Source organism: Rhineura floridana, chromosome 3 (genome assembly GCF_030035675.1).
Source record: "Rhineura floridana isolate rRhiFlo1 chromosome 3, rRhiFlo1.hap2, whole genome shotgun sequence".
NCBI lineage: Eukaryota > Metazoa > Chordata > Lepidosauria > Squamata > Rhineuridae > Rhineura > Rhineura floridana.
Genome location: NC_084482.1, coordinates 149,598,279 through 149,726,234, shown reverse-complemented (window position 1 = coordinate 149,726,234; position 127,956 = coordinate 149,598,279). Strand labels below are relative to the sequence as shown.

Below are 127,956 nucleotides of genomic sequence, written 5' to 3'. Positions count from 1 at the left end.
AACACAGTTGTGGGAAAGGTGGTGTAGTCAGTACTGAGCTAGATGGACTATGGTCTGACTTGCTAGGGGGAACCTTCGCATGTTACTCCCAAATGCCATATTTTTCAAGTTCCCAGGGAAAATAGTCAATAGGAAAGCCAGCTAGAAACAGTTTAGCTTTGCAGAGGACATGGTATGCAGAGAGAGTACAAGCAAATAGTAATGAATGGGTATACATCTGCTAGCTGTTCGTAGACTTGATTTGTAGGGCTAAAATTGTTCATTTTACATACTTCATTGCTTCCAGCCATGAGCTCTGTTTAGGTGTTATACCTGAACACAGGGTGTGGGCCATGCATGCTGCTGTCCCAACCCCCAACATACCTGTGCGCACATCGCTACCCCAAAATTCCCACTCAAAGGAGGCATCTAAGTGCACTCAGCTGAACATACTTGGAAACTTCATAATGAGGTTGCAATTGTGAGAAAGCTTCTAGTCCCATTTGAGCATATTTGGACTGCCCCCCCTGACCTTCCTGTTCAACACAGGAATATCATGGAGGGGCGGGTATGCCGTGTACATTCCCTCCTCATATTCTCTATTTAGGCACAATAACTGAACAGGCTTTCTTGAAGTGGTAATATAGTGGGTGCAGCATGCACAGTTAATCCAACACTTTTCTGGCCTGTACAGCTTGTTTGAAATCTACTTATTCTCATCTCCCTAGCTAGCTACTGGAACTCCCTCTTGGTATGAGATATGACAATCTTTAACATTAGCTATCTTTAGGCACAAGATGGAAATTTATTAAAAATATTTTAATGTTACCTTTATGGATAAATATCTGTCCAAAGTACCTTACAATCAAAAGATAAAAAGTAAAACATTTAAAACGTTAAAAAAGTAACAGCTTCCATTTGTGTTGGACTCCATAAAGTCAACAACATTCAACATAAAACCATTTTTACAGAATCAGAGACAGCATAATTTAAAACAGACTGATGTCAAACCTGGAAGGCCCACTGAAAAAAAACAAACCCTTCCAAAAAGCTTGCAACATGGAGATTTGCTGTAGTCCCAAGGGGGGGGGAGTTGCATAGCCACAGGACCACCATAAAAAAGGACCTCTCTCTTGTGGCTATCCACCTTACTGACCTAGGAGTGAGGGCACACCAGGCAGATCTCAATGTACGGGCAGGATGGTATGGATGCAGGTAGTCCCATAAAAAGCATGGGCTCAAACCATTTATGTCTTTAAAGGTCAAAGCCAGCACTTTTAGTTCGGTATAGAAATTCACCAGTAACCTGTACAGCTGATATAATAAAAGTTGTTACAGATGCTACCCACTTGCCCCCAAAAGGATTCTGGCAACTGTATTCTGGCCCTGCTGAAGTTATAAAACCATATTCAAATGGATCCCCATGTAGAGTGTATTATAGTAGTCTGGATGTGACCACAGCATGGATCATTGTGCAAGCTCAGCCCTCTCCAGATAGGGTGCAGTTGACGAAACCACCCAGAGCTGGTATAAAGCTTTCCTGGTCACCCATGCCATCTGGGCTTCCCATCAGCAATGAATGCAGCAGCACTCCCAAACGGTGTACTTGGTTTTTCGAGGGGAGTGTCACTCCATCCAACACCAGCTGTAAACCACCTTCCAGAGCTTGGGATCTCCCCACCCATAGCACCTCCTTCATGTTTGGATCCATCCTCAGCTTGATTGCTGCCAGCAATCAGTAAAGGATTTTGAAGAGACTCTCTGGGGTCTGAGGATGGAAAGAAAGTTAGAGCAGAGTGCTATTAGCATACTGACGACACTGCAACCCAACTCTTTGAATGACTTCTCCCAGCAGTTTCATGTACAGGCTGAACAGCACCAGGGGCAAAATTGATTGTGGTAGTAGGACCCTGCAAGCCAACGGCCACAGTGTGGAGCAAAAATCCTTTAGCATCACCTTCTGTGCACATCTATCCAAGGAGGATAGGAACCACTGTAATACAAAGCCCAATTCCAGTCATTGGCTCAGAAGGATGCCATGGCTAATGGTATCAAAAGCTGCTGAGAACTCAAGGAGAACAGAGTACCACTCCCCCAATCCATCCTCTAACGTAACCCATCCTCCAAGACTTTTTGGTTTTATTATTTGGAATAATGAAAGGATTTGGAGACTTTTTGTGGAATAAGTGATAAGTTGAACAAACCACCACCACTGACCCTGACCCCAACCTGGAATGGATCCAAGTTATCAGCATCATCCAAAACTGCCTGAATCAAGAGGTCATCATACAATCAATGACCTTGCAAAAAGAAAAAGAAAAAGGCAAATTAAGAGGCCAGATGGTAGTTGTCCATGGCCAAAGGATTTAATTTTGGGTATTTATTAAAAGAAACTGTCTTTCTATCATGTCGAGGCAGATAGGAACCACTCCCTCTCTCTAGGAGGCATTAACTACCTCCAGGTTAATGTCTCCGAGGCCCAGTCACCCAGTCACTCAAGCCTGATCAAGAAAGCCATGAAAAGCAAAAGGTCAAGTAAGCATGCCATAGACCTCACTGCTCCAAGCCCTCAGGCAAAACAAGCTGCAAAGGTACCCTTCATTCCATCCATCTCTGAATTTGTCACAACTGTCAAAGATTGTCCCCTGGGGTCATTTGACCCCAGCAACCCCAAGGGGGTGTCTTTGCTTCCGAGAACAGTCCCAGTTCCCAGGGCCACTGCTTTCTCTGAAATGCTACCGGTTCCACGCGCAGGACCAGCCAGACAGGCCCAGCTTTGCAGTCTCAATGCGTGGATGAGACGATGGTGTCGGGTGGAAGGGCTTGGATTTGTTAGGCACTGGGGAACATTTTGGGACAAGCCGGGCCTGTACAAAAGGGACGGGCTCCACTTGAACCAGAATGGAACCAGACTGCTGGCACTTAAAATTAAAAAGGTGGCAGAGCAGCTTTTAAACTGACTGAGGGGGGAAACCCGACAGGAGCTGAGGAAGGTCTGGTTCGGAATAAACCTCCCCCCTGGGATAAAGACCAAAGAAATGATGAAATTTTAAAAGCGGTAGGCCAAGAAGTAGGCATTGTGAGAGCAGGGGCACAGGATATAAATTCAGAAGAGCAAAATTACCACAGGCCAAACCACCAGTGCCAAAGACACTTGAAGAGAGACACTGCTTACAAGTGCCTGTATGCTAATGCTAGGAGCCTGCGAACCAAGATGGGAGAACTGGAGTGCTTGGTCTTAGAGGAGAGCATTGATATAGTGAGCATAACGGAGACCTGGTGGAATGGAGAAAACCAGTGGGATACGGTTATCCCTGGATATAAACTATATCGGAAGGACAGGGAAGGATGTATTGGTGGCGGAGTCGCTCTATACGTGAAAGAAGGCATTGAATCCAGCAAGCTGGAAACCCCAAAAGAGGCGGACTCCTCCACAGAATCGTTGTGGGTGGTGATACCATGCCCCAGGAGGGATTTAATTCTGGGGACGATCTATCGTCCCCCTGATCAAAATGCTCAGGGAGACCTTGAGATGAGATATGAAATTGAGGAAGCATCCAAACTAGGAAACGTAGTAATGGGTGACTTCAACTACCCAGACATAGACTGGCCGCATATGTGTTCTAGTCATGACAAAGAAGCAAAATTTCTAGATATTCTAAATGACTATTCCCTAGACCAGTTGGTCATGGAACCGACCAGAGGGACGGCAACCCTGGACTTAATCCTCAGTGGGGACTGGGACCTGGTGCGGGATGTAAGTGTTGTTGAACCGATTGGGAGCAGTGACCATAGTGCTATTAAATTAAACATACATGTAAATGGCCAATTGCCAAGAAAATCCAACACGGTCACATTTGACTTCAAAAGAGGAAACTTCACAAAAAGGAGGGGATTGGTAAAAAGAAAGCTGAAAAACAAAGTCCAGAGGGTCACATCACTCGAAAATGCTTGGAAGTTGTTTAAAAACACTATATTAGAAGCTCAACTGGAGTGCATACCGCAGATCAGAAAAGGTACCGCCAGGGCCAAGAAGATGCCAGCATGGTTAACGAGCAAAGTCAAGGAAGCTCTTAGAGGCAAAAAGTCTTCTTTCAGAAAATGGAAGTCTTGTCCGAATGAAGAAAATAAAAAAGAACACAAACTCTGGCAAAAGAAATGCAAGAAGACAATAAGGGATGCTAAAAAAGAATTTGAGGAGCACATTGCTAAGAACATAAAAACCAACAACAAAAAATTCTATAAATACATTCAAAGCAGGAGACCATCTAGGGAGGCGATTGGACCCTTGGATGATAAGGGAGTCCAAGGTGTACTAAAGAACGATAAGGAGATTGCAGAGAAGCTAAATGAATTCTTTGCATCTGTCTTCACAGTGGAAGATATAGGGCAGATCCCTGAACCTGAACTAACATTTGCAGGAAGGGATTCTGAGGAACTGAGACAAATAGTGGTAACGAGAGAGGAAGTTCTAAGCTTAATGGACAATATAAAAACTGACAAATCACCATACCCGGATGGCATCCACCCGAGAGTTCTCAAAGAACTCAAATGTGAAATTGTTGATCTGCTAACTAAAATATGTAACTTGTCCCTCCGGTCCTCCTCCGTGCCTGAGGACTGGAAAGTGGCAAATGTAACACCAATCTTCAAAAAGGGATCCAGAGGGGATCCCGGAAATTACAGGCCAGTTAGCTTAACTTCTGTCCCTGGAAAACTGGTAGAAAGTATTATTAAAGCTAGATTAACTAAGCACATAGAAGAACAAGCTTTGCTGAAGCAGAGCCAGCATGACTTCTGCAAGGGAAAGTCCTGTCTCAGTAACCTATTAGAATTCTTTGAGAGTGTCAACAAGCATATAGATAGAGGTGATCCAGTGGACATAGTGTACTTAGACTTTCAAAAAGTGTTTGACAAGGTACCTCACCAAAGGCTTCTGAGGAAGCTTAGCAGTCATGGAATAAGAGGAGAGGTCCTCTTGTGGATAAGGAATTGGTTAAGAAGCAGAAAGCAGAGAGTAGGAATAAACGGACAGTTCTCCCAATGGAGGGCTGTAGAAAGTGGAGTCCCTCAAGGATCGGTATTGGGACCTGTACTTTTCAACTTGTTCATTAATGACCTAGAATTAGGAGTGAGCAGTGAAGTGGCCAAGTTTGCTGAGGACACTAAATTGTTCAGGGTTGTTAAAACAAAAAGGGATTGCGAAGAGCTCCAAAAAGACCTCTGCAAACTGAGTGAATGGGCGGAAAAATGGCAAATGCAATTCAATATAAACAAGTTTAAAATTATGCATATTGGTGCAAAAAATCTTAATTTCACATATACGCTCATGGGGTCTGAACTGGCGGTGACCGACCAGGAGAGAGACCTCGGGGTTGTAGTGGACAGCACGATGAAAATGTCGACCCAGTGTGCGGCAGCTGTAAAAAAGGCAAATTCCATGCTAGGGATAATTAGGAAAGGTATTGACAATAAAACAGCCAATATCATAATGCCGTTGTATAAATCTATGGTGCGGCTGCATTTGGAATACTGTGTACAGTTCTGGTCACCTCATCTCAAAAAGGATATTATAGAGTTGGAAAAGGTTCAGAAGAGGGCAACCAGAATGATCAAGGGGATGGAGCGACTCCCTTACGAGGAAAGGTTGCAGCATTTGGGGCTTTTTAGTTTAGAGAAAAGGCGGGTCAGAGGAGACATGATAGAAGTGTATAAAATTATGCATGGCATTGAGAAAGTGGATAGAGAAAAGTTCTTCTCCCTCTCTCATAATACTAGAACTCGTGGACATTCAAAGAAGCTGAATGTTGGAAGATTCAGGACAGACAAAAGGAAGTACTTCTTTACTCAGCGCATAGTTAAACTATGGAATTTGCTCCCACAAGATGCAGTAATGGCCACCAGCTTGGACGGCTTTAAAAGAAGATTAGACAAATTCATGGAGGGCAGGGCTATCAATGGCTACTAGCCGTGATGGCTGTGCTCTGCCACCCTAGTCAGAGGCAGCATGCTTCTGAAAACCAGTTGCTGGAAGCCTCAGGAGGGGAGAGTGTTCTTGCACTCAGGTCCTGCTTGCAGGCTTCCCCCAGGCACCTGGTTGGCCACTGTGAGAACAGGATGATGGACTAGATGGGCCACTGGCCTGATCCAGCAGGCTCTTCTTATGTTCTTATGTTCCTGGGCAACACTCACTTTCTCAGGGTTAGTTTATACCTAACGCCAATCCTAGAAGGTAGACTGCCACCATCCCCTTTAAATAGTCCACTCTGAGTAAGGGGAAACTCAGAGCACTATCTGAAATCCTAGAGCAGATCTATTGTTAAACTCCTTGCTCTGGAACATTAACCTAAATTAATCAACAGTAGTCAGTAGCATGTGGTTAAGGACTGGACTTAGGGTCATTAATTCCAAGCAATACACACCAATAAGAAAAGGAGTTTATTTAAAAGAAAAGAAAGGTACATATAAAAAAGAGAGCAGCATTACTTTCCTTTAAAGCCAATTACCCTCAACAGGGCTGAGTAAGAGATATATTTACATAACACTATGAGAAATTCAAAACAGACAAAAAGAAAATAACAAGAGTTGCCTGTTCTTGCTAATACTTCAAGTTGAAAGCCTGGTTCCCAGTGGCTTACAGGCGTCTTCAGGTAATTCAAGGTAGATGGAATAGGGAACAACTAACTGAAGGGTCACCTTCATTTTATGGGGTTTAGCTGGCAACAAGGAGGGAGCCAATCAGCCATCCTAGGCGCTGCTTCCGTGATCACCTTTGAAGATAAGGAGGGCCGCTTCCGTGATTGCCTTCTTTTTTTTTTTTTTTTTTTTTTTTACAATAATTTTTATTCAAATTTTCATAAAACATACAAAACAAAATCATAAAACATTCAAAGACAAAAAACAAAACAAAACAAAAATAATTAAACAAAAAAAAATAAAATATTGACTTCCCATTTGTCACAGATCAAATCAGTTATAGGTCTACAATATATAACAATCCTGTCTCTTAAATCATATTATAAAATCACTTTCCTCCAGTAGTTATCTTAATTAATCATCAAATCTCATAAACATTACTTTATTCTTTCCACAAAAAGTCAAAGAGAGGTTTCAATTCTTTTTTTTTTTTTTTCAATAATTTTTATTCAGGTTTTCATAAAACATACAAGACAAAATCATAAAACATTCAAAGACAAAAAACAAAATCAAAAATAGTTAAACAAAAAGAAAAAAAGAAAAAAAAACAAAAATAAAAAATAAAGAGTAAAATATTGACTTCCCATTTGTCAAAGATCAAATCAGTTATAAGTCTATAATATATAACAATCCTGTCTCTTAAGTCATATTATAAAATCACTTTCCTCCAGTAGTTATCTTACTTAATCATCAAATCTCATAAACATTACTTTATTCTTTCCACAAAAAGTCAAAGAGAGGTTTCAATTCTTTAAGAAATATATCTATCAATTTTTTTTTCCAGATAAGCATATCGATTAATCCATCTCATTACTAATTATGATAATCTTGTTGTCATAACCATAGTCAAAATAAACATTTCAATTAATCCATCACATCAGAATCTGTTAGGTTCAGTAATTTCAGTAGCCATTGTTCTATTATCCCTATTAGTTCCATTTTCCATCTTCCATCTTCAGTAGTCTTGTTAAGTCCAGTAATTTCAGTATCCAATCTTCCATTATCAGTATTCCATAATAATCTTGCTGTCAAAGCCATAGTCATATAGTAAGAGTCTGATGGGAATTACCTCTATCCCAAATATTTTCTTGCCATCCATTCTGAATAGGTTGCTGAAATACTGCTGTAAAATCATATCTCTGTTCTTTTTTTCAAAATACACTGGGTCATCTCTTGAAAGTTTTTCCATTGTCACATGGCTGCAGTTAATTCCATAGATTTTCTCTATATTGGGCTCCATCACATCATTCCAGTCCAGAAGATTATCCATGCCATTGATAACTTTATCTCTAGAATCTTCATTAATTTCTTCAGAGATAACATTGAGTTCCAAACAATAGATTTTATTTCTAAAGTCCATAGACTCCAAATCTTGTTCCTGTTCCACGTTTGTTCCAATCTCCGGGATCTCCTCTCTCACAGGGACCCCTGTTCCAGTCTCCAGGGTCTCCTCTCTCACAGGGACCCCTGTTCCAGTCTCCAGGGTCTCCTCTCTCACAAGGACCCCTATGTCTTTAATCTCCTGTGTCTCCAAACAATAAATTTTGTTTCTAAAGTCCATAGACTCCAAATCTTTTTCCTGTTCCACGTTTGTTCCAATCTCCGGGGTCTCCTCTCTCACAGGGACCCCTTCCAGGGTCACCTCTCTCACAGGGACCCCTATATCTTTAATCTCCTGCTTCATTTTACTCAATTCAATTTTCAGCTCCTTACAACCCTGTCGCAGGTTTTGTTTCGTTATCTCAATCTCATCCATTATTTTCTGAAACATAGTTATTTCCAGCTTCTCAGCCACTTTCTTAATTGCCATTTTAAAAGAAAAATATAGGAAAACCACTTCTTATTTCAGCAACAATTGGGTTAATACTCCAAACTTGGTGACATCACAGTATAAACAGAGCAGACAGCCTTATCTCTCCATGTTTAAGTAAACAAAATGCAGTTCCCAGGATCGAAACAATTAATGGCGGTCGTCAGAAAACAGATTCGTCAAAATAAAATAGACCAAAAAGAGAGTAGTCTCAGACAATATAATATTCTTCAAAATAAAAATCTGGAATAGAAATCCCTCTTCTGTGTATATCTTTAGAATGCAAATCCAGGACAGCTTTTTGCAACAAAAACAGAGATAAGCTATTAATTAATGAGTAGCAGAGAGAAGTTATGGCTCCCCAGTGAGATGTCAAAAACCGATCAATCTGGCAAATCTCTTTTAAACAGCAACAATTTAAGTCAAGTAAAAGAAAAATATAGAAAGAAGGGTGCTTGCCTGTTAGTGCGTTCTCTCTTAGAAGATAAGATGAACGTTCGCTTTTCCAGATAGAGCTTGTTGTTAAAAATCCGTCCCACCTTCGTCGGCTGGACCTCGTCCCATAAATTAATGAGATCTGGTCGTCCCAACAAAAATAGGCTTTGAGGTTAATCTCTTCGTTTCTCCCTACCCGGGAGAAGTTTAATCAGTCAAAAAAAGAAAAAATCTGACTGATATATCTGAATAAGCTTCTTTTGAGGCAGGAGCCCGTCTCAAGAGCAGGCACAGGCTAAGTCACCCTTCCCGGAAGTGACGTGATTGCCTTCTTTGAAGATAAGAAGGGCTAGACAGTCACACCAAGTGGTCCCTGATCTTCAGTACCCAAACTCCTGACGTTGATCTCAGGAAGCAGATAAGAGATAACAGATCGGACTCAGTTGCATCTTCTTGACATTAGCAATTTGCAGCTGTCTGGCACTAAAACAAAGCCCCCCCCCAGAATTCCCCCTGGTTGAGCTATATTAGCTTGACCAAACTTAGCTATTCTTGACAACAACAGCTGTAAAGTCAGCAAGGTGCAAGTGATTACCTGTGAAGTGCTTAGCAAATTCAAACAGCTTCTTAACTGTTTGAGATTCGCTCTGAGATTTCTGCTCTAGACTGTGGCCAAGTTGCTTCTCTGCCTCAAAATACCAAGAGGCAGAATTGGTTCTGTAGGCTGGCCAACGTTTGTGTTTGTCCATGCCTTTGAAACCTGATGTAATTGGTATTTAGGTTTCCTTATGCTTGTGGGAGGGTTACAATAGATGCATAACTTGTTTTTGTTTTTATTTCTATTACTGTTTTGTTTATATTACTGTATGCTGTAGTGTTAAGCTGCTTGTAAGTCATACTGGGAATTTTACTGAATGGGGTAGTTTATAGTAAATCCTTACTATAAACATATCCAGGACAGCACCCACTGTGTACTCCAAAAGAATCAACTTTTTTCCCCACCCAGCCAATAAATGACTATTCCAACAAATTACACTTGAAATATGTTAGACACATTAATACATACTTATTTTCAGGATCCTTTGAAATTATTTATTAGTCACTTTTCTTCACAAAAGTCAACCCAAAGCAAATTACAATAAATTAACATTCTCAATTATATTGACTTCTGCCATCAACCCTGACAAGTCACCATGGCACCTCTGTAGTTCAGTCAACTACTTGGGGTAATCATACAGTGTGCTATTGAATATAAATGAAATAGTTACCTCTGCCATGTGTGCAAGATCCTTTGTGGTGCAGAGAGGTAAGCGGTGGCAACGCAGCCGAAGCTCTGCTCATGGTCGGAGTTCAATTCCAACGGAAGGAGGAAGTCGAATATCCGGTAAAAGGGGTCAAGGTCCACTCAGCCTTCCATCCATCTGCGGTTGGTAAAATGAGTACCCAGCATATGCTGGGGGTTAAGAAAGGCCGGGGAAGGAACTGGCAATCCCACCCCATATATACGGTCTGCCTAGTAAACGTCGCAAGACGTCACCCTAAGAGTTGGAAACGACTTGCACTATAAGTGTGGGGACACCTTTACCTTTACCTTTTACCATGTGTGCACACATGTATCAGATACTTTTCCTATTTCACATACTCCATGAAATTTAGAAGCCTAGTGCACCTGTACGATCACTGTATCAAGGATGAATAGTCTAAGGACACTCAGCTGAATTCATGCTTAAGCCAATTTGACTCAGGGTTTTCTAGTTCAGCATTTGTACTAAACAGAACAATTTTCCAGAATGGTTAGCACCTTAATTTCTATCTGTTATGTGCCTTCAAGTCGATTACGACTTAATGGCGACCCTATGAATCAGTAACTTCCAATAGCATCTGTCATGAACCACCCTGTTCAGATCTTGTAAATTCAAGTCTGTGGCTTCCTTTATGGAATCAATCCATCTTGTTTGGCCTTCCTCTTTTTCTACTCCTTTCTGTTTTTCCCACCATAATATCTATAGAGTATGTCTATTACCTAAATATTTGATGTAACTGCTGGATTTAATAAAATGTTTCAGTGGTATTGCATGGGAGCCATCTCACCTTGCACACTGAGTATTCTGTATGATCTAATAACCAAGCTAAGTTATACCACGTTTTTGTTCCATCATCCATGTGGCCTAGTTATGTAGGACCAGCATTTTACAAAGTAAGATTCAAAAACCATTTGAGTTTTAATTCTGCTACAGAACTAAAGCCACATCTGTAATACACACTATTACTACGTGGAATTAAAAAAAACTTAATTTCAACACAGGATTTGATTCTTGCATGAATAGCTCAATTCACTGCCATAAAGCATTACATTAAAAAAAAACCTGATCGTGAGGAATAATGGGCAATGTTTACGTAATTCATTGCTGCGTTAGGCAAGTTTATGAAACTACTTATGGTTTCTTCTACTGATATGAAAAATCCACGTGATCATTTGTTAATGTTTAGAAGAATGTATGGATTAGATGCAATGCAATGCTTGCATTGGCTGCCTGCATGTTTCCGAGCCCAATTCAATGTGCTAGTTTTAACCTATAAAGCCTTACACGGCTTGGGACCACAATACCTGATGGAACACCTCTCCCGACATGAACCTACCCGTACATTACACTCAACATCAAAAGTCCTCCTCCGGGTGCCTAGTTGGAGGGAAGCTGGGAGGCTGTCAACAAGGGAGAGGGCCTTCTCAGTAGTGGCCCCCAAATTATGGAATGATCTTACTGACAAGGTGTGCCTGGCGCCAACCCTGCTATCTTTTTGGTGCGAGGTCAGGACTTTTCTCTTCTCCCAGGCATTTTAACAGCATTTGAATAACGTGTTTTTAACTTGCTTATCGGTTTTTATGGGTTTTAATGGTTGTATACTTGTTTTTAGTGTTCTTAATTGTTGTAAACCACCCAGAGAGCTTCTGCTATGGGGCAGTATATAGATAAATAAATAAACAAACAGATAAATAGATAGATAGATAGAACACTGTAGAGCACTGATGCTTCAATTTTCAACTGTCTGGAAAGGAATTGAAAAGTGCAGTTACTCTCCCAGCTGCAACCAGATTTTGACAAAACATCTACAGAGGAAGCGGCCTTATAGCCATCGCACTATTTGTTCATCGAGCCCAGTATTGTCTGCTGGGAGGAAGGGCGGGATATAAATCAAATAAATAAATAATTCCAGTCTTCCCTAAACTGGTGCCACATGGATTGAACTCCCATCAATGCCAGCCTGCTGACCAGGATCGATGTTGAAAACATCAGTTTGGGGAAGGCTGTGTCTCAAAAGCTTGCTGCATCATCCTGGTCTTTAACTGGAGAAGCTGGGATTTGAACCTGGGATCTTCTGCATGTAAAGCATATATTCTGCCACTGAGCTACGATCCGTCCCTGAAGACACTTTCAATGGCATGGCAAGAACCAAATGATTTTGGGGATTCAGAACAGAGTTGGACAGAGCCATGCACATAAGAGGCTTAAGTGTTAAATCCCTATGGTGTAGCTTGCATTTTACAGTTTAAGACCAAGAATATTTAGTTGTGAAAAGGCTAGGTAATAACTAACTCAGACACAGAGGCATCCTTAAGAGTTGTGGAGCCTATGTGCTTAAAACCGTGTGATGACAGACCACATCTGTTGCTTTTACCACATACAAGACCACATACATATATTGGTAATTATGGTCCATACTCAAGACTTCCCTATTGTTGTTAGGGTCTTTATTGCCTTGTGCTATTGCAGGTTTCAGTTCCTATTAAAAAACCCCAGCAGGAATATCAAGGTTCAGGTACAATATAAGTTATTCAATTTAGACAGGTGTTTTTGGAAGTGGGTGGGGGGTTTTCAGGGGGGGAGGGTTGGTATTCATCTAATATTTGTATCAGCTTTGTATGTGCTTTCTCTGGCATTCCATGCTAGTTGATCGGGATTGTGTTTGAGTTTCATTGAATAGCATTTTGGATGATGGATAGTGATTATTGGCTAATATAAGAGATCACATGTATTCTTCATATATTTTATTGCATTCTCAGCAACTACTTTTGGTTTATTAATTGATTTATTCATTTTTTAAGTTTCCTGTTTTTGTTTGCTTGTATGATTGTTTGTTTGCATGCTGTAGAACACAGAGTCTTAAAAATGTACACTGGGGAAAAAAAGAAAATGGTCTTGAGGAGTAAGGGGAAGAACTGTAAACTTCTTAAACAGATGCTCATCATTCCTGAGAACAATAGATCTGGACTGGAAAGAGGCAATGTATGGTAGAATCAGGAAGTCAATCATTTTTATTTAACTCATGCATGCATTGTATCTATACAGCATTGACATTGAAGATTTCTGTTGTAGTGGCTGGTGGTTTGTCCACCTACTTTGCTATGTATTTTCTGTTTATATTTAATAAATATTTTTTTTAAAAAATGAGCTGTGGCAAGAAGCCCATCTGAGTTTGTTTTAAACATGCACATTTTATTTCATTAAGCAAACATTCATGGTTTTAATAAGTTATAGGATACAATATTACAACCTTGCATTTATTCCAGTTTATTTTGCTTTTCCTTGTAGTTTACAATGTAGTGAGCATTTCACATTAAGGCACACAGTACAGTAAAAAAGAAATCCTGTTACTCTAGCCCCCCTCCAAGAAGTTGTGCTCAGATTTAGCACTGATATACAACTACAAAAATAAAGCTTGTCAGATAGGAATCTTTTGCTAAACAGAGGGAACGGGAAAGGAATAAAGTTATTTCCATTAAGTCTCTTCTTCCATCAGACACATTTAAAGCTCTTTGAGAGGAAAAACTCTCCTAAAAGCCACAACAGCTTTCTAGTAATTAGTTGTATACCTGGAATGTATTTGGAAATCTAGAATGGTCATGTGCTCATTATCCCAGAATAATGAAGAGGATAAATACTTGTGCATGAACTCCTTATACTAAACTTTCAACACTGAATATGCACTGTTAATTAGCAGAAACATTCAGAGATTCATCTAATAGTTTAACTGTCTAGAGTAGTTTTGAAATCATCATGATCAGGGATATGATGAGCAAGTCCGAAGCTGCTTTTTACTCAACTAGGAGCCCGTGTGCTGGAGTTAAAGCATCTTTCCATCATAGCCAATATGTGAGCTACAGAAGCTTAAATTTTATGTTGAGTGCAGAAACAAGCAGCTACTCTTAGGAAAAAACAGTTGCCACGGGCTGCATCTATTGTATTACAACTGACCAAGCACCCAGCACAATGCATCTACGCCAGAATATCAGTGAATTTGGCATCCTGTCAACAACCATCATGGTTAACGTAAGCTAGCATTATAACAGTACATAGTGTAAAAGAAGACGACTTCTGGAACAGTTTGATACTACTTTTGATTTCCTTTAAGGAAAAAAGTAGTTTTCACTCTCTCCAAATGTAAACAGCCAAGCATTGTTAAGATGTTTTAGTGTTTAGCTGTAACACTTTTGTGAGTTTTTGCTGTTATGTAGTAAAAAAAATGATCAAGTATACAAAAGGCACATTAAATACCTGGTTTTACCTCACTTCTTTACAGAAAAACGTTTAACTGGTGATAGCCAAACTGAAATTCTACAGCTAAATTTAAAAAGTTTCCAGTCTAAAAATGTTCATCAAAAGTCAGTAGTTTAAGATACCCAATTATCCAACACAAATTCCAGTTTAACATGCAATTTCAAAAACCAACAAAAGGATAGTGCTCTTCATTTGTTACACAATTGTGCATCAATTCAGAAAGATACATTGATTTCATTTGTATACCAGGAATGCATAAGACCAATAGAACACTTTTAAAATGTTGCAGAATTTGGTTGGGATGCATTAAAAATGTGTTCTGTATACAGGAAGGTACTATATTTCTCTCAGGACTGCTCACAGTATTGAATTGTAAAAAATCACTCATGAAGAGTAGAACGTTTTGAAACAAAATAAACCTATGGAACAGTAACATGGAATGGGCTTCCAGGAATGTGTTCTTCACCCCACTTCACGGCTAGGATATAATCGCCCTTCTCCTTGACCACATACGTTACACCGTACTGGTGGCTTCCCAAGTGTTTCACAGATACTTCTTCACAAGGCGTTGTTGGTCCATGGACACCAACTAACAACATATTTGAACCTAAGGCACAACAAAGAGAAAGTTACCATTAGGAGCAGCAGAACACAAATCCTACTACATCCCAAGATCCAAGTTCCAATAATTTTTTTCTAAGTATTTCAAGTTACTGCTTTGACCAATCACACACATAATATAAAAACCCTGCTGGATCAGGTCAAAGGCCCATCTAGTCCAGCTTCCTGCTTTCACAGTGGCCAACCAAATGCCTATGGAAAATGCCTGTTGTTGTGTGCAGCAGTGGGAGTGCAACATTCCATTGTCAATGGCAACTAAGTCCTTTTGTTTGGGTTGACAAATGTACTCAAGAATTGCTGTACATTTACTATGCAAGGCAGAAAAGCTCAGGCTGTAATCACTAGACCGGTAAAGAAACCCACACGTTTTAAAAAAAAGTTAAGTTACCAGCTTTGCTGCAGTCTACTGAAAAGGTGTTTTTCTGCCCCACAAAAGCTCTAGAGAGCCCTGCGCCCCTGGAGATCACTTTGCTTGCATCAGATGAAGATTTGGGAATGGCACTATAGCAAGTATCTGTTGTTGATCTGGTCACAGATTCCACCATGATGGAGGATGTTTCATTTGAGATACCTGGGCTAACTAGCCGTTGACCTAAAGAGCAAGACACAAGGAATGAGAGCACAGTTTAAACAGTATGGCAGCATCTTGCTGCTACGGCAACAATACAATAACTTAGGGCTACATTAAAACAGATGTCAGTCAAGTCAATGGGACCCCATTACCTTCTGCATTTCAGAATCTCTCTCCCCCTCAAGACATGCTGATTATAACCAGACTGGTTGATACTGGCTCATTAGTCTTACCTGTCACTTTCGCTTTGAAAGGGCTGCCAGCTATATGATTAGGCCCTCCATATTTAATTCCAATTAAGTAGTTCCCTGGAGCCATAGGTGTATACATGACATTGTAGCCCTCTGGAGCTTCTTGACAATCCATTTTCACCTTTGATGGCCCCTCAATCGTAACAGCAAGGGTTCCAGGGCCTGCTTTGGTGGTGTCTATAGTAAATGCTGACTGTAATCCTGAAAAGCAAAGTACAAATGGAAGGCATGGGTTCCATAATGAATGATAGGTCAGTTACCACATCATGTTTGTCAAGTATAATTGTCATGGATGCAGGGGCCCCAACAATTTCCTGTGGTTCTTATTTTGTACTTATTTTTAAAGAAACATTAGCCCCCCTTTTCAGGCAATGCTCATTGGTTACAACCATAAAACCAACAATGCCCCAACAAAAACAATATAAAACCAATACAACTTGTCCAATCCCCAAACAAAAGCACAAGAAATCCAGTGAAGCAAAAATCATAGCCACTGTCCAATTAATAAGCACTCTTGGAAGGCCTGTTGAATAACTTTAAGTCTTCAAGGCCCCACAGAAACACTGCAATGTAGGCACTTGATGCAGCTCTGAGGAAGAGGAATTCCAAAGCTGCAAGGCCATCATAGAAAATGCCTTCTCTGTCGTGGCCATCTACCTTACCGACCTGGGGGGTAGATTCACCAGAATGGGCTCTGAAGCAGATCTCAGTATGCAGGCAGTCCAACAAATAGCTTGGGCCCAAACAGTTTAGGGCAGCCTTTCCCAACTAGTGGGCCAACAGATGTTGTTGGACCACAACTCCCATCAGCCTCAGCCAGCACTGCCAATGGTCAGGAAAGATGGGAATTGTGGTCCAACAGCTGCTGGTGGCCCACTAGTTGGGAAAGGCTGGTTTAGGGCTTTAAAGCTCATAGACATGTGTCTGTTTACAGACATGTCCTTCCCCATTTCTTCATGTTGTTCAGTGCCATGAGCTATGAGCATTGATAATTTTGACAGATTACATGACAAATCAATTTTAGACTAGCCCTTCTACATCTTGTGAGATAAACAAGGATTATATAGCTGTTCCCAAAAATAGCAACAGCAATTATCCTTTGTATCATTTGTCATCACACTTTGCATACAGTACCAATCTGTTGTGCATCTATCAAACTACTAGTGAATTTAATTATTTCAATGAACTGTTTCCCTAACAATGCAATTTTATGTATGTCTACTCAGAATTAAGTCCTACTGTTCAATGGGATTTACTTAACTCCAGGTAAGTGTGCACAGAATTGCATTCTAGGTCTTTCATATTCCAATCAGACAGCCTGAAAGGCTCTTTGAAATGTTTCAACCAGAAATTAGAACTCACTATCAACTGCACTGTCAGCAAGGTAAATCTAAAGCTATGTCCACTTTCCACATTTTACTTGGACAAAGAGCACTTGTGTAGTGTAGGAAGTACAAAACCTGCAAGTAGGCCATCACATATTATATATTCATTTACTAGGCGGCCAGTCCCAGATGTAACATGCATGTTCATTACATGCAAGAGTTTCCCAATGCAGAAGGGTTTCCAGTGAAGGAAAGCAAAATGCATAAAGTGTCCCTTAGTCTATGGGAGGTATCTAACTAAACAGTTCAGCTAGCGCAAGGACTTTTAGCTGTGCAGTGGGAAGTTCATTGTGCAGCTGCAAGTCCTTGTGCACAGTACCTCCTATAGCAAGAGAGGGTAGGTTACCATTTGCTTTCTAGCCACAATTAACTGCAGAGACCAGAAAAATGTCTGGCCTTTGCCTAGCAACTATTCACAGCTTCTCTAGGGAGGCCTAGTTGATGTGCATAAAGTCTCATATTTAAGGCCATCACTGCACGTCACCAAGTTTGTTTTTGTTATTTTACTTCCCCAAAAGCAAGAGTGGCTTACCTGTGGCTCTTCTGATGTTGCAGTCTACAACTACCATCAGCTCTGCCCATTAGCCATGCTGGCTGAGGCTGATGGGAGTTGGAGTCTATTGTCATCTGGAGGGTCATAGGTTAGCCACCCCTGCCCTAATTCAAATAGGTTGATGCATCTCCTGACTTAGTCAAGTGTACCTTTAAAGGTTTTAATTTGATTTAAACATAAACTTGAACCAGGTCCCGTTCTACTCTGTTACCAGCTTAAGTCAAACTCCATCCTTACCTAACCAAATGCATTTAAAAAAAAGCCTTCTCAGTAGCATCTGGCAGCATGGGTATTAAGATTAGCTTGCAATGCACCATAAAATAAAGTTCTGTGAGGAAAGCTCTGTATGCTAACTACCTCAGCTCTATCTGCTTACTGTCTTTAGCCAAGTGATGCTCCCTGGCAGAGTGTACATGTGAAGTGGCATATCAAGCCTGTTTGTATTATCCAATGCAATAGGGAAAGCTGCCCGTTGCTTGGTGGCATGTAAACACAATCACAACAAATTTCACACTCTGAAATGCTGCTGGACAGACAAGTGTTCAAAGGCAAGCAAAAAAGCAAAACAAGAATGACTGGCTGCATTTCAAGGAAGCTTTCATCAGAATATGAACAAACAACGTTTGGCCATACGGAACCCATTACTGATGCAACAGTGGGAAGGATACAATCCAAAATACTAAGCGTCAGTGCTGGCCAGCAAGTACATTGTTGGTAGAGTTGACGACTCATTTGCCATATTTCAGTTATTTAATGATTTCTCCCTCCAAAGGCCTTGGGAGAAATGAAACCATGGGGATGGTGCCTATACAAGTGTCCAACTGAATACTGCCATAGGGTGGGGATGCAGAACCTGCAGCCCTCTAGATGTTGCTGGATTCCCAACTCCCATTAACCCCAGCCAGCATGGCCAATGGTCAGGGATCACAGGAACTGGAGTCCATCATTATGTAGTGCGCTAGAGGTTCCCCACCCCTGGAATAATTTTGTCCTTGAGCTTGACAAACTGTTAAATTGAATTGGCACAGCCCTTAAGAAAATTGCTCAAATTACTTTGGCAACAAGTTCTGCATATTGGCTTTTTCCTCTTTAATTCAAACAAACATAGAACTGCATAATTTTGCAACATATTGGTTGGGTCTAATAAGGGGTTAGCCCAAACTGTACATCTAAAAGAGTGTTAGCAAGTGAGACAAAGGCAATCTTTGAACAAGATTATACTATTTTCAGAATTCCAACAGAAAGAGAGGAAACATTACCTGTTATGCCACTCTCAAGGCCTGGTCCACAGGCAGTAACAAGAGCTGGGGTATCTGCTTGACCTGGTTCCCCGACTCTAACTTTAAAAGGACTGCCTACAACATGGCTACCATTGAACTTCACATCAATAGAATGAATACCATTTTCACGAGGGATGAATCGAACAGCATATTTATCTGCAATACATATAGAAGCAAAGAATAATTAAATTTGGAACTTGCCACTAAAAATAGAGAACAACTGTGTGCCAGCTTTCTATGGCTTATATGCCAAAGCCACAGAAAGCTGGCACAGAGAACAATCCAGAGTATAAGTGAAGCCTCTGAAATGCAATGCTCACGCAGAGACCATACATAATAGTTGGAGCTGTCACACTTAAATCCATTATTATTGCTTCACCACCAGTTTACTGCAAGTTGCTTATGTTCTAAGAGACTGTCATAAGCAAGACAAAACCAATCCACCTTGAGAAATGGTTATTCCCTTGCACCAGTAGACAACTACGCTTTTTTAGTCTACAGCAAAAATTAAAATTATAGCACAAATGAGTAAAGCCTTTTCTTATAAATCAGTGGCTGGGCTTCTGCTGGGAGGAAGGGTAGGATATAAATCTAATAAATGAATAGCAATTGTGTTGAAAACATGGTTAGAAGTAGCTAAGAATGGTTATAAAAAGGTAAACCCTGTTTAAATAAATTAGTAATTACATCAGAGGAGATCTTGTTAGAATCTTCCTGCAAGTACACCATGGATTTCCAAATGTTGGGGGACAGGGGGACGGGACACAATGTCATCTATGGCAGGATGGAAAGGTAAGAGATATTTGCAGGTACCTGCCCTATGTAAGATTATAAATTTCCTTAGTCTCCCATTCAGCTAGAGGCTGTTAGGCAATCTCTCTACCATGCATAAAGATGCATATTGAGCATATCCAAATGAGCCACTAATATGCCAGCATTCATACTCAACCACATCTGCATCCCTATTTGTAAGAGGATTTCCTCTTTGCACAATCTGTAGCTGGGGATGTGATAAAGTGCATTATTTATTATTATTATTTATTAGATTTCATTAGACGCCCATCTGGCAGAGGTTAATCTGCCGCTCTGGGTGACATACAGCAGAACACAAATACAGTTCATATAAAAACATAAACAGAGGGCATTAAAAATTAAAGGTTAAACACCCCCAAAGCTGCACACTGCCAACCTAACCCCGCTCCCACACCTGGTTAAAGAGCCAGGTCTTCAAGGCCCGACAGAAACAGAGCAAGGAGGGGACCTGGCGAAGGTCGGTTGGCAGCGAGTTCCATAGTGAGTTAGCCACTACTGAAAAGGCTCTGGACCTGGTCCTCACCAGTCTTGCTGCTCTTAATGGGGGAATAAGAAGTGAACCGTTCGAGGAGGATCTGGTTAGCCAGCGCCCCTGGTGAAAATGGAGGCAATCCTTTAGTAGAGTGGGCCGGCTTCAAAAAGGGCCTTAAAGGTTAAGGCCAGGACCTTGAATTTGGCCCAGGCAACCACTGGTAACCAGTGCAGTTCCTTCAGGACTGGGGTGATATGATCTCGCTGGCGGCTGCCTTTAATCAGGCGGTCTGCCGCATTCTGCACTAACTGAAGCTTACGGACCGTTTTCCAAGGAAGACGTGCTAATTAACCTTAAAACAGGTTATGGGGAAAGGTTTTGTTCATGAGTTTCTTATTTTGACCACCAAAAAGTAGTTCTCAACCCCTACGGAAATAAAGTCTCTTGGCTCCAAAAATAGCCTTCTAATAGCCTAATCAACTACTGCTGAGCATGTTTCTATACTGATATGAGATGCCACTTGTTTCAGTTTTCATATTTAACCATTATAACCATTTTCAGTCTTGAAATGTTTAAGAAGTTCAAATACAAAGTTTTCTATACATCCTTACCTTGGTCCAACTCAGAAACATGGCATTCTTCTACAGCTCCAATTGGGCTGTGCACTTTAGCATCAATCTTGCCCTTGGCCCCGTTAAGCCTTATAGCGAAGGATGCTGGCTGGTTAACTTTCAACCCAGACTCCTAAGAATGCAATAGTAAGATCCTCACATACATATTGACATTCAAATTGCAATTAATGTAAAACGATGCAGTCCTTCACTGCTTCTAATGCAGGGCAGCCGCTTTTATCTCAGCAGCAGCAGAGAAGCAACATGTGAACTGTGGTAAACCTGTATCTCCTTTGCAAATGAAATAAGATTGCATCATAGAAGTTATGCTTTTGGAAGAATTTATCAGTCTCACTGTTTACAAAACATGTCTGATAAGGCCTCAAGTACTCCTATCCTGCTATGTGAAGGCATTACTCCTTTGGGGGAAGTATCCACTGCATTCTCAAAACTTAAAACTAGGAATATTTTTATTCATTTGTAAGTTTCTAGTTCTGTAGGTTCCAGAGACCACCAGGCAATGTGATCTTCTCTTAGTGGACTAATTCTATTCCTGAAGGACAGTACAAGACATTGCCAAAGAGTGAGTTTGATTAAGTATGTTCTACCCACACATTGGTCTAAAAATATGCAAGACCATTTATCTACAAACTTAGGATGCCAGCCCCAAACCATCCAATGCATCAGCTTCAGATCAAATTTCAGATCAGGTACAATTTAAATAACATCCCAGAAGAATATAAAAATCAAATGAGGAACAGATTTGAGGCTTTAAACTTAGTTGACAGAGAACCAGAAGAACTACAGAGTGAAATCAGAGACATTATCAGGGAAGAATACAAAAAAAACTGTGCCTCTCGTTAAAAAGAGAGAAAGACCTCAATGGATGACTGAAGAAACTCTTAAAATGGTTAAAGAGAGAAGGAAAGCAAAAGCAAAAGGAGATAGAAACACGGTCAGAACCCTAAATGCAACAATACAGCGACTAGTATGTAGGGACAAAGAGAACTTACAATAGTTACTGTATAGAAATAGAAGAGGACAACAAAAAGGGTGGAAAAGAGCCCGATTCCAAAAGATTAGAGAAATGAAAGGGAAATTTAAACGAAGAGTAGGGATGCTGAATAATCAACAGGGGAACACACTGACTGAGATAAAATAAAAGGAAGATGAAGCAATACACTGAAGAACTCTATAATAGAGATTCAAGGATGACAGATTCATTCATGGAGGAACCGTATGATGAAGAACCAGAAATTACAGAATGCGAGGTAAAAGCTGCTCTTAAAATACTTGGAAGAAACAAATCACCAGGAACAGAGGGCATACCAATAGAGCTGCTACAAGCTACTGAGACTGAATATGCCCAAATTTTGCCAAAAATTGTCAACAAATATGGAAAACTAAACAATGGCCCACAGACTGGAAGTGTTCAACATACATTCCAATTCCAAAGAAAGGAGATCCCAGGGAATGCAGTAATTATAGAACTATAGCCTTAATGTCCCATGCAAGTAAAATAATGCTCAGGATTATACAACAAAGTCTGGTACCATATATGGAGAGAGAAATGCCAGATGTCCAAGCTGGATTCAGTAAGGCAAGAGGCACCAGAGATCGTATCACAAACATACATTGGATAATGGAAGACCAAGGAATTTCAGAAGGAAATGGACCATTGGTCTCACCTGAAGGGTGATTTTCATATGAGGACGGCCATCACTGCGGGTAATAGCTCCACCTATCGTGCGAAGGCAAGAATGTCTTTGAAGTCAAGACTAGGGGCGTCAGGCCCCTCCCACTCTCCAGTTCATTCGCAGCGAGTCTATAGAGAAATATCTAAAAATACAAGAACAGGACCAACAGACCTGCCAGCAGGAAAACAACATACATAATAACATGACTCTAACATAGCGATATAAGAACTAGGAGTCTTGACTTCACTAGTAACTTTAAATGCAATAGCGTAACAGTAATATATAACGGTTTAGTAAAAAATCTATACATCCTCCAACTGGGAGGGTCGTGATGGCCGGCCTCATATGAAAATCACCCTTCAGGTGAGACCAATGGTCCATTTTCCATATGAGGCCGGCCATCACTGCGGGATGTACAAAGCAGCCCATAATAGGGAGGCACCACCCACATGCTAATTGTCATTAAGAACCTGTTGCAACACTCGTCTGCCAAAAGAAGCATCAGCAGAGGCATAACAATCTATTTTATAATGCCTTATAAACGAGTGTGGAGTAGACCAAACAGCTGCTCTGCAAATATCAGCAACAGGGGCGTTGGTAGCAAAGGCAGCAGAAGTAGCCGCTGACCTGGTGGAATGAGCTGTGATACTATCTGGAACTGGAAGCTGAAGAGCTTCATAAGCTAAAGCAATACAGGCTCGCAACCAGTGGGATAATGTAGAATTAGTTACTTTATGCCCCATAGACCTTGGATGAAAGGATACAAACAGAGACTTCGTTCGTCGAATCTCCTGGGTCCTAGACAGGTAGGTCTTGAGAGCCCTCCGAACATCCAACGAATGCCAAGCCTTCTCTAGAGGATGAGTAGGGTTCGGGCAAAATGAAGGGAGTACAATGTCCTGACTGTAATGGAAAACTGAATGGACCTTGGGACGGAAGGATCAGTTTTCAGCACAACAGAGTCCTTGTGAAAGACACAGAGATGGCGAGCAGAAGACAATGCGCCCAGTTCCGAAACTCGTCTGGCCGAAGTGATGGCGACCAGCAACAAGACCTTGAAGGACAGTAGACGTAAAGGCACAGTCCTAAGGGGTTCAAACGGAGGATGTTGTAGAGCTTGTAGGACCTTGGACAGACTCCATGAGGGAAAACGATGTACTACAGCCGGTGAAAGTAAAGCAGTGCCTCTGAGGAAGCGTTTAATGAACGGATGTGAGGAAATACAGGCACCAGTGGATGAGACTGAAAGAATGGACGACAGAGTGGACGCATGTCGACGTAGAGTGTTGGGTCTGAGTCCCATCATAAAACCACTATGGAGATATTGCAGCACCTGATGCACAGTGGCCTGGGATGGATCGCAGTGGTGAGACTGGCACCACTTGGAGAAAGCCACCCAAGTATGTTGATAAATGCGGGTGGTAGATCGTCGTCTTGAGGCTAAGTTAATATCAATAACAGCGTCAGACAGTCCAGCTGACCTCAAATGTCCCCGTTCAAAAGCCACGCTGTTAGATTGAGCCAAGTGGGGTCCTGATGCCATACTGGACCCTGGGATAGAAGATCTGGCCTGACTGGAAGTGTCCAAGGATCCATCACCAACACTGCAAGAAGATCCGAGAACCACGGTTGGCGTGGCCAATATGGGGCTATCAGAACCAACTGTGCCCTCTCGCTCTGCGCCTTCCGCAATGTTTTGGCTAACAGCGGTATGGGAGGGAAGGCGTACAAAAGACCGTCTGGCCACGGTATGGACAGAGCATCCACTGCTTCCGCTGCTGTGTCCAGGTATCTGGCAAAGTACCTGGGAAGCTGGAAATTGCGACTGGAAGCAAACAGGTTGATCGAGAAGACGCCGAACTGACACTGGAGATGCTGAAATATGGTCGGATGAAGTTGCCATTCTCCCGGAATGACCTGTTGTCTGCTGAGCCAGTCTGCTGTCACATTCCAAATCCCTCTGAGATGCTCTGCTTTTAGGGATTGTAGATGTTGTTCTGCCCAGACGAAGATGAGGGAAGCTAGGTCCTGCAGAGGACGGGACCTGGTGCCCCCCTGTCTGTTCAAATGTGATTTTACACACGTGTTGTCCGTTCGAATGAGGACATGGTCCAAAGGGAACAGAGACTGAAAATGAAGTAGAGCTAAGTGGACCGCCTTGAGCTCCAGCCAATTGATGTTCTGAGTCTGCTCTGCTGTGGACCAAACCCCCTGAACGTATTGGGAGTTGCAGTGTGCTCCCCAGCCGATGAGACTGGCATCCGTGGTGACAACAGTCCTGTGAGGTTCTCTGAACGGAGTGCCTCTGGAAAGATGTTGGACCCTCGTCCACCAGCGGAATGAAAGGCGCAGTGCGGGGCTCAGAGGAACAGTGCGATGATTGGAGTTGGCAATATCCTGTTGAAAGGGCAACAAATCCCACTGAAGGTGGCGAGAGTGGGCTCAAGCCCATGGCACAATGTGGATGGTAGAGATGAACATTCCGAGCGCCCTGGCTAGAAGCATGACGTCTGCGGTTGTTTGTTGCATCAAGGACCTCGCAATGTTTGTGATGGCAGTTATGCGATCTGGAGACAGAAACACCATCGCCTGCAGGGTGTCCAACATTGCCCCTAGATGTAGTAGGCATTGGGTCGGTTGAAGATGGCTTTTGTCGAAGTTGACAAGCCAGCCGTAGGCCTGCAAAGCATTGAGGGTGAGCGTTAAATGACGATGAGCCAGCTCCTCAGAGCTTGCCCGTATTAAAATATCGTCCAGATATGGGTAGAGATGGACCCCTTGAATCCGGAGGTAAGCCATTAAGGTCAGAAGCACTTTTGTAAATACTCGCGGAGCAGAGGAGAGGCCAAACGGCATCGCTCTATATTGAAAATGCTGGGGGCCAAAAGCAAACCGAAGGAACTTTCTGTGGGCTATGCAAATGGGCACATGGAGATACGCTTCCTTTAGGTCGATAGAAATCAGGAAGTCTTCTTCTTGCAGGCTTTCAGTAATGGAGTGGAGGGATTCCATTTTGAATCTGTGGTATGTTACAAAACGGTTGACAAACTTGAGGTCCAATACCGCCCTCCATGACAAATCTCGTTTGGGCACAGCAAATAGGAGGGAGTACACCCCTTCCGACCTCTCTGTTGTAGGGACTGGCTCTATCGCCGCTATGTTCAAGAGGTGTTGTATAACTGTCTGCATGATGATGTGCCTGGTCGGCGCCCTGGGGCAAGGGGATAGATGGAATTTGTCTGGTGGGGTTGCCCAAAACTCTATTGCATAGCTAGAACAAAAAAGGTCCCTGATCCAGGCGACCTTAGTCAAACGCAGCCACTGGCCTCCAAACATAAGCAGTCTGCCACCAACAGGTAGTGCATTAGTACTGTTTGCGCTGGCGAGACCCTCCCCTATATGAGGACGAAGGGGTACCTCTGAGCCCTTGGTACTGACCTCTGCCCTGGAAACGTCGGTTCCAGGTTCCCCTGAAGGGACTGGAGTCATAGGATCGGAAGTCGCGGCCTCGACCTCCTGGCCGCGTCCCTTGAAATGGCTGGTTAGTGCGGAAAGAGGAAAATTGCCTGAACGGCCTATGATCAATGTTCTTGACAGTGGCCAAAACCGGTTTGTGAGCGTCTTTGGGATCAACCAGCACTGCCTTTAGAGCTTCCTCGCCGAAGAGCAAAGATCCGGAGTAAGGAGCCCTGGAGAGATTCACTCTGGCCGTAGAGTCAGCTTGCCAGTGGCGAAGCCAGAGGGTCCGTTGAGCGACTATCTGAGCCGTCATGGCTCGTGCCCCCAGTTGAGTGGCATCCAAAGTGGCATCAGCTACGAACGCCGCTGTCTTGTGCAACTTTATCAATGACCTTCTGAGAGAAACAGGATCAGGGTTAGGGTCCTCTAGAAGATCATCCAGCCACATCATTGCTGCCCTGGAGAAGACGGAAGCTGATGCGGAGGCCCGCATGGAGAAAGCAGTGGCCTCACGATTTTTGCGGAGAGCGAAGTCTAATCTTCGCTCAGTAGCGTCCTTTAGTTGGGATTCTCCTTCCCTAGGCAAAACAGATCGCGAAACTAGGCTAGCGATCGGCTCGTCTATGCCAGGAACGGCCAGCTTGGTGGCGAAGTCAGGCGCTAGAGAGTAAAGTTTGTCAGCCAGGTTTTTGAATCTGCGAGTTTGGAATGGATGAGCCCATTCTTCGGTAGCTAGTTTAGCAATGGGATCCGGCACCGGGATGTAATGCTCAGTAGGTGCAGGGGATTTGAGAACCCTGGCCCCTTTAATAGCTGGAGCGGCAGCTGTTGGGGGCGCAGCTTGGAGACCAAGGGTGTTAACTACCCTGCGAGCTAGAGGCTGATAGTCTGAGGCATTAAACAAGCGATACGATGTATCCTCCTCATGTTCCGAAGAGTCACTCCATTCGTCTCCTTCTGCATGTTCAGCAAAGGGTGACTCCTCCCCATACGACACATCATCAATACATCTGCCTCTAGCCACATCAAAAGGATTCGGAGAGCAAGAAGGATTTGTCTCATTACCTATATATTGGTCCATACTGTGGCGAGGTATGGCAGGAACTTGTGGTGGTGACTGCATTTGAGTGAAAAATGACAGCATGCCCTGAAGCTGTGAAAGAAACTCATGGGACAGCTGCAGTCCCGTTGAAGCAGATGATTGTACCTGAGTAGGTGGCTCAGTGGGCTGTGACGTAGGATAAGCCCTGGGCGGCAATATGGGAGGAGGCTGGTTAAGTGTTGGCTGAGTAGGAAAGCCAGCAAAGTCCTCCTCATCGGAGGAAGCAGCGGGGGAATGAAAGATATCCGTTAGCTGTTCCTGGACTGCTGAGGTGGGGGTCGGAACAGAAGCATAGCGTGGACGCTTCGGTTTGCTGTGGCTGGAAAGATGTTTAGTCTTAGCCAGTGCTTTGGCATGCTTAGTCTTAGTTGCCTTAGATGGTTGTGGCTTGGCTGTCTGAGACGTGTCTGGCTGTTCCGCCATCTTATATTCACTTATATTCACAGACTTCAGGCTTGGTACACAGCCACAGAGGGGGCAGAATGTACGACGGTAACAGCATCAATATAATGCAGACTAGTTCAGGCTTTGTACACGGCCACAGAGGGGGCAGAATGTACAGTATAGACTGCCCTGGTACACGGCCACGGAGGGAGCAGAATGTACAGTTCAAATAAGTTGTGTTTTGTACAGGGGCAACTGGCTGGGACACGGCCACGAGTGGTGCAGAATGTCCAGTTCAAACAGCTTGCGCAGTATCAGCCGCCTAGTACACGGCCAAGAGTGGGGCAGAATGTACAGTTCAAATAGTTAGGTGCACAGCCACAGCCTTGATGGAACAGTCACAGAAGTGCATTAATCCGAAGGTTGCCAGAGCCAGCAGCAGGAGACGTGTGGTAGAGGAGTCCGTTGAACTATGGAATCCTATCTACAACACACATGTAAGGAGCCCTTGCCAGCTAAACCCCCCTTGGTTAGTACGGAATAGACTGAACAGAAAGGGCGGGAAAATAGGACAAACAAAATGGCACCCACAATATGAGCGGGCAGAATATGACAAGGGAGTAATGGCGAATAGCTGAGGAACCCAGCTACTGCTGAGGAAAGGGTGTGAAGCACAGCCTCGAAAGTGCTGCGGCCGCGGGGCTAATGAGCAAAATCGCGGCTCAAACGTCCAGCAGAGAGGCTCCGTCAAGGACGTAGGGAGGCCGGTGAAAAAACAATGAAGCGGCTGAGGCAATGGAGTTAAGGCACTAGCTGCAGCCGCTGGCTGCAAAGACCGTCGCGGCAAGGATGAAAAAGGCCGCCGAACGGGTCCGTTAAAGGTGAGCAGCCCGAGGAAAAATAGCCGAATGGCAAAGCACGAGAGCTGCAGCTGCAGGCTCCTGTGGAGGGGAAGGACCTAACGGACCACCGAGAAAAAACAGCTGCGGTCGGACCGGCAGGCAACCCAAAACGGCCAGGGGCTAAGCAAATAAATGCCGCCAAGCGGGCTCCGAAGGGGAACCGGCGGTGAACAAAGCAGGGAGCTGCAGCCGCAAGCTCCCGCCTGAAAGGAGAGAGAGAACCGCAGCTGCGGTCTCTTCAAAGGCCGTGAGGCTAAAAGTTTGGGAGAGAAACGATCCACGTAAAGGAGAGACTCCACCCAAGGATTCCTCAGGAGTAACAGACAAAAACGAGTTAAATACAAGACAGGGGGAAGGGAAAACGTGGAATACACATAAAACAGAACCTCCATACCCTGTCACAAACTCACGAAAAACACAAAAGAACTTAGCTAGAAGCTACGCTATAGAAAATCTCAATCTTGTTCGTACGAAGGCAAGAATGAACTGGAGAGTGGGAGGGGCCTGACGCCCCTAGTCTTGACTTCAAAGACATTCTTGCCTTCGCACGATAGGTGGAGCTATTACCCGCAGTGATGGCTGGCCTCATATGGAAAATCACCCTGTGCTTTATAGATTACAGCAAAGCCTTTGACTATGTAAATCATGAAAAACTATGGAATGCTTTGAAAGAAATGAGGGTGCCACAGCATCTGATTGTCCTGATGCACAACCTATACTCTGGACAAGTGGCTACTGTTAGGACACAACATGGAGAAACTGATTGGTTCCCAATTGGAAAGGGGGTGACACAGGGGTGTATTTTATTACCCTACTTGTTTAATCTATACGCAGAACATATCATACAGAAAGCGGGATTGGATGAAGATGGAGATGTGAAAATTGGAGGGAGAAATATCAATAATTTAAGATATGCATATGATACCATACTACTAGCAGAAACTAATAATGATTTAAAATGAATGCTGATGAAAGTTAAAGAGGAAAGCACAAAAGCAGGACTGCAGCTGAACGTCAGGAAGACTGAAGTAATAACACAAGATTTATGTAACTTAAAGCTGACAATGAGGACACTGAACTTGTCAAGGATTATCAATACCTCGGCACAGTCATTAACCAAAATGGATACAATAGTCAAGAAATCAGGAGAATGCTAGGACTGGGGAGGGCAGCTATAAGAGAACTAGAAAGTCCTCAAATGCAAAGATGTATCACTGAACACTAAAGTCAGGATCATTCAGACCATGGTATTCCAGATCTCTATGTATGGATGTGGAAGTTGGACACTGAAAAAAGCGGATAAGAGAAAAATCAACTCATTTGAAATGTAGTGTTGAAGGAGAGCTTTGCAGATACCATGGACTGCGAAAAAGACAATTAATTGGGTGTTAGAACAAATTAAACCAAACTATCACTAAAGCCGATTCATAGAGTTGCCATAAGTCGTGATCAATTTGAAGGCACATAACTTATCAAAATGTCTGTGCTTCCCAAATCTTTATACTTTTCTATGCTAAATTTGTTCTGATATTCTCAAAATTCACTTGAAATTTCTCTTCATAATTGTGTGGCTAATCCATTAATATATTGTGAAGAACTTTATATATTGCATCTAGAATAGAACCTGGAGTTTTCTGTCCAAGGAAAGTATGTTTCACCCCATGCCAAAAGATTGGTTTTGGAGATTTCTGGTAATACAGCAGCAAAGAAGAAACTAGAAGCATACATGAATGCATACCTGTTGTGCAGTATCAGTCACCACACATGCAAAAAGCCACAGTCTTACTCTGTTATGCATGTGTGATTCCTGAGCCCAGTCACTGGAAAACTGAACTTAAAATGGAAGTGTTGGGAGTACCGTGCTTTTGTTTTCAGTGCATAGCTTACCTGAAATTCCACATAACAATTTTATCCTCAAGAGAGAAATAAACTGAAACTGGCAAAAGCTTATGATACAAATAGGCTGCTAAAAAGCACCAAGGAAGTTTTTATAGAGTGCCAAAAGATTGGTTTTTGTAGAAAGATTGTTCTCCTCTGTTTCCCACTCCCCTCTGTCAGTTTTATTTCCCTCTTTAGGGTTTAAGTCAGCTGACACCACACATTCTGTCAGGAGTCTTTAAATGAAACACAAGAAAAACATCAGTACCACAGTGGCTAATTAACGTCCTTGTAACTCCTTGTTTTAGTTGAGATTTGGCTAAAGTAGCACTTGGCACACCAAATGCCACTGTGTAAGTGCATAGTTCTGAAGAGTTGTGTAATCTAATTAACACTGCTGCTTCTAGCAATTCTACCCATGCTAGCTGGTGGGAACTCAGTCTCAATCTTCCAGGTTACTTCTATTTTACATTCAAGACAGATACTTAAAAATGTTACTAAACGCACACCACAAAAAGGTCTAGGCTATATACACAAACTCAAGTTTTTAGAAGTCTGGAATTCACTCTGTCTTTGGCTGCTGTTTACAAATCATTTGGACCACAAACTTGTGATTTTGCAGCATCTGCACATGTGTGAATTACTGCCTTGTGCTCACCCTAGAGCCCCATTTGTTCAACCATGTGCATTCTTGGAACATATGTCAAACAAAATGCTTCTTATTAGTCTAAATGCCTTGTCCGTGTGCAATCCTGCAAGCCAATTTACCACTCTTAGCATTGGCTTACTGCTGACTACCGTCATATACACTAAATGCATAAACAAAATCTTGTTACAAAATAAAGTTAACAGTAAGGTTTGTAGAGCTGGTTAGTGCCACTATGGAGGGGAATGGAGGCCAGGGTGATTCCCTGGCTGAACAGTACTGAGAAAGAATAACCCCTAACTGGAAAAGCCTACTTGGTTGCCAAGGGTTTTCTTCAGAGAAATATAGCAAGTTAGCAAGTGTAATTATTAAGAGCTTGAGATCAAGGATGAAATCAGCTTGTGGTAAGTTACAGAGATGCTTCCTTATGTCTCACCTGAAGGCTCATAACAGTGAGCCTACGAGCATCATCGGAAGGAGCTATCACAGGAACCAGGTATGGGCTTTCTGGAATATGCTCATCATTGAATTTGATGGACACCTCGTAGTTACCTGAAAGACATAAGAACTTCACTAAGCAAAGAGGAACAGTTTTCAGGTGTCTTGCTTCATAAACATTTCAGCTTATTCATATAGTTAAGATTTCCTACCAGGCTCTTGAGCAGTATATGATACACCACAGGATCCATCTTTATGGTCTTCAAAAGCAATTTCTGCCTTGCTGGGCCCTTCTACTGCAATGGAAAGCCCCCCAGCTCCTGCTTCTCTTGTCCATATGCTGAACTCAGCTGTTAACAAAAACAAATATTAGAAGCAGGCATGTGACTCTCCAGTCACGTGGCCCTCCAATCCTGCTGTGACACTGGGGCCACAACACCACAGGATAGTAGCACAGGGCCACCAGCATTCTCAAAATGCACTCTAGTGTTACAAGGTGTTAAGTGCCCTGTTCTTGGTTACAGTCATTATCCCCCTGACTGCAAGGTACTTAAACCCAAGCCCATGTATTTAGGGAAAATTCAGTGAAGGTGTTACCTGGGATGCCTGCCTCTGCTCTTTCAAGTCCTGGACCTCCAGCTCTGACCTTATTGGCCCCTCCTTCGCCAAGTGGCCCAACAGTAAACTGGAATGGACTGCCCGGCACATGCTGTCCTCTGTATTTCACATCAACAGTATGGACCCCCATTTCTTGTGGTACAAAGCGAACACAGTACGTGTTTTTATCATGCTCTACAATTTCTGCATCTGTAGTTCTCCCTGATGGGCTAGTGACCCGGGCTGACATGTCACCAATATCAATTTCTAAAAAACAAAAGGGTCCATTATTAACAAGGAGAAGGGGATTTAATATTCTATACATCTTACACTGCGTCATGCAATGCCAAGTTCCATTTCAGCTTTTTTGAGAACTTCCTCATATGAAATCTACTTCAGTGACGTCCTAAAGTCACCAAGTCTAGTTGTCTATTTCATTGAAGTTGCTGTGATCCGATTCAAAGTAAGTTCTAAAGTCAGCTTTTTGAGGGGGTGGTAAATGTTACATGCAAGATAGCCCTTGAGTGCACATTAGCCAAAAGATCATACACCAAAGCAATTTCACCTGGTGTACATTTGTTGGGAACCTGATGCAATTCTAATGCCCAGAGGTACAACCAGCAAAACAGATACTTGCAAAGTGTCAGATGTATCCCAGGGATGGGCACACACTTATGTGTCCACCTCAGATACCTCTGGGAATTTATGAACACTCGTCACATTACCAGGCATGTTCACAAATCCAATTGTTTTGCCACCCATTCCCCTTGACAAGTAAGGCATCATATCTCCATTGATTCAGCAACTTACAAGGAGTTTCAGCAGACTGCTCTTTGAGCACCAGAGGCTCTTTAGCTATCTGAACTGAAATCAAAAGATGTAATACTGCAAAAGGCTAAGTGTTTTGCTGTTCCTTTTACAGCAAAATACAGAATTGGGATGGCGACTCAAAATAAGGCTCAATTACACTCAAAGGGGGTCACAAGCATTCCAGTGGAGGAGTTACACTTGAGCCCCATACCCTTTTTTGAACCCAGCTTTAATGTAGGTGTGCACTTTGGAAAAGAGCCTGCCTCTGTGCGAAGCACTTGGAAGGCTGACCAATTCAGCTCAGGGTCCATCCAAGTCCACTTCATCCTCCCTCCCCAATTGTCTACTGGGAAATCAAGAAGTGGCTATAACTTTTTTTCTTGATGAAATAGATAAAATTTGCAGGCATAATAGTTCCACCACAGATGATAAAAAGCCTACCAAATTATAGACAAATACATTCAAGAGTTTTTGTGCCTAGATCCTTTAAAAGATTTTTTAAAAAAACAAGAATGTGCCTATTTTGGGGCAGATTTCAGTAAGCCTATTTTGTAGCCAAGGTCACCCCTTTTGAAGGCCCAAATCTCACTGATTTCAGAAGGCTAAATGCACTGTTTTTCCTATAAGAGCAGCCTTTAAACTGGGTAAAACCAAGAATAGCTTAATCTCCTCTATGGTTTGTGGGCAATCTGTCTGCAACTGCAGATGTGAGAGGTACACCTGGGTTTAAAACACCTGCTAAATTGCATATCAATAGCTCTGGGCCTTTTGTGTTAGGTGACTTTATAGTTTATTCTGAGGTGGGTGGGAAGAACTAAGATTTTCTTTCCAGGTGAAATCATTCCCTCCAGTTACAAAGCTTGACTTTTCAGTCACAAAAGCACTCTCCCTCCACTCTCTCTCCAAGCTTATGTTTGCTCTTCCTCCATCATCTCACCTTAGCGTTATTCCTTATATTATCAGATTAAAAATATTTAGAAAAGACAATAATGCTGGGGAAAACAGAAGGGGGTAGAAAAAGAGGAAGGCCAAACAAGAGATGGATTGATTCCATAAAGGAAGCCACAAACCTGAACTTACAAGAACTGAACAGAGTGGTTCACGACAAATACTATTGGAGGTCACTGATTCATAGGGTTGCCATAAGTCGTAATTGACTTGAAGGCACATAACAAAGTTTCCTTTTAGCAGATCCTGAACACAAATACATCTTCCTACTTTTCATTATGTTTTTGAGAGAGTACATAAAAAAACCTATGATTGTATTTACAAGATTATTAACTGCTATACTGAGAAAAAGGTTACTTAATTTTGAGAGTACTTGCAGAATAACTCAATTAATTAAAGATTAGACTGTACATACACTTAAAGTAGGGATAGGGGATCTGTGGCACTCCAGATGTTGGAGTAAAATTCCCATCATCCCTGACCAGAGGCCACATTGACTGGGACTGATGGGAGCTGGAATCCAACATCTAAAGAGCCACAGGTTCCATTACTGACTTAGGGTTTGTTACAGGTCTTTGTAACAAATATGCCTTTTGCCACTTCCTTGCCATGTATTGCGTCTTAAAGCAGATTTTATTGAAGTATGCAATACAACTACGTAACAGCTTCAGGACTATAACATACCCACAACCCCCAATGAGCCATGCATATAATACTTCTGTAGATCCCCCAAAAGACTGTTTGGAAACTTTGTCGTCTGATGTTAGCTGAGCTTTTAGTGAAAATAGGACACCGAGGTTCTCTCAGTTGAGTCTGGCAGTATTCCTTCTGCTCAGCACACAGGAAAGTGGGATTATATTGGTGTGAAACATTGGACATTCTCTCCAGACATATAGCCATTTGGAACCATGTAACTATGAGAAGGCAATAGAGGAAAAGGAACAGAAGACAGGAAAAGCGAGATTGATCAGAGTAGCAGAGAAAGTGACAGAAGCAGATGTCAGAATATGTATTAAAGTGAAGCATCATGCTGAACGTATATACTGTATAATATTTGAATGCATTTTATGAGCAAGGAAGTGTTTAGGGAATATTTACTCCAAATTTTTGGCAGCTATTTAATTAACCAAATATAAGCTAAAATAGTTTTATGTATTTTCCCCAGTTAGATCCATATGAAACCAGATACTGAAGATACAAATCTCTATGATAGCAACTACATTCCCAACCATCCATAAAACCTGCAGAATTTTTAATGCTCAAGCATTATAGTCGCTTGCATACCATCTTCTGTGATCATTTCAACACAAACTGGCTTAGTTTGCATGGCTTAGCGTGAATGCATGGATTCCCAGGGAGGAGACTGCAGTCACATTATTCCTCCTTCAGTCCTGCTGCTGTACTGCTGTGGGCTAAGCAATTGTTTGACTTAGCATACCATCTAAACCCAGGCTCGTGGTTTGTCTCCTCCGAAAAATGTGCTGTAAACCAAGAACAAACCTTGGTCACAGCTCATGGTTTGTCACAAGCTAGACAAAATATGAGCCTGCTAAGTTAAACTGCTAAGCTAAACATGCTAAGCTAAACTGTGGCTTAGCCCCAGGTAGATTGGCAGGAGGAGGAGCAGGGGAGGAGCACAGCAGCCATGATCTCATTTCCAGGAGCCTGTATGTCACACTAAGCCATGGTTTGCCTTAACGTTACATGTGAACTGGGTCACTCAAAATTGCTAAAGCTAAATGCAAAAAGCCAGGTCTACTCATAGGGACTAGGAAGACAAATAAGTTGTTGCGAGCACTACACTGGGGAACACAATCTAAATAAGAATGCCTTCTCTTATCTCCTGAAGTCATTAGATAACATTCCATTTTTAAAACTTATTGTGAAGAATGCTTGGAAGACTCATCTTTCAGGAGCAATATACAAGAACAGTAAATGAAGTATTGAGGAGGTCCCAGTAACTTTTCTATGTGCTATGGATGAACTTACCTGGAATTTTTAAGTTGAGATCACACAAGCTTCCAATCGTGGCCACAGATGGAGCCCGTCTGGTGCGTGTAATGCTTTCCTTCACCCTTCCTTCACCACTTATTTTCACAGTAAATGGGCTACCTTTAATTAGTACAGACAAGACAACATGGGGTTTCCATCTATCAGAGCACAGGAAGCATACTTACAGGCAGTTAAGTAGTAGATTGGCTACAAAAAGTGTTTTTTAATAGCATCGAGCCAGTGTGGTGTGGTGGTTAAAGTGTTGGACTACGACCTGGGAGACCAGGGCTCGAATCCCCACATAGCCATGAAGCTCACTGGGTGACCTTGGGCCAGTCACTGTCTCTCAGCCTCATGAAAACCCTATTCATAGGATCACCATAGGTAGGAATCGACTTGAAGGCGGTACATTAAAATTAAATTAGAATTCTGTCCCACACAGCAAGGTTGGATCACTGAATTTTTAACTATGCATACGAAACAGAAGACTTATCAGTGATGATCAACAAGGAAACCACCTTCCTATACCAAACCAGTATTCTAGTTTGAGCTTGCAAAGAGATAGATATTATCCTGCAGCAGGAGATATCCCGTCAAATAAAAACATGGTCAAGGTGACCAAGATGTTTATGAATGCAATACATCCCACCATTCAGAATTTTGCCATCAAGCTGTTCCTTCAGGTATTTTCAGAATATCAAGACCCTGACAGGAAGCCTAGATGGTCTCCAACAGACTCTGTACTTGCTACAAGAAGTCGGTGCTGGTGGGTAAGTGCACAGCAATCACTCGCGTATGCAGCTTCTTTTCTCTTACCTGGGATATGCTCATCAGCAAACTTTGTAGACACTATGTAGACACCAGGCACAGTTGGAAAGTATGAAACTCTGCAAGTTCCATCCTCTAGATCTTCTGTTTGGATATCAACCTTGCTGGGTCCTTCAACTGCCAGCGATATCCCACCATAGCCTAGAAAAAAAGCAGCTGGAATTAGTGCCAGCAGCTGTGAAGGGCTTTGAAAAGTGCCACCTTTAAGCCAAATCCTTAAGGGTATCTGATGGTTGTTACAGATCTCAGCCATTATATATGAACTCCTACATGTGAACCAGTCATTTCAGCACACAGTCAGACAAAACTTTACGTGATATGCTTCATGATATGCAGCTGTGAAGTTTCAACCTATGTAAATGATCACATTGACAGAGCATCAAAACCTGTTCTACATCATGGAAGCTACTAAAGATACCGTGTGTTCTATGTTTTTGTGCCCCGCAATTTCCAGGTCGAAGGCAATACAGGATATTTTGCTCTGCTCAGTTGGTAGAACGTGCAAAATATAATACACAATTGCTGTGATATTTCTTATTGGATGACTGCATAGCGTCTCAGAACACGCAACAGCAGATCAACAGCATCACAGGTGGGCAATCCATAACCTATCAGCAGCTCTTGGCTCTTTTCTGGGCAGCCCACCAAGCCCCTGGTTACCCTAATCATGTTTCCCCACTGCCCAGCTGATAAACCTTTTGCACATCAATAGTGCTTGGGGGGGGAGGCTTTAACCTCCCCAGCTGATCTTCCAGTTCAGCCAAGATTGCTACCCCTGCACTGCTAACAGCACCACAGGGACAGTGATTTTCCCCTACCCAACTGATGCAGCCGGGGAGGGACATGAGTACGAATGTAAGTGTATGCATGCCCACTGCCAGCCACTCACACCTACTTGCTCGCCCTGAGCAGTCATCAACTGTCACATGTCCCCTCGAAGGCAAAAATGTTGTCCACCCCGACCCAGATCGGCCAAAATGATCTCTCAGACATGAGTGACTTCTTAGATTTTGCCAAAGTAGGAGTTCTGTAGATAAATTCTAGCACTGACCTGCGTCTCTTGTATCTACAATGAAGTCACACATTTCAAACGTGCGTCCTTCAACCAAGCCACGTCCAGAAACTCTTGCTCTGCTTGCATCACCTATCTCAGACTGAACCACCATAATGGACACTGGGCTGTTGGGCACATGGCTTCCATTCTTCATAATACTGACCAAGTGTTCTCCCACCTCCCGTGGAATGAATGAGATACCTGCCAGACACAAGTTAGTGGCAAAAACTTTGTAAAATTCATCTGGATAAATCCTCTTCACCCCATCACCCCCCCCCAAAAATCTGTCAAGCCACAATAAAGAACCATAACTGGTACTGGATATCACACAAACCATCAGTAGTCACAAAACCCAATGAGCCACAAATTAGAAGTTTAACAGCTTCCAATTGTGGCCCAACCTCATATGCCTCCCAAGTTCACCCTGCCAACTTTCATGAACACAGCAAAGCCCAAAAGGCAAGAGACTTACCGATGTGGTTATTGGGCAGCCTTTTCAGAAGACAAGGTTCATCTCTGCCAGATGGGGCTTTAATACTGGCTGTCAAGAGGCTAAGATCAGTCTCATTAATGTCCAACAAGAAGTCTGCAGCAGAGCCCAACTTAACTTGGGAGCGCCTCCTATTGTCATCTTTAGGAAAGAAGATTTCTCGTTAGGATAATAGATTAAAACAGGTTTTCAGTAACTACTTGGCTCACCACTGGATTTTATGGGTAAACCATTTGAGTGTCTTTCTGCTTAAATTTACAAAGACAAAGATTGATGAGAATCAAAAGACATGTATGTGGCTTCCAGATGCATACGCCAAGAAACCGGAACTCTAATGGGTAATTAATTGACAATACTTGATAGCTCAAAAGTTCTTATACGGAAGAGACCTTTTGTTTCTACAACTTTATGTTAAATTACTGGGCAAAAGCTGCCTAAACAAAACTTAACTTTGCCACATAGTAGTTTAATACCTCATAAGATCAGGTTGTCAGTTCTCAGTTTGCAATCAGTCTACACAGAGCAATTCTTTTCTTTATATAAACCAAGCTTAAATGTGACATTTGGCAAAAACAAAGTTTTTAAGCCCATTCCTTTTTCAAAGCTGTTTTAAGTACTCCGTCTACCTGTGATTTTGGCAGTGAATGGGCTTCCTGGGATATGTTTGTCATTGTACTTGACTAATATACTGTAGCTTCCTGGAAGAGTTGGCAAGTAAGTGACTGTGCAAGTGCCATCCTTGTTATCAATACAACTGATCTCTGCCTTTGAGGGACCTTCAATCGCCAAGTCCAAGCCACCTGCCATATTGAAAGAAAGAAGTGCTACTACTATGTTTCAACTTACATTTTCCAAGACATTGGATGAAATAAAAAACAGCCAATTTTGATTAAGAGGCAAGTTGCTGTTCCACATGCGGGGGACCCGACTGCCAAGACTGAATATCATGGCTAGACTTCTGAACATCTCATTTGTCATTTGTTTTATTTATTTAAAAGCATTTATATGCCATTTAATATTTCAAAAAAAATCTCTAGTCTAAAACACAAAATATCATTAAAACATTACAACAAAAACACAACTTAAAACCAGTTAAACAGCAATACAAAAGCCTATAAAAGTAAATAAAAGAGAAATTCAGACCATTCAGACACACAGAAGAGGGTCCAATGTTATAGGCCAGGAAAGACCTGAGCAAAACAATACCCTTCACAAGACATCTGAAGCAACTAATGGTTGCTGCTTCATATATGGAAGAGGGAAGGGCATTCCACATTAAAGGGGTAACAACAGAAAATGCTTGTTTTGGGGTCACCACTCCAGGGCATTCTGTAGGGCACAGTGCTCATATGCGTGTTATCTTCAAAAATGTTTTGTTGGAGTGAAAACAGGCAACTTTGAATTAAGGAAATTAGTCTCTGTCAAACCGACTTTGAAGTTACCTCTGAATTTCCTGCATCAAACAAGGGGTTGGACTAGATGGCCAATAAGATCCTGTTTCAACTCTATGGCTCTACACAGAAACATCCTTATTTCTCTCAAAGAATGGTTCAGTATCTAGAATTGTACCTGGACTGCAGGTACGAATCCAAGCTCAGCCATGAAGCTTATATGGTTGCTTCAGCAGCTCTCAGCCTAAACTATAATTTGGGTCACCACAATTTGATGGGACAATTGTAATATATCATGTAAACTGAAAAATGCTTTAGAAGTACAATCTGTTAGTCATGCTAAGTGGAATATCATGCTGGTATGATGTTTATGTATCCCTAAAGTTACAGGAAAAATGTAGAAAAATATGGGTTCATTCTATTAAGTCTGTTTATAAAAGCTGCCTTGAAATTGAAGTTCTTGAACATGCTTACTTGGAAGTTAAAAATTCCAAAAATTATGCAGGACTCTTCAACATAAATGCATTTGGGACCACGAATAGATGCTTACCTTCACCAGCATCTTCTGTGACTATGGTAAAGGTTGCTGGTTGGTTCGCTACACCATAGACAAGGCCAGGTCCATACGCAGTTACATTCCCACTATTTGGATAGTTCACATAGAACTGCAGGGGGCTTTCTGCAGAGGTTGAGAGATTATGCATGAACCCACTTGATAGGATTTTTTTTTTTTGCTATTTTGTACATCTCTCCAAAGAGGAAGAATATAAATTTGTGCATTTACTCAGCAACTTAATGGCTCTTAGCTTGTAGTCTTTGGCGCTTTTCTTCAATTATTTTTTATATATTCCCAACAGCACAATATAAAGAATATTACACAATAATAAAAGCCCTGATGGATCAGACCAGGCCTATCTGCTCCAGCATCCATTTGCCACAGAGGTTAACCAGATGCCTATGGGAAGTCCACAAGCAGGATGTGAGGGCAATAGCTCTCTCACATTGTGGTTGACATTGTAGCAGCTGTAATAGAGAGGCATGCTGCCTCTGATACGGATAGGTTTCTAAGCATCCTGCTCAGTTCTCATAATGTCATCCTATTCTGATTTCAATTAATGTTTCACCTTTATTTATCGCCCTAGGAGTAAAACATCCTAGAAAGCATACTACTGCAAATAAATAATAAATTAGCATATGCAGCAATATCCCGTCCATTTCTTCCATAGCTCCTTGCTTGCCTTAGTCCTCCAATGCTTGTACATCCATATATTTGTAACTCCAACTGTCTTGTGCAGTTGCTTTCCACCAACAAGCAAACTTCAGATACTCAGTCATGCCAATGTAAAAGATTCTATTACTTACAATTTTATGAATTGACTGCAGCCAGTAAAGCTTGAGTTTGTAGATGGTCACTAAGTCAGTCATCACTGAGCACAAAGAAAGGCCAATGCCATAAAAAAACTGGGATTTCTATTGAGACTATTCTTGTGGTTGTTGCTTAAGTGGTACTTCTATTTCTAGCTCTGCCACAGGCTTCAAAGCTCAATCAGCTGAATAGGTCCCTGTCCCCAAAGGACATAAGCCAACTCCACGTTTTCTGGTTGTGCCCTAATTCAAGGAACCTAATGATCCTTTTAATATTGCCAGTACCTACAGTACTTCTTCCAATAGTAAATCAGCAGCTGTCTGTATATAGAAGACATCCCCCTGATGAGAAAAGGGTTTTCACCTCTCACCATGTTTTATTCAGAAAGATTTATAAACTGCTTAATCACAAAACAAAGAGCTGTACATAATAGAACTCTTTAGGCAGTGGCATGTAACTACAAGAATGAAAAGGCACCAAGTGTGGCCCCTCAAGGACTAACATGCAAAACAAAATCCATGAAGAATTCCTGGTTTTATCTATACCTGTAAGCCATAAGACTATGCATGAAAAAACTAAATTACCAGGGACTTATCTGCTTTCTCAGGTAAAATTGTAAATGCTGCCTAACTGCCAAGTAGTAAACCCTAAACTAGCTAATACTGTTAGCTTAAGGCAACAGTATTTTTTCATGAAGACAGACTTTTCATGAAGACGATGCATACAAATCAGCTAGCAAAAGTGGTGCATGCAGTAAACATTTGTAACCTAGTAAATCATAGGAAATTGGGCTGAGCTCTTTACAGTTCGATCCTTTCCTCAGATTACAGTTTTAAGCAAAGGAGGCATAATATTTTACACATGCTTTTAAAACTTTTTGTTCTGCTTTAGTACCTTGCACTAAAGTAAGTTAATTATAAGTCCTAACTTGACTGTTCAAGTAAGGCCACAAAACACAATCTACAAAAGCCAAATCTGTTTCATACTTGGCACAGGCTGTAAACCCACTAAAATTCCTCTTGCCTTCTCTTTTTTTCTCCTGCCCCCCATTGAGACATGCAAAACAAACCAAGACCACTCACAGGACTGAAGTGACCACCATCTCCCCACCACCAAAATGAAGTATCCATAAATGCAGTTCTCCCTCACCCCCTAATACCACAAAAAACAACAATTGAGCAGTTCTTGCAAAAGAATGCAACTATTGGAAATCAACTGGCACTCACCTGGAATATGATTACCCATGTATTTGATATGCATTTCATGCAACCCAACTTCAACTGGAGCATATCTAACCATTACTGTGCCATCTTTGTTATCAACAATATCTGGTGCTGCAGTCTTCCCAGAAGGCATGTGAACTTCCCCTGAAAATATAGAGACCAAACTGGACTCAAAATGCACAATATTTCAAAAGCAAAGCCATGTGTTTTGGTATTTTCATGCTCAAGCCTCCATGATATTGTCCCCCCCCCCGCCCTTCACTCATCATACAAACAGAAGGAAGAGATGATATAGGTGCCAAATGTTTTCCTGCATTTCTATGAATGTACTTCCAAAATCTCTTCCGCATTAAGACTTGGAGAGTAATTTATTATTTTGATAGTGACTGGAGTATAACCAGCTAAGGTTGGTTTTTTTTAACATAAGCCACATCCTTCAAGACTGGCTTAGACAGAGACAAAATTCATAAAGCATGTGAGGTCAGGTTGCATCTATAATCCTCGCTATATAAACATGGAAATCCTGTGTTGGGTTTGCCATGACCTGCCAAAGCTAATTGATTTAGAGTTCAGCCTTGAAGGCAACCACCAAGAGCTGTCGCTCTGGACAATGATCAAGAGCAGACTAAATATGATGTGTCCACTGTGCAAGACTAAGGACAATCACAGCTACTCTCGGAGAAGTTCCTTTTCATCCCCTCCATTAAGATCAAGCAACTCTACTTAGGCCAAGCAGCACAGACTTGTTGAAAGAGGCTTCTCTAAAATGAATTCTATGCTTCTGTTACAATGTGACATGAAGGGAAAAAACCCTGATTAAAATAATGTAAGGAGTACCCAAAAACACAAACGGGGAAAGACGTTTTTCCTTGACATCAACAAGGTAGGTAACAGAATGCTTTGGGACAGGGAAGGGGACCCTATGGCCCTCCAGATATTGAATCCAATTCCCAGCAGTAAGGAATTATGATAGCTGGAATCCAACAACATATGGAGGGCCACAGGGTCCCCACCCCGCGAGAGAGGGAAGTCAACTATGTGCTGAAAGCTTATTTACCAGTTATTTCTCCTTTTCTTACTGCAAAAGGAATGACCATATCAAAGGGTTTAAACCCTACACCATTCATGTCACCATCAGGCACATAAGGTTCTTCTGTGACCTAATGCAGAAAAAGAAGTTATTGCATTTTAATGAGTTCTAACAGAAGATAGTCTGCTTACCTATTTTGGTCAGCTCAGACAGTTGCAGAATGAAGACACCATTTCAACTGCAAAAGATTGGCCACCACACAAAACTCCCATTCATGATTTACAGTGAAACATATTTAAAAGAGAGTTTTAAAACATACAAAATGGAACAGTAAAGATGCAAGACAGCTCCATCTGAAGGAACTGGAGTTGGATATGGCCTGGAAGAAAGTTATTTTTTAAAGCAGAAAAGAAACCAAAACACAAAAGCCAGAGTAATATGGTCAGCAACAATACTCCAGAAGATGCCGTTTGCCAGCTTATGTCAAGAATGAAATAGACAGAGAGCTCCCTAAGGACATAGGACCACAGATGCCTTTTGAAATGATTGTGATGTTAAAAGTTGTTAAAAATGAAGGAAGGTTCTGAATCAAATCCAAGTTGCCCCAAAGTAGCTTTTTGATCACTGATAAGATAAATGACAAGAAAGCAAGCTTAAGCAATCCCAAGAGACAGGCTGTCAATTCTTAAATGGAACATGGAAAAAAGTGTAAAAAACTATGTACCCAGGGATGGAATCCAGGGGGACATGCTGCATTTAGTGGCTCCTGAGACAATACTGCAACTTCATCTGCATCTGTAGCCTGGTTAGTGGCAAAAGGCAAGGTATAGTTTTAAAAACCCTCTCCATTCATACAGCTTATAAAAACATCACAACTTGGGAGTGCATGTTCATAGGACTCTGTGGCGCACACAGTGTAGAACACTGTTCTTCAACCTTGGGTTGCCAGATGATGTTGGACTACAAGTCCCATCATCCTTGGTCATTGGCTAAACTTGTTAGGATTGATGGGAGTAGTAATCATTTGGGGACCCAAGGTTGAACAACAGTGGTGTAGGAGAGATGATATCGCCTAGGCCAAAGATGAATCTCAGAGTAGCATGGCATAACCAAGCTGGTCAGCTTCCTCCCACTTGAAATGAAAATGTGCCCTAGAGCCCTTGGTGATGCAACTCCAATATTGCATGCCCCCTCCCAGCTACCTTTTGCTGGCCCACCACCTTGAGGGATGGAGGGGATAAGCAGTGGCAGATAACGGAGTAGGGAGACAGATGGCACCACTCTGAGTGGCCACACTGGATCTCAAGGCTACTGGTTGCCAAAAGCCGATTTGGAAGGAACCCACTACCAAAACTAGGAAGCAAGTCTCTCTCAGTCACTTTTAACTTCTTTCTACTTCCTGCTCTGTAGCTGGAGTGAAGGAAGGCAACTTCGAAGAGATCCCTAGATAGTTGTGGTCCCTTTGCTAAGACAGTTGTCTGAGACTGTAATTAGATACAGGCTGCAAGAGCTACAGCTGCCCAACAGGTCACCTAACTTATCAAAGAAGAGTGTGTTCCTTAACAGGGATTGGCAACGAGTGGCCCAGAGTCAGTTTTGCTCCTGGGAAGTAGTTCCTTGGCTTCCCAGTTGTCAAATTGGGGGCATAAGTGATGGGCCTTGCTATGAGACTATTGAGATTGAGTGGGCCCAGGCCTAAAACTTCTTAAAACATTCACAAGCAAAAACTAGGCATTTACCAGAAATTTAGATGTTACAGAACTTAGATTTTTTTCAAATGCTATGGTCAGCATGGAAAGTCGTCCCCCCCCCCCCGGGCAAAAAAAAAACAATTCAGGAGCACTGCAAAATAGCAAATGTTTGCCTAGTCAGGACACATTACCCTTAATAGGCTCAATCTGGCCTCATCTTCTTGATTGGCTAGAATCAGGCATGTGACCAATACAAGTATCATTTGCTTTATTCTTAATCAGCTTTGTTTGCCACTAATGTCATCACCACACAACTAAACCCAACTAGCTATAATGTGTGTTGTGTTGAACTCCTGTTCAACAGGCTGGCTGGGATCAAAGTGGTGAAGGGAACAAGCAGCACAGCAGCAGATCCTAAGGGAAGAATGGCTGTGAGGAGATGCACACACACAAAAGACAAGTGCTCAGCACTAGGTTTTGTGGAGTAATATTTGTCATACCCGAAAAAGCACTACTTTTGCCTCAAGAACCAACATGGGCAAAACATTCAGCACACTCCAATGCTAACAATGGTTTGCTGTCCAAATTACGGTGTAAACCTTATTAAAGCTACCCTAGCTACTTATCAGTCTAGAACTTACGTTCACACAAAGGGTTTTAAAACCAGGCAGTCACAGACATCTTACCATGACAGTGAAGGGGCTGTTTGGAATATCCACTCCACCAAAGCGGACATAAATTACGTAGGTTCCTGGTTTAGCAGCTGTATAATAAATGTCGTATGTTCCATCCTCGTTTTCAATGACTTCTGCTTCAGCTTCTGTACCATCTGGTGTCAGGACAGTGCATGTCACTTTACCCTTGCCTGCAGATTTAGCATCTACTACAAATCCAACTTCCTCTCCGGTTTTCACTGTGGCTGCAATGCCAGGACCTGGGAGATAAATGGTATTATGAGTGTTAGAGAGCAGCTTGTCATAACCTCTGCCAAGAAAATCCTATGCCATTTCTTCTTGGACACCTGCATTGCAAAATACAGCACGTTAAGCCAAATTCCCAAGCCTACACTAAGCAAGCAAGGCTAGTCATGAAATTTTTGAAAACTACCCAAGCCATAGCTAAAAGGTCCACTTGCTGCATGTGAAGGCGGAGAGATTCAACTGCAGTCCAGATCAGTTTCTCATTTAACTGGCACTCTCAACACATTAAAAGCAAAGTAACTTGCTATTTTTTATACAAGATGACACTGCTTTACAAATGAGGATTTATTAATCATAGTATGTGTTTCAATAAAGAGAGGTCCGTCGTGTGAACGTTGAAGTAGTCTGGCTTAACTTTACTGTAGCCCTGCACGATTTCACCATCTGCATGGTTAACACAATCAGTGCAGACAACATGATTCTCCCTGTGTCATCTTTCAAGTGAGCAGAAGGTAGTTACTGCAGTACAAACAATTACTCTCCCCGTTGAAGCCCACTATTCCACCTTACATGCCTTTGAACAACCAGAAGACGTCAAGCAACACACATTCTACCAGAAATGGGCCACAGTTGATCAATACAAGTATGCAGCCATTCCCTTGATGCAAATGTTGGCTTTTCCTGTAATCATCCCTAGTTCCTGTAGCAGAGCTTTGCTTCAGGCTATAATTCCTATATCTCCTGCCTCACATACTCAGGATCCCTTGCTATGAGCCTGGCATGCCTACTCCTTACTTCCACATCCATTCAGTTTTTGAATGATGCACATTAGAGGCATAAGGCTGGCATCTTGCCATAAGCTCCACTTTGAGGTTCAACAGCAGACAACAAGTCAGCAGGTTTTTGCTCAACTTAGTTTTGCATCAATCTGCAATCCTCGAGGGGGATTATGCCCAAAGCTGTGCAATGAAGTTACTGCTTTGGTCAAAGCTCCCAACATCCTCAGTACTACACCACTTAGCCTACTAGACTCCCATTCTAAGCCATACTGACTACCTTGGTTATGCTTAACAGGAGAAAGGGTTTTGCATGTAAAACAGTGCTAAATCAGATGGACCAATGGCCTGCTTCAGTACAAGGGCAGGTTCCCATGTTCCTATCTGAACATGTGCCTATTTTCAGAATGATTATCTTGACACAAATGCAGGCTTTAAAAGTTACTATTTTAAGTATTTGTGTTGATCATATAAGGGAGGTACAATACTGTGCTTACTTTAGCCCATTTCAATACATTTATTTACAGGCTTCTAGAAGGGTAGTTTATATAGCTTGCTTGGCTCTGGTACTCATATCAGCACTTTCTTAAGCACTTACAGGAAAAAAATCAGAAAAGACCTAAATAGGAATTTACCTGTTGCTAGACACTTGCTAGCATCTCCTGCTGGCGACACGCGGATTCGATATGGAGAAAGAGGAATATCATCCCCACCATATTTAATGCCAACTGAATAGCGGCCAGTCTTGTCAGGGATGTAAGTCACTGCATAAGTGCCATCTTCATTATCATGGATGTCTACCCTCTTTGGTTTGCCTTCTTGGTCCTAAATTCCAGAAACAAAAGCCATAATTAATGAGAAAGCCTTAATCACAAGCAAGAAGCAAAGTATAAGCTCTGAAAGCAGCAAAAATTCAGATGCACTTGTATGCATGACATGCTGTCACATGCTCTTTTTATTTTGAAGGGGGGGACAGTATTTCAGCAATCAAAGGGCAATTTCTGGTTTACATGGGATTTCATCATAGAAATATGGGTTGTTGCTGCCTATGAATGATCTCATAACTAGAAAAAATCCTTTAGATGAGACTTGGCAGTAAACATCCACCAATCCTGGATCCGGCAAGCAACATGTTGCATTAAAGACTGATGAGCACAGAATGTGTGTGTCAGGCTTTCATGTTACACTGGAAGCAGCCATTTATATTAACTTGTTTCGTCTTTGCTTAAGTAAAAACCCAGGACATTCTGAAACAGAGGTCTAAGAAAAGACCCATAAAGCATGTGGTAGCGTTATTGGACAGCTTTCAGGTGTGATACCTATGCAATTTTTAACTAATACGTTGGAGGCCCTGAGATTCTCCCATAATTATATGCTTGCACTTTTATAAAGAGTTTTCATAGAATTACCATGCATTAATTTGGCTAGTATATATTTAGCTGTTTGCCTTAACAGTTTTAATGCACTGTGGTGATTAAATAGTATCCCTAACCCAAGACTTGTCTTTGCAAATCCTTATGAGAAAGCTGCCCTGAAACAGAGCCCAGAATAGCTATGATTAGCTGCACAGTATCTATTGGCTTTCCACAAAACCTTGTCTATGTTCATTCATGGTGAAAACTAGTTTAAAAAACTTGAAAAAGCCAGGAATAGTTCACATTAAAAATCGCTATACTATGTCCAGAGCAACTATTATCTATTAGAATATATATATACTATCTATTAGAATCCACAGGTTTTGCCTAAAAATAGTCAACAGTAGCCATGCTAAATCTGGGTAATGAAGTGAATGAAGTACCCAACATATACTTTTTAAGAAAAGCTTTAAGGGTGCTATTGTATGCAAGCCTCTGGTCTGTTTAACCCTCAGATGTTCAACAATGCATCATAAGGTAGCATTCCAGTTCTCCAACTCAAAAACCTCAGAAATTTCAAATACAGCATGTGAAAACTGTTATTTTAAAGTGAACACTTTAAGGACAGGAAGAAATCATAACTTACAGTTACGTGTACTGAGAGGAGTCCTTGGCCTGCATCTTTAGCATCAACAGCAAATTCTGTTGGCACGCTGGCTGGAACTGCATGGGAGCTTAGGCCAGGCCCACTTGCTGTCACTTTACTGGCATCGTATGTTGGAAGAACCTTAATTTTGAATGGGCTGTGGAAGGAACAGAGTGATATTTATCAGCACTGAAAACCAAACGTTTATCTAGATGTTGTACTAGTAATTGGCATGAAGAAAATACTTCTGAAGGTTAAACAAAGGCACGTGCTTACTGTCCCAGGTCACTGGCTTTTCATGAATTAGCTACTGAATATTTTTGACGGATGAGTAAAAAACATCTCATAAGTACACTGTTAAATATACACGCTAGCCATGTGCATTTGGAGAAGAAGGTGGGACAGACACACTTGTTTATTCAGGCATTCTGTTGATCTTCTGGCTCAAGTGTCCTCTGCTTTTAATTGCTGTATTGTTTTAATGGCATTTTTAATTGTGTATTTAATTACGGGTGTTTATATTTTAATGTTTGTGTAAGTGATTTTTATACTTTGAAAACTTCTTAAAAGCCTATTTTGGCATTAAGTAACAATTGTAGTAGTAATTACTATATAAACAAGAGTTGCTTCTTTAATTCTGCATAACAGAAGCAAACACTAGGCTACTCAAGAGGAACACAGGAAGCTGCCTTATACCAAATCAGAAACACACAGCCCATCTAGCTCATTACTGTCTGCACTGAATGGCAGTAGCTCTCCAGGCATGCAGAGAGGGTTCTCTCCCAGTCCTACCTGGAGATACCACGGATTGAACCCAGGAGCTTCTGGATGCAAAGCAGGTATCTACCACTGAGCTACACCCGCTCCCAACTACTTTTAGGGGGGGAAATAGAGTGTTTGCGAGATTCTACCATTCAAAGAAATGCACAGCACTTTGTAGCCTCTCTCCTCTTACAAACCATCAGGAGGAACTAAGTCTTTGCAGCAGGAGCCATTTCCTTTACATCCCTTTGCTAGAATTAGATGCCAAAGCTAAGATAATGAACAATGCAATCCACCTCAAGCATGGAGGCCAGCCAACAACACTGAAGCACAACATGACTGCTTTGTTTCCCCCACGCCCATCCTTACCTTCGAGGAATGTCTTCATCAGCATATTTTACTGCAACCGTGTAAGGACCCTCTTGTGTAGGTGTGTATGCTACTGTATGGGTGCCATCACCATTGTCAACTACGTTAACAGGTTCTGCCAAGCCTAAGTAGTAAAAAAAAACACCCACATTTTAATTCATTTGGTTGCCTTCTCACCAAGGCTTCAGTTATGCAGAGAAATTTTGTTGCTTTGAGCATCAATACACAATGCTGATTTAAACCTTTGCAAGAAATCGGCACAGTCATCTGCTTTGTGGTCTGTTCAGATAAGCCAATTTATTCCTATCATTCCCAGTCTGACCTCATCAATTAGAGAGAGGTGAAATCGCTAGCAGTTCCTTGGTTGGCGTAGCACCAAAAGCTGTAAGCTAAGAGCCCCCCATCAAAAAGGGGGTTGGAGCAATTTATTGCTGCAAAATTATACAGCTGGTTAGGTCGGTTACCCAGCATATTTAAATATAAGCTTCCAGAAACAGGAAGATTTTTTTTGTTTTGTTTTAACACTAATTAGGCTCAACATCCAATTCAGCACCTTTGTTGCTTGTTGGTTTAGAACGATTAGTGATGTTAGTTATACCTAGCGATGGAGGAGAAATTTGTTTGGTCTGCATGTGTAAGCAAACTGACTTAATTTGCACCTTCTGGATTAATGGGTAAAAACAATTATCCTTCAGATTTTGGACTTTCCAAGTTTTGCAATATATTTTTTAGCTCAAATACATACCAAAATGTATTCTTGTACTTTCTAAAGCATTTATTGTGATAATACGTATTTGAATTGGAATTTCCATATGGGTTTTTTAAAGTGCAGATTAATATAGATATGGGATCAAACTGACTTATGAACAAACACATGCAAAACTGACAGAGACTGAAAATAGAGTGATCTGTCCATCCCTAGTTATGCCCCTCAGTGTCACTGAGAAGTCTAGCACACTCAGTAAAATTTGGCATTACCAAGTAAGTGTTATTATCCCACCAACAATTCAAGGTAAGAGAAACTCCAAGAGCCCATCCCAGGAAATCAAGACATGTGAATTTGTACATGCAGCTATTTCATAGGATTAGTTGCAAACATGATCAGATCTGCTTGAGGTTACAATTTAGATCAGTGACTGAAATAAGTGTGTATATAAATCAAACAAGGAATGTTTTAATAAAAAATATTTCAATGAACAGTTAGTATAACAGCAGTAGCTAAGCAGAGAAGCAGAGAAGCTGAATCTTCCACAGCAGCAGTTTATAGAGTTTAGAGGATTTGCTGGAAGCACAGGTAATTAGTTAGTGAAAGTTCAAACCTGTCTCATCAGATTCACCCTTTGGGTCACCTTTAAAGAACTCTGAAATTGCTTTCAGTGGACTGCGCCATGACTGGGAATCCGTCTCATCAGCTAGAATTAAAAAGCTATTAACTCAGTAATACAAAATCAGAGCTCCATCAGTTGTCTCTTGAGACATGTTTGGTTTAGAACCAATTACAAAATTGTGGTTATACATGCAACCGCTATGTTCGACCACATATGTCCCATTCAGCACAGGTGCATTATGCAGTGTATATGCGATTTAATTCCAACCTTCACTGCCTCCCCTGACCCTTGGCTGAATTACTTTTATAGTTTCAGTGAAGACATACTTTTTAATATGAAACTGAACCTGCCAACAGCAGAGCTAACATACATTTGCTCCAAGAAGTTCACCTCAAATCTGGTTTCAAGTATTCTCGGATTACCACCAAATATTTAGTTTTTTAGTACTGGTATTTGAGTGTTTCTATCTTGTCCTTCTAATATAAAATACACTGCCCAGAGCAACTTAACAATATATAAATATTACAATTCTGTAAAAAAAAGAATGAACAGTTACAAAGCAGCATAAAAAACATTGCTACCTCATTAAATAAAAGCCTACCAGGTCTACAATAACTGGCAAAACAAAGTAAGGGAGGGGAACCAACCATATTTCATGGGGCAAGGTGCTCCTTAATTCTTAATCCTCAGATTACTATGGGGGGCTTACCTTGCATTTGGAATTGGAAACTGCAGTTACTGCAGAATGCTGCAACAAGCTTGCTGACAGGAGTGAGACCCTGTCAGCGCACAACACCTCTGCTCAGGGATCTGCACTGGCTGCCAATTTGTTACTGCACCAAGTTCAAGGTGTTACCATTGGTATATAAATCCCTTAAAAGCTTGGAGTTAGTTTATTTACGGAACCACCTCATCCCATGTGCACCAACTCAACTGTTTCAGTCTGCAGAAGTGGCACTGGTTACAGGTACCACATAAACTCATCCCACACTTGTAAGAAAATGTTCTTTTACTGTGGCAGCACCTACACTTTGGAGCTCACTGCCTAATGAGTTCTGGCAAGCACCTTTGCTGTTTTTTTGGTGCCTGCTTAAAATACTTGTTTAGACAAGCCTCTGTAGACACATATGTTGATGAGTTTCCGCTGATTTTAATTCTCATTTTAATGTTTTTAATTATTTGTTTTTAACTGTTTTATTTATATTTTTATATTTTTGTAAACCGCTTACGGGTTCTGTGATAATCAATTCGTATATGAATTTTGTGGGGGGAAATCTGGTATCTAATTTATTTGATTTCTACATTTGACACTATTAGACAGCTGACAATAGTGTTTAGTATCTAGTAGTAACAGAATGGCTTTGGCCTTCCTCTTGCACTTACCCTCATTTCCCCCAGACCATTCCTTCTTCCAACCCTACTTTCCTAGACCCCCTCCCAGAGTTTCCGTAGGACTTCATTATTTCCTTCCCTCCCTCAGTCCTTCTATATACTCCCGTCAAGGATCAGAGCACTTCATACACAAGGTAGCCAGACACATATGCCTCATAGGAGCGGATCAAACTCAAGGGCAGCTCTATGAAATTGCTTCCTGTCCAGATCACCCCAAATAGATTAACCACCTCAGCATTTTCCAGTACACTGCCACATGCTTTTTTTTGTGGTTATTTGTGAATGTACCTTACCCTGTTGTAAACTGTCCTTGAAGGAAGGCATAAAGTATTTTAAAATACAGATTTCTAGGTTCATCTGTCAGACCATCTCTCACCATCATATGAGTATTCAGTATTATTTTTACCTATTTTTAAAAAACACTGAAATCTTTTGGCTTGCATTTACTCATTTATGCATTTTTAAAATTTATATGCCACTTTCCTATATAAATCTCAAAGCAGCTCACAACAGAACAAAAATGCCAGTCAATACATTGTTACGACATCAAATACAAACACTTCTGGAGATATGCATCCATCTTACTGCTTTCTGCGGACAGTAAGTTTAGAATCACTGAGTTGTTAGTGGGGTTACTGATTTAAAAGTAATTTGTCAAAGACCAGGATGGGTTTCACTCCAAATTCCGAGTGCCCAAAATGCTTCCCCCTTCCAAGTCTGTTTATAAAGTAGTTTTTTCTTAGGGGCTCCCAGATGTTGTAAGGAGCATCTTGATTACTGAAGCTTCCAACTTTCTATAGAACTACAGGGTTATGGCTATATAAGCATTACCCACAACTTAGCACTTCAGAATTGTACACACTACTTTCTTTGTACTTCCAGTTCAACTTACACCTGTTACAATTCAAGAAGTGCTCCCAATAGATGACTTCTCACTCCCATCTGCTCACACAAGTTAGAAACCCTCATTTAAAAGAAATAACATGCTGTGCCTGTGAAACACATTACCTCTGGGTCCTGTCACTGTAACCTGCAGTGGCGCTACTCCAGCTTTACTGGTATCCACAGTAAACGACTGGGGAATTCTGGCACGAACTGCTGTTCCCAGGCCTGGTCCTGCAACTTTCACCTTGTAGGGGTCAACAACATCTTTTACAGAAACCTTAAATGGACTGCCTGCCAGTAAAGCAGAAGCGCATGTTAGCACATAAGGGTAGTTGAACAACTCCGTACAAAGGGGAGCATGGCAACTTGTGTGAAGGTGAGTTGGCAGCCACCCCCTTGGGAGTGCAACTCTTCTCACACTGCTCGCTCAGCCCCAACCAACACAAATTCTGATAAATATGGACAGATTGTCCATAGTTTTGGACTGGTTGTCTAGGGTTTAACATGGATAAGGTTTTATCTGTATTGTGCCTGCGGCAGGGCAGCTCGACACAAATTGGCTGAATGTTCTCTGAGCAGACAGAATACTCAGGAGCAGAGGTGCCAGAATATTTGCAAGCTAGATACTGTGAGAAAATGAATGTTATTTCATTATTAAGATTCCTTATTCTCTCCTCACCATGAGGTCCCATGGTGGGTTACAACCATTTAAAAATACAATTATTAAAACCAGGTCAAGAGGATAAGGTGAAATTATATCAGGTGACAAAGGCCAGGGTAAAGAGGTGCATCTTCAGCATTCAACAACAACTGCTTAATGAAGGTGCCAGATGCACTTCTGCATGGAGGAAATTCCACAGCTTTGGCAACGTTGTCAGCGTGCCTGGAATTAAAACCTCACACAGGACCTAGGTACAGAAGTAGCTTTGTGGGACAGGCTGGGAAAAACTCCCAAGAGTTCTTCCCGAGAGGTATGGAAGCTAAAGGAGAGGAAGTTCAGAGGCAAGGTAGCTGAACGAAGGGTCCAGAGTAATAGAAAAATAGTAGACAATGTAATAGGAAAAGGAACTTGAGGGAAAGAAAGATACAGGGAACAGAGCCAAGGAACTTGATGAGGAAAGGGCTGAAGAAACTCAGGGTTATGTGCTACAGCAGATGGGGGAAGAACAGGAAAGCTACAAAAGCTGACTGTTAAGGAGAGAAAAGGAGCTCCAGCTGCCGTGCTCCAGCTGATCGCCCTGCTGGCCCCGCCATATTAGCGGAATACTGAAAAGCAGGGCCCTACTGTATCCCTAAAATCTAAGTCCCTTGCTTTGAGACATTCCTATTGGCAATGTTCTTGCAGAGACATGATTCTTTAACTTTTTCAAACGCAATGCACATTACACAAGTGTCTTTATCAGCTTTTAAAGATGTTCCCCAACATGAAGGCCAATTCACAGGCTTTTACTCTGAATCCATTCTCATGATGTGAGTCATCTTACCAGGGATGTGTTCACCTCCGTAGGTTATGTTAACATCATAGTCGCCTGGAACATAAGGAATATATTCTGCACTACAGCTGCCATCCTTGTTATCTCTACAGCTTATTTTGGATTCTGAAGGCCCTTCAACAGTTATTCCAAGGCCACCAATTCCAGCCCCTCTGCAAACATAAAAAGTCCAGTTAGTATGCTTATATTACTGACAGCATTTTACCCAAAGTGTACTTTGCATTTCATGCCTGAAACTAATTGTTCTCTGCTGCATTGTCTCAAAATGGCAGCAGTCTACTAGGCAGTTAAGAATAAAAACCTGTAATACAGGTAGGGTAAAGTGTTGATTAATGGTTTCTTCAGTTTTGAGTCCAATTTAGCCTGGGGAATGCTGACGTCATTGGTGAGGACACTAGTTGGCAGGTGTGTGAACCACATACAAAGATGATCTGGGGAAGGCCATCAAGGATCAAGCAGCAAGTTCAAGGGTGTGGGCAGGTTTGTCAGGAATCATGCAACAGCTATTATGTCAGTGCTTTAGCTTGTGGCAATGCAAAGAGCAGTCCATGCTTACCGAGTGACAACAGTAAATGGGTTTGGTTTATTTGTAAAGGCTTCTTGTAACCCAGTTCCTTGGGCCACCACACGAGAAGGATGACATCCTTCCGTGACATCAACTCTGAAAGGACTGTTTAGTACAGGAACATCATCATAAGTCACTTCAACAGTGTGAGGGCCTGTAAGCAGAAGATGAAGGTTTATTGGAAGGCTCTCTGAAGCTAAGCACTGCAAGGATCACATCTCAGTTGTTTAATCAACAGCATCCACCTTCTTTGCATCAAGCGTTTTCAGAATGCAAGAGTTTATTCAAGAGCAGAGGTAGCCAGCATTGACTACAACTCCCATTGAGTACCAGCCAGCATGACCAATAATCAGGGATGATGGGAGCTATAGTTCAGCGACATGTGGAGGGCACCATGTTGGCTACCCGTTATAGAGCATGCCTGCCTTGTATGTATCCATACATGTATTAAGTACAGAACAGTACAGCTTAAGCAAAATTTATTTCCCCACTTTTTCTCCCAGAGTCAGTAGTATCCAGCAGCCTTTACCTCTTTCATATGGTGTAAACTCTACTGCATATGTCCCATCAGCATTGTCCTTGATAAGGCAGTCTGTGGAAGCTCCAGAGGGATTTCCAATCTGAGCTTTGATATGGTCTCCTCCAGCTTTGGTCAAGGGTCTAGCATCTACGGTGAAATCAGTTGTTGCTTCACGGAAAACATCTGCAAAGTAAATATTGTAAGTAGCTTCATTTGGGCAGAACTATGCAGGAAAAAAATGGTCTTTTTGCATGGAAATGGGTTCAGCCACTCTGAGACAGGTGTAGTACTAAAGAGAGCCAAATGGTATCATGCAAGTATGACCCCACCGACAGTTTTCCTCAAACCTACTCACATAAGCTACTTCTGCCAAGGTGCTTTCCTAGTGTCATGAGTCACTAGCAGCTCCACACAAATAAGGAAGTAAGCCATGCAATTTAGTAGTGGGAAGGGAAGGGTGCTTTCCTGGAAAGTAGGGTGAACTGCCAACAGCACATCTAAGCGTGCATTCGTTTGCATTTTCACATAATATTGGGATGTACCAGTTAGGTTCATGTGCAGCATTTGCCTAAGTGTAACAGTGAAGCAGACATACCTTTCCCTTCAATTCCTGGCCCAAATACTTTGATTTTGCTTGTGTCCACAGCTGGATCAACTTTGACCCGTGCAGGAAAATTTGGTACTGGTTCTCCACCATATTTCATCTTGAGTGTGTACATCCCAGCAGAAAGGGGCACATATGTAACTGCGTAGGTCCCATCTTTGTTATCTTGAACCTTGACATCTGCTTTGGAACCAGAATCAGAAACAGCTTCCATATCGAGATTTCCAGGTCCAGCTTCTGAACAGTCCACATGCAGCAAGCCAGCTTCACCCACTTTACCATGTTCAAGCCCAGGGCCTGTGGCAATTACTTTTGAAGCATCAAATGGCATCTCAATGTCTGCTCTAAAAGGAGATCCAGGAATATGAACATCTTCAAAAAGGATGTTCACAAGGTATTCACCAGGTTTGGTAGGCAGATAGGAGACTGAGCATGTGCCATCCCCATTATCGGAACATTCTATCTTGGCTTCACATGGCCCTTCAACTGTCAACCCAAGACCACCAGTTCCAGCTCCTTTGGTGTCTATTGTGAATTCAGCAGGTTTTCCAACAAGGCCTCCTTGAAGACCTGGGCCATAGGCTCTCACCTAGAAAGGTTAGAAGAGTGCTGAACTAAATATTCAACCAACAAGAGATTTCAGCCAATTTTGGAATTCTTACGTTTAGCCCTACAGCCTCTAATTTTATGTACAAGAAACACAAATGTATCCCTACTATTCGAAAGCACATTATCACAAGCAAGATTTTAAGCTCAATATGTTTTTCCATTTTTGCATAATAGTTGGCCTAATTAGCATATTGCTATGCTTACCAACTTGATCCTCATTAGTCTAATCTATTTTGAAAGCGAGAGAGTTGAACGAAACAAGAGCTAAAATGGTCAGATGTGATTTAACTTTGAAAAATCTCAACATTTTTTCAACAAGGAGCTATGAAAGAAATAGGCCTTTTAATCATGTCCACTATTGCAAGGCTCAACATGCATTCAAATGGCAGGCAAGCTTAGGTCATTACAAAAAATGCCTGAGATTAATATATAATCGCAGATGATTCAGAAGTTGTAATTTCATATCAACTCATTAGCCTGAGAATTGTACCAGTTTCTCATATACAAGAACTGCAACAGAGAGAACAGTGAAGATCCATGCCTATCTCTGTGCTTATTTTGTACACATTTAAATTGAATTGTCAGACTATTGTTTGCATTTCATGACATTTAACCCCATTATTTATTCTTTCTCTGTACCCATGGGTCCATATGCCTGCCAGCCAAGGATAACACTTCAAATGTATGAGTCAAGTAAGCCACAAAAGCACAGTACCACTGAAAGATATGAAAGCAAGTTTTATTTCCTATACTTAAATAAATATAATTCTCAAGAAATGATTTGAGGGGAGTAATGAATGGAGATAACAAGGGGAATTAAACTGATTCGCAGCAGAATCTATTGGAAAATTGGGATAAATGAATTGAAGAGGAAGTGCAAATTGAATAATTTATTTGGGGTGGGAAGTAAAATGGCTTATCTTCTGTGACACTGGAATTCTAATTCATGTGAGATTAGCATATGCATATTTATCCCTATGGGCCTCTGCTAAAAAGGTCACACTTTAAAGAGCATAATGCACATGACTAACACATTACAACTTCTTAGGCCATTAAGTATCAGAATCTCACCCACCCATACAACAGGGACTAGCAATATCTTACCTTGGAAGGATCTGGTGGCAAAGTGGCTTCCACAGTGTAAGGGCTTCCTGGGATTGGGTTCCCATCATAATTTATATCAACAGCATAAAGGCCTTCTTCCCGCGGGATGTACTTTGCAGTGTTACATTCTTTGCCTACTACCGGTTCCACTAAGCATGGTAAAACTTTCTTGGTAGGGCTGAAGATAGTCACATCGAGTTTACCCTGCCCGCCAGCACCTTTTGTGTCAATTAGAAATTCTTGATCTTTCCCTACTTCGACTCCTTCAGAAAGGAAAGACTCATTTCAGCATGATCTCTTTCTTTACACTGATCTTGGGTTATATTCAGAACAAAATTCAAACCAGCTATCGATACAATGGGATAGGTACGTAAGGGGAGAGGTTGTATCAAAATATACATTCAGTCCAAGACACGTATATAAGCCTCAAGTATTTCATTTTGCAAGCCAACCCCAAAGTAACACATAAAATCAGGCAGCATGGAGACTTGTACCATAGCTCACCTGCACACACATTAAGGATTCTGCACTGTGTCCGTATCACCATGAAAAATGATTTAGTGGAATAAGTCAGATTAGTGGGCAAAGCGAGTTTAGAACAGCCACACTACTCAAACACTGGAGTGAAAGTTTTAAAGGTGCTGTTTGTATAGGCAATTTTTGCATTGTCCTCCCATAATATTGTTGTGCTATCTCAGGTCTAGGACACAGAAGTTTAATGTTTGATTAACCTAAGCTCCAGTGCTCACCAATGTAAAACTATGGTAGGTCAATGCATTTCAGAGTAAAAGCACTCCTTCAGGAGCTCGAAAAACTTGCAGGTTCTTAAACTCAAACTTAACATCTTAAACTCAAGAACCAGCTTGAAAAAGTAGTAGAGCAAAATTTATTGTCTTCACATCTATGTTCCAGGCAGCCATCAAATGGGACCTGGAATGCTACATGGTCACCAACCTAAAATCCTGCATATCATTAGAATATCATTTTACTTTACTTTTAATTATGGCTTGGATCCAACCCATGAGCAGAACTCTATTCTTGGAATGGTCTTCCTTGTACTGCACTAGCCCCAATTCTATGCAAACAGTGTCAGATGCAGCACAGGAGACTGCAAATAGGACACAAGCTGATGAAGACTGTGGGAACACAAAGAGTTTCCTTCTAAACTAGGATGCCGGTGTATCCAACCATACTTTTTAGCAAGAGCAAACAAATGCACAAGCAGCTTTGGTGAGGGGTTTAGAACCGGTAGTATGTCCGTTCAGTCTCCCAATGGTTAATGGGTGGAACTTGGGAAAATGTCCACACCTTACACTGCGTTTTATTCTTATCCCACATTTTAAGTATCGAAAGGGGCTTATCAGAAGCACGTACTAGATCAAAGTTGACATAAAGCCTACAACTTGTTTTATTGCTGCTACAAATGCTTGCCTTAAATGGGCTGCTCTCTGCAGAGACCAGTCAATTACGCTTTAACAGCAAGCACGTATACATCAAAACGTCTCAATTTGAGCCAACCCATAAGTTCTATGTAACACACAAAATAGTTCTGCCTCTAAATTCAGATGTCTCAAGAACTCTATTTTAGATCAGTTTGTTCTGTACATCCAGTACGAAGCTCACAATAGATAGGTTACTTACTGTTTTCCAGGCCATTAATTTTAATTTTGTTCAGGTCAAGTGGGGCAGCAACTCCTACAGTGAAAGGACTTTTAGGGATGGGATCACCACCATAGTTCACCAGAACATTCATGCTACCCTAGAGAGGTTGGATAGATTTTAAAAGTCATTTCTTATTTCAATGCTTGCTACATCCCAGAAACTGCAGTAGCCTGATTTGGCATTTAACTATCCCTTGAAGCCTTTATCATGCCCATCTCCAGAAACAGGCAGCAGCAGCTTACCTAAACCTGCAGGTTGCTACCCCTAATTGTCTGGCAGTACATACAAACACAGTTTTAAAGGCAACTAAGTAATTCAAAGAAGAAATCCAAATGGGTGGAGGAAGCAGGATTGTACAGATGGAGCTTGGGTATGAAGGGTTCAGAAGCTCTTCACTTAAAGGCTAAATACTACTATGCTTTGACTTGGACACCAAGATGTTTTGCTGTGTTATAGGTGAAAGCCTGTGCCCCTCCCCCTTTCTTTGTAAGGGTCCAAATTTCAACTACCTTCACTTTTTCTTCATCTTAGCCTACGGAGTTTCAAATGCACTAATCCACCTTCAACAAAATTCAGTAAAAATACAAGCTTTCACACCTAGGACACTGTAAGGCATTTAGCTAAAATTAACATGCAAGAGCTTAAAACAAGCCCTTAGCAAAGCATTAGAGTTAACATAGTGACTCTTCTGCAGCTAAGGCCATTGCTTTACACTTCTCACAAATGTAAAAGATACTGTTGGGGTTCTCTAAATGGGAACATACCCCGTGTATGCTGTGGATATGTATAATCCAAAGTTTATTACTACCGAATCTATGGTCTTAACAAAGGGCAAAAGAAGTTCCAAGAAATAGATAAGAACTCTACAGTTTGGGGTTCTTCAATAAAACTTCTGTGAATGCACAGGGTCATTTAGGTCTGCACCCGAAGAGTTCAAAACCTGACAGACCAAGCCCATTCAAAGCCGAATGTTCTGTGCGCACAAGGCACTTCCACCTCAACAGGAGGCCACCCATCGCTTGGGTACAATTCACTTTTCTAGTTCTCATCTGCCCCATGTCATTTTGCCTGCTACAGTCTGAACTGCACCCACTAACACCACACAAGACAGGCAAGGCAACTTTACTTTCGATTCTGTAAAACAGATGAATTAGGTGCCAAGAGGCAAAATGTTTGCTGCCTAGAAACTGCCATGCATCCGTCTACAATGTTCCCATAGGGGTACAAGATTAATGCATCCAGAATATTTGGCCTTCTTTTGTTCAATTTCTGTAGAACACTAATAAATCTGAAGGGGCAGGGACTGGCTACAGAAAGGAGACTTTGAAATTCAGATTTTTCAGTTAAGCTACTTGGGCAGGGGCCAACACAGCGTAACACGTTAACTCCCTGTGACTAAGGTGTGTACCATGCAGCAGTTCTGGAACTTAATCCCTTGGATAAGAGTTGGGGAGTGAAAGTTACATTTTCACAGGGCCTGAAGGAGTTTAATGTTTGATAAGTAGTATCTGTCACTGCTGTGTTTACAGACTGACAGAGCAAAAGAGCTGCCTGCCATGTTTGCTTACTCCACCCCTTATTCACTTTAACCTGCTCCTTCTACTCTACCCCCTTCAGAGCTCAAGTTAGCTTCAAAAATACAGATGTACTTACGGTGCACTGTTCAAACAAGGCAGTATTTCTTAAGAGTACGAGCACCTATCATAATTTTCAATCCCTGACAGAATGCCAGCATTCATCTTCCTGACTTTATCTCCACTTCCTATATTTAAGCTGGGAGCTCATGGGCCAAGTATCTTACACAGTACTTGGAAAGTGGTGGCAGCGGTATTCGGGATTGTGCCGTTTCAGACTGCAAGTGGGTTGTATTTTTGAATGCTCTCCATGTATGCAAGTAAGCCCCCGCATGCAATAGGCTAGTACCATCTGTGTGTTAGGTCCAGTGTTGCCCTCTCCCAAGTATGTTACTTTGAGGCAATGCCACCAACTTGGATGGCTTTAAAAGAGGATTAAACAAGTTCATGGAGAATAAGGCTAGCAATGGCTACTAGCTATGATGGCTGTGTTCTACCGCCATGGTTGGAGGCACTCTGCCTCTTAATATCAGTTGCCGGGAATCCTAAGCAGGGAGTGTACTATTGCACTCAGGTCCTGCTTGTGGAGTTGCTATGGGCACCTGCTTGGCCCCTGTGAGAACAGGATGCTGGCCTAGATGGGCCTTTGGTATGATCCAACAGGGCTGTTCTTGTGACACCTAGGGAAAGGTTAGTTTAAGGAAGCATTTACAAACAAGGCTGGACCTGAACTGGTACAAGCCACAATTCTATCTTTCTTTTAAAAGAATGTGTATAATGGCTTAGCTACCATTTAGTATATCTTGGATCCGGTCAGCGTAGGAAAAGGTTAGTACTTTCTGAAGAATAAGCAAGCCAGGAACAGTTAACTGGCCTCCAGAGAACACATTCAGCAACAGTCAGCCATATCTTGAAGATCACCCATCAAACACACTCCACATTTGCGAGCTTGTTGCAAGCTGCTGGAGCCTAGTACACAGCACCACTGTTTTTAGAAGTCATAAAGTCAATTTCCATCTACACGAGCCAGCGTCACAAGCAGCATGCCAAAGAGAAAGCTGGCATCAAGATTTCTGCTACCAAGATCCAATTAAAACAAAAGCGTAGAGAATCCAACTATTCCAAAACTAAAAGACATCTCAAAGTTGCTGGGATGGACAAGGTAGAAAAAGGATTATCTCAACAGGAAAACAAACAAGGTTTAAGTGGGAGACTACCTGTGGCAACAGACAGATGCCAACCTCCACCAGTACTGAAACTGAGGAGACGCTGAGAGGGAAAGGAGAAGGAGCATTCAAATTAGCAAGAGAGATTTCTTGCCTGGACTAACCCAATATGGGCTATTTGGGTGAGTCTGCCAGGAAAAAGATGCCAACCTCCACCAGTACAGAAACCAGTGGCAGCTCTAAAGATTAAAGGAGTTATGCAAGGATGTTTGGAATCTAATCTAAAATGACCTGCTTTTTTTAAATTTTGCTTTTCTGCTTGCTTGAAGGAGATGTCTGAGGATCAACAGAAGCACACAGCGATCAGCAATTATATTTAAATTCCCAGGAGTGAAATGAAAGCTGTGGCTAGCATCAGAGTTTTGAATATAAAACAATGTCTCAGCCAAACCAAACCAGAGAGGTGATTGCTGCTGCTGGCCTCCTCCCTCAGTCTTGCTGCAGCTCTGCTACCTGGGGCTACACCATAGCTTGGCTTAGCGTGTTGTCTGACTCCAAACCCATGGTTTGTCTCACCCCAGACAAACCACGATCCTTTGTTTGGACAACACACTAAACCAAACCTAAGGTAGGTCAGCAGCAGTGGGACCAGGGGAAGATCATAACAGCCTTAATCTCCTCTGGGAAGCCATGTGTTTTGGACTGGTTTTGGCTTAACATTTTTTTAGCAAATTTCTTTTGCTTAAGTCAGATGATTTGCATACGCCAGTAGTTTGTTCTCCACAATGTCCTCAACAAAGAAAGTGACAACGTATTATAGAAGTGGGTTTTTGTTTTGTTGCAATAGCAGCCATTAAAAATTACTGACTATCTGTTGCTGCAGGTTAAGGGGGCGAGAGAGAAATCACATTGACACCCTTTATGAGAGAGCCTACCTGCTGCACTGGAGTGTATCTTACAGTGTGGGAATAATCATAGTTGTCAATTATGTCTAAATCTTTAACAGCATCTCCCGCCATTGGTCCGCTGAACTGAACATCCAGAGGGGCTTTCCCGGCACCTTTTGTGAACACAGTGAAGTGTGTTGGCTTCCCATTTTCTACACCTAAGCAGGAGAAGAAGTAGAATTTATCATCACCCCCCTTAACACATGTGCAGAAAGAAGGTGTGCCACACTTTTCTCTTTTCTTTTAAGGACAGAATTCTGAAGCCAGGCTAGTACCAAACTAAAATCTTCATGACTCAATCTTACTTTTCTAGTATGAATGGACTAATCTATCCTAGATGCAGAACTGTATAGTTAAGAAATACAGCATACTGTCAGTCGACACAACTGGACTTTCCTTTTTTTGCCTCTCCCTGTAACCCCCTAAGCCAGCACAGCACATTTGGGGAGAATGCAGAAAGCTGCAAGAAGTCCCTTTTGCACACGTGGAACTCCTTTGCACAAGAGGGACGTCATTGGACATCAGCCTACTTTATTATGGACATAACAGAGACAAGCAAATAGCTGACAAGTCAGCCCCACACCCACCAAGTTGGAAAATATCTCACCCGTTTTACTTAGTCCAGGCCCTTCAGCCTTCACCTTGCTTGCATCATGTGATGGTTCTACTTTCACTCTGAAAGGGCTGGTAGGAATTTCCTTCAAGACAAAATAAAAGCTTTGTTGAAATGCAAGTTGTAGTCTTCTTTTCTGGCAAGACTGACATGCAAAAGAACTAGCTCATAAGACACTCAGGACATCTCTTTCCAAAAATGTATCTGCTCTCCAAGTGTAAACAGAGACACCTTAAATAATCCATTTTTTTGTGTGTACTCAGAAGCCCAAATATTAATCTAATCTTCTACCACAGCACTCCATTTCCCTCACAAGCTCAGATAGCAAATGTTTCTTGTGTTTAGACCTATCTTGCCCTAAAAGGTATACTTTTATGGAACACTTCAAGTGACCATTTAAGCAAATGCCACAGTGTTGCCATTACCCCATACAACCCCTGGTGCAGAGTGGAACTGATGCTTTGTTAGTACCATTTTCTGCCATCACTGTTTGAGGAGCATTCCTTTTTCTTGGTTTGTGACTTTTAGCAGTGCTTAACTTCTATTTAAACTGAAGCTAAATACAAAGCTTCCAAAAAATCTTGCTTGGAATCAGTTCTTGGCTACAAGAACAGAGAACACTGAGTAAATTATCTTTTGTTATATCTATGTATTAAACAAGTTTCCTTTCTGAAGTGAAAGCACCTACATTTCATTTTACTGTTCAAATGCTAGTGACAATTTCAAGTTCAGAAACAACTTTTGAACACGAAATGAAGAAGCCAATATTTAAGTGGCTTTTGTCTGCTACAACCATGCAGATCATATATTTTTCTAATTGTTTTTCTTTGTCATAAGCCACCCTGAGCACACTGAGTGTAACCCACTGTGAGATGTGGAACATCTCAAAAAAATGAATAAATCACACAATATGCTATTCAAACAGAACCTTTAGTCAGCCAGAGAGCAATACATACTATATCCCTTACCCCTTCATCTCTCTCCCCTTTAATAATAATACTAACTACACACCTCTCCAGCAAACAGCACTTTGATAGTGTAGCGCCCAGCTGCAGGGGGAGTGTATTTAACTGTGAATGTATCATTAGCATTGTGTATGATGCCAAATTCTATGTCTTGTTCTTCTTCACTTACTACATGAGCATCACATTTAATGCCCACACTCACATCACCTAGAAAAAAGAATCAATCTGTTAGTAAAATTACATCACAACTACTGCCTTATATCACTACTGAGGCTTAACACATTTATGTTGAGGTAATAGCTTTGTCGCTGATTCACAGGGTTGCCGTAAGTCGTAATTGACACTGTCACCCACTTCCATGAGCACATGTTTTTCTAGAACAGTTCCACTGGAATAGAGAGCATTACCCTTTAACAGTAAACAAGTGCTTAAATACTTCTAGTGGGTCTTCTGGGAAGTTAACATTGTTACAGTGACTCTGGTTTTACCTTCTCCTGCCTCTGTGCAGTCTACTGTGAAGTGAGTAGGTTCACTGGCTTTGAGGCCAGTTCTTTCCACCCCAGGTCCAATAACTTTCACCTTCTGGGGATGACTGCCTTGTCCAATCTGGACCTAGGGGGGCACATTTGAAAAAATTAATTACTTTTAGGATGAGCCACTTTGATTACATAGTCCTTTATTACAACATTTGTATGTCGCTCAATAAAAACGTTTTATTGGAGGCTTACAATAAGTGCAAGACAATTTACTGAGACAAGATAAAAACGTGCAGACATAAATACAACAGAGCAAAACTTGTGGCAACCCCAAAGTTAAACAAATTGAAGAACTGAGAAGACAGACCGTACAGTTATTTCTAAGCCTTTATTAGTTAGCTTTCTACTACTCCCAAACACATTTCACATCCTTAATAACACAATTAAACTTTTGCTTAGAGCACCAGTGGCAAACATCTGGCCTGCGGGCCAAATTAGGCACACCAGGCCTTTCCATTTGTTCCTAAACACCATTTTGGTCAGGCCTCACCAATCTGTCCTGCACTCAGCATCATGTATGATGTGTGGGCAAGTAATAGAGCCAAAATGAGGTCCATCAGAGACACCTGTAAATCCCCATGCACAGCGCTTGGCAAGCCCTGACAATCAGTTGATTGTTGAGGCTTGAAAAGTGGGGTGCCTTTGCCTGCAGAGTTTGATTTCTTTTACAGAAACTAGACACCTGATGTCATTGTGACATCAAGCAGCAGACATGTGGGGAGCTCCACCCACCTGTCAAACTTTAAATGCAAGGTGGTGTGGGAGATAAGGATCCAGTCCATCAGACAGATCCAAGTGCCCCAGCCCTGCCACAGAATACTACTACTACTACTACAACTACATGCCAGTTAACACAAGCAAGGGTTGCATAAGACAAAGTAAGGTATGCTGCAACTGGAGGATAAACACCTACAGCCATATATATATATATATATATATAAATATATATATCGCCCCATAGCCGAAGCTATTTATTTTTATATGTATATATATGTATATCTCGCCCCATAGCCGAAGCTCTCTGGGCGGTTTACAGTAACTAATACTTACCCTGTAAGGACTATTGGGCACATTAGCTCCTCCCCAAGTAACAGCAATTGTGTGCTTGATTGGTTTTGTTGGAGTGAATGAGCAGGCATAGATACCATCTGGCTTGCTTTTCATTTGGATATCAATAGGATTCCCATCTCCATCCTGGAAAGAAAAAGGAACAACATGGACCCCCTTAAGAGGGGCTAGATACGGACTAAGTCAGTTTCAGAATCTCACCTCTGTTACCACAGTTGTCCAATGATGGAGAACCATGTAGGTTTCAACACAAGCTTATCGGTTAACATTTAAGACTTCCATGCAAAACACCAAACTGTGTGTTTGGACTAATTATACCATTTTATCTTCCAATACATTGATAATTTTTGATGTTAAAAGTTTATAGAACATATAAACATTTTGTCAACAAGAATACAACAGTGCCATACTAGGTATGGATGTTGCAGAAGAGTTTCATGTACCACCTCCACCTGCAGTAAGGAGAGTGATGGGAGCTCTTCCTGCTTTCTCTTCACTGCCACCACATAAGAACTATGAAAATTGCTCCACTTATGCTCAATGGGCTACAGTTATCTAGAAGAGGAAGCAGACTTTTATATTATCCACTCCTGCTTAGGAGCAATTCACATACTGCTGATGTGTTGCTGGAACCACTTCTTGGGTAACACATAAAGAATGAAAAGACAAATACTGAAATTCATTCCCATCAAAGAATAAGCCAATCCTATTATCTTATAAGGATTTGGCTCAGTGCATATTCACACTGGTAATATGGCGAGAGTCAAGACCTCTGAAGAGTACCTAATACAGTATCTTGAGTATTTTTGGCCAGGTGACTAAGTGCTTAAGAACAAATCTCCGACTTCCGCACACAAATAAAAGGAGTTTTGAATCCAAGGCTATGGTTCAAATATACTTAGAATTCAAATCTTTGACTTTACTTGGGCATATATCTTCAGAGGAGCATTCCCAGCTTCCTTTGTGTCAACTGTGAAGTCTGCAGGATTGTTCACAACACAGCCAGTCCGCTCCAGCCCTGGACCATAGGCTTTTACCTATGAAAGATTAGCAGACACATGGGAGACCATGTCAGCATACCTTTACAGATTGTTATAATACTCAGACTACAATGCCCAAAATTTGCTCAGGCAAGGTGTCTGGATGTATCTTGCATGTCAGTGCTAAAAAAGTAATTTTCTGCTTGATCTCCTTGGAAACATCTTACAATACAAAGCAGGCAAGCACAAGTGCCTAAACTTGGGGCAGTCCTCCAGGGAAGGAGTTTCTCCTTAGTAGCGAACTAATGTGGAGCAGACATGTATGTGGTGTTGCCACTGGATGAAGGAGTAATGTGAAGGGGAACTTTACATTAATGCTTTCCAACATGTCATGGGTGTCCTTTAAATTGGGGCTAGGTCCTGACCTTGAATGCATCCTAACACATCCTCCAGATCATAGCTTATACAAAAGGTTGACAGATTAATAGCTTTTTCAAGAGGCAGTTCCTCATATTCTTGCCTTGTCAGAGTTGAAGTCTAGAGAAGCTGGCTGGATGAATGCCATATAAGGGCTGTCTTTGATATCTTCATCATCACACATGATGTGAACAGCATATTCACCAGGCTCTTTGGGCCAGTATTTCACATCGCATGAACCATCATTCTGATCATTGCATTCAATTTTTGCTTGAGAAGGGCCTTCAATAGCAAAGCCTAGAAGAAGCAAGCATATGAGCGGTATTGTTAGTGGTGATAAAGTTTATCTGGCAGGACCTGGACCTTGGCTGTCTGTTCAAAGCTAGTTTGTCTATCCAAAGCATTAATACCTGTTAGCAGCAGGTTTTGTTTGAGCAAGCCCTTATGTGAACTCAAACCATCTGTTGCAAAACAAACCAGGGAACTCACTTTATTGTTACTGTGCTTCAGGGCCACGCATTATATTTCTTATCACTTTAGTTAGAAGTCAGTGCAGTGGTGACGAGGGCTACACTACGATCTGTGAGACCAGGGTTTAAATCCCCACACAGCCATGAAGCTTGGTGGATGACTCTGGGCTAGTCATTCTCAGCCTAATCTACCTCACAGGGTTGTTGAGAGGATAAAACGAGGAAGGGAAAAAGCATATTATGCCACCTTAAGCTCCTTAGAGCAAAAGTAGCTTATCAATGGAATAAATAAATCCTTCCCCTAGTATTATAGCACACAGGCTTGCTGAAAGGCAAGGCCAATAATGAAGTTACCAGAGAAATCAAAACCCTACATGCCTGCATGCTGCTCTTACTAACACTGGGCAGAAGGCAAGGTAATTGTTACTGCTAGAAGTGCAATTCAAGCCAATTCCTTTCAGATACACCTGGCTGCTATAAGAGAAGACTTGGAAGCCATATAGGGATGGGACTCCACACCTACTGCAATGTAACATTCAGAGACTTTCTCCATGCAAAACGACTAGGTAGCACATAAATGCAATGCCCATTAACCAAAACGGAGCAAGCCAGCCACGTTCTTACCTAAGGACCCAACTTCTGGACCAATGGATTCTACCACAAAGTCAGCAGATTTACCAACAACACCTTCGTGAAGGCCTGGCCCCCAGGCTCTTACTTTCTGAGGACCAGCTTCAGAACCTACTTGAACTTCAAACGGGCTATGACAGAAACACCAGAAAGCAGGATTAGGAGAAATAATTAGACACCAAACATTGGCTCAGATAGAGCTACAGAGACATAACAAGATACGGCATTGTTCTCCTGCCTTTTCATAAGCACCTCTCGGATTGGATCCAGACCTCAAAAAAAATTCTTCCTGCTCCCATCCTTGTCCAGTTTCACTTATTTTCAATTCCTGTCGCTAGAATCAGCCAGATAGATTGGGAAGGGAGAGGGAAGGATACAATATACATGTGACCCCCAACAAAGGACTGGAAACTACAATGGTCATTACTAGCCCTCACTATGCTGCAAACTATTACAGCTCCCGCCCAAATCCATAGCAGAACAGAACCTACTGAAAAAAACTTAATATGGAATCACCCTTGTCCAGATTAAAGTCCCAAGGGGGGGAAAAAGCTATGGATAGATGAAGATGAGAGGCCAGGCTCTACATGTTTTGTCTTTTGAGGGGGGAAAAACATAGGGACCAAAGACAAAGTACTGCAGGTATCATTAAGGCTACCTATTGTATTCAATTTTCATTTTAAGAAAGGTATTTTAATTTTGCTCCTACCAGGTAGTAATCTAATGCCTAGAAATACAGCTGAAGGTTTGCAGCATAATAGAATTTGTTGGCCTTTTTAAATACCCCAAGACTTTGTTTATTTTGCTGCAACAGGACTAATATGGCCATTCCTCCAGAAACTGAAATATACAACTGTTCATACAGGATAGCACCCTTGTTCTAGATACAACCATCAATTAGTTTTGTTCTTAGCAGCTATGGCAACTTATGCAGCTCCAACATATTTTACCAGAAACACACATACATTGCTTAAAAGAAATTCTGAGCTGGATGTTCTAACTCACCTTTTTGGGATGTTGTGGCCTCCCCATGAGATTGTCACAATATATTTTCCTGGGGTTACTGGATAGTATTCAAATGAATGCACGCCATCTACAAATTCCTTTTGTTTCACAAGTTCCTCCAAACCTTCTGTAGAAATACCATCAATCTACCATTAGCCTTTAATAGTTGCAGCCTCAATTATCTAGTTCCAGGCAAAATTGTACCTTCTAGTGTTTTAAGAATTGTTAATGATGTCATTTTTTTCTCAACCAGAAATAGTTGTAAGGAGGAGAAACTGCCTCTAGTTGTCATGCAAGAAAGATGGCATAAACATTTCCAGAAGAGATCAATGAGTGAAAGTGTTACGTTACCATCCTTAACTCATTCCCTTATGTTACTCCTTAGTCCGCAGTACTATGCATGTTGTATATTAAAACAAGGAAAACTTAAACTTCATCAGACCTCATGACCACAAGTATTTGGGGGATGCCTACTTTATTTAATTTTTGTGAGATAGTCTAAATACGCTCCAGTTTGTTGATAGAAGCCCATAGTGTTTAATAGCACAAACTTGGCAATTCTGCCATAGCCAATGCTTATGCACATTTCCAACAGAATCCCTACCGATTTGTACAAGACTGAAAAGGAATGTCATTCATTTTTGCCTTGGGGCCAGAAGGCAAGGAGCCCTGTGCCTATTTCAAGCACTACTTTGATTCAAGAGTATAAAAAGTAGTCTGCCATATGATCAGCAAGCCAGTTGCTAACTTTCTGTCTATTATGGTTCCCACATGGAAGATAAATTTCTTAAGGTGAAGCACAGCAAAATGATCCTGGACGTTTTGTTTTGAGTACTCTAGTTTTTACCTGGCTTTAAGGTGAGTTCTCAGAAATATGTAAAATTCAGTATCCTGAGCTGCTAGATTTCCCTTATTTTTTATCAAGTCAGAGGAAAGGAGAAAAATGATTTTTAAAGCTTGAAATGGTCACATAAGTTACATTAAACAGGGCAGATCCTGTGCACACTATCTCAAGGGCACATCTTTCAAGCAGCTAAAAAGATTGCATACACCCAGCAAGCCAAACATTTAATACAAATTCCCACATCAACTTCTAATATTTATATTTGGAAGAAGCCTTGTAAACCATCATGTTTTGCCACAAGATGTATATAGCCTTGAAAAAGGTTCACCATGACCACATCAAGACATGCTTTGTGGCAACATTACTTCCACCCAGCCAAAAGGGAATCTGAAATTTGGGACAGGCTTTAACTCCTCCCCTTTAAAGTTCAGCTCCAGATAGAAACCAGAAGTTAAACCTTCCTGATCATAAATTAGAACTTGAACTGCTACATGACTAGATCTGTACACCCAAAAGGGCTTTGGACTCAGGGTCTCCAAACAGCCCTTGACCATGGCATACCGCTTCTGAAACACAGTTGAACTCCTCACCTGCATACCCCTTTTGCTTGTTAGTCTGACCGACACAGCCCCTTCTTTTCTTTACATGCGAAGATAAGCATCGATATACATGACCTGACACTAACCTGTCTATAGTTTGGCCCAGAGTTTCTTCTCCTTTTAACATGTTTACTTTACATTCCTCCAGTAATGTGGCCATGAAAGCTAAATGTGATCACAGGACAATATTTTCTCCACACACCCCTTTTTGTCCAAGAGCTTTGCACCAGAGATGCATTTCCTTAAAACTGATGTTAAAGCCTTCCCAGGTTCACTAAAGGCGTTGCACAGCTCAGGTTACTTCTGTGTAAACAGGCAAACAAGGACGTATCACATCCATTTTATACTTCCAGTCATGTTTATCTATTTCTCTTGTGCAATTGGACATGTGAGAGAAAAAAGCAACTCTATTTCACTTCTGGAGTTTCCCCAGGGGATAATGTCAATATACAGATACCAGAATTGCGGCTGATTGATTATCCTTTTAAGCCTTTTGTAAATTCCTCTAGCCCCACCCCAAAGCCCGAGCAATGCTAAGAAGCTGAACACTTACTTGGCCCTTTTATTGCCACATGGATATCTCCACTCCCTGCAGCTTTAGTATCAACCTTGAAGTCTGCGGTTTCTCTGATCCGAACTCCTTTAGGTTGCAGGCCTCTACCGCTGGCACGGCAGGCATTTGGATTGCAGGCTACAAGCGAATTGCAGACAGACATCAATACAGTCTTTGATTCCTAAAGATATTTAGCTTAACCAAGTTAGTCTGGAACGGCTTCTCTCAGCTTGCTTTAAGATGGATGAGATTTAGTTTTATGAAATGCAAAACCTGAATGTCATTCGGCTGCACTTAAAGAGCAAGACTGAGGCTGTCAAGGCACATTATATTAACATAAAACTGGGGATTGCATTTTTTGGTTAAAGTCCTTTATTTTGTACAGACACAAATCTCATTTAAATGAACTAAACGTCTAACAAATTTGTGAACATATGAGATCAGTTTCCGCAATTTTGTTTTTAAAAAGGTTTCAGTTTGAGAATAGCAAAAGGCTTGACAAGAGTAAAAGCAGCAAAGTGTCCTGATTTCTAAGGCTTCAAACTTGAGAGCATATAATGTTTCTCCTGAAACCATGCTTTAGGGTATGCATACAAAGGAAACCCTCCAGCTTGAATCAGATTCTTTCAGAAAGTGTCAAGTTTCAGGGGGGGTAAAGGGGGGGGCAAGAAGTACAGCACAGCATGAGAGAGAATGTGTCCCATACTGACACTGCACCTTGCATTGTTGAGACAGTGTTGCTATTGCTCCTGAATTAGCAAATCCAAACCCCAGACAAGTACCACGCAGATGTGCTTGAAATGAAGATTATCACGGAGGTGGTAAATAAACTAGTATGTATCTTCATAATTTATACTTGAAAACCTAGCTTAAACATGCTTTCCTGAACATCCTTACCATTAGGGAAAGCAAGTCTGTGTGCAGACACCACCAGATGCAGCATGAAAAAGATCACATACAAAATGAAGTTTTATGGGAGATAAGCAGGCTCACAGGTTATCAGTATTTGTCCTGCCATGTAACTGCATGGTGAGGCATGCAAGTTTGGGCTCTGAATAGCTGAACTCTATGCACGGCAACCATTTCCTTGAAGGAGGGACAAGCTATCCTAACCCAAGCATGCAGGCAATTCTCTTCCCCCAACCGATCTGCATTGACTAACTTTACACCAATCTGATGACTCAACAAAACAGGGATAGAACACCAAGTCACAGTTCAGTTTCAAGTCTCTTACAACCAAGTTTGGCAGTTCATGGTTAGCAGTTTGACTTCTTGCAAGACAACCTGAAGTCTGACAAGTTGCTTGCAACATTTTTGTCCAACCCAGCTACTTTTGCTCAGGACTGCAAACCTGCAGATTAGGTGTTCAGAGAAAAAACCCAGCAACACAAGTTCACCCTGCACACCCTCTTACCGACAGAGCTTGCCCAACTATGAAGCCAATAGCAGTGAAGTCCAACATCTCACAAATTGAAAGTAGCTCAGGAGAGGTGAGCAGAGGTCGGAAAGCACAGGAGCAGGCAAGGATGGAATAGAAAGCCAAGTGTCAGTTCAGAAGGGGAAAAAGGAGTTGTGATACAAAATAAGTGAATATAGTTGGTTTTAAAAGATATAGCAAGAAAGCTCAACACTAGAAGCGTCAAAAGGAGCAATGCGATACTTTAGGGTGGCAGACTAATTAAACCCAGTCAGTCAAATGTGAGAAGATACAAATAAATGTCCTTTTCTTGGGTAAGGACTTCCATACAAGAATTTTAATTGCTTTACTTCAAGCTAAGATAATGAATTTGCACATTTAGAGAGGACCACAGAGATTGTACTTAACCATATCACTGGATAATATGCACAGTGAGTAGCTATACATCTGCCATTAACACATACCTTCACCAACAAGAATACCCCAAGGACTTTTTGGAACTTGCTCTCCAGCAAACACCACTCTAACAGTGTGGGAACCGGCTTGAAGAGGTTTATACACGCAGCGATAGACTTGATTCCCTTTGTCTTCTATCATAACTTCCACAATGTTCTTCCCTTGAGGATCTTCAACATTTACACCTATGTCACCAACACCAGCCCCTACAAGATACCAATGAGGATTCAAAATTTAATTTCCACAATTAGGGCAGTCTGCCAGCTTCTCATCATGTCCAGGAGCCATCACTGGGGAGACAGGGTACAAGGAAATGCACACTAACTATGTTGGGGTGTTAGGAAATGGTAAGGCTAGACATGACAGCCATCTTCTTACAAGATTCGATTCTACCCTCAGTAGTACTTTGTTTTGTTGTGCATTTCCAGATTAGTTTTTCCACCAAGAACTACAGAGTATGAAGCTGACCAATAAAAACAGAGGGCAGGAGGACTGCAAGGTTTGCAGCCTGATGAACCAAGTTCCAAAATGTCTGATACTCCCTTGACATTTGGGGCCAGAATTCTCCTTATGCTTATAGCAAGGTCCTGGTTGGTTTCCTGAAAAAGCTCCTAGTCATTTAGGCTTATGTTTACTAGTTTTCCTATCTGAAAGGATTTAAGCAGCTTTAATTTTGCAATATGGTACAACAAGGCTTGCATTCCCAGTTGAGGAAACCCACTTGTTATATTTAAAGAAAGAGGTGACTGCAAATAAAGTTTCTATGCAAAGTTCAACTGCTATAAACTCTAACTGTAGTACTCAAGCAATCAGTCTTAAGTGACGTCTGAAGCAACGTTAGCTAAGGTACAAGGCCTGATGCAATGAAAAGGGGCATATTCTGATCCTGGCATAGCTACCATTATACTGTGTATACTGACTCAAGGCAAGTGATGAAGCTAGTTTCAAAATTAAGTGATTTTGCATAGTAAACACCATCTTTCACATGGCTTTTTTCTGAAATGTGTGTGTGTGTGTGTGTGTGTGTGTGTGTGTGTGTGTGTGTGTGTGTGTGTGTGTGTGTGTGTGTGTGTGTGTGTGTGTGTGTGTGTGTGTGTGTGTGTGTGTGTGTGAGAGAGAGAGAGAGAGAGAGAGAGAGAGAGAGAGAGAGAGAGAGAGAGAGAGAGAGAGAGAGAGGGGGGGGGGGGGGGAGGGACAGGGAGAGAGAGAGAGAGAGAGGGAGGGACAGGGAGAGAGAGAGAGAGACTGACTCTCTTCCACCTGTGCGGAGCACTATTCACTCTATTTACATGTATGGAATGATGGGAAAGTTCTACAGTCATGTGAACCATTAAAAGGGCCACCATGCATGTTAATGTTGCACCCTGTAGCCAAAGCCAAGGACCAGTTTGAGAACTGACTTACAGAAGACTATGCAATACCATCTTTTGCTATGAATTCTCTAGAACAAGAGCGTTTAATCCAAGTCCACGACCATTATGCACCTTGCACTAAAAGCTCATAGTTTGTATAATAGTCACCCTCAAAAAGACAGACACATTGGCAACCTTTAAAAATTCTGTCCTGACTTTCTTGCTAAAGCAATCCAGGGCAGCTACCACTAATGGTAATTAAGCAAAATCCTGTCAAATGTATGTTTGTTTTACTGTTGAAGATTAGTATGTTCAACTCAAGCAGGCTTCTGTATCAGACACCAGGAGAACTGCAGAGCATATGTATTTGCACACTAGGGATGTAATTTTGTAAGGGAGACAAAGTAAAGCTGTCACCATGGAGTAATAAGGCCATTAGTTGCAAATTGAAGCCTGGAGCAACTAATGCATCCTGAGCAACCTTTTCCACCAAATTTAACCTGTAAAGTATCAAATCTTTTCCCCTTCATATATGCTCTATTCAAGGGAGGAGAGACTGTGGCCCTGCAGATGTTGTTGGACTCCCATGCCTATCATTCCTGACCACTGACCATGCTGGCCAGAGATGGAGTTGGACCCTAACAACATCTGAAGGGCCACAGATTCCCTGTACTACATGGACACTATAAGCCACATTGAGGAGAAACATTATGGCCCATACAACGAAGAATTAAGCCTGCTACAGCTGCCAGGCTACAGCTTACCTGCTGTGTAGATGTCAAAATAAGCAGGTTTATTAGCTATATTCCCTGTTACTTCCAAGCCAGGCCCTTTTGCTGTTACTTTGCTGGCATCTCCCTGGGCTTTGTCAACATTTACTTCAAACGGGCTTTTTGAAATGTGCTGCCCAGCAAACAGAACTGTAACCTAGAAGTGTAGTAATAGCATTCAAGTTAGATATGCACCACCACAAGCTGTTAGCCAGATTGCGTTTACCCAGTGGCAGAAACAGACAAATCATGAATTCACAAGTTGAAATTTAATTGCCAATAAAAACATTGTGACTGGAGACATGACTCTAGGCACAAAATTGAATGTAGTGTGCCAACTACCATATCCAGATGACCTACACACTTTTTTTTTATACATAGGAGAAAGACGATCTGTAAGCCTCACAGCAATACATTTAACGTGACTGGACTACGGCCCACATTCTACAGAATACTACTGCAAAGAGACAGGCTTTTTCACTGAGGAGAAATTGCTTCCTAGTAGTCAACTCAAATACACAGCCTCAAGATTTAGTAGCTTGATCACATTCTCTTTGGATCAAATTGGTTGGGAAGCAAACCTTCAGGCTGCATATAGTTCTCACCAAAAGGGAAACGAGGAGAGCATAAGTGGCAACTGAGCTACTCTTAAAGCAAGAACCTGCTACCGGTTTTGCCTCCATCTCATCTTTTGTCTGAACACTTATTAGACCGGCCAATCAGCAGTTGGGGTGGGGATATGTCACACTCAAGTATAGCTACTGCGCTAGGCAAATTTATTTGAGAGATACTATAACAACATTGCCTTGGACAAATGTACTGGTCAGTTAAACTCATGTCAGTCTCCAGAATCATCAGATCTTCTTACCTTGTGAAGTCCTGTAACTTTTGGCACATACTGAACAGCATAGGTTTTGTTCTTATCATTTTCAGGGGTCACCTTCGCCTAAGAAAAAGGGAGGCATTAGACCCTCAAGCAAGCAATTCTGATAATATCAGGCTTGCCTTTCTTGAAGTGCTCCTCCACAACAGAATATGCTTGCCAGACTTCACCTCTTTCAGATCCAACCAGCAGTTACAACACCTCTTCCAAAGATATGACAGAAGTAGAGTCCTATTTGCCATTAGGACAGCATTACACACTATGTCCAAGGATTAGCAGTTTATTTAAACAAAACCAATTTGCCACAATTCTCCACTTCCCAGTTAGGAGAGCCCTATAGATATTACCTTTGCACATGCACACATATACAGAGCTGCTGTAGTGTAACAGCTCCTTCCTACACAATAATAATTCCCTTCTGGAAACTAGAGCGATGCTGGTGTAGGAAAGAGCATGCTGTGGCCTCCTCCCATATAACCTGCAGCTTCCAAAGGGTGCCAGGAGGACACACGCTGCAGCACTAAAACGCACTCAGAAGAGGCTTTTTAGATTATGACACAAACCTCTAGTCTACGGGTGGGGAAACTGTGGCCCTCCATGCTACAGGAGACTGATGGGAGCTGAAGTTCAACAACACCTGGAGGGCCACAGATTGCCCAGCCTTACCTTAGAGTATTTACTCCCCAGGGCTAATTAGGGAGTATCTTAAGAATTTTAGGGACACATCACTGTAATGTCACATTTAACTGAAACAAAGGAAGTTTCATACTATTTGTCTATAAAGCCCAGAACTGTCTACCCCAACAGGCAGCAGCTCTGGCAGAAGTCTCCCCCATTCACCTGCTACCTGATTCTTTTAAATGGATAAAACATATTGGTAGTTTTTGTGGTAATTTATTAATAAAGGTATTTCTATACCACCACATCATAAAATATCTGGGTGGTGTATACAACATTAAAACACAACACCACATTAATGATGATATGTATTGTTTTTAAAGTTAAAAACAGCTACAAAGTCCTATTCACATAAGAAGGTCTTCAAGAGATGCCTGAAAGTCAAAAGCAATGGTGCCTGCTGGATCTCTTCTGCAAGAGCGTTCCACAGTAAGGGACCAGCAACACTAAATACCTGACCTCTAGCTAAGTGCAGTTGGGCCTCTATAACATGGAAGACAACTAACAGCTCTCCTCCAGATGATCTCATTGATAAAGTTGAGATATAAGTATCAAACTGGGACTTTATGACTTAAATCATACCCATTGTACTTATTTTTATTGTAACATTTTTTATACCTGCCCTGGGGCGATTTGGTGAACTGCAGGCTTTTAGTACAAATGATAAAACAAGTAAGATGCCAGATTATTAGGACCTTCTATGTGTGCTGTACCACTGAACTATGGTCCATGGCTCATGATTCATGAAACTCACTCAAGCTCAAACACACTCAAAGAATTATATTTCCATAAGGGAGTACTAAGTGGTCAACCAATTCCTTATCCTGGCCAAGACCTCTTGCTATGCAAACCTCTTCTCTGTTTCCTTCTGGATCTTCTACAAAAACCATTACTTCACCCTGGCCAGCACTGATGGTGTCTACAGTAAAGTTGGCAGGTTGCTTCACCATATTTCCATGTGGTTCAATTCCTACAAAAACATAAAAAGCTATGTTTAGCTGGCTGCAAAGATATGAAGAAAGTGTTTGCTTACTAAATTATGATGCAAGGATAGTATTTTCTGGAAATACCCACATCAAATTTCAGCTATCCTTGCTTTTAACGTACCACCAGGACAAAATGATGATGATGAGACCTTGTTTTTCCCCCGCAACCTATTAAGAGAAATACTGCAACAAATACAGGAGGTGCAATTTTCAGCTAAGATGGCTAATTTCTGTTAACATCCATGAAGGACAGGGCTGGTCCCTTTTCAAAGTAATCTCAGCTAGTGGCTAGCAGTACTTGTATGTCAAGGATATGGTTTGCAATATTCCTTGAGTCCTGACTGATGCGGTGATTCAGTTCTCATGCTCCAAGATGGATTTTTCTGCTCTCCCCACAAAGCTCAATTTAGTAAAAGCCTCCAGACTGCCTCTCCCCATCACATTTTTAAGTGTCACTGCCCACAAAAAACTGACCATCAAGGAATGGCATCAAATGTCTTAAATTAAGTGATGCTATTTATTTCTATTTCTTGCTAGCACAACTAGCACCTGTCATTACTGGCAAGGTGTCCTGACAATATATTGATGAGGAATGGACAGATCAATCCATTTCTGGTCTACAACAATTTCGCATGTGTTTATTCATTAAGTCCATTCTATCCCATTTTTCCATTAAACTACAATTTTTAAAATGAATTTACACATTTATCTCAATGTTCGCATTACTAAATGTATTTTACCTTAATACATGTGTTTTGAGCCGAAGACTATACTGAAAAATCTGGAAATGTGCAAAATCCAAAGGATAATTACATTCTGATGTGTGCATTAGTCTGGGATCTGTGAATTAGGTGAGTTTTCTTAAAAAATGCAGACTACACAAAGTTCTCCCCACATCTTGACTTGACATTAACACCCCAGATCCTGGTAGCTTCTTTTTCTAAATAAACAGCTATATTTATATTTCCACGAACACTGCTTGTTTTCCTTCAGTGAAGCTTTCATTCCTCTCCACGTGGAGAGGAATGAAAGCTTCACTGAAGGAAAACAAGCAGTGTTCGTGGAAATATAAAAACAAACATCCTATGCATTTATGGGGCATTTTTGTCCTTGAAATATAAGCTATTAAAACACAGCATGTTCCACAACAAGAGCAAGCCAGCACTTTCATGATCCCCCTATTATTCACAGAACTGAACCCCTCTTCTCCAAAAATGCCTTACAACATGAACTAGTTGCCTCCCTCTGACAGTGATGTTTTCAAGTTTACATCTTAGAAAGGTGTAAAGGAGCATCAACAATGAGACCACTCAGGAATATGGTGCCAGCAAACACTATAGATGTAAGATAGCAGCCTTGCTGAACTGGTTCTCAGAGTGGGAATTCATGTGAAAGGAGGAGTGGCTTTTGGACAATTTCCACATATTTCTGAATCTCAGCACCACAGCAAATGAATACAGTGCAACTTGGAAGTTTGTCTACGAACAGGATTTAAATAAAGCAAGAATCAACTGGTCTTTTAAGCACAATAGTTGTGAATATATCAATTTGTTTAAGTGGCAAGAAAAGCATTTTAGGCCTTACCTCTGCCATACGCTCTTGCCTTCTTTGGATTAAGTTTAGGCTTCAAAGGAGCACCTGGTTTCAGCTTTGCTTTTGGAAACTGTGACAGGTAGGTCATTACAGAGTGCTCATCCACATCAGGATGTATGATTTCTTCTGGAGCGATGACCTGGTACACAAGTACATGTTTTATTAGAATTAGAACATGTGAATTAGAGTTCCCTTAATGCATTCCTAAACATCCAGTTCACTGACCTTTCATAATTCCCTAGGTTTGGAAGTGAATTTAATCAATAGCACTTTTAGGAGCAAGAAGTCTTTTGAAAGATTACAAAGTGTAGTAACATGACATAGCACCAGTACATTTTATTCATACATTTAACTTAATAGCTAAATGTCATGTACAGAAGAGCTGTTACTGCTAGTCAATAAGTTATGATGCCACCAACTTCCCAACAGCCAATCACTTGAGGAATTTGCACTGAATGTTCTACTAGTTTCCATGAGCATGGCCTAGGGTCTATGTACAATCAGCTTTAGACTTGTCAAGGAAATATTTTAGTAGCCTGAACTCAAATGTACATGAGAGCCATCAAGGCTTTCAGTTAGGAAAGAGGTTGACGGCAGCAAGATAGATTTATTGGATTTTACAGCAGGCACAGTAAGACTTTTGCTTTCATTTACAGAAGCATATAATGGACACACTCAATTTAAGTCCTTCCAATAAAGGCAAACTATAGTAGTGTCACCAGTAGTGGGATCTAGCCCACCCTTTGAAGGAAGGAGGGAATCAACTTTTATTCATGTCCTAATTTTTCAATACTCTAAGAGCTTTTTGACAGCCAGTGTAGTGTAGTGGTTAAGGTGTCGGACTACGACCTGGGAGACCAGGGTTTGAATCCCCACACAGCTATGAAGCTCACTGGGTGACCTTGGGTCAGTCACTGCCTCTCAGCCTCAGAGGAAGGTGATGGTAAACCCCCTCTGAACACCGCTTACCATGAAAACCCTATTCATAGGGTCACCATAAGTCGGAATCGACTTGAAGGTAGTCCATTTCCATTTTTAAGAGCTTTTCAAGGAGTCTCCTCTCATTGAACTTACATATTTTGCAGGGAGTTCCAACAATATTTTTTTAGTTGCTTGAGACACTGACATTCCACATCATGGCAGATATCATTTTTAAGAACTGTTAAGCTTGCAGGATGGAAGTTATCAGATGCTACCAGCCCAGTGACTTCAATTTATATCTCATCACCAGGATATGATGAAGCTGAAATGTTACTCTTTTCCATACCTGAGGGACACCCAGCCAGTCATCTGCCTGCTGCATGGCTTCCCGGGCATTATCAACAGGTTTCTTAGGGTCCCAGGTTTCCCAGTCTGGGCAGAGACCTACAGAAGTTATAATTGTGAAGATTAACACACTCTGGACACCCAGAAGATCAAAACAGACAGACTTTTGCTAATAACTCTTAAGGTCTAACATACAGACATACACGTGAATTGCACCAAGTAGGAAGTGGAGATGATAGACTGGCAGCCAAGGTTTTCAAACTGCAAAATCAGATTATCTGTGAGAAATCCTGTTTGTATTGTTTGGCCTCCACTCCCATTTGTGAGAAAAGAGATTCAGAGCCAACTTGAGATCTAACAGATCATAATTCCCTAATATTCACTGAGCTACTGAGTCTACTGAACCATTCATTGGCCTTTCCAGTGCTCAGTGCTGCCAATTTTGTGAGCTTCCTACAAATAGCTTGCTATTTTACAATATACTGTACATATTCAGCCTAATATGCTTCCAGCACAAGATGACTGATATCTAAGAAGTCCTTCTAAAAGCTGCTTAAACCGAAACTAAATCTGAAATAAAAAACTAAGCATGGCATTGGAATTCTGGAGGCAAAATATTGTATCAAGTTATTATGCAATGCTGAGTTTTCAGAAAATTGTCTTGCCAAAAGTACGAACAAGTCCCAGGCTACGGTCTGAAGGCACATAAGGCCAGCTCCCTGATGAAGCTAAGCATGGTCAGGTCTGGTCAGTGCCTGGATGGGAGACTGCCTGGGAACCATATGTAAGCTGCCTTGGGTTTCAATCATGAAAAGAAAGGTGGGGTAGAAATGTAATAGGGAGGGGGGGGAGAGAGAGAGATACTAAATGAGGAGCCAACATGGTCTTCACACTCCCATCAGCCCCAGACAGCTTGGCCAATGGCAGCTTCAGTCCATCAACATCTATAGGGCACCACATTGGCTACCCCTTGACTACAGCAAGATGGTTAACTTCACCAACAGTCTTTTCATTCTCTTGGGAGTTGGCTGCAACAAAGCTAGCAGCTGCTAAACTTGACAAAAACACTATTAGCAGTAGAAAGGAGTTGCATTTTCTTCTAGATTTTTAATGGAAAAAACTGGGAAAAGGCTTTTAGAATGCACAAAATACTTACTAAAGCTGAAAACTGTTGCTCAACAACTGTAATTGGACATTTAGGAATCCTTAATTTATTGTACCAAGATCTTTTAAGATGCACTGCCACCTGTAGCCCAAGTCTAAAAGTTGTGAATTATCTCAGTGTGAATCCTTCATTAAGGGTTTCTGATCTTTAGTCAGACATTTACAGCTTGTTTTCATAGCTGTAATTTGTAGTCCCGTACAAGACTTCTCAAAGCAAAGGAATCTTATTTACATTAAGGTTGTTAAGATAAGTTAACTGGCATAGGGAGAGAAAAGGGAAAGGTCACAGGAGGCTTACCTGGAGCACAGCTATCAACGAGAGCACCCAGTGCTTTGCCATCTTGCCAGTTTTGGCTGAAGTTTGTTATTGGCAAATATGGTATTTTATTCTGAATCCATCCCAAGAGTCTCTGTTTAGGAGTCTGTTTCTTGGCATCATCATCTCCTTCATCTTCCCACACTGGCATAGAGATTGAATAATGGAGGATAAGGGTCCATACTAACCCTAGGATTAGCTTCAAGTTCCCATCAACAATAGCCTTACTATCTGAAAAGGGAAAAACACAGAATTACTACTCAAACCACCATTAAGTACCAAGTCAAGCTGACAGAGAACACTGCAGGAGCAAATGAACTTAGAGGCATTTGCTTTGAGCCACCAATCTAGCCACTCTTGAGCCATATGAATAAGACTGGCAGACATATTCATTCTTTTTATCAACCTAGATTGAGATTGTATGACACAACAGCATTTAGCCCATACACTTGATTCATGGTTGAAGTAGCTTCCTCCAGGATTCTACTTAAGTCATCAGTACAACTGTCTACAGTCAGCAGCCAGAACATATCATGAACTTGAGAACTAGGGACAACCAGCCTATTGTCCTCAATCCAAATCCTTGCCCTAGAGGACAGCATAAATGATATTTATATTTATTTATTACATTTATATATTGCCCCATAGTCGAAGCTCTCTGGGCGGTTTACAGCAATTAATTTATATAGCTTTGTTATGTAGATACTGTAGTGATAAGTGGCAGTAATCCAATCCTACTAATTGGCAGATATTCAAGAGGGCAAACAATTCTTTGCTCTGGTTTCTCAAGAATTAATGAACCATTATTTTACTTTTTTACCCAGCTTCTTAGAAAATCCAGGTTATTGCTTTATGCAGTTAAGCAGATTGATAGCAACAAAGGTCAAGTTGAAGCCATGTGTACTTCTATCTACAACTTACTCTTATGGATTCAAAATGGTGAGTAAACACTAGAGGTAGAAGCCACCAATGGTCCATCCATCCCTAAGTTATGTTAATGGTTTAAGACTGTGCATCTTTATTCACAAGAACAGTTCTTATGTGTTTTAAACAGCAGCTCATGCACTGGAGCTACCTCCATGGAACTCTAAAATTCTGTATTACAAGCTAGTCTCTCCAGTGTTTTCCAAGGTTTTTGCAGGATTCAGTTATGCCAAAGTGGTCACCTGTACTGGCCCACAAACGACATTTAAGTTTGACCATGGATTTATTTTATTTCTATGCTATTGAAAGCCCTCTTGTGCTTTTAAAATGACAGTTCTTTAAGAAGCCCAACATCTTAGCAAGAGATTTCTTCAGCCCTTCTTAAAACTATCGCAACTTCCTTAAGCAAACATTTCAAAACACAGAAAGCTGGCTTAGGCACAATCCAACTTGTATTTGCTGGGCTGGATGTGACAGACCCTGGCGGAGCCAGCAGTAGCCTCTTGTTCCAGCTGAGCCATGGCACCACTGGGATCCTGCCAGCTCAGCAGGGGGTGTGCTGGGGACAGCCAGCCTGGCAGAGAAGGCCCGAAAATGGGGCATTCTGGGGGAGCAGCAGAGGAGCCAGGAGGGGTCTTATGCTTTATCCTCCTCACAATCAGAGTGCTCCCGCAGGTCCCAATTCAGGTAATATTGGCCAGCAGAGTAAAATAATTTCAATGGTACTCACCCATAGGGGTATTTGTGGGAGCCAGCATTTGCTTTACTGTTTGTGCATGTTGCTCCTGACTAAGCCGGTGTTCAGTTGGCCTGGCGACACCCAAACAGCAAGTGGATGCCACAGAGCTTTCCAGCAGCTGATCCCCCACCAGCCCCCCATGACTGGGATTGCTGTACCCTACTGAGTCAGACCGTTGGTCTGTCCAGCTCAGTATACTCTAGCTAACAGCAGCTCCCCAGAGTTTCAGATCACGTAAGGCTAGGGAATATTTCCGGGGTTGCCAGCGATTGAACCTAGAACCTTTTGCAGGTAAAAGGTATGCTTTACTACTGAGCTATAATCATTCTATAGGAAAAATACACTACCTGGAGAGTAAGGAAAGATCTATAAAGACAAGATTAAACCAATTTGCATCAGTCATTTAGAATTTACAGAACAAAAGCAGCATTTACACAGCTACATTTCTTCACCGTTGAGTATTTGGGCTATAGCTTATTCACATCTATATGAAAATGTTATTTTTAGTCCAAGTATTTCCCCTCCTTATCACTAAACTGTTAGTAGCAGACTATCCTCTAAGCTAGAAATTCCTTAGTACCTTAGAGTGAAATGTTGACTAACATACTGATGAGTCCTGGGCAAACTAATTAATATGTTCATAAAATGGCATGCTGACAAATTGGATTTGGAAAGATCACGTCAATATGCAACCTCTCTTTTAGTATATATTTGACACTAGGTACCAGAGAGATCTAGAAAAGGAGAATTTAATTAAAATTGAACAATGAATAAGTGATACGGTGGAAAGAAAATTCACAAAGCAGTTCCTAGTGCACCAGAACTCTCGTCAGGAGAAAAAACAAAATTGCACCAAGAGGAATAGTTATGAAAACAAGTTCTTCCTGGGAACTCCTATCCAAATACTTTTAGGACTTGCATCAGGCGCTATTTGCCAGGCCTATTGGGACTAGACCTGGACCCTCACATTTCTCAGACTATGGTAACACACTACTCTGTGATCAGAAAGATTTTACCTACACACCTTCTTCCATTACAAAATTTTATCATAACGTTTCTGGCCACAGGCACGGATCTATTTCATAAGCAATTAACAGTGAAATTTATATACAGCCACTGTCTTTTGTTAATTGCATCTTAAAAAGGCTTAAGCAAGGAAGCATCAGTCTGGAGATTATTAATGTATATGGCCGGAGGAATAGTGTTTAGCTAAATTGCAACATTTAAGTTACAGACACAAACAAACTAGGCTTACAGGGCAGAGATAACGGTTGGAGATAAATTAGCTTTGTGGCTGCATCCTGGCCTTTTAACATGCAACTCTGAAACTTGTCAGATTACAAAGGGTCATTGCTCAATTCAGTATACAGTGATAACATACACCTTATTTCTTCTCCCAAGAGCTTGCAAGAAAAGAGAAGCCTGATAGAATTCCACTAGTGAACCAACAATTCCTTTCACATCAGAAGAAAGGACCAATGGGCCATGATAATCCTGGAGGTTTCTTTCTTATATAAAACTCTTTTAAATTCAAAAGCTAATAAGGCATTTAGTAGAAAATGCCACTCTTACCTCTGCATTTACTAACTGAACCATTGTATTGCATCTAAAATACACTGATATCAAGGCAGACCTTACATCAGTTACAGAGAGATGTGGCTATGTAATTATTTCTTAAATTTATATCTCATCCTTCCTCCCAGTAGGAGCTCACGGTGGCAAACACTGAAAATACCCTAACACATCTTAAAAGCAGACTTTAAAATATATTAGAACAAAACATCTTTAAAAACATCTTAAAAAGCAATTCCAACACAGTCACAGACTGGTACAAGGTCTCTACTTAAAAAGCTTATTATTTATTTTATTTATTTATTTATTGCACTTGTATACCGCCCCATAGCCGAAGCTCTCTGGGCGGTTTACAGCAATTGAAAGAGGAAGGTCTTCAGTAGGTGCCAAAAAGATAACAGAGATGGTGCCTGTCTAATATTGAAGAGGAGGGAACTCCACAGGATAGGCGCCACAACACTAAAGGTCTGCTTCCTATGTTGTGCGGAAGGGACCTCATGATCAGAGGGTATCTGCAGGAGGCCCTCACCTGCAGGGAGCAGTGGTCAACTGGGTATATAAGGGGCAAGACAATATTTCAGGTATCCTGGTCCCAAGCCGTATAGAGCTTTGTACACCAAAACCAGAACCTTGAACAGGGCCAGGTAGCTAATGGGAAACCAGTACAATTCTTTCAGCAGCAGGGTGAGATATAGGCAATACCCTGCCCCAGTGAGCAGTCACACTGCCACTTTTTACACCAACTGCAGCTTCCGGACCAACCTCAAGACAGCCCCCCATAAAGTGAATTACAGTAATCCAGCCTGGAGATTACCAGTGAATCACAGAACAGTAGAGTTGGAAGGGGCCTATAAGGCCATCAAGTCCAACCCCCTGCACAATGCAGGAATCCAAATCAAAGCATGGTCAACAGTAGTCAGGGTATAACCGCAGCTGTCTTACCAGCCAAAGCTGGTAAAAGGCACTCCTAGCCACTGAGGTTATCTGGGCCTCTAGTGACAAAGATGGATCCAGGAGCAGCCCCAGACTACAAACCTGCTCTTTCAGAGGGAGTACAACCCCATCCAAAGCAGGCAGTTGACTAATTACCCAAACTTGGGAACCATCAACCCACAGTACCTCCGTCTTGCTAGGATTCAGAATCAGTTTATTGGTACTCATCCAATCTACTACTGAGTCCAGGCAGCAGTCTAGGACTTGCATGGCCTCTCCCGATTCAGATATTACAGAGAAATTCTGGGGGAGCAGCAGAGGAGCCGGGAGGAGTCTTATGCTTTATCCTCCTCACAATCAGAGTGCTCCCACAGGTCCCAATTCAGTTAATATTGGCCAGCAGAGTAAAATAATTTCAATGGTTTCAATGGTGTCAATGGGGTGCACATACTCACCCATAGGGGTATTTGTGGGAGCCAACATCACCGCCTCTTTCGATGACTGGGACCACTCCATCCCGCAAAGAAGCACTGACCACACCCTGGATCCACTCAAGCATACTGGATCATACCCTCAAGGCAAGCTTTAACAAACCAAGAAGGACAAGGGTAGAGAGGACACGTTGCTGGTCGCATCATCACAAGCACCGTGTCCACATCATCAGGCCGCATCAACCAAAACTGATCCCAAGAAGTTGCAGCAGACGTTGTACTGGACACCTCACTGAGGACTAAAGTAGATGTGGATGGGCTCCTCCAACACTGTAGCCGAGATGGCCTCCACCAGCTCAGTCAGAGAAGTTGCTGGGCAGCAGGGTAGATGGTACACCAGCAGCAACCCTAGTTTCTTGTCTCCTTGGCCCAACACCAGGTGCAGGCCCTCACAGCCAGCTCCAAGACACAGTGGTTTCCTGCTAACAGAGAAGGAGGTTCTATGGACTATAGCAACCCCTCCCATTGCATACAGCCTGTGCTGGTGTTGCACTGAGTATCCAGGAGGGCAAAGCTGGGTCAGATCAATTCCTCCCAGCTTACCCACACAGGTCTTGGTAATAGTTAAGTTGTTTGCTTATTTTATTTATTTATTAGGTTTATATCCCGCCATTCCTCCCAGTTTAGAGGCATGAGCCACTGGGAAAGATTTCTCTGGCATCAGGTTGTACCACAAGTGTCCTACAGAAATTTAGGGCTTAGATACAAGTATCATTGAAGAAAAAAGGGTTCAGGCAGAAGCATCGAAGCAGGTTCCCATAGTGGTAAAGGCACCACTAATCAAAATGGCTCTGAATTTAAGGCAACCAAGAAGTCCATGGCAAATACAATGGCGAGACCTCCATGAGATCTGGCATGTTGCTGCCTAGAGCTGAGGTGGCTAACCTATGGCCTTCTAGATGTTGCTGAACAATAACTCACATCAACCCCAGCCAGCATAGCCAATGTTTATGGATAAGAGCTGTAATCCCCCACAACATCTAGAGGACCACAGGTTAGCCACCACCGCTCCAAAGCATCTGGGAAGGATTGGGCTATGGCGTTCTCTAGAATGGTGGATCCCAAGCCTTCCCCCCTCCCCATGGACTACATGAAAGTTGCTGATGGTCTTGTTGGAGCACTTAATGATTTTTCTGCCTATTGTAGCAACTGTAATGTGCTGTGCTAAATGCTTAATGATTTTTTAATTTTTATTGCTTCTTTTAATTCTTATATTGTATTTTATTGCATTACAAAGAATTCAAATTGTAATACAATATAAGAAATAAAAGCAACAAAATACAATCAATATAATATAAAAATCAATATAATAGTTAATGTGGACATACTGTGGACCACCTGAATGAAGCTCATGGACCACCAGTAGTCCACAGACCACAGTTTGGAAACCTCTGCTCCAGAACACAGCGTATGATTTAGCACCATCATTTTATATTTCTCCAAATGGTTTAAACATTTAGCTACCTATTTATTTCCATTCTCAAATACCAGAAATGTACCATTCACATTTGCTGCCATTTGTTCCAATACACCTTTGGTTATTAACCAAGCGTTTCAAACTGAGGCAACATTATGGCCCTTCTCTTACTTAGAGCCCATGATGACATCCGACTGAGCAATCCCAAAACTGAGCAATCCCACTTGTATGTACTTGCACCTCTGGGAAGTAGACCAATGTTAAACATTTACTAAAATGTCCCATGCAGAACAGTTACCCAGGTTTATTGCTGGCATTTGATTGCTAGCTTTCAGATCTAAGTTGCAATCCAAAGAATTCCTTTCAACCCACAGCACTTTTTGACTTTCTAAAAACAGCTCCCTCTTTAAAGTTCCCTCAAATTGCAAGCAATTCTCTATTCAATATGACCGTTATTCATACCCAGGCTTACTGCCCTGTTTAGTCACATGACTGTCTGGATTGGGTCCCACCAACTAAAAACTAAGCACTAAGCGAATGAGATAATTTTTTTTAACTTTGTCCTGCTGCAGTACTACAAGGAATTTGCTGTTAGACAATTAGCGGAAACATGATAAGCTACTGTAGTCCGTTTCCTTGGTAACTAGAATATACAGAGAGCTGTACTTTTTACTGGCACGAGCAAGAGATTAGAACATGGGCAAGGGAAAGGCAGTGTTGTTATAAACAACATTTGGCAGCTTGAGAAAACCAGGTTAACAGTCACTCGACTCTGGAAGTGACAGAGCTGTGCACATCTGTTATGAACAAACTCTGCATGTGGCACTACAGGCCATGAATGCAGGGAAGCTGGTTCTTAACATATTCATTGGCATGTCTCTCATCTGGACATGAGGAAGGAAGGAGTTCAGCAGACAGCACAAAGCACAAGTTTTGCCACCACTCTACAATGGGGCACCTTGACTTATACCATGTATACATTAAGCAAGGGCAGAGAAAGAGAAACTGCTCCATTGCCACTGTAGTCTACTCCCCTAGCTTTTCCCAAACATAGAGGAGGTTTTATTTGTACTTGCTTTGGGTGGCTGGAGCTCATTAAGTGGAGAGTTGGAAAGTAAAACTTCTAGAGATCATTTTATGTTGGATTTTGTTTTATTTTTATGGTTACCCAACAGCTCTGGGCAGCACTCGTGTATCCATTCCAATGTAGATAATCATAATTGCCATTAGTTCAATTACAGTGTGCAAATGCAAGTGTATTTCCTCTTGCTAATTTGCATTAGTGAGCCACACTATTTCTTGAAGGGATAGTCACATTCAGTTTTTGCAAACTTTTCAGTAAGAAAAATTTTAAAAAAACTGTCTTGCCCTTGTCTAACCTCAATTTGAGGTTATACCCAGCCCTCCCACAGAAGGGAGACAGATGTATCAGCTGTTTATGAACTTGGCATCCACAAATTAGTATACTGTTTTGGAAAGTAAGACTTCAGAATTTTGCCCCTTGCCTTAAGGTAATAGTTCACAGCACTTATAACTATGCTACAAGACAACACAACTAAAATATCCCAAAGCCATTACATTTTTTAAAAATAATTTACAATATCTCGTGAAGAATGCCAGGCACCTAACTTAAATGGCAGGCTTGCTCTGTCGCCAAATGCAACCTCTACCTTGGGTGACCTCTTATGTAGGGTTCCAGACATTCACAAGCTATGCACCATACACAGGCAGTGATCCATCTGTGTGCTTGCTGCTTACTACAGTCTGAGGTAGCATTTTTCAACCAGCTTGTAGCTGTCAAATTACCTGGTTGCTTTACTTTGAGGGGTGACTGGGGGGGGGCAGGGAGAGAGGTCTCAGGTTCTGAAAAATGATCCATTCCCTTAACCAGCAAAGGGTTGAAATCTACTGGTAAAGCACAACTATTTTACCAAGTATAAGACATTCATGTAGGTTTGCTACAGACTAGTAATATTATCCAATTGCTTCCCTTCTTTTAGGGGGCTACCTGGACAGAGCTCAATTACACATCTGCAATTTTAGATAACTTTGACCACTGAGATTATTGTAACCCTGAGTAATGTTATTTTTTGGTACTGTTCACTTATAACCTTTTTTTAAGCAATTCAGAAACTAAACAGAGGTTATTTATATGTCTTAAAGGTGCAGCAAATGTTCTGCTACAAAGCTGCAATACACTGTGTATGCTCACATCCACAAACACACTTTCCCTGTTAAAGTCATTATACTCTAATGGGAAAATATCTTTAAAATCAGTTAGAGTGCTATATTTTTCATGTATTTGAGAGAATACTTCCAATGACTATATCTGAAGCAGTCTACACTGACCTAGAAACATTTAAGTGGAATCTAGTAATAATTAGCACAACTTGATTAAGTTTTCATCATTGCCAGTTGGATGTCGTTGATCACAAGCTGAATATGAGCCAACAGTGCGATGTGGCTGCAAAAAAGGCAAATGCTATTTTAGGTTGCATTCCAAATCATGTGAAGTATTAGTTCCCCTCTATTCAGCACTGGTTAGGCCTGATCTTGAGTACTGCATCCAGTTCTGGTCTCTGCTCTTCAAGAAGGATGCAGACAAACTGGAAAAGGTTCAGAGGAGGGCAACAAAGATGATCAGGGAACTGGAAACAAAGCCCTATGAGGAGAGACTGAAAGAACTGGGCATGTTTAGCCTGGAGAAGAGAAGACTGAGGGGAGATATGATAGCACTCTTCAAGTACATGAAAGATTGCCCACACAGAGAAGGGCCGGGATCTCCTCTCAATCGCCCCAGAGTGCAGGACATGGAATAATGGGCTCAAGTTACAGGAAGCCAGATTTCAACTGAACATCAGGAAAAACTTCCTGTTAGAGCCATACGACAATGTAACCAATTACCTAGGGAGGTAGTGGGCTCTCAGACACTAGAGGCATTCAAGAGGCAGCTGGCTACAGCCATCTGTCGGGAATGCTTGATTTGGATTCGTGCATTGAGCAGGGGGTTGGACTTGATAGCTTTATAGGCCCCTTCCAACTCTACTATTCTATGATTCTATGATGCCACTGGCTTTTGGATGCAAGTTAGAAAAAATATTGCAAAACAGTAGTATACTGTTAAGAAAATCAGATCCCTAATTTCTAGTTTGACTGATAATTGTGACATGCCCCATGAAAAAGGAAATTGTTTTGTATTGCCTTCATATCTAGGCAAAATTAGAAATGTGCAGATTTGGAAAGTAACCATAAATAAAAAACTGTTTTGTTCCCCCCCCCCATTTTTCTATTTTTTTTGGAACAAATTTTTTTTTAAACCCAAAAATGTTTTCCCCCACATTTTTCTGGTTCCCCCCCCCCAGCCCTTCACATCTCTCAGCAATGAATTTTCACCACCACTGCCTCGAAAGACTGGTAGTCTCATTTAGAGAGATCTGTCACAGCTCCATTACCAGCACCACCTTGTGAACTAGGCTGGCCCAAGTCACCAGTCAACGTAAGATCCTGCCCTTATGGACCAATGCTAGGCTGTCTGGGCTACAAATGCCTAACAATCTGCTCTTTCCAGTCATCCTGCTTCAATCCTTACCACAGGAAAGCAGCAGAATGGCTATTTAGAAGAATGATTTAATAGTACATTAAACAGACATAGGCATAGATTCTAAAACACAAGATCGCTAAAAGCATAAATCAAGTCTAGTGCCAGAAATAGTTCTTTAAAAAGTCACAATCACCCGATATGCCTGCATCTACAAGCTGTATTCCTTGGAAGCAGATCACTCCTATGACAAAGCAAACAGAGAGCCAACGTGCTCTGCAGATGCAGCAGAGAGAGTTTGGCTTCCAATGTTTTCCTTGTGGTGGGTCTTTTAGGCAAGTTGCCACTCAGCTTCCAATCTTCAACTGCAAACCCCACAATGACCTACTCTTGCAAGCATGGTTATGATTAAATACAGGACTCTACAAATTTTGGATAGCCTTTGTAAGCAGTCCTTACCTATGGCCACCCCCAACTCCTCTAGCATATGAAAAGGCCTTGGGTAGGGAGAAGTCAGCCTCTTGACTATGCCTAGCTGCAAGATGCTCTGAAAAAGCAAAACTTTGTGTTTCCATGTAACTCCAAAACATGACACGTAAGTGAATAATGCCACCCTTCTGCAGGATTAGACTCAGTTCTCTAACCTGGTGCCAAGGTCTTCTGAAGGCTTATGATCATCATCTAATGAGAAGATGGCCCCTCCAGTGGCCCAAGGTATGACAGGTTCTCTCCTGTGCAACGTGAACCAAAAGACTCCTCTTTCCTACCATCTCTGATGCACAGAGAACCCTGGAAGGCAAGCAGCTCCCTTCATACTTATCCCTAGACGTGGGCACTAGGAAGAGATTCCCAATGGCAGTGGGAACTAGAATTGACTTTGTACTTTGTGGAATAAGGTACACCAGAACTACATTAGTCTAGAAGTGCAAGATAATGCCTGTGTCTTGGAGTTATATATTTTGTCCTGTTCCCTGTGCATGTTGTAGATGTTCACTTACAAGATGTCCAAACAAAATCCTCACAATTTAAATAAAGTGTTTTCTAAAAGCAAAAGGCGCACTGGAGATGAGTTCTTTGTGACGCTAAGAACAAACATCCTTCAAAAGACTTGACAACTTACAGTCACCCCACATAAAAAAAGCTACAGCAAAAGCTGCAACCATACGATAAGCAACCAAATTCACATATCCACCGTTTGAAGCTGGCTTGTTCTCAACACCAGCCACAGTTTGTTGGATCTGAACAGAATGACAAATTGCAATGAATCAAACTGGAAGCAAAAGCTTCTCCAAAGGAAGAGAGAGCATATGAATGCAAATCTCATTGCAGATTCTTCCCATCGTGATAAGTCACAATTTATTATTATGTCTGAGATAACGAATGACCTTAAGGTTCAATCCTGTAGATCCATCCATAGTGAGGATCAAGAGATCTCTGAATTATGGTACACAGAATAATACATTGCTGGAATGAACATTACAAGTTCTCTACCAGAGTTATGAACTGAAGTAGTATCATTTGTGGCTTTCCCTGGAGGTATCACTCAGTTACATCTTTTCAACACAGAATCTTGTGGCTGGAGTCCATGAAAGCTCATGCCATAGTAAATGTGTTGGTCTTGATGGTGCCACAAGTTTGCTATTCTTGCTGCAATAAGACCAACAGCTACCCTTCTGCAAATTGTCATTTCAGACACCAAGAAAGAGCCAGAGCATGATACTACAAGGAAAGGCCAGAGCATACTAAACCATCACTCCATCGCTGGCCATACTGGCTGCAGTTGATGGGGGTTAGTCCAACATCTGGAAGGCCACAAGTTCCCATCCCCTGCATTAGTCAGTTGCCTCAAAACGGCTGCATTAATATCCTTAGATATTCTGCAAAATAGGGAAGATGAAGCTATTACAAAGAGTATTTCGGGTCAACAGCCTGCAGCAATCAGATATCTGTGGCATAGTTTAAGACTGGCTGAGGGCCACAGTGACCCATTATCAAATATCCAAGAGCTGCATATCAAAGTGGGTATGCCTGAAGTGTAAAGTACTGTGATAAGAACTGCAGCTCTCAAGGCTGCCTTCCAAAAGCCATTCCCTATCAGCTAGTCTACATTTGAAACTAGTTATCATTGTTAAAGGTAAAGGTGTCCCCGCACATGCAGTGCGAGTCATTTCCAACTCTTAGGGTGACGTCTTGCGACGTTTACTAGGCAGACCGTATATATGGGGTGGGATTGCCAGTTCTTTCCCTGGCCTTTCTTTACCCCCCAGCATATGCCGGGTACTCATTTTACCGACCACGGATGGATGGAAGGCCCCTTTTACCAGAGATTCGACTTCTTCCTTCCGTTGGAATCGAACTCCGGCCATGAGCACAGCTTTCGGCTGTGTTAACGCCACTTACCACTCTGCGCCACGGAGGATCTTGTTAAGTTCAGTAAATCATTGTTAAGTTCAGTAAAATTAAGATTTAAAAATAATTTTGAATAGGCACCATGGCGTGGTGTCCTTGGGGGAACACAGAACCTTTTGGAGGGGGGCAAATACAGTCCATGAGTTAGCCGCTCCTGGTTTAAGGGAAGTGCTTTGATATACCGAAACACTACAAGGACTAACACCATGCCTATTCCCTGCAGCTGCTCTTTTAGAAGGCATACGTTTTTGAACAGGTGTTAGAAGTCCTAAGTGCTTAATACAGAACCATAATATATATACACAAGCCACAGCTATTCGGCTTCCACAGGTTTAATATTTTGCATGGGAGCACTTTGTCTCCAAGATGAAAGCAGGTGTGAGCCCTTATGAGTTAGAATGTTTTAGCCATGCAGGCACTGTGTGCAACATTCTGATATTCGTGGATAGTACTTATGACCTGCCCTGTTTACTCTTGTAGCACTTGCCTCTTAAAACAGAACTGCAAATGTTGCATCACTTATCTCCAAACAAAGCACGCAAGTACCAGAACAGGGAACTGAACAGCATGCAACTAGTGTCCTCTTCTCCATGGTGGACTGTGTTTTTAAATCAGTGTGCAGTAGGTTGCATATGTATTGCAATGAACACTGGGGCACCCCGTTGTTGTTTAGAGACTATTTGTAGCACCAGTTAAATCCAAAACTCAAGGTTGTTTTTTCACCACTTCTTGTAATCACGGAACATCTACCACCAGAGTTTGAGTTAGAGCCTTTGAGTTATTAAGATCTGGCAGCAGTAGCATAACAAGCGTCAGCACCTGGTAAGGCTTCCTTTTCCAATAAAAGTTTTCTATATCCAACCTGGTGAACTTTGCTTCCATTTATGACTAAAACAGAAACTACAGCTTTCCAAGCCCTTCCTATGTCCTTAAAACCTGCTGCAGCACGCTTTGGATAAATGACATCATTGACAAACTTGTTATACTAACAATAAGCCCCACAAGAACAGGCCCCCCTCTTACACTAAGCAAAGCACATTCCTCATTAGTGAGGTCATCTCTTGTTCCCCATGTATGTGAAAAGCCCCCAGAAGCTGCAGATGAGATCAGTTTGCTTCATTACTGGCTTGACTGAAATGCTGCCTTGTAAAGCGTCTGAGTATTGATGCAAGTATTCCAGGGAGATTTTCTTGGCAGCTATTCCAGCCTACACATGCACATATACAGAATCATTCCCCCCACCCCAATACTGCTACTCGTTTCAACCCAGGATATTATAGAGTTGGAAAAGGTTCAGAAGAGGGCAACCAGAATGATCAAGGGGATGGAGCGACTCCCTTACGAGGAAAGGTTGCAGCATTTGGGGCTTTTTAGTTTAGAGAAAAGGCAGGTCAGAGGAGACATGATAGAAGTGTATAAAATTATGCATGGCATTGAGAAAGTGGATAGAGAAAAGTTCTTCTCCCTCTCTCATAATACTAGAACTCGTGGACATTCAAAGAAGCTGAATGTTGGAAGATTCAGGACAGACAAAAGGAAATACTTCTTTACTCAGCGCATAGTTAAACTATGGAATTTGCTCCCACAAGATGCAGTAATGGCCACCAGCTTGGACGGCTTTAAAAGAAGATTAGACAAATTCATGGAGGACAGGGCTATCAATGGCTGGTAGCCATGATGGCTGTGCTCTGCCACCCTAGTCAGAGGCAGCATGCTTCTGAAAACCAGTTGCCGGAAGCCTCAGGAGGGGAGAGCGTTCTTGCACTCGGGTCCTGCTTGCGGGCTTCCCCCAGGCACCTGGTTGGCCACTGTGAGAACAGGATGCTGGACTAGATGGGCCAGTGGCCTGATTCAGCAGGCTCTTCTTATGTTCTTATGTTCTTAATTACTTTGCCAGCACCAATCTAGAACTAGGGTTCTTGAGTGTACAGGTTTGTTTATCTGGCAGTACAAAACATGTAACCCAAGGATAGCGTAAAACCTGGGGACAAGCAGAAGGAAAGGAACCCAGGACTTCAAGCCATTCTTGTTAAGTGCTTTGTTGGGGTGGATGCTACAGAAGCAGGTATTCTGTAAAACTGAGTTGCTCCGCTGATTCTGCAGACACTGACAGTCAAGGAGTGACCCCTCCAACAGAAATACATGGTGACTGTGCTGATCACTGCTATCTCAAGGGGCAGATCAGGATCAGCATGGATGGAACAGTCCAAGGCAAGTTATACAAAAGCATGTTAGGAAAGTACTATGAGAGAAAGCTACAGTAAACAGCTAAGACTCTGAAAAATTGCTGTCTTGAAAGCCCTAGTGTTATGTCTGCACCTACACTCACCCACTGTTTCCAGTCCTCTGGATCCACTTGCATGGGTATAGTAGTGTTCCAGGATAGCACTGCTGATTAAGACTCCAGTTCTACATTTTGTTTCAGACATGCCAGTACTTCAGAAAGAGATATTAACTTCCCCACAACATTGTTCATGGTAGCTGTCTAGACATATAATAATGCCCCCTTCAAGTTTGTTGCTCGAGCTTGCCGTCTAGAATATTTACTCATAACTCCATTTCCAGGCAGGCATCCAATCAGCCTGTCCTTCAAAATATTAAGAGGTATCCACTCAAATAAAATGCAGTGTCAGTGGTTGCGTACGACAAGTACACAGAAACAGTAATAACGGGATCACACCAATTCTAGCACTAGATCAGTTAGAAAGAAGATAGAACATCCATCACAGAACTCAGAGGGGACTGATCATTTTCGTAAATATTTATGCTTTTCTAGAGGTTCACTTCACATCAAGACACACTAGCCACCGGCCCTGGAATTAGTCAAATCCAGATAAAGGAACTGTTCAAGAGGAGCATTACACTTTAAGACTTTTTTGTTGAGCATTTCATAATGAGCAGACCTCTTTTCAAAGCCTGTAGTGGTACAACTGTTTATGACTATAGAATAAGATGCTCCATCTTCCAGTTCTATTAAAGCTAGGTAGAATTCTCCATTATTTTACTGCCACAAAATTGGGGTGAGAGGGAAAGAGGAAAGTACTAAATAGGCTGCACACGCATTACAGGTCTTGCAATGTAGCTTGCAGAACACATGAAGGTATATAAAATTATAATGAGAAAGGATCTAAAAACATACTAGACTTCCCCAAATTGGTGACTTCTAGATGTTGCTGGACTCTAACTACTCCCATCCCTGACCATTGGGCATGCTAGCCAAGGCCAAGGGGAGTTGAAGCCAACATCATCTGGAGCTCACCAGGTTTGGGAAGAATGACTTATATAACAGAATAAAAAACACTAGGACTTAGCCATGATTAATTGCATGGGCAATTTTTGTTTTTTTGTTTCCACAAAATGCCTCTCACAAACCAAATACTCTATTCTCCAAAAGGCAGGCCAGTCTTGCAATTTGACTTTCCAAGGCAGCGGCAGAAAAACAAGCCTTCCAGAAAGCCTAGGCAGAAGAACGTTGGTTCTGTGGGCTCAGCAACCCAACATGAGTATGATTGATATATGCCATAGGTCTATGCATATTCTTCTACTGCTAGTAAGCATCTTCAATACGTGAAAGTTTTCCAATAGGACAAGAATAGAGCCACCTCAGATTGAAGCTGGAAGGACTGCAAGTATCACACTCCCAATTCACTAATTGCAGACAAAAGACCCTCATTTAAGCCTGCAGTTATCCTTAAGATATGTTTGGTTTTGAGTCTGTGGCTAATGTTAAGAGCACAACTTATGTCAGCTTGAAGCTATAGTTGCCTTCTCATTTCCCAGTTGCATTACCCTCTCATTTGATAATAGTGTCTGCCAAAATGTATAGTCGAGGCAGACATTTATTTCTATTTGCAAGTTACATGCACAGTATAACCACATCTTAGGTACTTGTTGCCAGAGGCAGAAATCAAGGAGTGAAGAGGATTTTTTCAAAACTGAACTAGAGTCTCTGAAACATGCTGTGCTACAAGTTCCTCACCCCCCAGAACAGAAAATCTTAATCTTCTTGGCATTCTACATTTCCTAACGTGGCCCTTATTAAAACATCCTTTCAGAAACCAGAATGATAGAACTGAAATGAACAGGTCCAAACATCTTCCTCTAATTTAAGTTTATACAGAGTGGTGCCAGGCCTTGTTATTTAAAAGCGCAATGGGAGCCTTGCTTGTACCATTTCCTATCTTAACAATCCAAACACTGCATCCAACAATTGTTTGCCATTTTAGGTGGCAGACTAGCGAGGTCTCAAACCAGCCAAGTGAACTTGGCTAATCTTACTCAGTTCTGACAGCTCAATACTACTCATAAGAACTCTTCAGAGACCAAGTCACTGACTCGAGGTCACCTTCACCATGAAAAGCAAACTAATGCCTGGTGCTTGAGTGGGGTAATCGGGAAGGACTGCTTAATCCAGGAGCAGCCAACATTTTAGCCCAGCAACATCTAGAGCAGTGGTTCCCAACCTGGGGGTCAGGACCCCCAGGGGTGTCAAAGTCATCCCACGGGGGGGGGGTCACCAAGAGCCAAGAGAAGAATTATTAATTTTAAAAATTAATTAATGATTGGTCTGTGCACCACCAACTTTTCAGCCTGCACTACATGCGCACGCAGCCGCTTCTGCCTCCCCTTCCTTCCAGCCGGCACAGTCAGTTCTCGCCACACAGAGAGCTGAGCAGTGGAGCATTTAAGCAAGTGGATCAAGAGAAGGACCCAGCTGGGCTCATTTGAGCTCCTGCACCTCTTTTGTCAGTGGCAGCGAGGGAAGATTGATCAAGCTGATTGGCTCTGGCTCAAGAGGCAGAGGGACCCCAAGACAGGGCCACCTGTCAAAAAAGTAATGGGACAGAGTCCGGGAGCACCTCCCCAAGAATGCACACCTGTACATTCATTAATCACTGTATAGTTAACTTGTAGTACAATGTATATATGTCTACTCAGAAATAAGTCTCTTCGTATTTAATGTGGCTTACTCCCAAGTAATCAAACTGCAGTAATTGGACTAGTCTAACATTCTGTTGAAGCTGTACTACTTGGGGGGGGAGAACCATGGGGCTTTATAGTACAAAGATGCATAATTTTGGTTAAAGAAGTGAAAATGTAGGTCTATAATTCAAGGACTTGGGCTGCAAGCCTAACTAGGTCTACTCAGAAGTAAGTCCTACAGAATTTAATGGAGCAACAGCCATATGAGGTAAGTTAGGCTGAGTGTTAGTAGCTGACCCAAGGCAATAAGTGAGCAAAAAGTGATGGGTAAATTAAGTTTTAAAATATAAAACTGCATATGCTCAGTGTATTTGTGTTGCTGTTTATCAAGGTTTTGAGTGTGTTTTTATACAATTGTATACGTTCATTTTAAATATGTTTTTAAATATTTCAAAATACATTGAGTTGTCCAAATTTTATTTTTATTCTTGAGTTCTTTGCATGGTTAAGGGTTGGCACTGGGGGAGAACAAAGCTCTTGTGTCGTTAACAGCTGTTTGGCAGGCAGAAATTAAACAGAAATTAAATTAAACCTTCTCTACCATGGAAATACAATTATGGGGAAAGTTTCACCTCTTGACATTCTGTCTGTTAGACATATTGTTGTCATATGGAGCTTCCTGAGAGCTGGAGGCATTGCTGTATATCCTGGCATCAACCATGTTCTGTTTACCACTCTGGATGGTTTACATTTATCTCCTTCCTTTCATTTCCTTCAAAATTTGTTAACAGTTATTTATATTGCTGTAACTTGCCCTGGGACCTTCTCATGAAGGTCAGGTAATAAATATCATCATCATCATATTTGGTTTTGTGATGAATAAAGAGTGACATTTAACGCACCATCTGTTATCTTTTCTGCACCTATTGAAGACTTTCCTCTTTCAACAAGCCTTTTAAGTTGAGACCTATCCCAGTCTGCATCTGTGTTGGAATTGCTTTTTAATATGTTTTTTTAAAACCTTTTTTTCCTAAACATGTTTTTTAATCCTTTTTATTTAAGATTTTTTAAAGCTTCTTAAAAAAATGTTTTTAAAGTTATTTTGTTTTAATGTATTTTAAGGCCTGTTTTTATGATGTTTTAAAGTGTTTTTAGTGCTTTTGTTTGCTGCCCTGGGTTCCTGCTGGGAGGAAGGGTGGGATATAAATCAAGGAATAGATAAATAAATAAATAAATAAATAATGTATTTTTTTTTCAATTAACAAAGACTAAAATTACAACAATTAGCATGTGGGAGTCATGAAACATTTTGAGGTTATAAAGGGGGTCCTGTACGCTTAAAGGTTGGGAGCCACTGATCAAGAGGGCACAACTTCCATCTTCCTTGATCATTGGCCATGTTGGTAGGTGCATTATGCATGGCATGGAGAAAGTGGATACAGACAAGTTTTACTCCCTTTCTCATAACACTAGAAATCGTTGACATCCAATGAAGCTGAATAGTTAAATTAAAGATTTTGCTACTACAAGAGGCAGTGATGGCCACCAACTTGTATGGATTTAAATGATTAAACAAATTAGCCATGGAGAATAAGACCAACGATGGCTACTAGCCATGATGGCTATGCTCTGCCTCCACAGTCAGAGGCAGTGTCCTTCTAAATACCAGTTGCTGGAAACTGCACAAGAGGAGAGTGCTCTTTACACTCAGGTCCTGCTTGCGGGCTTCCAATGGACAATTGTAAGAACAGGATGCTGGACTAGATGGGCCTTTGATCAAATCCAACAGGCTCTTCCTATGTTGTCATGGCTGATGGGAGTTGTAGCCCAACATCTGGAGGGCAACATGCTGGCTTCTTCTGGCTTTATTTATCCCAAAAGCATACATGGAAGAAAGACTCAAGATACTGAAGACCAACCAGGAACAGAAAAGGGTACCTTGACCAAGACAGGATTGCAGTGAAGCTGAGAGTGGGTTTCTCTCCCACAACCAGCTTACTCCAGTAGTCCTCATTTGTTGCTTATCAAAAAAAAAAAGTGTGTGTTTTCCCCCAAACACTGCTTCAGAAGATTCCAGTTACTCATCTCCAACAGTTTGTTTCACAGATTAGCCAGAACTAGAGGCAACATGGTTAGTGACAAGGTCTAGGAAGCTTCCAAGACTAATATCCTCAGCATCAGCAAGCATGTTTACTCACACTGGGTGTGGGTCAAGATGCTTCTAGGCAGCAGCCACACCAGCAGAGGACTGCACAGATAAGTGGAGCTATTCAGATATGGTTCAGCCAAATATCTTTTATGCAGCACACGCCAAGCACTAAAGCCACAGTGGATGGGGTTTTCTGAGCCAAAACCAACACGTTGGAAGTAATCAGAAGTGATTACTGTTTGGGGAAATCCTTGACTACAATGTACACTTTGATTCAGTTTTTCCATCTGAAGCCATCCAGAGTCACCACATATAATAGGACTGGCGAGAGGAAATCTCATTCATGCAAGCATGCACAGTTCAGCAAGACTTCATCACAGCCAAAGAACAGCATTCAGGAAAAGGAAGTATCCTAGTTCAAGAAAACATTTTCATGTTCAAAGCATGGTACAACTTTTAAAACTTTTGATACATTCAATATTTTAGCTACATCCTCAGATTAATCTGTTTAAGGCATTTTGATCAAGGTTTATGATGTCAACTCAAGACTCGTAACATAAGCCTCAAAGATACACCCATTTTAATCAAGTAACCAAGTCACCGGTGGATTGTTCACTCAAGTCACTCTTACTGTGGCTACTACATTAAGCCCTAGGCCAAGTAAGTTACAGAACGAAGGAAACTTGATGGCTCCTTTCCTGAAGATCAGACACATCAAGGTTGTCAAACCAAAATGAACAACTTTTAGCATTAGCTGACTGTTAGTGTTTGCATTTCCTAGGGCAATGCCATCTTTAACCTTATGTTGTACTGCAACTCAACACAGTCCTCAATATTTTGTATACTACTGCAGAACCATCCTGTTTTTCAGCTGTCTTATTAACTAAAATGAGAGGAAATCCAGCTGTTTCCCTTAACAGCTGGCTGCCATGTCACACCACTGAAGTACAAAGCGTGCTAAATATAAGAGTAGATGAGCAACACAAAATGCTTCCTAAAGATTTTGAAGTATTTTATATAGCAAGCATATCAATGAGCATTCACTCAAGTCTGCCAGGTGAACGTTTTTATCATAGTAACAGAAGTACTTTGTAGCAGATTATGATCCATTTTATTTTCTTAATTGAAACAGATTTACATGGTGCATCCTATATACACACACACACACACCCCATCTGTGGTTGACAAGAAAGAGGGACACTGATATTTGGGCTTGAATATGACCACAACTTTAATTTAAGTACAAGCAATAAGTGATCACCTGGGAGAGGATACATCTCTCCAGTCAACATTACTCAAGAAAATGGTCTGCCTATCAAGCTGTGTGAAACCTGACTGCCTTTCAGTGGTTCGTCACCACCTCCAAGAGAGAGAGGTGGACAACACTGCCTTCCCCCATCCACTGCAAACATTATCCAACCCAGCAGGCTAGTGATATATTTTTTTGGAGGGGGGGAACCTCTAAAATTGAGAATCTAAAAAACTAATTGCATACAATTTACAGGTATTAAGACTTTTGCTGCCAATGTCTAATTAGGTCAGGTTATTCATTTTATGTATGAATAGCTTCCCATGATACATCACAAACCGATTAATAACAAAATCATAAACACATCAACAATGAATGCCTTTATAAAAAAATTCAGATCCAATGCTGATATAGACAGATAATCTCCACTTAAAAGGCTTGCTGGAAAAGGAAGGACTTCAATAGGCACCAAGAACACAATAGAGACAGCACATGTCTGATATGTAAAGGGATGGAGTTCCAAAGGGTAAGTGCCACCACACTAAAGGCCCGATTCCTACATCATAACAATGGACCTCCTGATGAGGTAGTATCTGCAGGAGGCCCTCTCCTACAAAGCACAGTGATCAGTTGGGTATACAAGGAATGGATGATCTTTAAGATATCCTGGTCCCAAGCTATACAGGGCCTTGCCACCACTATCAGCATCTTGAACTTAGCCTGTAACCTAATTGACCACCACTGTAATTCTTTCAGCAGCAGTGTGACATGGCAGCAATATTCTGCACTAGTAAGTAATTAAGCCACTGCCTTTTGCACTAGCTCCAGCTTCCAGGCCAACCTCAGGAGCAGCCCTACATAGAATGCATTGCGGTAATCCAAACTGAAGGTTACCAGTGAATAGGGAACAGTGGTCAGGCTATCCTGGGCCACAAACAGCCACAGTTTTCTAACCAGACAAAGCTAGCAATAAAAGGCACTCACAGCCAGGTCATCATTGTCTCTGGTGACAAGAAATGGATCCAGGACCACACAGGCCACAAACTTGCTCCTCCTCTGGACCCTGTCCAAGACAGGCAATAGACAACATTGAAATATTGATGTTCACTGGCCCTTAAGATTAGATAAGCATGAGGTTGGAAAGGGGAGGGGTTGAACAGAACTTTACTTTTGGAGGTAGTTAGCCACCACATCCAATTTAGCTTACAACATGTGCTCTCAAGTTAATGGAATGGAACTAAAGATATCCTGAAACACCTAGCTGCTTTTAAGAAACCAGGCAGCTATGGAGAAGGGTATTTAACATCCTCTGTCTCTACCTAAGTTCTCTCAAAGAAATATAGGAGCTTTTCTGGCCTTTGCGTCACTGAAGCATTAACTTGGTCCTCAACAGTCTTCTGGGCTGGCCACCATTTCCCTTTGTTACGCTAGTTAGTGAGGATACTGTTGCTGCAGAACCAGCAATTTCCTCAGATATCTGGTAAGTTCCAATTCCCCAAGCTCTTTATTCAGAAATAATTTCTGAACATTTCTGAAATTTCACTCCACTCCTGTAGAGACATCAAGAGCCACAGTACCTGGAGGCAAGATCCTCTTGCGTAGAGTTCCTGGGAGCTCAGGAAACAGCTACGTCCAAGCACATCTTCATACTGCTGTACCTGTTTGGGAAGTTGCAAAAGGACTTTTGCAGCAGATAAAGCAGCTCTCACATCACTGCCAGTACTGTCAAATTGGAAGTCTTCAGTACTTCTGCCTCTACTATCTTAGCTGTAGTCTAGGTCCGATTCCATAGCAGCTCTCAGAGCAATACTTTGGGTTATGTCAAAGTGGTCTTCACTGACTAAGGGGTTATGTTGCTAAAGACATTGAACCATTTTGCAATTCACCAATAAAGTGAAGAAACATGATTTAGGTGTTATTTCCACTTGCTTATCAACTTACGCATCCCACAGTGACAAATGGTCAAGTTTACCTCACTACGTTTCTAACGTTGGAGATAAGAACGTTGGAACAAGTCCCAGTTTACTTGTCTGATCATGATGGTTACTGTTAGCCCTTCCCCTTGAGATATTTCCAAGATGCAATAAATAGCAATACAACGTGCACATGGAACACTCACTGCTTGGGTTGCCTCTATCATTGCACCCTTTTTTAACATTGCACTGCTATAAAGAATATGACTTTGCACTATCTCAGAGCTCTACAATGTGCCTTTGGCTCATTCTCAAACAGAACCAGGAGGTGGCTATGGATAGTCAAGCCTCAAGTCTCCGGCCCTTATGCTACGCATCTTTTAGAATTAGACAGCAGCAAACCAGGCAAGTGGTGAGCTACAGTCCCAATGTGCCGGCTGCCTCTTGGTGGCATGGCTTCCATCCATAAGAGATGGGGACCATAAATTGACTGTGCTAGGTAGCCATCATTACTGTTTTCAGTCACTGACCTTGCTCCCTGCCCCAAGTCTTTGAGCATGTGTACAGAACTGAGAGGCAGGAAGAGAAGGTCTCATCTCACTTCAAGCTAATCTTTGGAAAAAGTCAAAAACAAGAGAGTTACTTCATGTCATGGGAAGAGATGGAAGTGGAAAGAGGGGGGAAGTAGCCTCACTGCAAGCTGCCTCCAAATCTTGAACCCAGAATTATACGAACTCCTCTCCCAAGTTCCCTGCATATGCTAGAGCAGACAGAAGGAGATATTTGCAGTAGATTGAATGTTTCCCACTTCCTGTTTAACAATAACAAAAGGGGACCCTCCTCAAACTGGGGGGACAGGTCAAGGAGTGGATTTGTATGGAAGGACTTTGAGCTCAGTTCTGTTATTGAAAACAGATTCCTGGGCCAAGCACCTCTTAAGAGGCTCCCAAGCATACGTTCAGCCCCTCCGAGCCACTACTTTGCCCCTTGTAGGCCATGAGATGCTAGCAGACCAAGTAGATCCGGCAAACCTGAAGTCTGCCAACCCCTGCAAGAGGACTTGCAAGAGGCAGGAAAAGTATTCACCACATGAAGTGAGAGATCCCTCCAAGTTAAAGTTATCCATAATGTGCAAGTTGAATTCCTGGTTAGGAACATAAGAATTCATGGGAGCCTCTTGCCCTGCCCCAAACCCAAGGAGGAGATGAGCTGCTACAAGTTATTTTTTCCACTGAACAATTCCTTTTACAGAGGAAAAAAGTGTCGCACAGATTCATTAAAAACTCAACAAAATGCCCATGAAAAAGTGGAGGAGCAGCTAAGGCAGCAAGAAAGCGCAGTACCCACAAACAAATGTTGGGAAGAAAATATTCTTTCCTGGCTCACATTAGAAGCCTTGATCTTATTTCTAGGTCTTAATAACTATTTTTATTAGCTCAATAGCACCAAGAGTTATTCTGCAAGGGCTAGAGTGTCCCTCTAGAACTGTACAGAAGCATATTTCACTTAATGATGAATTGTATACATCTTTGTCAATAGCCATTCTTCAGATTAACAGTGCACTTCTGGACAGATGGTTCATTTTCACAGCCAGTTCCTCTCGTTTGTGGCAATGTGTTGAAGGGTCCACAAGATTTTCAAGTCTATCGAACCCAAGTGTATCTGCTTCCTTCTTAAAGGAGAAACCCCTCAGAATAGAAGCAAACAGTACAATCCTTCTTGCAGTTCTTTGATGTGCTTCCTCTGAAGCAAGGCCCATTGAACTCAATGAGTCTTACTGCCCCGTAAGTGTGCAAGTTTTACAACCCAAGTCAAGAAGCCAGCTTCTCTCTTTTGGAAGTTGAAATAGCCAAGGTTTACATTTTTAAAAATGGGATCTGCCATTAGTTCTTCATGCCCAAATTCCAAGTGTAACCCAATACCTGAAAGGACTATAATACCTGCAAGCACTTAAGAGGCAAATTCAGTTTGCAATCTCCATCTTCAGCTCATTTTATTTTTACTTGTCCCACCTCCCCATCCCAACTTCTGCTTTGAGACTCATCTCACCTGATTAAGTAGAGTTCTGGAGAACTTGAAAACTTACACATTATTTTGCAATTTTTGGTTTGTCCTAATTGTCTAACTACGGATGTTGAGAGTTTTTTTCCCTCCCTATGAACCAGCACAGCTGCCTTTGTTTGTTTTTATGTCTCATGTAGGCGGTAATCCTTCACTGTATCCTTCACCTGCCCTTACTGTATATTTTTTTATTTAAGATTTATCAAAGCCTCTAAGTAGTTTACATAAAATGTACATTAACATTTCCAATAAAATCAGATGTCAAAAACAAGCTGACCCATTTTTTTTTCCAGAATAGATAATGCTACATATATGGGCAAAAATAGCTACAGCTATTTATTTTATTTATTTATTTCATTCCATTTCTATACCGCCCCTAGCCTATGGCTCTCTGGGCGGTTTACAGCAAGGAATAAAATACAATGCAGTAAAAAAGAAATCAGATAAAATCCCTAAAACAGACAGCTTAAGCGTTTAACAACTTGATATAAAATTAACTTAACATTAAGCAATTAAAATGCCTGGGAGAATAAAAAGGTTTTAACCTGGCGCCGAAAAGATAGAAGAGTAGGCGCCAGGCACACCTCATCGGGGAGACTGTTCCACAATTCGGGGGCCACTACTGAAAAGGCCCTAGATCTAGTAACAGCCCTCCGAGCTTCCCTATGGGACGGGACTCGGAGGAGGGCCTTAGATGTTGAACGTAGTGAGCGGGTAGATTCATAGCGGGAGAGGCGTTCTGTAAGGTATTGTGGTCCCGCACCGTATAAGGCTTTATAAGTCAAAACTAGCACTTTGAATCTGGCCCGGAAACAAATAGGTAGCCAGTGCAGACGCGCCAGAACAGGTGTTATATGTGTGGACCGTCTGGTCCTCATCAGCAGTCTGGCTGCTGCGTTCTGGACTAGCTGTAGTTTCCGAATTGTCTTCAAAGGCAGCCCCACGTAGAGTGCAGTGCAGTAGTCCAATCTCGAGGTTACCAGAGCATGGACGACTGAGGCGAGGTCAACATTATCCAGATAGGGGTGCAGCTGGGCTACCAACCGAAGATGGTAGAACGCATTCTGTGCCACCGAGGCCACTTGAGCCTCAAGAGACAGGAATGGATCGAAAAGGACCCCCAAGCTACGAACCTGTTCCTTCAGGGGGAGTGTAACCCCATCCAGAACAGGTTGAACATCCACCACCTGGGTCGAGAAGGCACCCACCAACAGCATCTCAGTCTTGTCAGGATTGAGCTTCAGTTTGTTAGCTCTCATCCAGTCCATTATCGCGGCTAGGCAACGGTTCAGCACGTTAACAGCCTCACCTGAAGAAGATGAAAAGGAGAAATAGAGTTGCGTGTCATCAGCATACTGGTGACAACGCACTCCAAATCTCCTGATGACCGCTCCCAGCGGCTTCATATAGATGTTAAAGAGCATAGGGGACAGGACCGATCCCTGCGGGACTCCACAATGGAGAGTCCAGGGCATCGAGTAACGTTCCCCAAGCCCTACCTTCTGGAGATGATCCGCCAAGTAGGAGCGGAGCCACCGCCAACCGGTACCTCCAACTCCCAATTCCGTGAGTCTCTCCAGAAGGATACCATGGTCAATGGTATCAAAAGCAGCTGAGAGGTCAAGCAGAATCAACAGGGTTACACTCCCCCCATCTCTCTCCCGACATAGGTCTAAATGTTCTAAATCACCAGCACATTTAGACGTCCAGGCAACCGACACAAACATGAATAATGACATTGTGTCATTGCATGTGGCAGGGCAGAGTAAGTCAGTGTTTTATGTCCCTGCGTCACAGCCAGGGGTGGGGTGGGGTGGGGTGGTTTCCCACACAGCCATTTTATCTGCACTGATTTTTTATCTATCACCCATTACTAAAATCCAGCACATCATAGGAACAATTGCTATATTCACTAGCAATAACGCCAAATATCAGCTGAAACTCAATGGTCAAGCCCCAAGATAAGCAATTCAGTTTTATAAGCAAGCAAGTTTCAATTAAGGATGATTAAGGACTCAGTCACCAGGCAAATATCAATCATTGAACCTCGTCCCTTCCATAGGAAGTTTGCCTGTTAAATCATTATTCTAGGAGTAAAGGTGAAGAGTTGTGCTTTGCAGCACCATTTCCATTTCAATTATAGTTCCTATGGAAAGGCTTTGTCTCTGACATGGGAAGAGATAGAAGGGAAGTGTCAACATTCCTTTCAACAGTAAGATGCAGCATTTGTTCTGATCAGGGCGGCAAAGGAGAATGGTAACTTACGTGTATATTATGTTTTATTATATAGGATAAGCAAAGCCAGTTTACATGTAAAACCTGAATGTATCTTTCAGCTACCAATGCCACCATTATTTTTTGTTATGTTAAGAAGTTTCCAGTTCTAGTTTAAAGATTAGAATCTAAGCAGCAATCATTCCAATACTATCTCTCTCTCACTCACACAAAACAAGGAAGCAGTGAGAAGGTTTTTATTATGTTATTTTTTAGTGGCTACAGCAGTGCCATTTTTAACTGTACCAAAAGTCTCTTGTTCTCTTTATACATACACCAACCTGATGGTATCAGCTCACAAATTTGATATAAAGCTAGATCTACATGGCGTACTAGAAAGGAAACTTCTCTTTTTTTTGGCCAAAGACCAACTATGTTTTCTGTACAACTCGCAGCTCTTTGAATAAAGTGAAAAATCTGTAAATCAATTGCCTTTTAAGGTACAGGCTCTTCCCCTGACCAATGGCCTTCCAGATTGTCTACTAAATGCTTCTTTGCCAAGTAATGGTACTCAAAGCTTGATGAGCCATCTGTTCTTTTCTTACAGGTTGGCATAAGAGACCTAGGCATTCTTAGCTTCTTCTCTTTACTTACTACACTTTTAAATTAAACATTGCCTGTGGTGAATGATCATGTGAAAAATTAATGCACTGGTCCCAGAACAAGATAGGCTGGGTGATGCAGGCATTCCCAAATTGCCTGGCAGTATTTTTTTTTTTTTTAATACTCGGCATATTTGAGATCCATTAAGTAAGCTGCAGTCTGGGTCATGAAACCAAGTTAACTCTTCAAACCATCGTGTTGTCTTCTTGTTGTCCAATATGAGGATGTCAACTTGAGTTAGGAAGTCTCTTTTGAGAAACTCACTTGTAACCCTTCTATGGGAGTAGCTGGGTAGAAATGAATTCCCGCGTATCCAATACCCAAATATTTGTGCCTAGTCTTTGATTAAATATGTTGGAGTTATGCCATGGTTATCACAAATCTTGTCTAAAACCAAGAAGTCCTACCTTTGGGTTTAAGTATTATTCAAGGAAGAGCTTGGTACAACCCTGCACTATTTGGGGCCAGGGGAGCAAAACAAGCAACCGCACATTAGCCACCATCTGTTGTAGCCCCTTCAGCTTAGACAGCAAGCATGCTCTGCATGACTGAAGTCCTGAGTTCCAATCACCAACATCTCTAGCTAAGAAATTTCAGGTTGCAGGATTGGGACAGCCCTCTCTGCCCAAGACCTTGAAGAGCCATTGCTACTCAGAATAGACAATACTGCCTAGCCAAACTCTGTCCAAGGCATCAGTGCTGTCCCAAGAACTCCCTCAATTTGTGGTTAAGGTTCACGCTGGCCTGGGTTTGTTTTTCTTCATATTCAATGGGTGGTAACTGCCTTTAGCCCCTGGACTGAATATGGCAACAGAAGTGTTATGCCATCTTCACCTAACCAAAGAAGGGTTCCCAAAACAACGTCAAGAGCATGGTGATGCAGATGCTTTCATCACTCCACTACTTGTCTGTGGAAACTAGAACATTACTACAGCAAGAAGAATACCACAAGGATGAGGGGAAGCACCCCCAGTCTACAGTTACACAAGTTATGTTCCTCATTGGTACAGTCTAGAAATATATCAGTTTCCAGCCCCCCACATCCTGAAACAGCCAATTCTTGCTACATAACAGTAGCTAGCTTAGCTGCTACCTAGGTATTTGAGTATATATAAACACAGGGTGTGGACATTAGCTGGCAGCAATGAAACCACCTTCCCTATTTAAAAGCTACTACTTCTGTTCATAAAGACAACTGCATATAAAGAAACCCATAAATCAAACATTTCATTCAAGCTGCTCCACCCAAAAATCCAAGTAGAGTACAGGTTGGTCCCTTGAACTGCAACACGAAGACTAGAAGTTGCTTCAATAGCGTTACTAATTACAACTCAATTAGCACACCTGAACACACCCTCGTGAGCCACTGATAATAGGACAACTGTTACATGACTGAATGCCTAGTGTGGACTGGATTTGGCACATCTCCATTGAGTGACATCTGAATGTTGCTGCTTATCAGTGTTCCTGTTAAACTGAGTCAGTATGGGTGTGGGACAGTGCTTGTCTCTTTAAAAAGTCATCTACTCTTTGACACTAAGTTATTTACACTACCACACACTAGAGGTAAAGATTATGGATTGGATCAGGCCTGCAAACAGAAGAGCTCCTTCTGCTTGTGGTACATGCTATGAACTAGTGAAGGATTTTGCTGGGGGAGGGGAGAGAGACAATTTTCACCCATTCCCCTTGCAGCCTTCAGTGTTCTCAAGGTGCCCCAACCCACATAAGAGCTGCAGAGGAAGGGGGTGTTCAGAAAAGTAGCTTTCCCCTTTCCATCAGCAGGAGCATTCATTCATTCATTCGATTTATATCCCGCCCTTCCTCCCAGTAGGAGCCCAGGGATGTAGGGATTCAGGGGAAAGGAAAGATGGAGAAAGTTCTGGTGAGCAAGCAGAACTGCTGTGCTAGCAGAACAGCAGCACTGGATACAACCATCTGAATAGAAGTCTGGATCCAACCCCTGATCAGTCAGGAAGTGACCATCACTTTCCATTCATGCACACTTATTTGTACAGTGCATTGTAATGGGTATCCAGTGCAGAAGACGTTAGGAAAAGTCAGAATTCTAAGTTATCCCAGGACAACAAAAATGTTTTTGCTTAGTGTTTCATGTTTCTTTCCTCCTTTGGCTTAAAGCAAACTCCTCCCACTAGCAGATCACTGCATTCAGTGCAGCAGTTTTTAGTTACTTGTTCAAGAAGACTGGTTCACTGAAGGTAACCTGATTGCTTGCATGGGGTGATGCATTCAGAATTGTAGTGAAGCCACTATATACTAGCATTTTATTGCTCATGAAAAAACTGCCCGGTTTACTGAAGGAAAGAATTCCCACATAAAGATCTGGCAGCATATACAGAAGGAGGCACACCATAACCTGCACTTCAGGAGTGGCACTTTCAATCATGCAGCAATCACAATTTTAAAAGTCTGGATACATTCCCACTTCTTAGACTTCCATTTGTGTCCCAATTCTGATCCTAAGCAGGAAACTACATTGGAACTTGTTTAGGGCAAGTGAATGAAAATTGTTCAGTAAAATGTAAGTTACTAAAGTTGATAGCAAGTTATTAGTTGCATGTTAACTGCCAGAAGACACAGGTGCTTAACTATTCATCTTCCAACAAAAACAATAGAGATTAATATGTCTCTTGTTGACTGAATCAACTTTCAATTTTCAAGGTAGCTCAATGCATATTCAGGTGTCTGCTGCTATGCAAGAGTCCAAGTTTCAAGCGAATGCTACTAGCTGCAGAGAGAATACAGGTTTGTTACTTAAATTTGCATCTACATACGAGTTACAGGATGCTAGAGGGCTGATCATGCAGGGAAAGTATGTTTGATTCTTGTGATGCTCTTGCACTTCAAATGCCAGATTTTAGACCTATGCTCTGCTGATATTTAAAGCAAGACTGCTTTTTTATCAGTTCCAGGAATCTAGAAACCTGGGGCAAAATTAGTGTTCATGAGTATTGCTATTTGCACTTAGAGTTCAGTAAGAAAGCTTTATATCAAATTATGAGTTTCTAGACTACATTGAGGCTCAGCCCTACTTCAAGTAAGACAATTCAGTTTTCCCTGTGAGAAAACCAGAGTCAATAGTTAAAACCAAGGTACAGTTGCATGCTTATAAAACCCTTACATGTATGCTTTGATTTTGAAGTCGCCCTATGCAGTTGTAGGCTGCAATCCTACATCTAGAAGCCAATCCCAGTGAATGCAATGGGACAACTTGTGAGTCAACATGCATAGGATTGAACTGTTCCAAGTTCTAGCTATGTCACAGCATGCCTTCCAAGTCCTACCAGAACTGTGTCCCTTCCTCTACCCATGGTGAGGGGCAAAGTCCCTGAGAAACCAAGAATAGCCCATCAGCCTACTTAAGTGCGCGTCAGGGAAAGCCCCATGAAAAGCTAAAGAGACCATCAAGAAAAGCTTGATCCTTTGACCCCTAATTCTAATAACTGATTCAGTCATTAAGTTATACTGCTACCATCCTGTGGCCAGCCCAAAGCTAAATTCATGCCTCCTTATGTCAATGTACCTCCTATGACAAGCTAACATGTAAAGCAGCTTGAAGAATTTGGGATATCTGAGGAAAGCCCTGCTGGATCAGGCCAACAGCCCACCTAGCCCAATATCATGTTCTCACAGCGACCAACCACATGCCTGTGGGAAGCCCACAAGGAGGAACCCGAGTACAACACTCTCCCCACTAGGGATTCCCAGCAACTGGCGAACACTGCCTCCGACAGTGGAGATAGCTAGGCTCTATCATGATGTTTACCCAGGGCAGAGATTTCTAAAACTTTTATGCAACAATGGGAAATCTTTATTAACACATCTGCTGGAATCCAATATTGCTGCTATACAGCTTGCAATCCACATGCCCAGGAATCTATACATATTCTACTTTGCCCAGACAGAGTACTAATTTATAAGAGGTAGCTTGCCATCTCCCATGCGAAATACAGAAGGGGCAGGGTCTTGTTTAGTGAAAGAGTAAACTCCCACCCACCTGCCACACAAACAACTTTTATCAAGTTTCTGCTAGTTGTACACTAACAGCACCCAGCATTATTGCTAGAGTACACATCATTCCTATTGTTACTTCTGTTGGCACTTTGCACAATATATTCTGCTGTTAATATTTAAACTGAAAAGAAATCAGAGTGAAGTAATTCCTGGAAAAGCAAGTTTGCAACAGCTGTCAGAGGTATTTTCCCACAAGGAGACAGATTCAGAGCTCAGCAAGGTTTCCGTGCTTCGAAACATATGGGTTACATACAGAGAACCAACATTCTTTCTCCTATACTTTTCCTTGAAGCCTCAACTCTATTTACACAGACACAATGTCTCTGAAGTTATGCTCCAGGTCTCTAATTCAAGGTCACGTTTTGCTCATAACAAACATAGTTTTATACTCCAGAGACACAACTGAGGAGAACTGAAGTTACTTCCTCAGTTAAATTCAGACAGACTTTCAAACAGGGTAACAATTGTTAGAAAGTTAGATTTTAGCTCCCACAGGCAGGTATTAGCTTTATTTTCTTTTACTTGTTAACACATCACTTCTATGCTACTACTTGTCTACTGAGAGAGAGCGCAGCAAAATCTGGCCTTGAGAATCACTTATTAACTAAAAAGATTAAGAGCTGCCTTCATTTGCAAGTGATGTATTTATACCTCTGCCCCCACTATTCCTGATATAGTGTTCCCAAAGTCTATTGACACACTGACCAGGATGAAACTTCCTTAGTTTTAACAGTGCATCAGCAACATGCCCTCTCCAACCATTTTCTGGGCTCTATTTGACTTTAAAAAACACCTGTACATAAAACTGTGTAGCATAAAACTACCAATCAGATTGTTTAGAGTTCTTTGTTATCCGAGTTGTTTGTCTTTGTTTTGTTGTTTGGTGGGACAAACTCTGGCCAGAAAAACTCTCCCAATGAAGTTTTTCCTTCATGAAAAGGTGTTAAGCATATCTGTCATTTTACTGATACTACATATGCTTCGACCCTCCTTAAAATTGGAATTATGGGCAATTGTTAGAAGAGGCACAAGTTCATCCCTGCAATATCACAGTCTTCATCCATAAAAGTTCAAGAACAGGTTGGACAAAGTACCTTTTTCTGCCTCAGGTTATGGGATTGGCTAAGGTAATTATGGTGATTATGCAAGAACTTTTCCTGTTTTCCATGCTCTAGGGACCACATGGTTTCCTGCTTCAGCTGGGAACTGTCAAATAATGTGTACGTTTGATCAGTGTGGAGTAGTGGTTAGAGTGCTGGACTATGACCTGGGAGACCAGGGTTTGAATCCCCACACAGCCATGAAGCTTACTGGGTGACCTTGGGCCAGTCGCTGTCTCTCAGCCTCAGAGGAAGGCAATGGTAAACCCCTTCTGAATACCGCTTACCATGAAAACCCTATTCATAGGGTTGCCGTAAGTCAGAATCAACTTGACGGCAGTCCATTTCCATTCTGATCAGTAAGAATTGCCAGTAGGACACATTTTCTCCCCTTGATCAGGGGAAAAAAGCTGAAGTTTAGAACTCATCTAGCAAAACAAGACTCTTGTTTTTCCTGCTGGAGACTACACATGCTCACTCCCAATGCAAGTCCCAAGGATCTCCTTTTGAGTTCCTCCAGGAAACGTGCAAAGGTTCAGGCAGCTGCTAAAAGCAGAAGCATGCATCTTTGTGTCATTTTCGAATTGTGTTTGGTAGCAAAAAAATTTTGTGTTGGCTAACAATGCAATTCAACACATATCTACTCAGAAGTAAACTCCACTGGGTTCAATGGGACTTACTCCCAGGTAAGGTGTACTGGATTGCAGCCCAAGTCTCTAAGTAGATAACAGAGCTTCAGCTCATGAAAGAGCTATTTTAGTGAACATTCCAAAGTCAGTAGAATATTTTGTGTGTTCATGTTCTTTGGACTGTACAAACAAATGTTTCCATGAATACAAGGGCCGTAGTATTTAGCAAGAACACAGGTTATACTTCCCAAGTATCCACAAAGCAACAGGTTTAGCCTCTTGATAATATTAGCTGGCATTCTATGCAGTAATACAATATTATCCTTCAACACCTACTGCTTTTTGGCACAATTTATTCACTGCTTTAATATGGAAAGCAGTTTGGCATTTTGCAAGAATAGCTTTCCAACAGACATAGTCATAATTGCAGAACTTTCTATACAGTTACACTAACCATAAACCAGACTAACCATTTCATAATTCTGCTTTATTCAAAGAGATTATATTTCTTAAAACCTTAGCAGCCTTTTAATCACAACTTTGGAGATGTTGTCTAGTCCTTAAACATACTAATTGTAAACATTTAGTAATATCTTCCTTCTCTGGCCCTACTACCTCCCAACTCATTAAGCTTAGCAAAATGCAGCTTCAAAATAAAGAATAAAAGATGGAATCTTCTTATCTACAGGCAGTTTTTAAAAGAATCACAATACCAGTTTTCAGAATTGTGTTATGAACAAGATCCATATTACAGCAAAAGTTGATTCCTTATATTGGCAGAGGGCTGGACAAAAGGTCCCTTCAAACTCTGATGCTACAACCATGTGCATACGTATCTGCAACTCAGGATAACACTTCATATATCTGATCAAGTGGACTAGTCCACCAAACCTTACGGTATAAATTTATCATCTATCTTTAAGGTGCCATAAGATTGTTTTTGCTGCAACAGACTAACACAGCTATCCCTTTGAAAGGTAACAAGTTATTTGAGAGTGCACAACTTACACCTTATGGGTATGATGTGTCAGATATGTATGCCTTGACTACCCACAAGTAGCCTAGCATTTTGAAATTTGTCCCATTACTCCAAAACACTAGGTACAGCTGAATCAATATCAAATGATTTGCCTGAATACAGTGGAACAGCAACACCAACTGAAAAATACAGAATAGTATTTACTGAATTAATTTATTTCAGAGGTTCCTGAACTTTTCATTCCAGGGACCACTTGAAAATAGCTGAGGGTCTTGGCAAACCACTTCATGATTTTTCTGCCTGTTGTTGTATTTGTTATGTGCTGCGCTAGATGCTGTATGGTTTTAACTGTATTTATTTCTTATATATTTTATTCCATGGAATTCAAGTTGTGATACAATAACATACAATATAAGAAATAAAAGCAGCAATAAAAATACAATTAAAAACCTATATGAACATTTAATGTGATGGATGGGATCTCTCATCTTCAACCACAAAATTCATAAATATGCTACGGACCACCTGAATGAACCTCATGGACCACTGGTGGTCTACAGACCACAGTTTGGGAACCTCTGGTCTAATTGGAAATGGACTGCCTTCAAGTCAATTCCGACTTATGGCAACCCTATGAATAGGGTTTTCATGGTAAGCGGTATTCAGAGGGGGTTTACCATTGCCTGAGGCTGAGAGGCAGTGACTAGCCCAAGGCCACCTGACTGCTTCAGGGCTATGTGGGGATTCGAGCCCTGGTCTCCCAGGTCATAGTCTAACACCTTAACAACTACATCACACTGGCTCTCCCGGTCTAAGTAGTAAACACCAAATTCTACTGGTCAAAAGAGATGTGCTACAGAGATCATAGTACTGAAAACCAAGGTCTACAGCCACATTAGCATGCTTGTTCAAGTATTAAAACAATTTAGCAAGAAGTTTCCAGCATTCCTTGCGCTGCATTAGTAGTCCACAAGGCTTTGCCTAACCCACATATACCTCAGAGTATAAAGTGAAAAGGGGACAGGCTGTTTTGCTGACAGATGTCCTTTGAGGGGCAGAACACTGCTCCGTAAGCTATTACCACAAGCTGCACAGCTCTTTTTTTTAAGAAAGCACAAAGTTTAGCCCTATTCCTACATCTCCCTGGCAAGCACTGAAGCAGCTGGTCTCGGAACCAGAGGCGGGGGTTTTAACAGTGCAAACTCTTCATAAGCCTGCAGCATAGAAACCCAAGCCCTGAAGCCAAAAGGGAAGTGGCTCTACCTGCTGGGAGGGAGGCACCACAGGAAATCCTGTCTGAGCAACGCCAGTCATTTCTTCACTTTCCCAGATTAGGTTCAGGGGCCAGTTTACGGTTCAATGCTGGGGAGGGCGGTGGTTGTAAGTGGTGAACGGCACTATCAATCCGGACGGGAAGGAGAGAGCGTATGCAAATGTCTAACGCCTGAGTGTGCGCTCCTCCTCTTTGAGCAAGTATACCTCTTACACGCTCTCCCGGCGTGCACTACCACTTAAGAGAGACGGGGGGAGCTCCACATATCTTAGTGCCCTCCTTTGGCGGGCAGTGGCACAAGGGGCGGTCTGCTTCAAAGCCAGACGGGTGGGGTGTGTACAACAAGCCGCCAGGTGGCTGCCCCGGGAGTGTCAGGCTGGGCTCCTCCCCACAACCCCAGCCAGCCACGCCACTCTCGGGGGCTGTTCAGCAGCTTGGTGGGATCACAGGAACCATACCCACCTTCTCCAGTCACAGAAACAAGCGCTCAGTATACCCCTCCAACTTCATCGGATAGCCAACTCCACCGGGCACTCACCCCCACACTTAAGAGCAGCTACAAGTACTAGATGGGGACCAAAGTCTTTAGCCCTAAGCCCCAGCAGAAGAGGTGCCCAGACGGTTGCGGGTGGTGTGTTAAAATAGAGTACTCCATGCCCGCCTAAAGAGACTTCGATTCCGTAGACAGCCTGCTTGGGGGGGGGGGGTGGACAAAGCGAGATGGAAACGCCAAACAGTTTCACTCCGACAGGCAAAAGAGCCCCACGCGTAGCCCGGAGGCGCGGCTCTTCCTCCCCCTCCACCCCCGCTCTTTGCCCTGCGAGCGCGCCAAGCTCACCGATGGAGACCAGCTTGATGTTCTCCTTCTCCAGGAACTCGAGCGCCACGGAGACGTTCTCCAGCTGCATCTGTCGGAAGGTGGGTCGCTGGTGATACTTGCGGTACATGCGCTTCTGGCTAAGCACCTCCAGCAGGGCGATGAGCCGCAGCCCGTCGCTCAGGTCGAACTGCAGGTTGCCGATGCGCTTGTTCACGCAGCGGAGGTGCTCGTTGCACCAGCGGGTGAAGGTGTTCTGCTGGATCCGCTTCCAGGGCGCATCCTCCGCCAGGTCCTTCTCGGTCACCGGCATAGCTGCGGAGTCCGCCTCGAGATCGCTACGGTGATGGTGGTAATGATGATGATGTTGGTGGTGCTGCTGCTCCTCCTGCAACTGAGGCTGCAAGTAGTAGCTTTGCTCACTGCTACCACCGCCTCTGTTACAGTCACTGCGAGCCGCCTGGCTCCGCGCCTGCGTGCTCATACTGAGGCCGCCGCCGCCCCGCCCCCTCCTGGCGGTAATGAGCGGGCTGATCGACCAACCAACCCAGCCGCCTAGGCTGGCTGGCTGGTTCCCTCCCTCCAGTTGCTGGGTCACAGCCAAGTGCAAACGGTGAAACCTACAGAGGAAGAGAACGAACGGCGCCGTTAGTTTAGCAACCCCAACCCGGCTCCAGGCGGCTCTTCCAGCTCAACTTCTCCTACTGGACGCACACGCGCTCGATCTCAACTAATGATGCAGAGAGTAACAATTACGCGCCGTCTTCTTCGGGATATATTATATACCCCTCTTCGGCCAAGGGATTGGACCCTAGCCAGACAGGGGGCGGAGCCGCACAACTGCGAGGGGGGGAGAAGAGGAAAAGCTCCTCCTCCTATCAGAGACGCCGGGCACAAAGCACCATGCCCCCCCCTCCGACCCCTTATCAGACCAGTGGCCCACCTTATACTGCCAGATGGTGACCCAGTTGTAATTGTTTACTGCTTTAAGTTCCATCTTTTTCCTTTGGGATGTTCAGATATGAAGGAGCACAGCAGAGCTCATGCACCCCTAACACTTGCGAGGAAGGAATGGGAAAGATCTTCTTGTGTCTTAAAGAAGGCCCTAATCTACGCAAGCTTTGTCATAAGGCATGTGGTAGGCCTTAAGGGAGGGAATTGCTGCAACAGGGTGGTGTAGTGTCAGACTAGGGCCTGGTTGGAGGCCAAAGTGCAAATCTCCACTTGGCCATGAAGCAACCTTGGGCCAGTCACTATCTTTCAGCCTGTCCTACCTCACAGGGTTGTTGTGAGGTTAAATATGGGGGAGGGGAACCATGTATACAATTTTGAGCTGTTTGGAGGAAAAGTGGGATATTAAAAAAATTAAAATAAAACAGACTTAACAAGGCTAATTCTTGTTAAATTTAATTTTTTTAAATTGTGTTTTAAATTGTTTTTAAAATATGTATATTAAATTTGTATATTTGTTTTTAATGTTTTTAGTTACTGTAAACCGCCCAGAGAGCTTCAGCTATGGGGCGGTATATAAATACAATAAATAAATAAATAAATTCTCTATGTAGAAGAAAGACTTTCAACATGGGCTGCTTGTCCCAGAGGGGTGAAAAAGGCTGTATCTTTTTAATCACCTCAGCTACACACAACTGTTAGACTCATGGGAAATCTTGTTCTCCTTTGACTCTTCTAATTTTCTTTCTCTACTTCTGTTGTTGTTTTTAAAGTTAAACAACAACAAATAGAAAATAGTAGTGGTGACTGCCGCCTACAGTCATGACAGGTCCACAAGATGTACTGATGGCATTGGCCACCAGCATGGATGAATTAAATTAATGGCTATCAGTGGCTAGTACCCACCATGGCTATGTTCTACATCTACTGTTGGAGGCAGTATGCCTCTGGATACCTCTTGCTCAGTGTCGCAAGTAGGGAGCATGCTGTAGCCCTCAAATCCTGCTTGTGGGCTTCCCATAGACATCTGGTTGGCCACTGTGAGAACAGGATGCTGGACTACATGGGCCTTTGCTGATCCAGCAGGGCTTTATTTACATTCTTGTCCTTGGGATCAATACTGTTGGGCCCACACCCAAGCAGTGAATAGTGACAGTGTCAAGGAGGTGAGGCCTGCTGGTGGGGGCACTGAGGGCATATTGCCTAAGAGCTCATCCCACAAAATCTAGAGCCAAGAGTGAGTCAGGCAGAATCCACTCTGGGTCCATCCATTTGAAGATCAGTGTGTGAGGATTCCTGTCCCCAAACAGGGCACCCGTGGGCACCCCAGTGCCCTCAGGCACCCCCCTGGAACCCACCAAGACCCACTGCCCCTCTTAATTTTTATTATTAATAATAGTAGTTAGTAAAGAGGTTTTGCTTCGTTATTGTTTGCAGAAAGGTTACCTGCTTTTTTTTGTTCATATGTTTCAGGGAAGATGTGCAGGCGGGGAGAGATAAGCATTTCCCATTTTTTACAACTTGGGTTCTGAGCATAACAAGTTCTTCGTGTGTGAAATGTGTATTTTCTAGTGTCTACAACAGTTTCTTTTATTTCTAAATGTGCCCCAAGCCCTAAAAAGGCGAGGGAGCTTGCTTTAAGATATTGGCTGGTAATAACAAGGAGTGAAGGGGTGTGGCCAGCTGCACAAAGGCCGTGGGAAAGAACAAGCTAGAAAATCATGCAAGAAGGTCTCCTGTAATAAATCATAGTAAAACGTTCTTAGCCTACAACAAAAATTTCTAGCTTTGTTCTATAATCCAAGGAATAATTCACAGTGCTTAGTTTATACAACTGAACACCAATCTTAATGTGGGCAGACTCTGTGCCTTTAAGAGCTCCATGACTAGGAAAAATTCAGTGGGTGAAGTCTTTCTTGTAGCATGGAGGGAAAGTGGTGCCTCTCATTTCTGCCTGGAATGAAGCTGTCAAAGGCAATGTGATCCTGCCAGAAGATAAGGTGTCAACCTTATAAGCACTATAATCGTTTTCTTAACAATGATATCCTTTTAAGGTAGGGATGTGCAGACTGGGATCTATTGGTAGATCCCTGGGTGATTTTTAATATATTGGCAAGAATTTCTGATTCCTAGTTGTTTAACAATGGCAACGAACAAAAAAGCCTCCTCCATCACAAATTAGGCCACTGAATAGAAGAAAGCTGGGGGAGAAACCAGGAGAGGGTTTAGGTGACAAGAATTGTGAACTCAGTTCTGAGACTGAAAACAAATTGTGCAGGTGCTCAAAGATACACTGTTCCTTCAGTCTAAGTGTATGTGTGCCCCCTATTTTGGTAGATCTTGGGGTTCGAGCAAAAAACAAAGCCTTACCCATGCCAGTCCTCCATGCTTCATACATGCTTCAAAGCACTTAACAATGATTCCTGCTAATAACTGCTGAGGTGATCAGCCATGTAAGCCTAGATGCCATACAGCAGGGGTCACAAACACAGCACCCACGAGTGCCAGTGTACTCACCAGTACCTCCTGTGGTGTCTGTGAAAGCTGTCAGTAAATACCCCTCAAAAATCCACAATGCACAAGAGAATGTTTGCTCTTCCTGCTCAGTTCCTGTTTGCATTGGCTCAGCCTCTCCTACATTTCCTTATGGCAACCATTTTGTGTTATGCCACACCACCACAGCAGGCATTTTGTGACTGATACACAATGTGCTTTCTCAAAATTCAAAATGGCCCAAAATGTTTGGTGATCCTGCTGGATGTCTTCATCTTTCAATAATGGTGCACCAGAAATAACATCAGCCAGTGAACCTCCTACCACCAATAATACAATACAATACAGTCATAATAATAGGAGTAAACACAGTCACTTATCAAAATCCCCTTGATGCAGCTAAAAAGAGCACATGAATCCTTCCATGTATAGAATCTGGCAATCCCACATTAACCTCCTAGTTATGTGTTGAATCACAACAGGCAGACTACTACAGTTAGATAAATACAGTACTGCCAAAATGTTCATCATGTGTAGATCAAGATTTATGTGCCAACAAATTCCACCTGTGAGGGGAAATGCAGATAGTGAAAAATAATTAATTACCATGAGACTAAAAAATCCTCTCCAGGGCCATATAGCAGGAGAGGGGTACTATGGGAAGTGACACTCCGGTTTTCAGCTTCCACTGAAAAAAGATAATCTCTAGCAGACAGTTTTCTACCCAGATGCACACTTAGAAATTTAAACATATTCGCCTACCTGTATTTATGTTCTGACTGTTCTTCATTTTCCTGCCCCTTAGGCCCCTCACCACAAAAATTCTGGCTATGAGCCTGGTCCTTTTTGAAAAAGATTACAGACTGTTCTGTGTTTGGATTTATTGGTAAGAGCAACTGGACTCTTGAATCATGTGCTCAAGTTCCTGTTCTGTCAGAAACTTCCTATATAATATTGAGTTAGTCACTAAAATGCCTGCTATATCTGTATCTGTGGCTATTTGCTCAACCACAACACAGGAATGAAGAGCCATCTGCCATGAATCTAGCTGGCGCAAACCCAGGATAACAAATGTGCACTATGTAGCATATGGCTAAGTGGCCTATGCTACAACTTGCCAGTTCTCCATCCAGCACATGTCACTTTAGGTGAGTCTTAATGGAAAAGACTCCAGCAGCCTCCATCTGTGATATTTGTTCGAGTGCTCCCGGAAGCCCTTCCCTTAAAGGGAATTTAAAGGGGATATGCCATACTTGGATAATTCCTAGCCAGCCATTGAAATGCCACAAAGAGCAACAACTGTGAGGTGCCCTCTGAGCTGATGCCAAGTTCAAGGTGTTTATAGAGTTGGAAAGATGGGAGACTAAGCAACGGCAGCTGTAACATGTTTCAGGTTGCAGAGAGAAACCAAGTCCATTGCAAGATTATGGATATTTGATAGAGCTCGTTCGCTCTGTAAGAATAACAAATGCCACTGGCATTCCAGGTTGATTTGGGGTAGCTGTTGCAAACTGACAGCACTTTGTATCTTGCCCAGTTTTGACCACTGTGCAGCTGTTTGCTGCCAAGATGGGACGGAAGAAGCAAATTCGGTTCGGAAATTACAGCTGGTACAGAATGCAGCGGCGCGTCTGATTGCAGGCAGCCGCCGTAGAGATCACATCACTCCTGTGTTGAAGGAGTTGCATTGGTTACCGGTTGTGTACCGAACCCAATTCAAGGTGTTGGTTTTAACCTTTAAAACCCTATACGGTTGTGGCCCAGCCTATCTGAAGGAGCGCCTCCAGCATCGACAGGGATGCCGCTCAACAAGATCGACCTCAGAGGGCCTTCTCTGGATTCCACCAGTCAAAATAGCTAGGCTGGTGAGGACTCGAGAGAGAGCCTTCTCAATAGTGGCCCCCACCCTCTGGAACTCTCTCCCAGGTGATATACACCATGCCCCTATAATGAGCTTCCGCAGGACCCTGAAGACTTGCTTTTTAGGCGGGCGTTTGAGATGGGCTAGTTTTTTACTGTTTTTAAATTTTAATTGTTTTATATACTGTTTTATCTTGTACGTCACCCAGAATGGCTGGACAACCAGCCAGATGGGCAACTAACAAATTTAATAATAAATAAATAAAATAAAAATTTCAAACTTGGGATGGAAAGATCTGTCAGTTTTGGTCCTCTCTCATTTTTCCAGTCTTAAATACAGTTCTCCACATTTCTGCAGCAATTTGGGGATTTGTTCAAAACAAATCTTCATGAAAATTCTCCAGCATTTTAGTGTGAATGTCTCCTAATAAACACACATTTGTAGGTAGTTTTGACTAATTTACATACTTTTGAAAGCCATTTCTCATCATATAAAGCATTTTTGCATGTTATTTTCACTCATATATTCATTTACATGCATACTGTCCCCTAATATATGCATTTTTGTAAGTATTGTTTTGTAGGCAAACTGCATCACAAAATTCAAATAAGTGCAAACTTCAAAGGATGGCAGTGTTTCGGTTATTATATTGTTTCAGAAAAGTTCAAATTCAATGCAAACTGAATCAATATTCTCACCCATCCAAACTAATGCAAATATCAGAGGCCCGTGGAAGACTCATCACCATGGGAAAGGCAGCTATGATTGCAGCAGACTTGGGAGGAGGCTTCATGTTCTCTGCTGTCCTAGCAGTCACTTGGAAAAATAGATTAATCAGTGGAGGAACTGTAGCATCTTGTGAACTAAATGGTGGCTGTCTTACAGCAGAATCCTAAGTGTAATCAAGAGCCTGTGTATGCCCACTAAAATCACCCTCCAGAATCCAAGAATCACAGCTGAAGAGGGATCCTAACCAGCTGAAATGCAACATCAGAACCAAACATGCCAACTTAACGGTGGCAAATAACAGAGAGAGAGACGAGCAATGGTAAAGCTACTTCAAGGGTACTTGAAAACAAATTGCCAAAGTCTCTTTTGCACCTTGTACTAGATTTTGAGGTGCAATCCTATGCCGCACTTGGACCAGCTGAGCAGCCTTAAGAAAGAGCATAACTCCATCCGTAGAGAAGATGGAGCTGTGCTGGCAGAATGACCGCTACACTGACAGAACTCTTCTGAGTCAGCACTGATTTGGGGGAAATACAATACTCTGCTGTCACAGAAGCTGGACTACAGCAGATACAGTATATGTTCCAACAGCTCATAGCTTTGCTTCAGAGTCAGCTTGATATATTAATAAAAGGACAATTTTTTGGCCTGATAAGGATTATTACAATTAGTCTAATTGGGTGTTGTTACATCTGATTTATGTAGCTATTTTAAATAATTTAGTTTGATTGTTTGCAATATTTTTAATAATAATTTGTGTATATGCCAAACAGCCTGTGTACATATTCATACATTAGTGACCACTGAAGAAGACCTTTTGATTGAAATCCATTTGGATTTACTGTATTGAGATAAGATATTTCAGGTTATGTTTGTTATTATTTTTTAACATTTACATTTGTGTTGTAAATGTACTTTATCAAATCAAATCCAATCCAATTATTTATTACGGTCATAGACCAAAACACATACATACAAATTAATACATAGCAGTAAAAGTAGCAAAATACAATAAACATTTAAAACTCTAAAAACAGTTGATCAGTTAAAAGTTTCAATTAAGAATTAAACTACAAATATCTCTACCCCGTGGTTATCAAAGATCTTCTACAAAGAATAGCAGCAGAACAAAAGCTGGCAACCTTAGCTGTTACCAGTGAGGAACAGTCAGATAAAAGATAATCTGCATAAAAAGTTTCAGACCTACCAGGGAGATCTTGCAGAATAGGAGAAATCAGATGGAGTCTAAGATCTCAGTAAAAAGGACAGAAGAGTAGTACATGACCGATCGTTTCTACTTCTTCATTAACACGGGCACAATCTATTTTTATACAGTATTTTTTTATAACGCCCTTCCAGTAGAGCCGGTGGGAGAATATTAAACCTTGCCCATGTAAAGGCTCTTCTAAATCAAGGTAAGGTTAAATTATTTAGATAAGGAGCCATTACAAATGGCCTTGAATTGTATCTATGCTTGGTGATCAGCAGCAGATGACCCTGGAGATCTACATCTCGTATCCGTTGTGTTATAACTTCTTTAGCTTTTATATAACCGAGACTAATAATCATTGGCAGGGAAAATCCTAAACTTGATATTTTAGCATCGATCATCTTCTTCCACTTAGATTGGAAGGCATCCGAAAGTGTGAGTGGTGTCAGACCCACGGGGGTAAATATCTTCAGCCAGGAATTAATTCTGTATAACCAAACCCGTGATTCAGTAGTAGGGAGCCCTACCTCCAACCGGAGAATATTGCTGGGAATACAACAAGGGGCAGCCAGCACAGATCTAAGAAAGCTATTTTGCACTGCTTCAAGGGGAGAGTAATTCTCATAAGTACTGGCTTGAGTCCCATATAATAGCTGAGGTATGATCTTCATAACAAATACCTTAATTGCTGCAGGAAGGTATTGACCGCCCCTGTTATAATAAAAGGAGAGAAGAGCTCTCGTGGTTCTTTGGGCGTTGGATATAGCAGCTTTTAAATGTGGACCCCAGGATCCCTTAGATTGAAATGTCACTCCCAAGTATTTAAAGACTTCTACTTGGTCAATTGGGTGCTTCTGAATCCACCATAAGTGTTTAGGCTTTTTGTTGGAAAATACCAAGACTTTTGTTTTGTCGTAGTTAATTGACAGAGACTCAATATTGCAATAATTTGCAAGTGCTGCCAGAAGACGTCTCATGCCAACACATGAGCGTGATAGCAGGGCTATATCGTCCGCATACATAAGAATGGGCACGGACTTCTCATTCAAACTTGGTGAATGTGAGTGCACCCTATGCAGACTATCTACTAACGAGTTGATATATAGATTAAAAAGAAGGGGGGCTAGTATACATCCCTATTTCACCCTCTTATAAGTAAATATAGGTCTTGTTAGATGGCCTGCCTTGTTACACCTGACACGTAGACAGGTATTAGCATATAGGCCACGTATTAAACATAGTAATCTCTTATCAATGTTAGTAGCCTCTAATTTCTCCCATAGTCGTTCCCTAGATATAGAGTCAAAGGCTGTCCTGAAATCTATAAAAGATATATACAAGGAGCCTCCTGGATAAGCAGTATACTTATTGGCTAGATGTTGTAGAACAAAAATGTGGTCTGACGTAGAACGCCCCGTTCTAAAACCAGCTTGTTCCTCTGCTATATTATTATCCTGGTCAACCCATTCTTTTAGTTTATCATAA

The 127,956-nt window shown here is 41.9% G+C and overlaps 1 protein-coding gene across 4 annotated transcripts; it reads right to left on the bottom strand.

The window, feature by feature from the left end:
• Positions 1–13,395: 13,395 nt before the first annotated feature.
• Positions 13,396–119,983, bottom strand: FLNB (filamin B). Of its 4 annotated transcripts, XM_061618323.1 has the most exons (47): positions 119,249–119,983; positions 83,182–83,430; positions 81,721–81,818; positions 80,445–80,592; positions 78,726–78,844; positions 77,182–77,259; positions 76,308–76,470; positions 74,200–74,397; positions 72,319–72,456; positions 70,323–70,449; positions 69,312–69,448; positions 68,321–68,514; positions 67,744–67,857; positions 66,803–66,946; positions 65,705–65,828; positions 65,263–65,423; positions 64,246–64,336; positions 63,627–63,796; positions 59,931–60,048; positions 58,290–58,552; positions 56,568–57,165; positions 55,982–56,155; positions 55,444–55,606; positions 54,879–55,039; positions 53,518–53,685; positions 51,109–51,201; positions 49,790–49,913; positions 48,659–48,815; positions 47,293–47,482; positions 45,648–45,895; positions 43,995–44,072; positions 43,298–43,400; positions 42,244–42,384; positions 40,202–40,330; positions 38,887–39,060; positions 38,243–38,401; positions 37,768–37,971; positions 36,705–36,857; positions 35,886–36,008; positions 32,139–32,405; positions 31,754–31,891; positions 31,540–31,655; positions 21,036–21,168; positions 19,119–19,295; positions 15,904–16,122; positions 15,488–15,691; positions 13,396–15,085 (listed from the first exon to the last, which is right to left on the bottom strand). In XM_061618323.1, the coding sequence occupies exons 1-47, from the start codon at positions 119,709–119,711 to the stop codon at positions 14,898–14,900; spliced, it is 8,079 nt and encodes a 2,692-aa protein (XP_061474307.1). In that variant the 5' UTR covers positions 119,712–119,983; the 3' UTR covers positions 13,396–14,897. The 4 variants fall into 4 exon arrangements, with proteins under 4 accessions (XP_061474307.1, XP_061474308.1, XP_061474309.1 ...); XM_061618324.1 differs by lacking the exon at positions 43,995–44,072; XM_061618325.1 differs by lacking the exon at positions 51,109–51,201.
• Between the last annotated feature and the right edge of the window lie 7,973 nt (positions 119,984–127,956).

What these genes read in the sequence shown, in the direction of transcription:
- FLNB (XM_061618323.1), bottom strand. Translation starts at nt 119,711, where the DNA reads ATGAGCACGCAGGCGCGGAGCCAGGCGGCTCGCAGTGACTGTAACAGA. An exon ending in CGTTGATAGCTGTGCTCCAG is followed by an intron (nt 81,819 to 83,181) that starts GTAAGCCTCCTG and finishes TAACTTCTGTAG; the next exon opens with GTCTCTGCCCAGACTGGGAA. An exon ending in TCTCAACTTAAAAATTCCAG is followed by an intron (nt 32,406 to 35,885) that starts GTAAGTTCATCC and finishes TTTGTTTTTTAG; the next exon opens with AAATTGATATTGGTGACATG.